We start from the raw sequence: 123057 nt of genomic DNA, 5'->3' as shown, positions 1-123057 counted from the left end.
CCATTCTTGATCATTTTCTCCCATCACTGGTGATTCATGAGAGACGTCATGCTGGTAGTTCGGGTACTGACTTTCATCGACAAATGTCTCTTTGCTGAATGGATATCCTGGGATGGCTAAATTACAATGTATCTTTTGATGTCTATCTTCACAGACTAGATGTCCATAATTTCCATTATAGGCTAAGAGAGAGTTTCTAGCAAATTTTCTCCATTTATTGAGCTGGTCTTTGAGTGAAAATCTTCTGCATGGCCAGGGTCTCCTATTAAGAAGTCCTGGGTATCCCGGAAACGTGGAAGTTCCTCTGAGGTACATTTTGTGTTTAGCTGGATTGCACCATATTTCCTTCCACTCTGGTAGTTTGCTATCTATTAAAGCTTCCACATACGGATGATGTTCTTCCATTACGCACAGTACTGCATAAGCAAGCTTGTGTCCGAAGTTATCTGTCTGATCTGGATCTGTGAAAATTAGTCTAGAGACAAAGCCGTAATCTAACAATTTTGGAGCTGTTAGATAACGAGTTTCGCCCCTAATTTCTATCTCCAGCGGCTCGAATGTAGATAAATTTATCTGGCAAAGGCAAATGCTGAAGTCTAGGTTGCACTGACATCTACCAAAATGTTCTGACCTCTTATTGCATCTTTCTTCATCTATGCAGGGTTGCTCTTCATCTTCATAGGTATAGGTCCATTGGTAAGCTAGGCCTGGGCAGTCAACTCTTGCTATGGAGAGATCTTGAAGAAACTGCTGAATAATGACTAACTCGTCGTTTCTGCTATCTCCAGCTAAGGTATAAATATAGGGTTTTAGGTCTTCTATTTCTTGGCTTTTCTCACAAAGGGATCGAATGATAGAATGCCTGAAGAAATACATTCTAGCACTCAATTGGTCAAATTCCTCACTGGTGAGTTGTTTGATTTCTGGGCTAGGTAAGGAGGTAGGTGTTCTTTCTGGAGCTAATTTTTTAAGCTGGATGGTTAAGGTTCTAATGGTTGCTCTCAATTGTTTTTCTTCGTCTCGGAGCTGGTCTAGCTCTTCACTGACCTTCTTGCCTTTATCCATAATTTTCTTGAAATTTCTGGAAAGGCCATCACAATGTCTGCACATTTGGAGAGGATTCTGGGAATCTGTCTGAGGATTAGAACTACTGCTGCTTGTACTACTGCTTCCACTTGTCTGGCTAACTGGAACGCCACTGTTAGCAAGGATGGTAGTTCTCATCTTGCTCAATGTGTCCAGGTAATCTTTAGCTATCTGGCTAATAAAGTAACTGGTTCTAATTTGTCTTCGGGCATAGGTACTGGCTGACTCAAAATCATAAAACCCTTTAAACTGAGGTGTGGAAAATTTTTGACTAAAGGTTCTACTTCTACCCAATCATGGTAAATACCAGGCTTGGTTCCTTTAGCTACTACATAGAAAGAAAAACTTTTAGACAAGGGCTTGTTTTGGATCTTTGAAAAATATATACTGAGAGAGTTTAGGGCTGAAAGGCGCTTAGCGGGGTGGTTTTGGCTGGTCCAAAGGTTATCTAAAAGACACTGTTGAACTGGGTCTAGCTCAATCCCTGTTAAGGGTCTGAACTTGGTTCTGCCTTCATGAATGGGAAGAGAAAATCCCCCAAATTTCATGGTCTTGCTGTTCTCCATTATCTGCACAAAAATTAAACTGGTTATCTTCTCTTTCTAAATAAATTTTTCTACTTAACCAATCCGTTAATTTATTATCGCTTCCTTTAATATGCTCAAATTCTACTTTATATCCTTGTCCTACTATACAATCTAAAAATTTTGCCCATCTTCTAGTACTTAATTTACGCTCGTTTAGTTTGTTATGAAATCTGACTATGGCTTCACAATCTGTCCTTATTGTAAAAGGTTTGTGCAAAAATAATCTGAATTTATTTATTGCATATACTACTCCTAGTATTTCAAAATCTAGGCTGGTCATAGTTGTATCTTTTTCTTTAAATTTTCCAGAACTGTATCTACAAATGCGTTCTTTAGTTTTACTGTCATATTTACTGGGTTTAGCTAATAATATTGTTCCCCATCCCAATTGACTTGCGTCTGTTTCTACAACTATGTATTCAGATTCTAGGGGAAGCTGTAGGTCTGGTAGGTTTTTACAAATGTCTTTTATTTTTCTAACTAGAGCTATATCTTGCTGATTGAAGTATTTCTGTCTAGTAGGTGTGGTCTTACTATAAAGGGGTCCTATTATTTTACTGAGGTTAGGAATATACATTCGTGCATAATTTAAAATTCCTAAAAAGGATTGCAGTTGCTTTGTATCTTCTAATTTATCTGGATAGTCTAAAATTTTCTTGACTATATGAGGTTGTAACCTAATTTTTCCATCTCCTAGCTCCATTCCTAAAAATTCTATGTAGGGTTTATTTAATACCATCTTTTTCTTGCTGATTATTATTCCATTATTTATGAATTCTTCTAATGTTATATACAAATGATCTATGTGACTACTTTTATCTAGACTGAACACTAATATGTCATCTATATATACCAGTATAAAACTATATTTATTAAATATACTATCCATTTTGCGCTGAAATATGGAAGGTGCATTTTTTAATCCAAAGGGCATAACTAGCCACTCATAATGTCCTTGAGGGCAACAGAAGGCTGTCCATGGTATGCTTTCCTTTTCCATTTTTATCTGCCAAAATCCTGACTTACAATCAAATTTGCTAAATATCTTTGCTGTCTGTATTCTATTTATGAGTTGGTCTTTATCTGGTATATTATATTTATCATCTTCTGTATTATCATTTAGTCTTTTATAATTTATCACCATTCTAGCTTTTCCTCTTTTTATTTCTGCATGATTTCTAACCATAAATGCTGCACTTCTGTGCGGGCTATTGCTGGGTCTAATTACTCTTAGATCTAGTAATTCCTTAATCTGTGTTCTAAATTCTTCTATGTCTGCTGGTGTATGATCTATTTGTGCTGAGGTAATCCTATAATCTTTGTTTTTTATATCTAGACTAGCTAAAATTTTATTTCTTTCCCAATATTTCATGGCCTGTTCTCCTAAAATTTCTGTTGTTTCAGCTAATCTTATTATCTCATCTAAATCATTTTCGGTTCTCCTATATATTGGTTTTTTCTTTATTTGTCCTATTTTTGCAAAAATTAATTCTAAATTAGCTGGTTGCTTAAAATCTTCTAAGTTCCAATAATCTTCCTTAAAATCAAATTCTTCTAAATCATAATTTTCTGTATCTAAGTTGTCTAAAGACGTCTTTGCTATCTCATTAGGTATATATTTTTGGGCTAGGTCGGGAAAAATATTTCTACTTGGGAATAAAAAACTAGCTGGAACGGAATCTACTCCTATGGTACCACCACGCTTCGCACGCAACTCTGATGAATGGGCTATGGTGCTAAGGGCATAAGACGTTGGGGTATGGATAGTTCGTTTGAAGAAACTAATGTTGTTTTGGCTGAGTAACATGCCACCTTGTAAGCTGAGGATGAAATTAAGTCCTAAAATGAAAGGGTGATTCTGTCGGGTATTTCCAATCCAAACCTGAGGTAAAGGGAACCACTCTATATGCTGATCTTGAGAACCTATATGATGAAAACTAATTTGGGCTCCATTAATGCAATGTGTGTATATCTGTTTAGTGCCGTCTGCTATACTAACTAAGGTTGGGGTTGTTAATGTCGTGCTCCATCCTGGGGGAACTACTTGTTGTTCAATATATGATTTACTAGCTCTTGTATCTATCATGGCATCTATACTAAGGGTTTTTGCTGCAAATTTGAGTACACAAGAAATCTCGACTAGATTTGGTTTAGGTATAACCGGATAATTAAATGGTAAGGATGTAGTATCTGGTTGGGCTTTAGAGTATTGACTAAAGGGTTGAGAATCAACTAGGTTAACTAATTCTAATGAATTCATACGCTCTTCAATTAGTTTGTCTTTTAAAGGGTATTTATTGTGAAATTGTTCTAGCTGCTGTTTAAGCTGTCTATTTTCTGATTCTAAATATTCTATATCAAAACTAGTCTTAGTTTCTATCTCGTGTATTTGTATCTTAAGTTCTCTTACTTGTAGTTCTAATTCTCTAATGGTTAAATGCAATTCTCTGCTTTCTAGACTATGATCTTCTTTAGTATTTCCTAATGTTATCTTATATGTCATATTTAATTTTTCTAGACAGACTACACAATAAGTTATGCTGCATAATAAACATTGAACTCGTTTATCTTTAGCTGGAAACCAATTACAATAGCTGCATCTAGTGGTATCAAATCCTAATCCTATTTGAAAGTTATGCTGACATTCAGTATCTGGATTACACTCCATCATAAAGAAAGTTTCTTGGGAAGGTGTTAATCCTATTTCTTGGTTGAGTTGTCCTAAAAGATTATCTATATTAGTATCACTTTCTGAATCACTATCTGAGCTTATGGCTTCTATTTGATATTCATAATCGCTGACTATACTATATACTTCTGAATCATCACTAGTTATGCTAACTATGTCTTCTTCTAAGTCTTCTATAATATGTAGTCTTTCTATCTGTTTATTATTATTTGGTCTTTGTCTTTTTGGGCAGTTTTTTGCAAAATGATTGGGTTCTCCACATATAAAACAATTGCATTTTTTGCTGCTGGGTTTTCTAACATATCTTTGTTTTCTTTTATCTTTTTCTTCTCTGGGTAATTTCTTATAATTTGTTCTATTAAAAGTTCTACTTTTTCTAATGAATTTTTGCTTTTTCCATGGTTTTCTATAATTTTTCTTCCAGTATTTTTCTTTTCTATATTTTCCATATTTTTTGTATTTTTTCCTATTATGTTCTTCTTCATATTGCTGAGGGGTATATATTACACTGCTACAAAAGCCGTAACTTTGTTTTTTCAAGTCTTTCTGTATTTTAACTTCTATACATTTTTCTTTGAGCTTATAAAATGTAAAAATTATTCTAGGTCCTATTCCTAAAGTTCCTCTTATTCTTAATTCTCCAGTGGCTATTCTTGCTGGTAAACTTGCATAATAAGCTGACCATTTGTTTTCTATCTCTCTTCCTAATTCTCCTGGTAATTTTCTAAAATATTTATTTCCTATCTCTTCATCAAAGCTTTTTCCTGTTCTTGCTGCTATGGCTAAATATTCTTTACTAAAAGGTACAATATATTTCCAACTCCCTAATGTCATTTGGTCTAACTCGGTTAATGGTATGCTTTGAGCGGAGTCATTTCCTCTAGAAGGATCATATCCTATAAGTATTTCTTTAATAAAATTTGTAAAATTCCACGGGTTATTTCCTAATTCTTTGAGCTGTTTAATTGTCTCTTCATATTTTCCCTTGAAAGTTAAATAAATATTATAAGCTGAATCTCCTAAAAGTGTTTCCATGTATTCCCACATATCTGTTGATTCATAGGGACTAGTCATCCATGCTTTTACTGCATCCTTTTCCCATCTTTCTATTACTTCCTGCCATATCTGAGGGTCGAATCTAGCTAAGTCTAAAAGGGTTCCTTGATTATGAACTGGCTGTAATTCTATACTCCTATTTGGTTGTCTACGCTTTCCATGAAATCTATAACTTTTATCTGGGTCTGCTTGACTTCGTCCTGAACTGGCTAATGGTCTTCTTCCTCCTACTGCATACTGCATTGGCTCTATTGGATCTTCTACAGTTGGTTGTGGATTATTGGTTCCTGAGCTTTCTGTAGTCATATAAAAAGTTTCTTCTAGGTGGTTAGGTTGTTCTGGTATTCTAAATATTTTGTTGGGGTGTATATTATCTTCTATGATATCATCTACATATTCCGTATGAAATTCTTGATCCAAAAATGACACTGCTTCGTCATGGGTATCTCCTCTGGCTAAGTATTCATAATATCTGGCATCTAGTATTTTATTCATGTCTTCTAGGGTAAATTTTTCTAAATCTATTTCATCAAGATTATATATCTTATTTTGTGATATAGTTTTTTCTTCTATCATTACGTAAAGCTGATTTATTTCACTACGATTATCTTGATTTTCTTCCCTATCTATACTACTAAATTCATCATCTTCAGATTTTTCTGGTGCTACATAAGTATACTGAGTAAATCTTACTGCATAATTTCCACCTGCTGTCTGGTATAATAAATTATCTTGAGGGGCTAATCTCTTTTGTCCTAAAAAATCTCCTAGTTTCCAATCTAGTGCTGCATTATCTTCAGAATTAAATTTTTTGGCTGGTAATGCTTTTATTCCTTTTGCGCCTAATAATTTAACTATCTGATCATTAGTAAGTCTATAGTGAGTATTGCTTTCTGAGACTGCTAGACCTAAAAATCCTGTGCAAACTAATAAATTCTTTTCTCCCTTTTTCATTTTATATCCTCTACTCTTTATTCCTATTTTTATCTTTTTATGAAAGGTTGAGGTTGGTAATAAAAAGTCTGGTGTAAAATAAACTATTCCTCCTTTTGAATTCATATCTAGTTCATAACTTCCTAAAATATTCTGTCCGACATCATTAAACCTATCATCATAGAGACATATAAGCACTTTAGTTCCTAAATTTTCTCTGGTTAAAGCCTTAACTCCTACCACTACTAATCCTAAATGAGTCATTTTAAGGTGTTCATTTACTGCATATTTATAGCTTTCTCTTTCTATTAAATTTAGCTCTATTTTCTCATCTTCTTGAGTCACACTAATCATTCGTTCACCATAGTGTTTAAATAAATATTGTTTTTTATGAATCTTACCTAGCTTATACACATATTTAGCTGGAATTAATTCTAACTTTTCTTTTTAAAATTTTTCTATCTGCTGTTCAACATCTATAAATTCTTCCACTTTAACATCTTCATCATCATTACGCTTTTTACTACTACTGCCTTTAATTAGCTGTTTAAACATATTTATTTTCTATAAATTTTTAAACATATTTATTTTCTATAAATTCTACACACTGGTTTCCTTGGTAATTTAAGCTTTTCAAAATATCTAGCTATATCTTCCTCGTTTACTTGAGATTGAGATTTATTGGATTGTCCTTCTATTCCTTTTTCTTTCTGAACTATTTTTTCTAAAGACACTAGACGATTTTCTAAACTATGTAGTTGTTCTGATAGGTATTCAATTTTTTCGCACAATCGAATTAAAAATAAAATTTCTATATTATTTTGTCTTACTGATATTTTATCTGATTGATTTATTCCTTGATAAGTACTAATTCCTTCCGGGTTATTATGAAAGTCTTCTGCTTGTTTTAAAATAGTCTGGTAATCTCTATTAGCTTTCTTATCAGTACTCATAAACTAGGACCTTACAAGTTGTTCTAAAATTTCTAATTTTTGTCTTAAATTATCTTGAATTTGATTAATTTGTTCTATTTGTTTAACTATTTGATTTGTTGCTGAAATTAATGTTTCTATTTCTAGCTTAGTAGGAAATTTTTCTAAATTTAAATCTATTCTTTTTTGTAGGATAGAACTACACTGATCTTGGATATAATCTAATTTTTTATCTTGATCTTTAATTATACTACGATTATTACGGAGATGATCTATAGACGAAATAAAAAGATTACTAATTTTATCTATGTCCTTTTTAATATTTTCTGCAAAATTAATCTGATAATCTATGATACTATTTAGCTGAGGATTATGTTCACTATGAAGCTGATGTGTAAAAGTTTCTTCAAAATTACAACGGAAATTATTTTTATTTACGCTAAGGCGATGGTTATGGCTGCTGAGTTCTAAATCTAGATACTCTACTTTTTTCATATACAAAATTAACTCCTACTATAAAATTATTACAAGCTACTATAATATGAAATTTATAACTAAAATCTCCAAAAATAAAAACTACTCTATTACCATAAGCAAAATGCATAAACTAATTTAAACTGTCCTAAAACCGAACACTGCTCTGATACCAATTTTTGGGGGGTTGAGTTGAGTTAGTGGTTTACCACTATATTGAAATTGGGCTGAGAATTATCTGACTAATTCTACAGTTATAGATCTTCAAGCTGTTGTATAGCTATTTTTAAGGCCTCTTGTTTTTCAGTTAGCTGTCTATTTATTTGAGAAATTTTTAAGCTGTAATTTTCTAGGGATCTGCCAGAAGCTAATGATAGAAGAAACTGATTTTTTAAACTGTAATTTTCTAGAGATCTGTTAGAAGCTAATGATAAAAGAAATTGATATCTAAATTTTTGATCTTCTAATTCTTGTATTAGATCAATACTAATTTTAATTTTATTCCTAAGGTCTTCGTCTAATGGCATATACTTTTCTTATTTTTTGAAATTTAATTTTTTAACGTCTTCTTTTAAAAGCATGCAAATTTTAATTTTTTGAAATTCTTATATGGACAATATTTCCTTAATATTTCTACTCGGGTTGCTTTCCTTTTATTCTAAAATTCTTTTCTATGGTAAAAACTATTTTTAGGAAATGTTTGTTTTCATTACATGTACTCCCACCTTGAGACTAAGTCTCGTTCAACATAGTATATTTTTATTTTCCATTTTTTACTTTTCTCTTTCTGCCTACAATTCGCCCTCCAACGCCTAACCACGGCTCACACGGGCTCTTCAGCTAAGGTCACTCAGTAACAAAATAGAAAATTAAAGATACTACGAAGGTTCAAAGCATGTAATATTAATGAGCAAACAAGCATTCTATAAACTTAGTTTTTCCACAAAGAAAATAAATTTTTAGAATAGAAAAGTTACCCTTTCGAAATATTTAAGGAAAAAGAGAAACTACTCACACTTCATATTAATAAGAAATATACTTACAGAGATTATATTACAGACTCTGAAACTCTGAAAATATTAATACACTTAGAGGTTTTTGAGAGAGGTTGGAAAATTTACAACGCAGAGTGAAGTGGTGTTTTTTCATTCTGCTTCTTTCGTTGGCATGCAAGCCAATTTATACAACTCAAAAGACTAATCTATGTCCTATGACTACCTAGACTAATCTATGACTACCTAGACTCTAGGCTTTTTAGGCCTTATGCCATATTTGAAAACTTTGCCATCTTTGACGGAAGATTGGAATGGCATGCATATAAAGACAAGACCCATATATATACAATTATATGCTTGACTCAAATCACGATATAGATAGATTTTATCAATAAAGGATTAAGATAATGACATCGGGTACTACTTTGGGCCCCATCGCATATCATTCAATCCTTTCTTTTTGACAAAATTTTGACACTATAATTTATTATAAGACACGTATAAAGATTTTCACAGCTTTTCTTTAATAAAGTAGGATAAGAGATATCTACTTTATTAAAGTAGTGATTGAAGGAAAATCTTTATTACTGACAAACTCACAAAATATCTACAAAAATCTTTTTTGTCTTTTCTTGGCGTGCATTTTTTCTGATATCTGAGGAGAATCTCTATCTTCTATGGATTTTGTCTTCTTTTGACGGTGAGCCAATTATTGATGCTGACCCATGGAGTGATGCTTGCAAGATTGAAAGAGTCACGTAGAAATATTACAAGATTAATAGAGTCTTGTAGTGGGACCCCCTGTTTTTTTTTTTTTTTTTTTTTTTACCCATACATTCTATCTGCTAGGTCGTCATGATCTGCTGCTGAGAGTTGGTCAAGTGTACTTTTTGTCTTTTTACGAAAAAATGTGCAGAAAAATAGAGAGGTGATGTGATGGAAAAAAGATAAAAAGATGAATTATATAAGTTATGTCAAACAAGACCATAATGTCATATCACTTTTTTTTATCATGTTTCCCAACATATCATTTTTTTTTATCATGTTTCCCAAAATATGTAGTTGTCCCTATTTTTTAGGGACATTATAAATACCTCTGGTTAATCCACCAAAATATGTAGTTGTCCCTATTTTTTTATTTTGTATTATTCCTTTTTTTTATTATAATTTAATTTTAGGGTAATGCACCAATAAATCATAAATTAGAAACTTTTGAACCATTTAGTCTTACATTGATAAGTCCCATTTTAGTGGTAATGATATTTTTATACATGGCATTAACGCGTGTTGTCCCAAATTTTATGGGTAAATTAGGGATTCAGTGATATAGAAATTATGTTTGTGCCAAAAAAGCTTACTATAATCTTTTTCTGTTTTCCCTTTATCCCAATCAAAACGGAAGAGATGGAAACATCATGGATTCTCGATGTTAACGAGTGTAGATTACTTTCTTTGTTATTTTTTGATTTTGAGAACGTTAAACCCTATTTTTGTGTTGCTAATTTTGACTTTTGGTTCCCCCCAAACCCTCAAAATACAAATCTCCAATTATGTCAATACAACAATTAGGATCGAGAGCTACATTATTTCGTCATTGAATTAACGTTACTGATGTATAACCGGCATGTGTACACTCCTCATGGCATCATTAGCGGTGATTGTGTTAGTGGGCAATGGCGTCAGGTATATGTTTTGATGTTGTTATTTTACTTCTTTGATAAATATTCTAATTGTGTTGTCGACATTGTTGTCTATTTTTACATGTAATATTGGGTTAGTAATGTTATAGGTTCTCATCGTATTGTTGTTGTATGTGAATGGTAATATGGGTTTGGAGTACATTGTGGGTGGTGTGGTTATTGTTTTGTTGTGGGTTTTGTAGGTATAGATGTCATTTAGCAAGTTGGTATAATTTTGTATTGCCAAATAATGATTGTGTTGTGTAATGGAGTGGTTTTTGTTGGCTGCATTTTGTCATTGTGATGTTTGTATTAATATGTGTTTTGTACACGTAAAATGGCCCATGTTTTTTGACATTGTTATGGTTATTGGGGATATAGTATTAGTTAGCGGTTTGAATCATTTGAATGTTAACTAATGTCAATGTTATAATAAGGGTGAATACCACAAAAATGAACGAACACCACACCAGTAACACCACCAACAAGGGAACATCATCCATCCACAAATTACTTCACTAAATCCCTACGGAAAAATAGAAACGTAAAAACCTACCTTACTCACGTACACCCAATATTAGAAAAAAATTCCAAACAAAATCACACATAAGAACAAATAAGGAAACTCCAAAATCCCAAAATCAATGAAATACAACATACCTAAAATAAAAGGGACTAATTGATTTGAAAGAAAACCTCTAAGACTAAATGAAACAACTTTCCTTCAAATGAGATTTATAAATAATTTTTCCTTAATTGTAGCCACATAATTTGTCATTTTATTTATTTTTCTCTTACAATCTTATTAACATTGTTGGCCATCACTAATCAAATACTAATGAATATCACTAAGTTGTCGTTTGGAATGTGGATTTTTTTGGCTTTTTATAAAAAAAAATAAAGTAGGCAAAGTCAATAAGACAAAATGTCATATCTAAATCATAATTATTTCACTTTTTCTCTCACAAAAGTAAAAATTAAAAAAAAAAACTAACTTAAACGAACTTTTTAGTTGGAATTAAAATAATTAAAAAGCTAACCTAACTTTCCAAACAAACCCAAAGTAAACAAAAAAAAAAAAAAACAATTAAGGGGTTTAACTGATTGCAGTAACTAGATTTTTAAAGAAGGAAAATGAATAAAGATAAAGAAGGAAACAAATAGGGTTGCATAGAGAAAGGTTGTGTTTGGCATAGACTATTTGGGTTAAAATAGTCACAAAAAGATAGAGTAAACTAAAAAATCAATAAAACAAAATGTTATATTCAAACAATAATCATTTCATTTTTTTTTCTTACAAAAGTCAAAAAAGTCAAAAAGTCTATCCCAAACAAGACTTTTCAGCTTCAGATATCAAAAAGCCAAAAAGTCAATCAACATTCCAAACGAAAGCAAATATAATTAAGATGAGGGATATAGGATAAATAGGGTCAATCCGTTTAAAAACAATAAATTTCAAGAAATTTTATTTTCACACACCTAGCTATCTCAGTTTACACACTTAATGAAATATTATTTTAATAACAATTATACCTGAGAGGGGAGATTTGCACCGGACAGTACGGCCGAGCTACGGTAACGTGGGTGTGGCAAACCTCACGATGCCGAGTTATCTTCTCAATTGGCGCGGTCCTCCCGCCCGTCGCACACGGCCAGGGTAGGTTGGCCGACCAGGCATGGTCTAAGGCCTGGCCGAGCTGTAACTGCTAGACGTTCGGCGATAGGCGCGCGTTAACACGGCACAACCGAGCAAATGACAGTCTGGAATGAGTCTAGGCCGAGAAGAGGACCAGTACGCTTCACCTTTAGTTAACTCGGAGAGTTTGGACCAGGATGGTGGTCGGCGTACGCCCGACTGGATAGCTCGGAAGCTCGGTCGTGTTCTCTGTAGTTGTGATTTTCTCCAGGGAATAGGCCGGTTTTGGTATGCCGGTCAAGCCAATGCACGTGAGGGAGAGGAAATCTGCTCCAGGCACGCGTCAATACCGTTTGGCAGTTTTGCATGTACTGGATGGAGGATTTGGCCTTTACACGCGTAAGGTGGTGGGAGGCGAGCACTGCCACCTGTCTAGGGAAGGACAGCAGAGGTAGTGCGCGCACAATCCTGAGGCTGCATGGCCAGCTTAGAAAAAAGAAAGGAATGTGAACGTTAGAGGCAAGCAATTGATGCAATCCGAACTACTCTCTCTCTTTCTAAAAACTATATTCTTCTTCCCCAAGTGATCTGACTTGATCGTCAGAGGGCCTATCCGGCAACCCACCACCGGGCAGCTCACCGTTTATTTGTTGCCAGGTTAGACGACGTCACGTGAAGCTTGAGCCCAAGGAGTACGGAAAGCACTAAATATTTCGCCCCCGTACAATTGGCGCCGTCTGTGGAAAGTCTTTGATGCTCAAACCTTGCTCTTCAAGCTTCTTCGACCACTTTCATGGCCAACAACGACGAAACTCCACTGTCCGTCGTCGATGGTATCACACCAGAGTCTGTCCGACGAAGAGAGGGCCCCCCGAATGTTCCAGCCATGGCGGGCCTAGAGACTTCTTCACGAAGTGCGCGAGACAAATGCGAGAGGAGTACTGAACACTCGAAGAGTCCAGAGGGCCGTCGGCAGCGGGGGGAGTCCCGTGCGTAGTGCCTGGAGCACAGACTCAAAGACCAGGACGCCTTCATTCGCAAGATGGCGGCTGAGATGGAGATGTTGAAACGCCAGATCAAGGGGAAGGGTGTTGCTAGAGAGGGTAACCTCAGTGAGCGCACCCCGTTTCCTCGTCCTAGCAGTCGCTGCCAGGAAAGGATGCACTCTCTCTCTATCATTAGAAACTATGGGGTTGGGGATTCCAACCCAAGGGAGGACAGGTCCCTCACTCGCGACAGCACCTACCATTCCTCGCGCCCATCGTCGACGTCGCGATACTCTTTCTCCACCCGTTTCAAAGACTTGAGGGATGTGTTGGAGGAAAGGGCACGCCGTCGAAAGGCTCAGAGAGTGCCGGCGTTACAGAGGTTGAGCACCCAAGTTCGTTGTAGCGAAGAAGTGGCAATGCCAGCACCTAGGCTGATGGCCCCTACACTAGTGGACAAAGAGCTGGCGAGACTTACAGCCACGCCGCTGTCTCCAGATATCGAGAGTACACCGCTCCCTGCCAAATTCCACCAGCCTAAGTTCACCTTGTACGACGGCAAGACGGATCCGTACATGCACGTGAGTCATTACCGGTAAGCAATGGCTGGCCATCGGTGCAATGACGCCTTGATATGCCTCATATTCCCAGCAAGCTTGGGAGAACTGGGCCTGAAATGGTTCGAAAGGCTTCCAGAGGGGAGTATCGAGGGGTGGCAGCAACTAGCGGAAGCATTCGTCACCAGATTCAAAACCAACACTCAGACACTGAAGGAGGTCGACCATCTCCTAGGCATCAAGATAGAATCTGAAGGTTCGTTGAAGGCATACAATGCAAGGTACTGGGAAACTTACAATGAAATCCTTAACTGCCCTACCAATCTAGCGATCACTAAATACAAGCGGGGTCTCCCAATCGGACATAGGCTATGAGATTCGCTCACAATGCACCAGCACGCAACCATGGAGTCCTTGATGCAGCGGATCAATGAGTACATTCGTGTGGAGGACGATACCGCCTCCACGACCGAGAAGGCTAATCCGATTGCGACGGACAGAAGGGTGGCGGGGAAGGTTCACTCGGTCGGGCGGGAGGATAACTGCCCAAACGACCGGTTAAAGGATTAACGGCGTGGCCCAGACCACGATGATAGAAACAAAGGTCGCAGAAACGACCGAGCTGACGCTCCGCGTGATGCAGAGGAGGATGCCACGAGAAAACTGAAGGCGTGGACTGGAATCACCACGGTCTTTAAAATCCCTATCTACCGCACCTTGAGTAAGATCCGAGGCGAGCCTTTTGTCCGCTGGCCGACCAAGTTGGGGAATGCACAGAGAGGCTTCAATTCGAGATATCGCTGCACCTTCTATGAGGAACGGGGACACCAAACGAAGGATTGATTGCCGCTCAAACAACATTTGGAGGAGCTAGTGGTCGCGGGGCACCTTGACTAATACATCGTTGGGGGTATGAAAGTCACCCGACCGGGACAAACCGAGCCATTGGCAACCATAAAGGAAAAAGATGTGAAGAAGTTTGTTTGGAAAAATGTTATCACTCGCTTCGGTATACCGAAGGCCCTCATCTCAGATAATGGTACTCAGTTCGATGGGAAACTCTTTCGCGGATTTTGCGAAGAGCTGAAGATTGAGTTCTACAATTCAACACCGGCCTATCCTTAGTCAAATGGGCAAGCAGAGGCCTCCAACAAGACCATCCTAGACGAGCTGAAGAAGCATCTTGAAAAAGCCAAAGGGAAGTGGGCTGAAGAACTCTCTAATGTGTTCTGGGCATACCGCACTACGCCGAGGCGATAGACCGGAGAGATACCATTCGCCTTGGCCTATGGCATGGAAGCCGTTATCCCGCTGGAAATTGGTATGCCAACTATCCGGTCTGAGAGCTTCCAGCCAGATTTGAACAATGAAGTAGTTGCATTAGAGCTTGACCTAGCCGAGGAAAGAAGAGAACGGGCTTTGATCCACATAGCGGCCTATCAGCAGGAACTCTTTAAGAAACACAACAAGGCTGTGCACCCCAGGTTGTTCAAAATCGGGGACTGGGTCTTGAGAAAGGTGATGGGCAACACGGTGGTCCCTGGCGAAGGAAAACTTGGTTCAAATTGGGAAGGACCATACAAGGTGTCTGGCTTGGCAGGCAAATGGGCATACCATATGGAAGATTTATATGGTAAAGCTATCCCCAGACCGTAGAATGCAGCCAACCTTAAGATCTTTTACTTTTGAAATGTAATCGCTTTTGTTCCTTAGCTTTCTAGACCTTTAGCCTTCTGGCATTCAATGTAAAGATAGCACTGCTCTTTGTAATGAAAAATGTCTTTACTTTTTTTTTATACTATGTGATTTGTAAGGATATTGGGCATCTAAGGATGCCAGGGGTAGGGAGACCAACCTGAAAGGGGCCGAACTGATCTCCTCTCACCAGTATAGAAACAGACCGCACAAGCAATTTGTGTATTGTCCAATTTGCATAAGGCCCGAGCTGATTTTTGCTCCCCCAATTGGGATGTTGGTGTCATGACCAACTTAAATGAAATATTGGTGTTCTGACCAATCCACAGGCCAAGCTAATTTTGCTCGGCCAAATCAAAATGTTGGTGTTTTGTCCAACTGAAAAGAGCCGAGCTGACTTTGCTCGGCCCAACGAAATGTTGGTGTCTTGTCCAACTTACAAGAGCCAAGTTGACTTTGCTCGAAAAAATAAAATATTGGGTGTTTTTCCAACCTATAAAGGCCGAGACGGTTTAGCTCGGTCATTTCGAAATGGTAGCCTGTTGTCACATTTTCGAGGACCAAACTGATTTTTGCTCGCCCAACTCTAAATGTTAATGATTTGCCCAACTTATGGCCGAGTTGATTTTACTCGGCCGTATGAAAATGTCTGGGTTTGTTTGCAACATCCAGGAGCCAGCCTGCCAGTTGCGATTTGTGAACATTTAAGTTGAGGGAAGTCTAATTTTAGCTTGGCATATTGCGCAGCATAGCCGAACTACCAGTTGTGATTCCAGAACATTCGAATGAAGAAATAGTGAACTTTGCAACCGAACAAAAATAGATGATCAATGAGCAAAAAAGTTCAAATTTTCATTGCTGAAGGAAATTACATTACAAAGGTGGGGCCAGGCCCGGTTACATCAAAAAAAAAAAATGAACAAAACCAAAAGAAGAAAGGTAACATCAGTCAAGATCGACGTCAACGGTTTGCTCGGTAGTCGTTGTTGTCTGCTCGATCAAGCCCTCCTCGGTCTCATCTTCCGTAGCAACGACTTCTTGCTCAGCCTGGCCATCTTCGGCCGTCTCAGAAGTTTCATGAGGGGTTTGGTCGCGAGCTGTGTAGCGACGGCTTCCTCCTCGACAGCTTTCTTTGCCTCTTCAATGAGCCTTTTTTGCGCAGTGCTGGCGTACGCCTGCATGTAGTGCGGTATGAAGGCAGCAGGCGAATTTTGGAACATTTCAGCGTCTTGACCAAGGCTAACTTTTTCCACGGCAGCTTTCCAACCGCACTAGAAAAAGATGTCCTTGGTCGCCTGAACCTGCCGTTCATAAGTCTTCTCGCCCTGCGCATACCTCCGGTCTTCGGCGTCGTCAACCGCCTTATCCTTCTCCTCCTTATGGGCATCGCGAAGTTTGCGCAGCTCGGCGAGATACCGAGCCTTCATCTGCTTCACGGCCCGCTGTTTGTCCTTTTCAGCCTGGGCCAACTTCTGGCTTACCGTATTGCGCTCGGCCTCAACTGCCTCCTGCGCGGCCTTCAGCTTTGCTATCTCGGCCGTTTTGGCCTTGTTCTCAGCAATGGCATCACGCAGGCTCTGCTGCACGGCGATCATGTGCTCGTGGGCCAGATAGTTCTTTTGCGCCACCTGAAAACGAATAAAGACGGTCAGAATTCAGAAAACCGAGCAAAAACCGAGCAATGACTTGAGCAAAATAGTTGAAAAATTACCAATACGATCGATTTTGCTGCCGAACGAAGCACCTTCAGGTCGGACAGCTCGTCGTGCTTTTTCATGTCGGCGGGAAGGATCAGCCCCTTGGTCATGTTGAAACCAAGGGAGTAATCCTTGTCCGCATACACTGAATCGGCCGCAGAGACTGCCCGGCCTTTGTATTTGATCTCGGGCGCCCAGACCGAGGGGGAGGTTGGGCTCTTGGATGGCCTGGTTAGTGGTTGCTCAGTCTGGTCCCCCAGCTCGGTGGAGGCGTGCTCAGTTGAGTCTTCATCAACAAGATGCAGCTCTATTTGGTCTTTCCTCGGTCTTTTCTTCGACCGGCCAGTTAGTTGTTCGCTGGCAAGAGCCAGCACAGCCCCTTCTTTTTGTCCAACCGGGGTGGAGGAAGTCCCCCCAGATGTCTCTAGTGGCTGGGAGTCGCTTGGCTCACCAGTGATCATTGATTTAATTGCCTGAATTTGGCCATTTCTTGCTCGACAGTAAGAGGAACAAGTCTGATCGATGGAATATTTGGATCTGGTTCTGGGGAGAGCGTACGAAGAAAGTCGGTCACCCTGCTTTTGCGCAGCGCTGTGTAATGGTAGGTCGGTTCAAAGCCGAGCAGCTTCGGTGATTCCCTTTCCTCGGCCGAATGACGAAGCAGAACTCTGATGGCCTCTTGATTAGCTCGGGAGTAGTCGTCAGCCAAGAGCTTATAATCTGCAAAAAAGAGGACAAGTGTTAGATCGAAAAGAAGAAAATCAATGCAAAAAGAAAGTAACGCGGTTTGCCGAGCTACTCACCAGCGCTGCCAAAATCTTTCCTAATGTACCAGCCCGGTATGGGCGCCTCGGTGTGCTCATATCGACCGGACACCCACATGAAATCATCGTCATTTGTTTCCTTATCAGGGTTACCCTCAATGAATTTTGCTCGACCCTTCTTTACCTTCAGGTACCAGCAAAACCCACCTTTATTCTTGTTGACGCTGTATTGATGAAATATCTCGGCAAGGCCGAGATTGAGACCGAGCCTCCTATTCAGCTCGGCCACGCCGTTTATTATTTTGTACGTGTTGTTTGAGACTTGGGTAGGATAAAGCCTTGTTTGCCTCAAAAATTCGTAGATTAAGGGCTGGACCGGGAAGCGAAGCCCTCCCTCCACTATGGATACGACCGTGAAGGGGCATCGGTCTAGGTCACCCCACGGGGTATCTCCCTTCTTGGCCAATTCTAAGTGGACGTCGTTCGGGATGCTGTACTCCCTAGGGAACTCGGCCATCGCACCGGGAGAACTCAACATGAACCGGTATTTCCCTATTTATCTCGGTTCTATTTACTGGGTGATTTATTTTGTATCTCGGTAGAAAATTTGCTCGAACAATGAGCGTCACCAGTGATAATGTTGGACTGGCCTGATCGGTCCTAGTTTGTTCTGCATTGTTAAGAAACAAGTCCAAGGGTTAGCACGGCATAAATTGCACGACTTCAATGTGGATCTTTTAGCTCGGTGAAAGGTTTTTGGGTGTTTGACCGGTTCGACCCCTATCTCGACTCGGCTACTTGGCCGATTTGGCCTTCCTAGTTCGGGCCTGATTCCCTATTTCCAACTTGGTTACGACCTCGACAAGAAGCCACAAACTAGTTTTTGCTCGGCCAAAGCTCTATCCACGGATCTAAATGAATGTTTAGCTCGGTTCTGTCCAGTGTTCATTCAGTTCATCCCAAAAATGGGGTTCGTTCGTTTGAGCCAAGGAGAAACAGGGGCATGAAGGCCCCATCCACTCCTCTAGTTCCAGTTTTCCCTAAGGTGTGCCAATACTACCCCATGGATGAGGTATTGATAGGGTCCTAACATTTCTAAGCAAGAACACCAAGAACGAGGATGAAGAACTCGAAGAACTCAAGCATGAAAACACAAAGGAAGGGTAATGCGGCTTACCAATGTCAGATGCCTAGCAAAGTCGACCCCTCAAGCTTGTTTGCAGCTTCAGAAGGAACAAAAATGGACGTTGGGGAGCGAAGGGGAGCAACGGCAGTAATGGTGGAAGTTTGGAGTGTTGAGGGCTAGGGTTTTGGCTTGAAGGAGGAGATGAATAGTGTAGGTGCAGATGACCCTTAGTTTGTGCATAAAAAGGGGAAAAAACCAAACGGCTGCGCTATTTGAATTTCGCTAATGAAAAGACAGCTTTGAGGCTGCACGGGGCCATTGAGATGAAGCCGCGTGGCATCAAAAGGACGGCTGTCAGTACGGTTGTACGACCCTTGATAGGACTACGGGCAGGATATGAAGACCGACCAAATGGGATAGCTCGGTAATTGCTTCGACTCTAATCACGCTCGGCTTGGTGCTGGCGTGACTAAGGGACTGTTAGCTCGGTCATGGTGGTAACCCCAATCACGATTAGCTCGGATGGGATTAAGGGGTAATTGAGAGGGGAGATTTGCACCGGACAGTACGGCCGAGCTACGGTAACGCGGGTGTGGCAAACCTCACGATGCCGAGTTATCTTCTCAATTAGCGCGGTCCTCCCGTCCGTCGCACACGGCCGGGGTAGGTTGGCCGACCAGGCATGGTCTAAGGCCTGGCCGAGCTGTAACTGCTAGACGTTCGGCGATAGGCGCGCGTTAGTACGGCACAACCAAGCAAATGACAGTCCAGAATGAGTCTAGGCCGAGAAGAGGACCAGTACGCTTCACCTTCAGTTAACTCGGAGAGTTTGGACCAGGATGGTGGTCGGCGTGTGCCTGACCGGATAGCTCGGAAGCTCGGTCATGTTCTCTGTAGTTGTGATTTTCTCCAGGGAATAGGCCAGTTTTGGTATGCCGGTCAGGTGTGCCACTTGGGCCAATGGCGTGAGGGAGAGGAAATCTGCTCCAGGCACGCGTCAATACCGTTTGGAGGTTTTGCATGTACTGGATGGAGGATTTGGCCTTTACACGCGTAAGGTGGTGGGAGACGAGCACTACTACCTGTCCAGGGAAGGACAACAGAGGTAGTGCGCGCATAATCCTGAGGCTGCATGGCCAACTTAGAAAAATGAAGGGAAGGTGAACATTAGAGGCAAGCAATTGATGCAATCTGAACTACTCTCTCTTTCTCTAAAAACTATATTCTTCATCCCCAAGTGATCTGACTTGATCGTCAGAGGGCCTATCCGGCAACCCACCGCCGGGCAGCTCACCGTTTCTTTGTTGCCAGGTTAGACGCCGTCACGTGAAGCTTGAGCCCAAGGAGTACGGAAAGCACTGAATATTTCGCCCCCGTACAATACCCTAAACTAAAATGATCATAATGGACATTCATCAACACCCAATAATATTATATCAAAATATTTTATGTACACATCTTTTAAAAATAAAAAAATCTCAATATACATTTTTTGAGTAAAAAAAAAATTGAATCTTAATTTCTTCATTATTTGTTACTTGTTCCATTGTTTCTCACTTTGTTTGCTACACACCTTATACTCATCTATTGTTTGCAAAACAATACTCTCATAACAACTCTCATATTGTTTTACTTTCTAGGTTTATACTTCATTATTTATATCGTTTTCTCATTAGTTCCACAGTTATTCTTGATTTTGTTATGGAAGAGTTACAAACCAATGGAAGTTCAAAATCAAGTAAAAATATGCTTAGTGACAGCAAAAGCAATAATGAAAAAGTTATTTTTTTTCGTGCAGAATTTTTTTTTTCCGCGATTAATTTGGACAACTAGTGTCAAAATATTCTATTTTATTTTGAACTACAGTGTCGACCAAATCAATCTATTTCGAAAAACCAATGCCGAATTCCCAAAATCAAAACTCTTCAAGGAAAAAATGAGGGTTTATTCTAATTTGTCAATGCACGGACAAATCAAACGAAATGGTACCAAATGTGTCACAACCCAACCCCCGTCCCAAGGGATTAGAGAGGTGTCCGCCCAGTAATCCTAGATTACCAAAGGCCTGCTTAGTAGTAATTCAGTAATAGGGGCTGGCGGAAGCTTATACATAATAAAATATAACGTCCAATGAGCTGTAAAGACTTAAATGAACAAAACAAAGCTATATATATACAGATGCATACCAGTCCATATTAAGTTTAAGTACAAAACATAACAAAATTTTGGGATGTTATCCTCATAACAAATTCAGTTTTAGCAACGTTCAATATCATAATTGACACTTGATCAGAACACAAAAGGGCGAGTTTTAATCACCCATGAAGCCTTGGAGTTTGATCGGTAGGAACCTTGCGGTGAGATACAAAAGTTGGTTTAACAAAACAGAGCCTAGGTTGATACCACTAGATCTGGTCCTGAGCTTGATCACCTACATACATATATAAAACAATGAGCTAGAGCCCAGTGAATAACAATAGTATAAAGGGGTTATGAATGATGTCTGTACAGTAATAAAACTAGTCATTTCAATAGTGGATCACTTTCTCAATCAGTATTTATAACTTGTCATTCATAATGAAAGCATAATAGCAAAACAGTACAGTAGGTCACTATAGCGATTCTGGTTTTAACTCGACTCTTTTGTATATTGGACTCGGGCTTCGTGGTTTCGTAGTGTTGTTCATGTCTTTTCCTCTCATACTTCTTTGTGTTTGGCTATTGGATTGTAATGGTTGCGTTTGGAATAGGTTGGTTGTTTGGTTTTCAAATTTTTGTTGCCCAGAGTTTTGCTTCTCCGCTAGAACGCAAGGCTGCTTGAGCGGGCTTTGTGAACTCTCAATACTTTTGCAGGTCTGCAAAACTACTAGAAGAGTGTATTCTATGCTTGAGCAGTACTTTCTGCACTCGAGTAGTCTCAGCTTGAGTGGACTTTCTTGTGCTTGAGCATTGGTCTGTTGTCTACAAAACTACTGGGAGTGTGCATTCTGCGTTCGAGCGGAACAACTTATTGTGTCTGACGCTTAAGCATCACTTCTTGTGCTCAAGCGGACTATGCGTATATTAGTTCGCAACAACACCTTTTTACATGACTTTTTCACATCTTTTTTCTCTCAAAATGCTAGATCTAGAGCCTCTCTCTCTAAAACTCACTATCTCTCTCTCTCTCTCTCTCTCTTTCTCTCTATTTTCACCTGGATTTGGTGGTTTCTCTAACCATGTGCCTTTGTTAAAAAGGTAAAGTACCTCAAGAGCTACGTTTTGATCTGAATAAAGCTGGGTTTCGGTGTCGTTGAAGTTCATCCATTGCTTCCTTAATCTCTAGCTTCAAAGTAAGGACTCTCTACACTTTTCTATGAGTTTTAACTTAGTTATTTATTGATGTGTAAAGAATATTGGGATTTGGAATGATTTTGAACAAACCTAGGGTTTTGGTTTAAAATCCAAAGAGGGGTTTTCAAATGTATGTGTTAAAAATGGTTATGAGAGTAGATGTGAGGTTGTGTTATGATCAATTTGTTGATTTTGATACCCGTGATGAGTTTTGGAAGAAAATGGAGTTTTGCCCTAAAATGTCTTAAATAGTTATTTTGTATAAATAAATGAAATTGGTATATATGAAATTGGATGAATGTTTATATAAATGGTGGAGTTGGATATGTGTTACCTCTCACCTATGGAAATTTGGATAATTTATCTGTTTTGGAGATTGTATACCTGTTTAGAAATATATGTTTGAGCTATCGGTGGAGGATAACCATAATTGTTGTAGAAATTGCATGAGGATTAGGTGAAATGAAACTAATCTCTTATCTGTTGTCATTGAACATGACTATGTCTTTGATACATTGTAAATGTATGATGTTTCGGAGGAGAAATTGGATGTACTCTATGTTTGGGAGAAGAAAGGAGATGGACTCCATTGAATTAAGTTGGTTTGTGTGTCCATGATGAAAGTCTCGAAAATTGCGCTTATATATGGGGCCAATTCCCACAGACGAAATATCCGTAAAATAGCAAAATAGAAGTATTTGTATAATGGTTGTGTTGGTTAGTGATCCATTGAGTTGTACCCTAAGTTTGGTTGTTTATATAAAATAGTGGATGACTCGTGAATTGAGATATAGAGCTTGGCATGGCATGGTTTTGTTAAAAAAGTTATAAATGATTTTATCATGGGCATTGAATATGCATATCATACTTATATTTTTGTTAAGATTCATACATTGTGTTAGATTGTTTTTACTAGGCTTTAGCACGCTATTTGGGAAAAACTATTTTCAGGTGTTAGTGATATGGCTCTGCCAAGACAATAGCTTGGGAGGAACCAAAGCTGAAGGCTTCTCTTTTATGTATTGTGTTATTGTTTTGATTCAAGCCAAGGGCTTTACATGTATTGGGTTTATATCCGCTTTTATTGTAACCAAGCATGGTCTTGGAAAGATGTAAGCCTATAAGGCATTTATTTAGTTAAACTCTTTTGTACTGTTAACTCTTATGAAACGAAAAAATATTATACTCCGATTCATATTATTATTTACATATGGCCTTTGATGGATTTATGGCATTTATTTCGATCACAAAGACCGAATAGTCAGAATTGATGGTGGCTACCAATACAGTAAACAAAAGTTCTAAGAATTTGAACTGACAAAGATCTCTGTAACAGTAATAGTACACAATAGCAGTAACAGATGCTAAGGATGCCACGAATACAGTTCAGAAAACAGGACAATCATTCAATCAGTCAGAAAATATCATTTCAGAAATAGAACATTATATAAGTTAGAAAATACTGATAAATTAGAACATATCTTTACAATGTTGTTACTCACAGTTGACTCCTTGAATCCCTTGGCTAGGGTGCGGCGTCTGACCTATAGAAACACATTCAAGCACATCCTCTTATTACATAGACAATTCAATCAGTCATTCTTTAACCCTATTCGGTTCTTTCACTACTTATCCATTCTATTACTTCGATTCATTCTCTAATTCCCTTTGTATTCATGAAATGCATATGCATGTGAAATGCACATGAAAACCATGCAAACGGAGGTCCGGAAGTTCGAAAAACGAAGAGAAAACAAAGTCGAAAAATTGCTCTAAAAACAACACGTACTGGTGGCACTAGCTGCACGTGTAGAACCTCCACCGCACGTGTGCCTCACACGTGCAATTAAAGCAGAAGCCAACCAAAATAGAGGAGGGTTTGGCCGCACGTGTAGGACCTCCCACCGCATGTGCTAGGTTGAGTTTCAGTCCGAAATTTTGCTTCATTTTTTAAGTTAAGTTTTACAACCTCCAATCTCATTTTTATGCCAAGCAAGGCCCAAAACTCTTCAAAAACATGTTGAATTAAACATTCCTAACTTCAAACTCAAATCATCACATAAATACTAAACTCAAATTTCCATTTACAATATCAAAGCCTTGAATTTAAAGTGTAAAGTCAAAATACAAGCGTATCTTGAGTTCCAACTCAAAATCCATAGGGTTTTTTCCTCCATTCTCATAAATCATACAAGAAAACATGAATCTCATGAAAGTATGCCATGCAAGCCATATTCTTGAGCTAATTCTCATAATTTCTCGCTTTAATGCTCATAAGGGTTCACAATTCTAAAACAACCATGAATTCATCCTAATTAAACTTACATCCTAGAAGATGATAAGTGTGGAAGTTTCAATTTCAAGAAATTTGAGTGAAGAGCTTACCTTAAGTTGTTGATTTGTGAAGATCAAGCCTATCTCCAATATTTTCCCTAAGCTCCTCCCCTATTCCCCTTTTGAAGCTCTAGAATTCTTTACACAATGCACCAAAACTCTCTCTCTCTCTCTCTCTCTCTCTCTCTCTCTCTAAGTTGATGAGTATCTTAGGGAGTGTAATTAATCTCTATTCCCCTTAAGCTCTAATTAAGCTTAATCATAAACTTAAGGTTAAATTAATAAATTATATTGAATTAAATTGCACTATTCATATGCTTAATTCTGCTACTAATGTGAATTAAGCTTTAATTACCTAGTCCAAACATTTAATTTCAACCTTATGGTTTGCTGATTTAGACAGGTTCATTTCACATTCTATCATATTTGTTAATCATAACACAATTCAAATAACACATGACACATAAGTAACATATAAACACATAATCAAGGCAAACCACAAAATTAGCAATTAATTAAGAAGGTGGTTGTTACAAAATGTGATAACGAAATTGAAACAAAGTAATAGTTGTCTTCAATAGATTTCGGAACTAGAGTGTCGAATGAAAAAGGAGCGTCTTCAATGGAGTTAGTGTCAATGGAGGTTCTCAAGTCTTTAGTCTTTTTGATGGAGTTTCCTTAACTATCTTCATTGTGAACCGAAAATAGGGCAGATCGCTAAGCTTCAATTTTGAATAGGTGTGTGGAAAAAGGGTTGAGGCAGTGTGTGTATAATATATAAGTTAAGGATATGATTAGAATAATTGATGTGTGGGATGAGAACAAAAATTAATAATCAAATTATTAAGTGTATGTATTGAGAAAATATGTGCACTGAAATAATTAGGTGTGTGAAAATAAAATTTCCTATAAATTTCACCATTTTGTACTTATTTTTCTTTTTGAACATATACTATAATTAAAATAAAATAAAATTTCACTTAAATAATTTATTTATTTACCATTATGCTGTAATTATCGTTATCCAAAACGTATCTTTAACTTCTTTGTAAAAAATCAGCATATCAAGTGTCCTTTCTTTCAATTCATAGTTGATAATATTTTGACTCCAAATTTTATTTGTATCTCATTTCCTTCCAATTTGCCTGAATTCAATTGAGATATAATTTTAGATACAACTGAATGGCAAACAGATTCACTCTGCTCATTTCAGGCTTGTTTTGGAATATTGGATTTGCAAACACAAAAGAAAAATAAAATAAAAAATGTATTTATATTCATAAATTCAATATGAAAACACTAATCATGGACATATCTTACATGAATATATGTTTTATTACATAAAATATATAATTAATTTACCGTGAATGTTGTTACTTTAATTTTTTTTAAGACAAATTAACGGTAATCCCTATATTTCATCCCTTATGTTATTTTAGCCCATTATACTTTTTATTTGCTTAATTTTGATCATAAATTTATAATTTGACTCAATTTGAAAATTGATTACTACTCTTAACATTTTTGTTTAATGAAAAATACACATATAAGTATCACATTCCATATTTTTAAGGATAAAATTATAAATTTACTCAACCTAGTTAGTTAATCTCAACCAATTTAGTAATAATTTTCCTTAAAAAACATTAACGATATTATTAATTGAATCAAATTGAAACAAATTTTAAAATTAAGGGTAAAAATTAAATCAATTGAAAGTGTAAGAACCAAACGATATAAGGAATAAAATATTGAGACAACTGGTATAATTTACCCCTTTTTTCCCCCCAAGAATGCCCTAATTGTCACATCCAACAATTATTAAACGGTTTCACTCAATTATAAAATATTTCAAAATTGCACATCAATATAAAAAAATTTAATGTAAAATTACTACCTATCGTTAGTTTATATAAAGCAAAGATCCCATTAACATGCCATCAGCTAGCTGACAAGACGTGAAAAGAAACAAAATTCCACACAAATACTTGTGTAATTTCACATTTCAATACTTACATCTTCTCAGCAACTAAACAAGAAGTCAAGGTATAAAAATGTCCAACATATCATGGCCACCAGATTTTTTTTTCTTGTGTGTTTAACCCATTACAGCAGACTTGAATCATATCACTTTATATGACCTCCTAGAGCTAATTTCTTAAATAGCAGAGAAAACAATTAGACATCAGAATTGCATTTCTGTTCACTTAGGGTAATGGGATACATGCAAAATCGTGATGCCGTGTCCTTAGACAGTAGCAGCTTTAAGAGAGAGAAAATCTGAAATCTTGTTGGTGTAGAAGTCTGGCTGAATGGAATTGTTAGGATTTTGAAGCATTGACAAAGAAGTCACACCTATCATAGAGAAAAGAGAAACCTCTGTTAGATAACACAAATCATGGGAAATTGAAAGGTGGAGGAGAAATATATTCAGCGGTGACCTGAGAGAACAAGAAGGGTTTTGCAACCACCATTTTGTCCAAAAAGAATATCTGTATCCAATCTATCACCAACCATGCATATCTGTGACTTTTGAATGCCAAATCTGTAGTAAAAAATATTACGTTAACTAACAGTAGAGTTCAAAAGTAGATAAGAATGAGAGGTACTTGGGCATCATACTTGTTTGCTAAGTAGTCCATCATAAAAGTTGAAGGCTTTCCTACAACCAGTGGTTCTCGTTGAGTAGATCCACAGAGTGCACCAACCATAGAACCACCACCTGAAGCCAAAAAAATTCATTAGATTCTATTGCCATAATTTTGACAAAGCGAACTCAATAATGCCTCAACCTCAACAATCATCTTCAAACATATTATTGAACACTGCAAATTCCTGAGTGCCGTTTATCACAATGGAATAAAATTCCTACCATAATCCTGACAAAGCAAGCTCAGCAATGACCCTCATAATCTTTACAATCATCTTCAAACACACACATAATGCAAATTCCTGAGAACCTTTTAGCATAATGGTCGAAAGGCATATCTTAACCAATGACTTTTGTTCCACAGATATAGCCGGTCATAATTCCAGTGACCATTCACCAAGACATTAGATAGAAAGAGAACATGTGAAGAGGAGAAGAATGACAAGCACCACATAACAAATGCCGTTATGTTCGAAAAGCATAAAATTCTGACCAACATACCAATTCCTTTTTTTCAGGACCAACATAATAATCAGTGAATTGGTTTAGTCCGACAACATATTTCACCAGTATTATGTGCTTGCCTTTCTGTGACTTAGCAATTAGGACATCCGTGGAACCTTCAATGCTCAGGAAGAATGTGAAAAGGGCGTGTTTGAACTATATGATGTGAATAAATAAAAAATGTACCAGTCATTTCAAAAAAGTGAAACTTGAATTTAAGAAATGATGCAAATTGTAAAGGAGACGAGAAGTGAACCTGCCCATTCTTGAGCATCTGTAAGATGAGTGACAGCATCACGATTCGTAGCTATGAATAGACACCCTGGATTTTCGCGTATGCATAGTGTACCATACCTTCCATTATGTGACACAAATAGATAGTTTAAGACATCAATAAAGACCAGAAATTATACACATGTTAAAGTACAGCAAATAGGTTTAATGGTGAAAATAAAACATAGGTCTGTGTTAAGGTGCCAGAATATTCCAATAATAGCATTAATTTGTTTCACTAAGCATTATTAGCGACAAAACTATTTAAATAGTATAAACAAAACTTATGTATCTTATGCAAAGAAAATTTAGAATGTCTGGTTAAGACCACCAAAACAAATATTGAATAAAATAAATGCTACACATATGGCGTATAATCAAAGAACTTGACATCTGACAACAAAAAAAAAAAAAGAAGAAGTTTTGCCCTCTTTACAACTAGGACGCCGCAAAAACAGTGAAGGATTGTCACACAGAGCCAAATCATTGTTCCCTGGTGTGCAGTTAATAAGTGATTTTCAGATCAATGCATGCCATCTTTGTCTATAGCTTTGGTAAAGATTTCTAACAAAATTATTTGTTTTCCCATGATAGTCTCATTATTGTAGTTGGTAATGATACATTTACCACCACAGATAGTATGTACAAGAATTTCTTATGAAAGATAACATCAGTGCAAGAGAAAAAGAGAACTTACTGAACTTTATAGTAGTTGAAGTAACGATCAAATCCAACCACAACAGCTCCAACCTAGAAGGTAATGAACAAAATCTTTGAGTATGGTCAGAAGTTGGAACTATAATGAATGGAGTACTGATAGATGTTTACCATAGCTCTGCATGGATGTTTGAGAGAGAGAGAGAGAGAAAAATGAATGATCAGTGGAGAAAGGAGAAAGATAAGAAGAGACGGAGTGGGCATGTAACTGTTTCCATCCACTTCCTTTCTCCAGAATTAAAACTACACCCTTTAACTGTAATCTATTTTGTAATTTACATTATAATTTTGAAGTAAGGACAAAATTTAGATACCAGTGACAGGAACAGTTTAGATATTCCCTAAGTCAGAGACTGAAGCTGAAATATAAAAAAATGATCAGTTATGAGAATTGAAGTGTACATTATGATCATGCTCCATCAAGAATCCAGGCTTTAGCTCAATCTTTTTCCCACCATCTTCCTGTAAAAAACAACACATAAGAACCCGGTATTCATGAAGTCTCTATAAATAGCAAGACATAATATGAAGTCACATGGCATTTCCCATTCTGGTTCCTAAACAACAGAATGTAAAATATTATAACTAAAAATAAAATAAAGAACAACTTTTGGCATATGTGACATAAATGTCCAAGTCTAACGGCATTACCATTACCTTACACTGTATACTAGATGTTAGGAGGGAGGGAGGAGGATTTTCCAATAAATATTGCACAGCAGGGAAAGGCATAGTCACCACCCATTTTTGTCCATTATTAAGAAAGAAAGTGGGGATAAGGCTGTCTAGTGACTACATACTCCTTAGTGCTCCTTTCAGTTTGACTAGTATGCTAGGGGGTCTTCGCATTCAATTTGACCATGTTGTTGTCCCACAAAAATGTATAGGGCCATTGATATTCAGACTATCAAATTAAAGAGAAACAAAATGATTTTGGAATCAGACTTGTCAATGTCTTCAGCAGAAGCTGCTTAGATCTTTATAGGAAGGAAAAATTTGGCGAGCCAGATTTAAGCCTGACCACAGTAAGAAACCAAAAAAAACAAGACACGTCGTTGGTGAGACTATGAGTAAAATTTTGTTTTTGCCAATGTTTTTCTCTCTCAGGCAGAAGAATACATCATATTTCAAGCAAATTTATGCAAATGCTGCAGATTTCAGAGTTCATCGAGCAGTGCAGGGAACTATGTTGAAATTTATACATACTGGCCCACCAAGGTACTGAAAACCAGCAAGCTCAAGCTCCTTCAAGATGCCATCCTCACCAATCACATAAACCTTGAAAAACACGAAGCAAAAAGATTAGACATTTTACATCTACATGATATGACTTAAATTATTACAGAAACAGAAAATCGCATAAAAAATGCTTGACCACTATTTATATAGAATCAATATATATTTCACAAAGAGGTTACGTGTTAATATATGAAGTATATTACTATGGAAAAAACCAGGATATCAAAGCTAAGGAAACCAAGAAACAATGCCGTTTTAGTGACATCAAAATGAGAAAATCATTTTTAACCCTAGCCAAAAGGTCATGGCTATCCAGCCTTCTATGGTGGGCATGCTGGATTTAATCACTATGAAACTAAAGACATTGGCAAATCTATTAGAGTAGTAGAAACTTAATTAATATCTAATAGATAGGTACACATGCAAAAACATATTTGCCTCCACCCTTTTACAAAATTTAGCGGGTAAGGTACATCTAGAAACATGACTACGCGTAAAAAGAAATCTGTCCATGTAATCAACACTATAATATCTGCTTTTGGAATATATATCGATAGCTGATGATAGAAAATCATTTCCATTGGACAGAAATTAGATTTCAACTTTCTACTCATCACTTGGTTGGGAAATATGAATTTCTATTTTGCATACCTTTTTATCTTTCGGGAAGTCAATGGACTTCAAATATGCTGCAGCAGCAAAAGATGATGCAAAAATTTCTTCCTGAAACATTTGATTGTTAATAGATTATATTGATGCGTACTGCCTGAGAATTTAGAAAGCAAGAACCTTGAACTAACCTCACAGACATTAAGACCAAGTGTTTCAAACTTTTTCCCATACTGTTTCCTGGACTTAGTGGAGTTGTTGGTAACAAAGACTAATCTCTTTCCCTGAAGAAGAAAGAAACTAAAAATTGGCTCAGCACCACAAAGCAATGCATTTATAGTAAAATTTTCAACGGTCATATAGAGAAAAATATAGCTTCATTAGATTTATTATCATCATCTCAAAACTAAATCAATAAAAAGAGGTAACAGAAATTAAAGCCATTAAAATACAATGTTCATTGGCTTGACATGTACAAGTTGATAAAAAGAATACAAACCTTTGTCCGAAGCATATCAAGAGTTTCAGGGACCCCATCTATCAGTTTATCCCCTTTCCATATAACTCCTGTAAAATATAAACAGAAACTAGATAATCTCTTCTCAAGAGACATATATAAAGATGTAGAACGATCTTACCAAACACCTCCCCAACCAAAAAAAAAAAACAAGGACAAAAAAAATCTAATTTCTTGTGTTTGTGAATTTTTAGTACAAATTTCACAATACTATTAATTGTCACCGTTCAAGTTCTTAACGTTACATTTTTTATGCCACTTTTGCATTTCAATGCTTCAAAATCGTCTCAGCCATTGCATATAACTATTGTATACGGTATATAATTCTTACCGTAAAACACTTGAACAATAAGACTAATTAGAATAGTGAACAATAACAATGTCTTGACCTTAGTACCCTACTATTTACTATCTTATGGTGAGTATTTCATCGAGTAGATAACAACTACACAGAGAAGTGTATAAAATTAAATAAGTATTATTAATCAATACTTGTCCATTCAAAAACTATGTTTGGAAGACCACAAATCACACACCTCCTTGTGGAAAGAGCATTCAGCAGAATAGAGATACAGTGACAGATACACAATGCAGAATAGAGAGTATATGGCAAAAGCAACAATAAAGGTATTAGGAAGCATGCATATATACCATCGCAATCGAAGATAAAAGTCTCGACGGAATCGATGAGTTGGTCAGCATTCTTGAGTGGTTGGGCGGAGGCACGGGCAACGAAATTCGAAGAGGACTCCATTCTGCGAGTATTAGAATTCTTCTTCTTCTTCTTCTTCTTCTTCAGGAAGCCATACATGGGGTTTGAAACCAAGGATTTGCTGATACTACTACTCTTCTTGCTGTTGAGCACGCACAGAAATTGAGAGGGATTATGAGGGGGATTAAAGAGAGATGCAGAGACCGTTACTGCTACTGTTCCTACTCTGCTAAGCATCTCTCTCTCTCTCTCTCTTCCCTACTTCCAAAAAAACCCTCGGGTGATGTGCAGTGGAATTGCGAGGGCTGGTTCGCGCGCTGAGGTGGTGGTTTGGGTGGACGCTCTTTGTTTATCCTTTGTTCGAAGTAACATCAATCACAAGTCTTTTTTTTAATTTTTTTTTCTTCTTACCAATTTTCCCCTATTTTATTTATAAATAAATTACAAGGGCCTCTCATGAATTTTCTGTCAAATAAAAATTATCCCCTCACTTTCAAAAATTACAATGATCTAGTGTGTTTGTTGGTTAACAGGATTAATAAGAAAATATAAAATTATCTTAATTTTTGGGGGTACCTACATTCTAGTTGAATTAAAAAAATAAAATAAAAAATTACATGTTCATGAAAGAATTTACAATTTTAATTATTCACACATACTTATAAAGTTATTTTTTTATTATAACTGATGTAATATTTTTCATATTTCATCACTACAATTTCTTATATTGTCACCACCTTAATCATTCTTATATCGGCCTCTTTTGACAATTAAGTTAAAAATTAATTTTTTAATTTTTTTAATCATATCAATTTTTACTTTTTTTATACGTGTAAAAAAAAAAAATTTAACTTTTGATTTACTTTTCAAAATAGGTCATCATTGTATCCAGTTTGATCAATGATTTAGTGTAGTCATTTATAAATTAACTTTTGATTTACTTTTCAAAAAAAAAATTAACTTTTGATCTACTGTAGTTGTTATTCGTATATAAAAATGATATTAAAATTTGTAACATGTATTCTATTATTAAAAGGAAACAACAATTTTGGTGACATGAAGGGGAGCTTCTATTTACACATCCACCTTCCACTCTTTGCATACACTTTATAAAAATTATTTTTATTATAAATATTTTTTCAAGTGAAATTACTATTATAGACATCAAATAAACACATTCGGAAGTTGAATGTCGAAAAAATAATAAAAATTCGGAAGTCTACTTCTGAACCAATTGTTTATTTTCGGAAAGCTACTTCCGAACCAATTGCTCATTTTCGGAAATCTACTTCCAAACCAATTATTTATTAAAAAAGATGTGTAAAGAGGGGAATGGGTATGTGTAAATAGAAGCTCCCGACATGAAGCCACTCTTAAAAAATTTTTCTCATTTTTTCCTAAAATGACCTTAACTTCTTACACTTGCCTCAGTTTTAATTAGGGATAAAATGATAAATTAAAACACCAATTCCACTTCCCACTTCCTATTCTCCACGTCTAAAGTAGTAACAAAAGTTCTGAAACTACACTGTCTCTTCACTGTATTTTGCATATTTTTTTAAACTTTTACAGGTATATTTCCTGACAATGCTTTCCAATTACTGCATCACACAAAAGGAAGGTAAGCAATGAAAGACATATGTACTTAAAATAGTGCTTCTATTCAATTTTGTAGAATGTTTCTAACCCCGGATGCACTGTTATTTGCCCCCTTTCTTTCTTTCTCTCTTTTTTTTTTGCTATTCTGGTTTGTCAACAGTGGTTGTATGCTCATATCATTTTCTACATTTATGGTGATTATCACTATTCCTTATACTTGCATAAGTATTTTGCAGTGTGTTTTCTTATAAACAGAGTCTTAAGAAAATGTTTGTTATAGTCTGGATCATAAACTCATTTTTTGAGATAGATTTCTCTTGGGCTATGTGGGCAGTTGTCTCCGAGTGGATCTTGCCATCCATAATTACTACCTTGAGTTTGTATTATATGATTTCTTCATAAATCAAATGCGATGTATTTATCTACTAGACTTTTTTTTGTTAATAGGACAGTTTTTCAAAATTCCTATAGATCAAGCGTATGATCATTCTGCTTTCAATTTTTTTGGGTCGTTTAGATTCAATTTGGTCTTCTGTAATTGATTAATAAGTGAATCTTAATGGATTTCAGCATGAAACTGAGCTTCTTTAGTTTGTAATATTTCAAATATATGATTTCTTTTTCTATGTTTGAAAAAATCAAATATGTAAAGCACTGTATGTATTAAATTTAGAATTGAATATCAAACTATAGACAAAATAATAATAATAATAATAATTTGAATCACCAACTAAGAAAATATCAGGTGTATTATATAAAAAGATTTTGTATATCACAAATGTCCGCAATTTTTTAGACTTAATTAATAAGCTTTTGTACACATTGGGTGTAATCATACTTTCTATACAAAATTTATAGAAAATGAAATGTTTCATTGTGTTATTAGGTCTAAAAAAAAAATATTGACTATTATTTTTCTTGGTTTATATCAACATTTGTGTTTGTGTGTTTACAATTTATGTTTGCAAAAAATTAAGTTGTTTGATTGCTTAATTTTGTGTGTGTGTGTGTGTGTTTTTCTTAAAAACAATTCAATGTTCATAAATTTTGTTTTATTTCAACAAAAATTAAAAAATAATAGTCTTTTTTTTTGGGGATTTATTATTTATTTGTTGTATATCAAATCTTTCTTATTGCAAGTGTTCCAATAATATGGGTACCTGTTTTGTTATTTTGTGTGTACCATTATTACTTACACTTTTTATTTTATTCATTAAAAAGTAAAAGAAAAAAAAGTATGTTAATCGATTTCTTGGAGAAAAAAACTGACTATTATTTTCCTTCGTTTATATTTTTTGCAGGTTGCTTTATAACTTTGTTTGTTAAGAATAAACTTTTCGGATTATTCTCCATCGACACCTAATTGCTTTGACTGTAAGTATTCTATATGAATGTTGAGTTTGTAATGCTTGAAACTTGAATAATTGTAAAAGAATTCTATTGCTTCAATTTGTAATGCTTGAGTTTGTAATGCTTCAAATATATAATTTCTTTTTCTATGCTTGAAAAAATTAAATATGTAATTTTTTTAATTTTTATATATATCCTTGAAAAAATCAAATATGTAATTTTTTAATTCTATTTTTATTTATATGTAATTTTTTATTTATTTATATGAATTTTTGTTGTATAATTTTTTAGTTAAAATTATACAAAGTTTGTCCAAATCTCATGAAATTTTAACACATCCATGGATGACCAAAATTCAAATAAAGTGATAGTTGATTATTGTATACTTCCAACCAAGGTGTCTACACTTATCTACTTTGACCGTAAGTATTTTACATGAGTGTTGGATTTATGCTTGAAACTTGAGAAACCAAAATATGAACACCTAAACCATACATTATTTTGTGTTATATTTTTTTCCCTGTAATATTGTTAATTATACTTTCTATAAAAAAATATATATATATAGAAAATGAAATGTTTCGTTGTCTTATCAGGTTTTTTTTGAAAGTTTTTGTTTTTGTTTTTTTTTGTTTTTGGATTTTTTAAAAGTTTTTTCTTATTTTCTTTCGTTTATATCTAATCTTTTTTTATTGTAACTATTGTAAAAAAATCCTTTGTTTATTCATATATTTGTTTTGAAGTGTATTTTTTTGGTAAGAAAGAATTCAGTGGTCCCAAAATTTCATATGATTTTTTTATATTTATTATGTAATGAGTTTGTGATAATCATAACAACTAACTTCTATGGGCGTGTTTTATTAGTACTTATTTTCTACTTCTCTTTTGACTATAAGTATTTTTAATTCTATTTTTTTATATATTTAATCGAATGTTTGAAAAATTTATATTCAGTTTATTTTCAAATTATATCTCAAGTTGCAAACGCTTTGGCTCATCATTACCAGGTAACCTCTTTCACTTGCAATTTTATTTAATTCTCCACAAAATGAGATTAGTACTTAAAACAATATACATTATAAAAATATAAAAACAAACATATGAAAACACTTACATAAAAATATAAAGCTTATTATATTGTGAGTACACGAGTCGCGTTGTAGTTAACAATCTCATAATATATTATTATTGCCTTTTACATAATTTTATATAATGTAGGCACATTTTAAAGATAGCCGTATTTCATCTACGTAAGTGTTAGTTTGCTAACAATCTTAGGAAAAATGAATCAAGATTACCCTGACGTATCAAATTTGAGACATGTACAACAACAAAATCATGAACGACGTCGTTTATACCTATAACAGAGAAGGCAACGCTTAGCTTTGGAACCAAATGCTTAAACTGAACAACCACAAAGAGAATTCGAACATTTATGCCTTCGAAACTTAAGCACTGAACAACGCTGAGCAAGATTGGAGCAATGTCGTCTTGCTCAGCGCAGGCGAAGATTGTTTATTCGCAAACAAAGTGCGAGCTCTAATGTGCAACAAAGAGAAATTCAAAGGGAAAGTTGGCGTAATTATGCCAGACAAAAGAGGGCTGTTTGACTACTGAACAGTGCGAACAACAACTAGTAAGGCGACGAACAAATTATCGACAAAGAAGGTAAATATCTGAAAATCTCGAACAAACTTCTCATATAGATCAAGTACATAATATGATAAATGCACAAACAAGTAGGTGTATTCAAATGTTATAAACATTATTATTTTTGTAAGCTTTTACACTTCTAAATTTGACATTAATATTCAATTAATTTATTATTTATAATTTTAACTGTTAGGATGGATGTTAAACTTTTTCGATGCAATCCCAAGAAGAAATAGAACAGGATGGCGTAGGCCGCGAGCAACAGTTTTGCCAACCATTCATGAGGAAGGCAATTTGGTTGTGACTAATGTTTTTAGACGGGAAAGTAGAATGACTCTTGTCACAACCCAAACTTGCCCTTAAAAGTTCGGGCATGACCAATGCAGATACGGACACATAACCTGATATACATAATATATGGGGCCTGAACGGAAGCATTTAATATTACAAAGTAACATAGAATAACATCCATTGAGCTAAAACTAACATGCTAGGATCACATACGTGAGAGCCATTTATCTATATACATACCCATACATATAAATGAGCGTATATACGAACATTGGTAAAGAAGGGGGTATATACATACATTTTAACCTTAAGTAAATAATTAAAGTGCAAGCCAAAATCTTAACAAAACTTCACATAAATGCATGGGCTTGGCCTGGGAGTCTGGGCATACTGAGGTTGACAATTGAAGGGTGAGCATCAAGGGTTAAGACGGACTTCCAAAGTAATTACCTACAGACAGACATAATCTAAAGTGAGCAAAACTCAGTGAATAATAGTACATAAATGATTCAATGCTCAACTTGAAGTATAATACATATCAATGCATACATAAATAAAGAGGGCATAAGGTTAATTGATTCTGCACTAATTTCATAACGGCCTTAGGCCCAGTCTTGAAAAATAATGACTTAAAACATAACATCTTGAAACATAATGGCTTTAAGCCCTTGAACAGAGTGGCACTAGGCCCTTGAACATATTGGCATTAAGCCCTTGAACGTGTTGGCATTGAGCCCTTGAACTTGTGTGTATAAACTCAAGAGATGGCTCGCACAGATTCTAGAGGTGACTCGCATTGCGGCACTTAGCTCCGTACAGTACTTTGTTTCATACTAACAGATCTTACAGATCATATAAAATGGTCGTAGGCCTCATAACTTTCATAGAATAGCTTTCAGCCTCATAACTTTCACATATGTATGGACTCAAGAGATGGCTCGTATAGATTCTAGAGGTAACTCGCACAGCAGCACTTAGTTCCGTACAGCACGTTGCTCCATACCAAAAATACAGAATGGCCTCTGGCCTAATAGATCATATAGAATGGCCATATGCCCAGATTGGCTTTAAGCCTAGTTCATATATGTATGGATTCGAAATGTGTCTCACATGGACTCTAGATGCGACTCACAATGTAGCACTTAGTTCCAAGTAGCACTTTGTTCCATACCAGTAATTAATAGGTCTTACAGACCAAACCATACATATCATGTCAAACCATAAACGGAAACAGATTCATACATATGCATTATACTTGAATCATAAACAGAAATCAGAATTCATACTTGATTATACTTGGCACTTCGCTAGCGCTAACAAATCAATATAAAGTATCCTTGTTAGTTCCATAAAGGAATCTCCCGATACTGAGAACTTGTAACATACCTAAACTTGTGCATACTTTAACTTGTAACATATGTAAACTTGTAACATCCTTGAACTACGGTATTATTACCCTCAGGTAAGGGCCGTGTGCTACGGATGTCATGAGTACTTTACTTATATGGACAACTGTTCATTAAGTCAAAACGTAACATATCAGAACATAGAGCATTTCTTGTTATATCATGTCATTACAGTACACTTAACAAAGATAGAACAGTTTACATCATAACGTGAGTCACATGACAAGGTCATTGATATTTAATTCTGTCTTCAGGTTGTTGTCATCCGTAAATCAATCCGTTGTTTATCATAATGCTTAGTAGGTATTAACGTATAAAACAATCCGTGGTCTTAACTAATTATTCATTAAGAAATGGCGTAGTTCACTTGATCTATTAATAGCATATAGAAGCATACACCTTTGTTTGATCGTTCATATATGTTACCATAGTTGACTTGTACTTAACAGAGTACTAATGGTAGCTGTTACATCATTCACATGAGTTAACATAGTTAACTTAAGTTTAACAGGACATTCCTGATAATTATTAATGAGAGATAAGCACATTTACAGATTGAATGAGTTCAGAGATACGTGAATACCATGGTACCATAGTGCTTATATGTTCCCTTTGTTCATCAGGAATCATTATAGCTGTCTTGCAAATAACAGAACGTTAGTCTTCTTTGTCAACAGTAATACCGCTCAATAATGCCTCTAGATTTTCCAATCAACACATTGTTAACTTAATTATTTGCAAAGAACAGCATATTAACGATAAAAATCATTAACGATAATTGAACGTACGACTACCATACTACTACTCACAGTGATCAGCTCCCGGTAGTAATAGGATGATGTCCTCGTCTCGACCTACAAGTATAGTGCACGACACATAATATGAGATTAGACTCGATCCTTTACTTATTCTCTTTGACCGTTCAATCAATTAGCCATGGTGGTACCAAGCTCATTATTCCTTACTAAGTTATAATCCATGTCTCAGAAAACAGGAGAAATCGGTGGAAAATGGTTTAGGTGAAGAAATGGTACAAAACTGGTTGACAGAAAGTAAACAGTCATCCCTAATTTGGGCATAACTATTTATGTATTTAGAATTTGGGAGTGAGACCACTTCCATTGGAAACTAGACTTTCGGGGCTTGATTTTAGGCTCAAGAATCACTCAAAACGGAGTCCGGATGCAAAATATATGCTTGTTCAAAGTTACAAGGTAAAAGCTAAAACAGAGCCGGCCGCTCGTGCGCCCACTTTGGCCGCTCGTGCGGCCCAATTCCGCACGAGCGGAAGAACCCGGCCACTCAAGCACCCAAAAGCAGAATCAAAACCTCTTTTTTTTTCCCTGCTCTGCTCGTGCGGTGCCCGTGGCCGCTCGTGCAGTCTGGGCAAAAACAAACAACCCGAAAATGGGTTTTTCTTGCTCCAACACTTGATTCTTTCATTTTCCAAAGCTTGTTTTCAACTTAAATCATTCAAAAACATGTAAAACTAATTGAGAGGGTAATTTTAGTGAAAATTGGGCCGAGCTATGAGAAGGACTTTATGGCCCACAATGCGAAGGACTGGGTAAAAAGGCCGAAAAGTTACTTCGGCCTAAGAGAGATTAAGTTACTTCGGCTCAAGAATTGTAAAGCTACTTCGGTCCGGGCAATTTGGAGCTAGGCCAGTCTCAGAGTTAGTCCGGTCATGATGTATTCTGAATAGAGCGGTCTAGCGGTACCTTTGAGTTCGACCGGTCTTGGAGTTATACCGGTCGCGATTTGTTAGTTCGGTCCAACCATGCCATGTGCTGTGCATGAGAAGCCGACGTAAGAGAAGTGAAAGGAAGAACTAGTTCGGCTTGTTCTGCGGCTATACATAACCGTGAGTACTTCGGTCAAATGGTAGTTCAGCCATGGTAAAAACCATCCCACTTGGTTTAAGCAGTGGGGGGGTGTAAAAGGATAAGCATTATCCTTTAGGAGTATGAATCCTAGGAGGACTTTGCATGGAGAAGTAGGAGTCCTACTAGGATTATGTCACTCGAAACCTATAAAAGTTCACAAACATCACTTTGGAGAAGGTAACACAACACACAATTTCGCTTTCTGAATACATTGAGCTTTGTCTATTTGTCAAGTTTGCTGACTTAGGCATCGGAGAGGTTTCCGGCACACACCCGCTGGTTAGCTCACGTTTGTGTTTTCAGGTGACAAAACGACGTCGTACGGAGGAGCGCGGATTTAGTCAACAGGATTATACGAGAAGGTGTATTTCTTTCCCGTACAATTGGTGCCGTCTGTGGGAAATAACAGACAGAACAAAACCTCTTGATTAAAGCTTCTCCCCTTTACGATCAATGGCACACATTGAAGAATTGCCGCAGTCCGCCGTCGACGGGCTAACTCCAGATGGGGGCGCAAGGCGTGAAGGATTACCCTCTGTCCCTCCCATGGCGGACTTGGAGCCCCAACGACATAACACCAGGAGGGATACTAGGGGGAGGCGAACTAACAGCCCCCGTCACTCTCGTTCGCAAAGTCCTGATAGGCAAAGACGGAGGATTGATCCTCAAGCTCTGGAAGATCGCGTGAAAGAGCAAGATGAATTGATAAGAAAGATGGCGGCGGACATGGAGGCCTTGAAACGCCAGATGAAGAAAAAAGAAGTGGCGACAGGAGAGGGGCGCAAAAACAAGATGCCCCCTCGCCACTCAGAAAATCGTAGTAGGAATACCACACCCTCGTAAGGAGAGAGCAGAAGCCTCAGGACAGGCGACACTCAATCTTGGTCTTCCAGAACTCGTCACTCCAGGTCTGAAAGGACGAGATCTGAAAGATCATACACTGAAGGAAGCACGTATTGGCCCTCACATTCGCACCAAACCAGATCTAGACAGACGAAATTACCCAGATCATCCGACTTACGAACCGTGCTCGAAGAGAAAGCACGATGCAAGGAGGATGCCAGGGCGCGGGATCCGCACAGAGTTTCTGCCTTACAGCGGTTGGCTCCTCGGACGCATGGAAGCATCGAGGTTGGAATGCCAATACCGCGCCCTGCCTACGAACCAACGGACAAAGCATTGGCAAGACTACAGACTTCGCCGTTTGTTCCAGCGATCGAAAACGCGCCCCTACCATCAGGCTTCCTTCAACCCAAATTCACTACATATGAAGGGAAGACGGATCCCTACTCACACTTGAGCCACTTTCGCCAAGTCATGGCTGTATACAGGCGAAACGAGGCCTTAATGTGCATACTCTTCCTATCAAGTCTTGGCGACCTAGGCTTGACTTGGTTCGAGAAACTTCCAGAAGGCAGCATAGCCTCTTGGGCACAATTGGCAGAAGCCTTCGTGACAAGGTTCCGAACAAACACTAAAACCCCGGTGGAGATCGATCAGCTACTCTCCATCGACATGGGTGATAAAGAGACCCTAAGATCCTACAACAGTCGCTACTGGGAGACATTCAATCAGATTGGGGATTGCCCCACCAATCTCGCCATCGCACAGTATAAAAGAGGCCTTCCAGTTGGGAACAGACTAAGGGACTCGATCACCATGATGCCACCCCTCACTATGGAAGCCCTGATGGAAAGAGTGCATCAGCACATCAGGGTAGAAGAGGATGGCGCACGTGCCAAAGCAAAATCTAGTGCGACCGCAGTACCAGAAAAGAAGACCTCAGCAAAGGTCAATGCAGTAGATCGTCAGAGCAAAAACGGACGTGGCAGACGAGATAACGGAGAAGACCCGGATAAAAGATGGTTGAGAATCCGCACTGCCATAACCACGGTGTTCAAGAAACCGATATATAGGATTCTGAGAGAAATAAGAGATGAGCCTTTCGTCAAGTGGCCAGCCAAGCTAGGAGAAGCCCAGAAGGACTATGACGAAAGATCGCGGTGCACCTTCCACAAAGAAAAGGGACATCGCACGGAGAATTGCACACCATTGAGACAACACCTGGAAGAGTTGGTGGCAGCAGGCCACTTGGATAAGTACATCGAAGGAGGGACGCAACCAGCCCCCAGGATCACAATAACCCCAACGGGATGCCAGTCGACGCCCCACCTCAAGGCATTATCAATGTAATACATGGAGTTTTTGAACCTGAGCGTGTATGCGAGCTCAAGGGATCAATCAAAAAGGCTGAGCACTTTAGAGAGGTGTTAAGTGCCCAACCTGCCATCAAGAAGGGAAAGAGAGAGGCAACAAACGTCATGTCTTTTTCAGATAAGGACTTGGATCGAATATACTGTCCTCACAATGAAGCTCTGGTCGTCACTCTCCGAGTCAAGGATTTTGACGTCAAGCGGATTCTGATTGACCAGGGTAGTTCATGTGAGATTATGTACTACGAAATATTTAAACAACTGAAGCTACAAGACAAAGACTTGGCGCCTGCAGTATCTCCCCTAATTGGATTCAAGTCCATGCTAGAATGGCCCGTCAGCAAAATAATTCTTCCAGTCAGAACAGGAAGCGTAACAAAACAAGTGGAGTTCTGGGTATTGAAGGTCCCCTCCACTTACAACATCATCTTGGGCAGAACATAGCTGCACGCCATGCGTTCAATGGCGTCATCCTACCACCAGGTAATGCGGTTCCCCAACGACACCGGTATAATTGAAGAAGTCTATGGAGATCAGATCATGTCAAAGCAATGTTTCGCCACGGTAAATGGCAGCCGCGCTGCCAAAGGATACGTTCATTTGGTGGAAGAACCTGAAAGCAATGAACTATTCGCGGACGTCGGCAAAGCGGCGGATCAAAAAGCAGTAGAGGACTTGGTAGAGGTAAAAATTGATGAAAAGAACCCAGATAAGTTCTTTTTGCTCGGCTCGTCATTGTCCAGCACTGAGAGATTAGAGGTCTTGAAATTCTTAACCTCTAACATCGAAGTGTTCGCCTGGACACCCTACGACATGCCAGGCATTGATCCAAACTTCATCTGTCACCAACTCAATGTCCACCCATCCGCCAGGCCAGTCATTCAGCGCACTTGTAGATCGGCACTTCACCATGCCGAAATAGTGGCAGAAGAAATAGGTAACCTGTTGGAGGCAGGAGCAATTAGAGAAGTGCACTACCCAAGATGGATCTCCAACACAGTCGTAGTGCCAAAGAAGAATGGCAAGTGGCGCGTCTGTGTCGACTACAAAACAGTCAACAAGGTGTGCCCAAAAGACAGCTTTCCTCTACCACGGATAGATCAACTGGTAGACCAAACAGCGGGGCACAACCGACTTAGCTTTCTTGATGCATACAGAGGCTATCACCAAATCGTCATGCATGAACCAGACCAGGAAGTCACATCTTTTACAACTCCAAGAGGACTATACTGTTACAAGGTCATGCCTTTTGGCCTGAAAAACGCAGGGGCAACATTCCAACGGATGATCACCAAGATGTTTGAACCATTGTTAGGCAGAACAATGGAAGCTTACATCGACGACATGGTGGTTAAGAGCAAGGATGAGAATGACCATCTTAAGGACCTAGACGAGATGTTTGAGATCCTGAAGAAGCACAAGTTGCGCCTCAATGCGTCCAAGTGTGCATTCGGAGTAGGATCTGGCAAATTCCTGGGCTTCCTCGTGACCAATCGGGGTATAGAGGCAGACCCCTCTCAAATCAAGGCAATCCAAGATCTGGAGAGACCAAACTCAGTAAAAGAAGTGCAGCATCTCACCAGTATGGCAGCTGCACTCAACCGATTCATAAGCAGGTCGTCAGATAGACTACGACCATTTTTTCATGCCTTAAAGGCCAAGTTTGAGTGGGATGAAGAATGCGACCAAGCTCTGGAAAGCTTGAAGGAGTATATGTCTTCCCCACCACTGCTTGTTACCCCAGTACCTGGTGAAAAACTCTTCTTGTACTTGGCAGTCTCTCAGCACGCAGTTAGCGCAGTGTTGGTTCGTGCAGAAGGAATTCAACACCTGCCCATCTATTATGTCAGCAAGACATTGCTGGGAGCCGAAACAAGGTATTTGCCAGTGGAAAAACTGGCATTAGCATTGATGATGGCCTCCAAGAAATTAGCACACTACTTTCACGCCCACACCATAATCGTCCTCACAGCTTTCCCACTAAAAGCTTTGTTTGAGAGGGCGAACTTTTCTGGGCGAATTTTGAAGTGGGCAGTAGAGTTGGGACAATTCGACATCAAGTTCCAACCCAGGACCGTAATAAAAGCCCAATCTTTGGCAGACTTCGTCGCAGAGTTTACTCCTGGAAGTCATCATATCTGCCTAGTTGACCTAACTGACACCACCGAATTAGGGATGGAAGTTGACGCCGGAATAGCACAACCCCTAGTAGAAGGTACTTAGTCAGACTCCAAGGCAGACCAGACTAAAGACAACAAGGAAGAAACAAACCAAGGCTCACCAACAGTACAATCAGATGGCGAGGGGCAGACAACAAGCATGGTCCTTGAAGAAAACACCATTCTTGACCCCACGACATCATCTGACCCCTCTACTTGTTGGAAGTTGTTCGTTGGTGAGATGTGGAAGCTCTTTGTGGATGGAGCATCCAACCGGCATGGTGCAGGACTCGGCATAGTCCTCATCTCACCAGACGGCCTGGTTATAGAGCAAGCAATCAACCTTGGCTTCCCAGCATCAAACAACGAAGCGGAGTATGAAGCGCTTCTCGCAGGACTCAAATCAGCATACTACATGCAGGCCATCGAATTAATGGTCTACAGCGACTCACAGCTGGTAGTAAACCAAATTTCTGGCGACTATGAAGCAAAGGATGATAGGATGGCCAAGTACCAAGAGTTGGTCAGAACAGAGATCAAGAAATTTGAAGTAGTAAGGATAGAACAAATCGGCAGGGAGGAAAACAGCAGAGCTGACGAACTAGCAGGCTTCGCCTCAATGGCAGACTCCTCCATACCTCATCCACTACTAATCGATTACCTACCTAGACCAAGCATAGAAGACCCCGAAGCAGAAGAGGTATGTTGCGCAGAACTAGGCCCCTCTTGAATGGATCCCATCATCATGTTCTTAAAAGACGGCATCCTCCCAGAAGAGAAAAAAGAAACCAACAGAATAAGAGCGAAATCGTAGCGATTTTGGCTCTCCCCATCCTTGGCATTATACAAGAAGTCATTCTCAGGACCCTACCTAAAGTGTGTTCATCCCAGCAAAGTAGAAGCATTCTTGTACGAGATACATGAAGGGGTGTGCGGAAGCCATCAAGGAGGAAGATCGCTAGCTTACAGAGTCATTTCACAAGGATACTGGTGGCCATACATGCAGGCAGACTCAGAAAAATATGTGAAGAAGTGTGAGAAATGCCAAAAATTCGCACACCAAATACATCAACCAGCAAGAGAACTCCTACCATTAACTAGCCCATGGCTTTTCGCAATGTGGGGCTTGGACATAGTAAGACCACTTCCAACAGCACCCGGTAACAGGAAGTTTTTTCTCGCAGCAACAGACTACTTCACAAAATGGGTGGAAGCAGAAGCATTGGCATCAATCAAAGAAAAAGATGTGAAGAAGTTCGTTTGGCAGAATATCATCACTCGGTTTGGCATACCAAAAGCCTTAATTTCAGACAATGGCACTCAGTTCGACGGCAGAATCTTTAGAGGCTTTTGTGAAGAATACAAGATAGAGTTCTACAATTCTACACCGGCATATCCTCAAGCAAATGGCCAAGCAGAAGCATCAAATAAAGTCGTCTTGGATGGACTGAAGAAAAGGTTAGAGAAGGCAAAAGGCAAGTGGGCGGACGAACTTCCTCATGTTTTATGGGCTTACCACACCACACCTCGACGATCAACAGGAGAGACACCATTCTCCTTAGCCTATGGAATGGAAGCAGTAATTCCACTGGAAGTTGGCCTCCCCACAATTCGAAGAGAAAATTTTGATCCAGACTTAAATGGAGAAGCCATAACATTGGAACTCGACCTTGCGGAAGAAATAAGAGAAAGAGCACTGGTTCACATTGCCTCATACCAACGAGAGTTAATTAGAAAATACAACAAAAAGGTGCATCCAAGACAATTCAAGATCGGCGATTGGGTACTGCGCAAAGTAATGGGAAACACCTTGGTACCAGGAGATGGCAAGTTAGGGCCAAACTAGGAAGGTCCTTACAAAGTGGTTGGGTTAGCAGGTAAAGGGGCATACCACCTAGAAGACAAGGACAACAAAGCAATCCCTAGGCCATGGAATACGGCCAATCTCAAGTTGTTTTATTTTTAGCTTTTTCTCTTTCAAACATATGTAATTTTTTCTTTCCTCAATAAGACAAGCGATTCTTTTCAGCATAAGCTGTTCTCTATAAAAGTTAGCTTTAGTGAAGTTTAGGAACATTGCAAACATATTATTCTAAGTTAGCTGGAAAAACTAACTTAGATATTATTCTAAGTTAGCTGGAAAAACTAACTTAGAGGTTGGCTGGAATAAACCAACACCCCTCCTAAGCCCAGGATAAGGATCCAGGCTGCAGGACGTTTGGTCGGAATAACCAAACACTTTATTCTAAGATTGGCTGGAAAAACTAACTTAGAGGTTGGCTGGAATAAACCAACTTTTTACTCTTCAGCCAAAGTAAGTGTAAGACTGAAGAGTGGTTGACTGGAATAAACCAACTCCTGTTACTCTTCAGCCAAAGTAAGTGTGAGGCTGAAGAGTGGTTGGCTGGAATAAACCAACACCCCTCCTAAGCCCAGGATAAGGATCCAGGCTGCATGACGTTTGGTCGGAATAACCAAACACTTTATTCTAAGTTGGCTGGAAAAACTAACTTAGAGGTTGGCTGGAATAAACCAACTTTTTACTCTTCAGCCAAAGTGTAAGGCTGAAGAGTGGTTGGCTGGATTAAACCAACTCTTTGTACTTTTCAGCCGAAGTAAGGGTATGGTTGAAAAGTGGTTGGCTGGATTAAACCAACTCTTTGTACTCTTCAGCCGAAGTAAGGGTATGGCTGAAAAGTGGTTGGCTGGATTAAACCAACTCTTTGCACTCTTCAGTCGAAGTAAGGATATGGCCGAAGAGTGGTTGGCTGGATTAAACCAAATCTGTGTACTCCTTAGCCGAAGTAATTATGTCAGCTAGGGAGTGGTTGGCTGGTAAGCATAAATTAGTTCGAACAAGCAAAAACCGAGATAAACGTTGGACATGAAAAGATCAAGAGCAAGCATACAAATCAAAACCGGAATAAGAGTTCATGCAAAATTTTCATTCAATGAAAAGCAATTACAGAGGGGCATAGCCCGGTTACAAAGACAAAAGGTAACAAAAAAGAGAAAAAGTATAAAATCAAGAGAAAATGTCTTCAATTTCGGCATCAAAAGCTGCATTGGCATCAACACGAAGACCGGTTTCAGATGGGAGCTCGCTCACGGTCGCAAGGGTGGTTTCGGTCGGAACCACGGTTTCCCCTGGAAGTTCAATAGTCAGGTCTTCCACCATGGGCTCCAACCGAACTGTTTGATCCACATTGACAACCGGAGTATCCTCAGAGGCAGAGTCTTCATCAGAGTCTGAGCCTTCAAGAAACTGCTGTTGCATGGCATTAGCATACTCCACAAGGGAGTTCGGTATGAAGTAGGCTGGAGGGTTGAAAACCTCGGTCTGTGGATCATGACCGAGCTTCTCAACAGCTGCCCTCCAGCCGCACTTGAAGAACAGTTCCTTGGCAGCTTCGCACTGCTTAATATAAGCATCCTCTGCCTTCTTGAAGCCTTGCTTTTCGGCACCTTTTGCGCTCTCCTTCAGTTGGGATATTTCGGTATCTTTCTTCTTTTCAAGCTTCACCAACTCGCGCAGGTACTTGTCCTTTAGAGCAATGGCAGCCTTCTGCTTTTCTGCTTCGGTCGAACTAACCAGTCCGGTCAGTCTGCCGTTCTCAGCTTGTAGCTCGGCCATTTGCTTTCTGGCCTCTTCTAGCTCGGCCGACTTCACTTCGGCTTCTGCCACGGCTTGCCTTGTTGTTTTTCTGAGCTCTAGCATTTTCCTATGAGTAATGTGGTTTTTCTGAATGGCCTGACAAAACAGAGATTTCCCTTTAGCCGAAGTAAAAGTTGAAAAAAAAAGTAGACAGAAAAACGGCCGAAGTTACTTACCAGAATCATCGACTTTGTTGAAGACCGGATGGCCTTCAGTTCGGTGTTTAGTTGCTTTTGGTGGTGCTCCATGTCTTCGGGGAGGCACACACTCTTGGCCAGGTTGAAGGCCAACTGGTGATCCTTCTCAGCAACAACCGAATCAGAATCCTGGATATCTCGGTTATTGAAGGTAAGTTTTGGTACCTAGCAAGTAGTAGTTCGGTCAGAAGGCTCCGGTTGGGGGCTCGGTGGCAGGCTTGGTGGAAGAGTAGTTTCTTCTTCATCAACCGAACTTGGTTCGGTTTCGGCGGTCCGGGCGCGCTTGGTTCGGCGGGATGAGGACGGTTGTTGAATAGGAAGGGCTACCACCGTTTCTTGGGTTTGAGTTGCTGGTGGTACTTCGGCCCTGTTGGTTTCGGTCAAAAGAGCCCTTACTCTGTTCTTTTTGGCCATCTCCTCTTCAGCAGTGAGTGGAATTAGTCTGATTTGGGGTAAGGTTGGTCCGATTCTAGGGCGTCTTCAAGAAGAAAATCAGTCACTCTGGCTTTTCGGCGACCACTGTATCGGTAGGTCGGCTCGAACTTCAGCAATTTGGCCCAACTATGTTCAGGATACCGTAGTGCGGCGCGCAAAGTGGCTAGGTTTGGGTAGCTGTATAAAGAGTGGAGATGGGCAGAATCTGCGAAAGAAGACAACTGTTAGTCCGGCTGAAAAATTAAAAAACCGAAATTAAAAAAAAAAAAAATGCAAGCAGGAAGACCGAAGTAAATTTACCGGGCTCTCCTTTTTTCCAATTTATAGGTCGGCCAGGAATCTGGGCGTGATGATCCTCAAAGTTCCCAAACACCCAAAAAAAATCGTCGTCGTTTAAGTCTTTGTCCGGAGTATATTTTATTATCTTCTCTCGGCGGCGACGTATTCTAAGATAATAGACCCACCCATCTTCTTTTGAACCAATGGAGTATTGGTGGAAGATTTCGGCCAGGCCAAGGTTTAGTCCGGCTTGGCGGTTCAGTTCGGCTATTCCCATAATGATGCGGTATGAATTGGTGGATAGTTGGGTAAGGCATAATCTAGTTTGCCTAAGAAACTCACAGATTAAAGGTTGGAATGGAAATCGCAGTCCGGTTTCAATAATTGACAAAAGGGTGAAGGGGACAAAGCCTTCATTACCCCATGGGATGACATCTTTTTCGGCTAAGATCAAGTGAACGTCATTGGGTATATTGTAGTTTTTTCTGAATTCGGCTAGGCCGCCCGGAGTATTCACTAGATACCTATACTTACCCATTTGTTGTATAATTTACGAATAAGTTATATCAGTGCAAAAATTGTGCTAAGTAGCTCGGTTGAGCGCACGGAGGAGTGCCTGGGCAACCTAAGTCTGTAAAGTAGAAAACAAAGGGGTTAAGCACAGATCATAGGACCGTGCTACAAGTTAAAAGCAAGGTAAAAGAGCCCTACTTCGGTTTTGTGAACATTTTCCATCTCGATTCAGCAAAATGCTTGGTAGCTCAGTTTGAGCAAGGTTCTTATTAGCCAGATCTTGGCAGGCATCTCGGCATACTGGCTTTGGAAACAATTTTGTTAGACCGGTTCATCGTCTAGGGGCAGCTTTCTGTGTTCGATCTAAAAAACTAAGAAAGCTGGTTTAGCCCCAAAGGCCTAAATCGGTTGAACTATGAGTTTTGTTACTTCGGTTGAGCCTCTAGGGGCAGCTTTCTGAGTTTGGTTTAGAAACTAAAAAAGCTGGCTTAGCCCCAAGGCCTAGCTTGGTTGAATACCAAGGTTCCTAGTTTACTGAGTACAGAACTTCGTTCGGTAAGCGTATCTCGGCCAGAGTGATTCGGGAGTTGGTAACCTACTGAAACTACTGTTATTTCTACAAGTTCTAGTTCGGTTATTGTCTAAAGTGATCTACCTACATAGGACAAACAGTTTCCTAGTTCGGTTGGGACATGATTCTGGATCAAAATCGAGTTTTCTATAGGATATATAACATATACTCATAGGTTCTACTGATTTTCCCATGAAAGTACAGACGCAAAAACAAAAATGTACAAGCATGTTTCGCAAAAACATAAAAAGCAGAAAGAAGAAAACAAAACAGATTTTTTGGAAGCTTACCAGAAGAAGATGAAGCTGGAGAGGGGAGCAACAGCACCAGCAAAGAACACGAGCTCAGGGAACTCAGAGGTTGGAGAAGCAGAGGCACGAAGAGAGAAGAAGATGAATAGAATAGGTAAATGATTCATAGGTAGAGTGATAGTTTTGTGGAAAGAGAGAGAAAGGGCGGGAACTGTTCAAAAATTGCAAAATACGAAGACGACGTTGACAGCTGCCTTCCGCAAATGGGAACGTGCCACGTGTATACGGAATAGAAAGCGATTCAGTTTTTGGTGATTGAAAAGACATTATGACCGGATGAGAGTGGCTCGGTTTAAGTTTAGCTCGGCAGGATAAGCTAAACGGTTGTAGCTCGGCTGGAAGGTTTGAGGACTATAGCTCGGCTAAATGAACAGATAATCCCTATTATGCTATGCAGATGGAATTAAGGGGCAATTGAGAGGGTAATTTTAGTGAAAATTGGGCCGAGCTATGAGAAGGACTTTATGGCCCACAGTGCGAAGGACTGGGTAAAAAGGCCGAAAAGTTACTTCGGCCTAAGAGAGATTAAGTTATTTCGGCTCAAGAATTGTAAAGCTACTTCGGTCCGGGCAATTTGGAGCTAGGCCAGTCTCAGAGTTAGTCCGGTCATGATGTATTCTGAATAGAGCGGTCTAGCGGTACCTTTGAGTTAGACCGGCCTTGGAGTTATACCGGTCGCGATTTGTTAGTTCGGTCCAACCATGCCATGTGCTGTGCATGAGAAGCCGACGTAAGAGAAGTGAAAGGAAGAACTAGTTCGGCTTGTTCTGCAGCTATACATAACCGTGAGTACTTCGGTCAAATGGTAGTTCGGCCATGGTAAAAACCATCCCACTTGGTTTAAGCAGTGAGGGGGGGTGTAAAAGGATAAGCATTATCCTTTAGAAGTATGAATCCTAGGAGGACTCTGCATGGAGAAGTAGAAGTCCTACTAGGATTGTGCCACTCAAAACCTATAAAAGCTCACAAACATCACTTTGGAGGAGGTAACACAACACACAATTTCGCTTTCTGAATACATTGAGCTTTGTCTATTTGTCAAGTTTACTGACTTAGGCATCGGAGAGGTTTCCGGCACACACCCGCCGGTTAGCTCACGTTTGTGCTTTTAGGTGACAAAGCGACGTCGTACGGAGGAGCGCGGACTTAGTCAACAGGATTATACGAGAAGGTGTATTTCTTTCCCGTACACTAATGAAATACATGGGATTATGATTGTTTTCTAAATTAAAACATCAAAGATACAATGAATCTTCAAGTAGGGAAATCAATCTCTTCATTGCTTTCTTTCCCAAGACTTCCTCCATATTCACATATATCTTCAATTATATATATAATTAACCACAAGATGAGCAAATATAATAACTTTACTCTTCAATCAAGCAACTCTAATTTATTTCCATATAAAATCTTCCATTTAATCCTTGATTCTTTGTGGTAGATGAGTTATCCACAAGGATGAAATCAAAGTCACATACCTTAACCCAAATCCACGTTTTTCCCCAAATTTCCATGGTCAATCTCCTTCCTCTTCTTTAAGCTTCCATGAGTGGTGAGCTCTCTGCCTCCTTTGCCCTCTCTTCTCCTGGTTCTCTCTCAAATATTTGTTGGCTCCAAAAATGATAAGTTCCAACTCACTTAACATACACGCACATATATATATATATATATATATTAAACACATAAGCTTTTCACAATAGGGAGGCCAAACACGCCCTTACGAATCGCGTAAAATTAAATTTCAATTAAATTTTCTAGATGACTCTAAAAATTATGCTGATCTGAAATATGTCCTCTGTTCCGGGTTCTGAAGCTTCTAAGGTCCTCAATTTATAGTATAAATTTAATCATCCAAACGCACATTAACGAATCAGACAAATTAGATTTCCAATTAATTTTCCCAAGTAGTTCTAAAAGGTCCCATTAACATACCCAAATACTCAATTTTGATTTCTGGATCCGTAAAGGTCGGTAATTCAATTTTAAAGCCGTGACTCAACAGATAATTTCCTCAATTGAACAGATATCATTAAATTAAAATGCATTAACCCACAAGGACATAAAAGTAATTTCGGATATGGATTTTGGAGTCATTACATTCTCCCCACCTTAAGAAGTTTGGTCCTCCAAACTTGATTTATCCTGCCACAAGTCAAGTGATGTCTTAGGTAGGCAACAATTCTCAATTATTTAGTCATTCGTAATCTTATACAGTCAATTTCAATGGAATTTGCTTCCAGAATCACAAGTAATTCCTCTTTACTGGCTAATTGGTAGCCCAAATGATAATAGTACTCAATAGCATCAAAGCATTATCTCATTGTTCACAACCCTCATACATTTCAATTTATTGATCCCCAAATCATTCCTTCCAAATAATATAACAACTTAAGGGTATTCAGAAATCTATTCACTTCAAGTATTCGCTTACATGTGACTCATAAGCTATCAAACACAGTTCAACCTCTTTAGGTTCACATACGACCCCAACTATCGTAAGTCCTTAAAGGTTGAGGAAACATTCACTACTTAATCATGTTTCAAAGGCACATACATCTTTCAACGATTAAACCCAGAATAACAAACAAGTCCTAAATCAACGACTTTGTGGCTCTTTGCTCAGTAATCAGAATTAGACTTATCAGTTCGAATCAGATTTCTAACAGGCTCCAAAACAAGTAGCATATACTTTTGTTAATTCATGCAGGTGTGCCATGATTGACACTTAGTCATATCATCATAAGTTCGGATCCGAGCAATAGAAACAAGTATAACAACTATCTTTTCAAGCAAAGGAAGCCTTCCAAAGATAAGGGCAGAAATTGAATTTAAAATCATGTTTAATTAATCAGTCATAACAATAAGATGCACATCCTCTCTCAACAAGTATTACAAATTAATTTAACCTCTTTTTAATCATCTCAGTATTCCACAATTCAGTTAATGCTTTCTCTTCCTACTGTAGGGTACAAGATCAACCACATGGTTTGCATTCACAATTTATAATTACAGTGGGTTAGCAAACACCCATACAGAAATTATAGACCAGTCATCCGGTCTCGTCAATTAACACGGGCAGAGTGTCCAGTCACTTCGTGTACATTATTCCTACCAAATTCATTCGTAGGGTCATAATTTCATTTAGTATACAGTAATCACATCCATTTGGGTTCCATAATATCTAGAAAGTCAGCAGTAGAACGATAACGTGATTTAACCAACTAGTATCAGAGTTAGAATTCTTGGCAAAATTAGTTCAACATGATAGCAAATCAATTCGGTACCATGTAGTGCGTATTATACAAATCTGTATGAACATGAAAGAGGAAGTGAATACCCAATATGTACCGCTAACCCCTCATCATTATGGATTATCCCCATAACCATTTGTTTCTGTCAAAATTCACAGTGTCATGCAAAACAGTTTACATTATAGCCTTCAAATAGGCAATAAAGGATTAATTTGCAATATCCAACATTTACATATCTACACAAACATATATCAGAAAGATGATTTCTCAATCTTGAGTCATTAGTACACGTAGGTGAGGTTTTTGTTCTTGCGGTAAATTATCAGATCTCAATCATTTAATTTGATCTCAAGGTAGTCAATAACTACCTATCTTTTTTTTTTTTTTTTTAATGGGTGCCATATTAGCAAACACGTATTCTAGGCGGGGTTCTTCATGTTATTCGATTATTCCTTATAAGAAGTCCCAATTACAGAATACAGATTATACGTAAACAAAACATATTACAGGTTACAAATTTCAGATTTCAGATTACATAGTACAGAGGTCAGAGTACAGAGTACAGATTCCTGCAATCAAATCCCGATTACACATAAACAATACTTATTAGACACCATCAATAATTCCTTATCAAAAGTCGTCGATAATTTTCTTAGTTCACGAAATCATATTACTTACATACTGTTTCAAGGTTAATAACCAATTACCCAGCATAGCTTATCTATTTAAACCATAATTAATTGGTTCCTTTCACAATTTTAAGAGGGGTCACTATATGCATGACGTCTTCTTACAACCGGTCCTACTTAACACAATTTCAATTATTACGCAAAACACATCTTATCAAAATATTCAAATACAGTAATTTCTCAAACTCACAGATCTAAACATCGTTATGGTAAGGAAGACATAACTATAACATAAAGTTAGAGTATCACATATAGCATTTCCTTTAATCTTAGAAATATTCCATACTTAGAGCTTAATCACTTCACTTAAATAGATGCTAAAAAGCCCAATTATATCGTCATCATTTCCCACAGATGACTAACAACCGATAATATACATTTCATCTAATCATTTACATTTAAACTGTCTTACCGGTCAGCTCAAATCCTTACCACGCTTCCGCAGTGCACTATTGTTGATTTAATCCCATCTGTATGTCTTACATTGTTCACCAATCTATGTAAGATAAACAGTGGTAATAAAAGACTATACAACAGACATAGATCATAATCATCAGAGTTAGCAGGTAGAACATATACATTTAACATTGCCATCAATCTTTTCATGTACTTTCAGAATATTATGCATGATGCCTAAGTCTTTCTAGACATCCTAAAGCACAATGGATTCGTGTGTGAGATAGCAACTCGTGCTCTGATACCACTTGTCACAACCCAAACTCGCCCCTAAAAGTTCGGGCATGACCTATGCAGATACGGACACATAACCTGATATACATAATATATGGGGCCTGAACGGAAGCATTTAATATTACAAAGTAACATAGAATAACATCCATTGAGCTAAAACTAACATGCCAGGATCACATACGTGAGAGCCATTTATCTATATACATACCCATACATATAAATGAGCATATATCCGAGCATTGGTAAAGAAGGGGGTATATACATACATTTTAACCTTAAGTAAATAATTAAAGTGCAAGCCAAAATCTTAACAAAACTTCACATAAATGCATGGGTTTGGTCTGGGAGTCTGGGCATACTGAGGTTGACAAATGAAAGGTGAGCATCAAGGGTTAATACGGACTTCCAAAGTAATTACCTACAAACAGACATAATACAAAGTGAGCGAAGCTCAGTGAATAATAGTACATAAATGATTCAATGCTCAACTTGAAGTATAATACATTTCAATGCATACATAAATAAAGAGGGCATAAGGTTAATTGATTCTGCACTAATTTCATAACGGCCTTAGGCCCAGTCTTGAAACATAATGACTTAAAACATAACATCTTGAAACATAATGACTTTAAGCCCTTGAACAGAGTGGCACTAGGCCCTTGAACATATTGGCATTAAGCCCTTGAACGTGTTGGCATTGAGCCCTTGAACTTGTGTGTATAAACTCAAGAGGTGGCTCGCACGGATTCTAGAGGTGACTCGCATTGCAGCACTTAGTTCCGTACAACACTTTGTTTCATACTAACAGATCTTACAGATCATACAAAATGGCCATAGGCCTCATAACTTTCACAGAACAGCTTTCAGACTCATAACTTTCACATATGTATGGACTCAAGAGATGGCTCGTACGGATTCTAGAGATAACTCACACAGCAGCACTTAGTTTCGTACAGCGCGTTGCTCCATACCAAAAATACAGAATGGCCTCTGGCCTAATAGATCATATAGAATGGCCATAGGCCCAGATTGGCTTTAAGCCTAGTTCATATATATATGGATTCGAGAGGTGTCTCACATGGACTCTAAAGGTGGCTCACAATGTAGCACTTAGTTCCAAGTAGCACTTTGTTCCATACCAGAAATTAATAGGTCTTACAGACCAAACCATACATATCATGTCAAACCATAAACGGAAACAAATTCATACATATGCATTATACTTGAATCATAAATAGAAATCAGAATTCATACTTGATTATACTTGGCACTTCGCTAGCGCTAACAAATCAATATAAAGCATCCTTGTTAGTTCCATAAAGGAATCTCCCGATACTGAGAACTTATAACATACATGAACTTGTAACATACACTTGAACTTGTAACATATGTAAACTTGTAACATCCTTGAACCACGGTATTATTACCACCGAGTAAGGGCCGTGTGCTACAGATGTGATGAGTACTTTACATATATGGACAACTGTTCATTATGTCAAAACGTAACATATCAGAACATAGAGCATTTCTTGTTATATCATGTCATTACAGTACACTTAACAAAGACAGAACAGTTTACATCATAACGTGAGTCACATGACAAGGTCATTGATATTTAATTCTGTCTTCAGGTTGAGTCATCCGTAAATCAATCCGTTGTTTATCATAATGCTTAGTAGGTATTAACGTATAAAACAATCCGTGGTCTTAACTAATTATTCATTAAGAAATGACGTAGTTCACTTGATCTATTAATAGCATATAGAAGCATACACCTTTGTTTGATCGTTCATATATGTTACCATAGTTGACTTGTACTTAACAGAGTACTAATGGTAGCCGTTACATCATTCACATGAGTTAACATAGTTAACTTAAGTTTAACAGGACATTCCTGATAATTATTAATGAGAGATAAACACATTTACAGATTGAATGAGTTCAGAGATACGTGAATACCATGGTTCCATAGTGCTTATACGTTCCCTTTGTTCATCAAGAATCACTATAGCTATCTTGCAAATAACAGAACGTTAGTCTTCTTTGTCAACAGTAATACCGCTCAATAATGCCTCTAGATTTTCCAATCAACACATTATTAACTTAATTACTTGCAAGGAACAGCATATTAACGATAAAAATCATTAACGATAATTGAACGTACGACTACCGTACTACGACTCATAGTGATCAGCTCCCAGTAGTAATAGGATGATGTCCTCGTCTCGACTTACAAGCACAGTGCACGACACATAATATGAGATTAGACTCGATCCTTTACTTATTCTCTTTGATCATTCAATCAATTAGCCATGGTGGTACCAAGCTCATTATTCCTTACTAAGTTATAATCCATGTCTCAGAAAACAGGAGAAATTGGTGGAAAATGGTTTAGGTGAAGAAATGGTACAAAACTGGTTGACAGAAAGTAAATAGTCATCACTAATTTGGGCATAACTATTTATGTATTTAGAATTTGGGAGTGATACCACTTCCATTGGAAAGTATACTTTCGGAGCTTGATTTTAGGCTCAAGAACCACTCAAAACGGAGTCCGAATGCAAAAGATATTCTTGTTCAAAGTTACAAGGTAAAAGCTGAAACAGAGCCAGCCGCTTGTGCGCCCACTTTGGCCGCTCGTGCGGCCCAATTCCGCTCGAGCGGAAGAACCCGGCCGCTCAAGCGCCCAAAAGCAAAATCAAAACCTCTTTTTTTTTCCATGCTCCACTCGTGCGGTCTGGGCAAAAACAAACAATCCAAAAATGGGTTTTTCTTGCTCCAACACTTGATTCTTTCATTTTCCAAAGCTTGTTTTCAACTTAAATCATTCAAAAACATGTAAAACTAATGAAATACATGGGATTATGATTGTTTTCTAAATTAAAACATCAAAGATACAATGAATCTTTAAGTAGGGAAATCAATCTCTTCATTGCTTTCTTTCCCAAGACGTCCCCCATATTCACATATATCTTCAATTATATATATAATTAACCACAAGATGAGCAAATATAACAACTTTACTCTTCAATCAAGCAACTCTAATTTATTTCCGTATAAAATCTTCCATTTAATCCTTGATTCTTTGTGGTAGATGAGTTATCCACAAGGATGAAATCAAAGTCACATACCTTAACCCAAATCCATGTTTTTCCCCAAATTTCCATGGTCAATCTCCTTCCTCTTCTTTAAGCTTCCATGAGTGGTGAGCTATCTGCCTCCTTTGCCCTCTCTTCTCCCAGTTCTCTCTCTCCCTCAGATATTTGTTGGCTCCAAAAATGATAAGTTCCAACTCACTTAACATACACACACACACACACACATATATATATATATATATATATATATCAAACACATAAGCTTTTTCACAATAGGGAGGCCAAACACACCCTTGCGAATCGCGTAAAATTAAATTTCAATTAAATTTTCTAGATGACTCTAAAAATTATGCTGATCTGAAATATGTCCTCTGTTCCGAGTTCCGAAGCTTCTAAGGCCCTCAATTTATAATATAAAGTTAATCATCCAAACGCATATTAACGAATCATACCAATTGGATTTCTAATTAATTTTCCCAAGTAGTTCTAAAAGTTCCCATTAACATACCTAAATACTCAATTTTGATTTCTGGATCCGTAAAGGTCGGTAATTCAATTTTAAAGCCGTGACTCAACAGATAATTTCCTCAATTGAACAGATATCATTAAATTAAAATGCATTAACCCACAAAGACATAAAAGTAATTTCGGATACGGATTTTGGGGTCGTTACAACTCTACCCTCACATATCGACTTACCCCGATATGCACCTACTCATTCGACTTATGAGCATGGAAACACAAGTGGCAACAGATACGACGATCCTTGCGAAGTTCAGATGGAAGGTAAAAATAAATTGTTTAGTTTAAGTACTTTTACAAAACAAACAACCTTTACAATAAATTTTAAAAAGATGAACATGCAAATATGATATGCAATACAATTACATTTAATATTGAACATGCAACTCAAACACTTTCAAATAAATACTATTGTGTTACTAATAAACTAATACATCATACATGTATTGTCATAGGAAATATCCCTCATGTCGACCACAATCAGGATGCTTTGAGTGATGAAGATATTCCAGATAATCGATCATTTATCCATAGGAGGTATCACAATTGTGCAAGAAATTTTCATGAAAGTGAAAGGTTCCAAAGAATGCAATTCCTTGCTCCAACTACATGTAGACATTGCAACACAAGATTGTTCCACAGTGAAACATCTACCATGTGCTATAATAATGGAACAATTGTTTTGCCACCAGTCACAACTCCAAATGAGATGATTGATTTTTTCTCTGACCAAACAGTGGAGGGTCATCATTTCAGACAACATATTCAAGCCTACAATCATGTTTTCTCATTCACTTCAATGGGTGTTCATGTTGATGAAAACTTAGCAACAAGAACTCGAGGTGTGTACACGTTTCGTGCACAAGGAGCCATATATCATAAGATTGGGAGTCTCTTACCAAATTCTAGCGACAGACCGAGATATTTGCAACTGTATGTTTATGACACTGACCACGAGAATGAGAATCGAATGCCTGAAAATGAAGAATTGCACTTGGATTTGCTTGACAATATAAAGAATATTTTAAATGCTCATAATCCATTTGTACACACGTTTCGCTAATTGGCTCAGCGTCCAGACATACATGAATGCAGACTCAAATCAAAGAGCAACCATGTAATAGGCCCCAATACAACCTTCATACTGCTCCTGAAGTTGTTGTCGTTTTAGTAGGTGGCGAAAAAGTTAGAAATTTAAAACCAAGAGATATCATTGTCCAATCAACCAGTGGTCATCTTCTAAATATTCCTGATATTGTCGGATACTATGATCCATTACAGTATCCTCTGTTGTTACTGTCACGACCCAAACCCGCCCCCTATGGGTTTAGCACCGTAATTCGGCCAGTAATCCGTGATTACCGAAGGCCTGCTTAACAGTAATAACAGTAATACAGAGTACAGGGACTGGCGGAAGCCAAAACAGTAAATGAAAGATGTCCAATGAGCTGTGACAGTCTGTATGCAAAAAGACTTTTCATAACACATTCACATTCAGAACAAAAGCAGTATGTACATACATCATATACAGGCATTCAGGTTAGGGACCAAATCCCTACCATAACAGTACAGTACAAGTCTATACAGTATTACAAAACAGAGACAGAAGGGTGAACTGAGACACCCCAAAGAGCCTAAGCTTGAACACACTTGGAACCTCGCAGTGAGGCACGTTGGTTGGCCTGACAAAAAGGGAGTTTAACCCAACGCTCCTAGCTCCGATCCGGTGCCTGGCCACCTACACATATATATATAAACAGTGAGCTAAAACCCAGTGAATAACATATGCGTAAAGAGGTTATGAATGAATGTCCTTTCAGTATTTAAAACAGTCATTTGAACAGTATATCAGTTATTCGATCATAATAGTCATAAGTGGTACATCCAATAGCAAACAGTATAGTAGGTCTTAACAGACCGAACAATCAGTTGATGGCCATCATATCAGTAAACAGTAGTGGTTCCAAACATGGGAACCGACAGAGATCTCTGTGACAGTAGCAGTATAGTACAGTACAGTAACAGTAAATTGCTATGGATGCCACGAATACAGTTCGCAAATAGGACAAACATTCATTCAGTAAGAAATATCATTTCAGAAAACAGTACAGTTGATCATTCAGAAAAATATTCATGATTGAATATATCTTTACAACATTATTACTCACAGAGCACTGGGCTACAGATAGGCTAGAGCGTCCTCAGATGCCAACCCTACACAGTTACAGAACGAACACACACTAAGTTACACACTTGGGAATCAATGACTTAGTCCTTATCTTGACTCGGTGTGGTTCTACATCAATATCCTCATTAAGATGCCTTAAACTAGGCCTAGGATGAAATGAGGATGCAAAGATGTACTTTAAAACACTTTTCAAAATTTTCAGAAAACAGGGGTCTCGCTCGAGCGTGGCTTTCTACGCTCGAGCGGACATGCAGGCAAAGGATCTCCGCTTGAGCGTGACTTCCTTCGCTCGAGCAGACTGCAAACTCATGAAAAGTACTGGATGCATGCAATTCACGCTCGATGGGCGCTCGGCCTCCGCTCGAGCGTGAGGCACAAGTCCTCGCTCGAACGGACTGTAAAACATATGAAAAGTACTGGATACACGCATTGTACACCCAAGCGTTACTTTCCCCGCTCGAGCGGGATGCATGTACTCAGAGTGTACGCTCGAGCGTGGGTCCAAAATCTGGAATTTCCAAATTGAACCTCCAAGCTCAAATCTCAACATTTAAAGCATCAAATTCGATTCATTTGGGCTAATTTTATGGAAAACACTTTAAAACTCATAATATGACATGTTTTGAAGATCAATTTGCAAAATCAAAGCCCAAAGGTGAGTCAATTAAACACAATTTCAAATAAACTTTAAGAACATAAAGTGTATGTAACATGCATGTGTTCAATTGAAATCCAAACTTCCAATACGTAATCAAATAAGCCAAAACTTCCAAAAACATGATAAATTCATGAACTATAATCAAGATATGGACATGCATGTAGCAATTTCCATGAAAACAACCTCAAAATGCTAGAACATGTACATGCATGCATGATTTAAGCTTCAATTCAACATTTAGAACCAATTCTAGACTCTAATCACCAAACTTCCAGGGAACATGCAAGATACAACTTAAATACAAGTTCAAGAAGATGATTCTCCTACCTTAGGTCTTCAATTTCAAGAATGGAAGCTCAATTTGTGCAATTATCCTCCAAATTTCTAATTCTCCAAGCCAATTTGATGAACTCAAGTCTTTCCTCCTACTCTCCCTCTCTCAATCGATTTTGGTCTCAAGAATAAACAAAATGATGCAACACATAAGCTCTAACAAGACTTAACAAAGTGGCCCACTTCTATGGCATTTTGGTAAATAAGCCAACTAATGTAATTTACCATTATTTAATCTAATTTAATCATTCTAGATCACATTTCAATCAAATCTACCATAAAATCACATAAATTCTAATTAACATGAAACACTAATCAATTTCAGATTCGGCCGTCGATAAGGCCTTCAATTCACAGTTTGACACTTAAAACATGAACAAATCAATTAACAGTCAAACAGATAGAAATGCGTTTAAACTAATATACTCAATCAATCAATTCAGAATGTCAGTCAAATCAGTTACTTAATCATGTTCAGTCACAGTTTATCAGTAATCAGTGGTATTATCAGTAAACAGTGGTGAGGGTTGTCACAGTTACCCTATGGTTCATATGAATGAGATGCAAATGCCAGAAGTAATGATGGCAAAAAAGTAACATGTTGTGATTTCTATTCTTATATGCTACAGGTAATGACGTACACATAATATTAAAAAATTACTTCGTCGAAATTATTTAATCTATAGTTATTTAGTATAAAATCTTCACTTTTAATTATTTATAAGTATTCAAATACTGTCAATTCAGATTCGTCTTGGTGATCAATCTCTTTTTCTTCGAGGAGGTCGCCTCTTACAGCAATATGTCATAGATAATTACGTGAAGATTGAGTCCAACAAATTAAGATGGATACGTATTCATCAGAATCACATTCGAGCAGATTTTTATCAAGATCTTCTACATGCAGTATATGCTGGTGAAAATTATGGAGGTACAAATTATCACGTACGGTATTACATTTGCACGTACACATGTTTGTTTATATTCATACATACATATATATATATATATATATTATTTTTTCTTTTGTGAAATATTTGTTTAGGTAATGTTGGTCGTAGAATAATATTACCATCGTCATTTGTTGGTAGCCCACGAGACATGTATCAGCGATATCAAGATGCAATGGCTTTGGTCCAAAAGTATGGAAAACCTGATCTTTTCCTTACAATGACCTGTAATCCAAATTGGCCTGAAATTAAAGTTGAGTTGCTACCTGGACAGTCACCACATGATCGTCCTGATTTGCTAACAAGAATATTTCATTCAAAATTTGATGAGATGAAGACCGATATTCTTACAAAACATGTACTTGGGAAGGTTCTAGCATATGCATATGTTATTGAGTACCAAAAAAGAGGCTTACCACATGCCCATATGGTCATTATTTTGGATGAAAATGGTAAGCTACGCACTCTTGACGATTACGATAACATTGTTAGAGCTGAAATTCAGACAAGAGATTAGAGCCTAGATTATACAGTGTAGTTCTAAAACACATGATACATGACCCATGTGGAATGTACAATGAACGGTCCCCGTGTATGACAAATGGCCGATGCAAAAGACGTTTCCCAAATCCATTTTCTTCAATTACTGCACTGGGAAACGATTCATATCCTGTTTATCGAAGAAGAGAAGGAGAGTCAGTTCCTTTAGAGAGCAATCCAAGTGTCTTGGTGGATAATAGTTAGGTCATTTCGTACAACCCATGGTTGCTCTTGAAATATGATTGTTATATCAATCTTGAAATTTGCAGTAGTGTTACAAGTGTGAAGTATTTATACAAATATGTTTATAAAGGGCCTGACTGTGTTGCACTAGAAGTTTGTCAAGGTCTTAATTATGATGAAATACAACGGTTCATAGACGGAAGATGGGTTTGTGCTCCAGAAGCATTGTGGAAAATATTCAAATTCCCAATGACCAAAATGACTCCTAGCGTAGAACGCATCCAAATACACTTACCAAATAAGCAGCAAGCGAGGTTTTATACATTCCAAGACATCACAAATGTTTTAGGCGATGAGTATTATTCCAGAATAATGCTTACCCAATTCTTTCAATTAAATGTTGATGATGAAACTACAAATCGGTACTTATATCGAGAGATCCCGCAACACTATAAATGGTGCAACAGTGCAAAGATTTGGCAGTTGAGATTGAACCATCAAAGAGTAATTGGTAGAATTTACACAATTTCACCATCAGAAGGGGAGAGATTTTACCTGAGAATTTTACTCAATCATATCCGAAGACCAAAATCATTTGATCATTTGTTAATGATTAATGGAATTGCGTACCCAACTTTTAAACAAGCAGCTGAACATCATGGTTTGTTAGAGCATGATGATAGCATAGGACAATGTTTGTTAGAAGCTGCAACTATGCACATGCCATCAACTTTAAGGAGATTGTTCGTTACAATTTTGGTTTACTGTGTGCCAACAGGGGTGCGAAGTTTGTGGGATGGAATTTATCCTTACTTGATTGAAGATTACATATCTACAAACAGTATGAATAATACGTATATCCTTAACAAAACCCTGCAAGATATAAACTGTCTCCTGCTACAGCATTATAAGAACATATCAGAATACGATTTGCCTGAGATGACAATGAATTTGGATGATAATTCAACAGTTCCAAAGGTCATACAAGATGAGCTTTCCATTGTAACTCCTCAAAAAGACTTAAATTCTATTGCCACATTAAATAGTGATCAACACTTAGCATTTAATTCAATCATGGAGCTATGGAATGCAATACTGGTGCAATCTTCTTTGTGGATGGCCCAGGAGGAATTGGAAAGACATATTTATAACGTGCACTATTGGCCTCAGTGAGAAGTCAAGGTCGAATTGCCATTGTAACAGCAACTTCTGGAATTGCAGCTATACTTTTACCTGGTGGAAGGACAACCCATTCAAGATTTAAGATCCCATTAAATCCAGAGGCTTCGTCCGTGTGTTCCATTACTAAACAATCAGATTTGGTAAAATTGATTAGACGTGCAACAGTCATCATTTGGGATGAAGCTATAATGACAAATCATTATGCTTTTGAAGCTTTGAATCGAACACTCATAGACATCACTAGTATTGATTATCCATTTGGTGGCAAAATTATGGTGTTTGGTAATGATTTTCAACAAGTACTTCCAGTTGTTCCTAAAGGTACAAAAGTTGAAACTATTGTTGCATCAATAGTCAAATCACCTCTCTGGAGTCACATTCAAATAATTTGTTTAAAGCAAAACATGCGCTCTATAAATGACCAATAATTTGGTGAATTTCTTTTATCTGTTGGAGATGGTGTACAACCTACCATTATAGATGAAATGATCAATGTACCAACATCGATGGCAATACTATGGAATGACGAAGAATCAATAGTTCGACTATTAGAAGAAATTTATCCTGATATCAGAAACCATTCTTTTGACGCTGAGTATATGATTAGTAGGGGCATAATAACTCCTCGGAATGAAAATGTCGACAAGCTCAATGAGAAAATCATTCAGAGATTTCTGGGAGAATTAAAAGTGTACCACTCATTTGATAAAGTTGAAAATGATATCTAAAATTTGTATTAACAAGAGTTTTTAAATTCCATTTCACCAGGAGGAATGCCTCCACATTTTGAAAGTTAGAGCCCCAATTATGCTTTTGAGGAATCTTGACCCTTCTTTTGATTTGTGCAATGGCCCCAGGCTACTGTGTCGAGCTTTGAACGATAATTTCATAGATTCAGAGATTTTAACAGGACATTTCAAAGGCACAAGAGTTTTCCTGCATCGCATTCCATTAAAGGCACTGGAAAACTTAAAATTTCCATTTGAAATGACTCACACACAATTTCCAGTTTGCCTTAGTTTTGCTTTGATGATAAATAAATCACAAGGTCAAACAATTCCACATGTGGGAATTTACCTTTCAAATCATGTATTTAGTCATGGGCAACTATATGTTGCTTTATCTTGAGGGGTGTCAGATCAGACAACGAAAGTCTTCGTTAAAAGGGGTTCAATTAATAGTGAAGAAGGAGTGTATACATGCAATGTAGTCTACAAAGACGTTTTGTTACCAAATTATTGATAAAGGAGGTACGTACCAAATATGTTCTTATTGAGCTTATATTATGTCATTTTTTTAATCTACAATTAATATACTTATAATATATCTTCATATAATTATTGATTGTGGGAATACTTGAAAAAATAAAGCTACTTTAGCTTTGGGAGAATTATCAAGAGGAGTCAATTATGGTTACAGATAAGAAAGTTAAAAATCAGGTATTGGCTTCACTTATGTTCAAAAAATAATGTTTGTAAAATTTTGGCTATTTAATCTGACAATATTCGCATATATTTTGAGTTTGACTATACCTTTTAAATTAATGTAGGTCAAACAGTTCTCCATATACAGTATTAGATGGAAGGTCTCTATTAAAGTTGATAAAAAACAATTGGGAAAATTAATTGTGTAAGAGCTTTTGAGGCAACGACAACATCGGTATGATAATGTGTTTGCGGCATTTTATATGAATAATTTCAATATGTTACATTTGCTAATAGTTGTTGTAATCTTTTTACAAAAATCTTATCATATATGATAGAGCAAGTATATGCAGCAAAGACAATATGAACATACATGTGGTAAAAAATCAAGTCTTATGAAGTTTACTACTATGCTCCATATATTCATATTTGTGAAATTACAAATTAATTTTAGATTTTATAAATTTGTCAAACAATCAACTTACAATGAAGTGAGATATTTTTCCTCAGTTTTATAGGCAACGAATGATACAAAAATTGAGAGCTTATAAAGATACGTGCAACATTGTTACAAGATAATCTACTTATAGGTTTGTATGTATAATTAAAGTTACGTACTTCATTTTTGGTCAATTCCATCTTATTTTTTGTAGTTTAATGTTGTCATAGATCTATGGCAAAAATTGCATCAAAACAATTTGAAGAGATTATTGAACGTAACATTTGATATGGACTATGTCAATCTATATCAATATGTAAGTTTTTAATTTTTAGATTTTGTTTATAAAAAATTAAGACAATAATTACCTTTTGTGTCTTTATACATAATAAAACCAATTATAAAACCAAACTTATTATTGTACTCTATTAATTAAAATATGCATATGTATAATTATGGCTCACTTTAAGAACGTAAAATTTTAATTTAATCAATGTATACTATTAGCAAACTAATTTTTACATATATCTTATATTTTGTTTTGCAGGATTTGCAAGATCTCCAGTCTCATGTTACCAAATTTAGATTTTATATAAATTTTTATTGTACAGTTTTTTTAGTTAAGATTAGTAAATATTGTAATTTTTAAAAGATGTGTACATATTTTAATGTGCATATATTTTATTTATCAAATACGTTAATATCAAATGTTATATTGTACATAATTATTTATATGTATATTATTAGAAAAAATAATATCAAAATCATATTATAATTTTAAACGAGTTTGCACATATATCGCGTGTGCTCAGTCGCTAATTATTTTAAAGATAGGGATAGCCCCGTTTTTCGGAACGAGAAACAGCAACGACTCCACTTCTTTTTTTTTTTTTTATAATAATTTTTAAATTTTTTAGTTAAAATAAGATGTAAAAAATTAATATATTTAAAATGATATTTTAATTTTTTATGAAAAAATATATATATAAAAAAAATCAGATGTGCTAGGGACCCCCAGCTGGGGGCACCCCCAGCACCCCCAGCTCAACCCCATTGGCCAGTTTCTTTTTTTTTTTTTTTTTTTTTTTCTTTCCTTCCAATCACCCAGTGCCACGTGGCACTGGGGGTCACTGGGGGTCGGTTTTGGTGGGGTCTGCCGCATTTTTCAAAAAAAATCATTAATTTTTTGATATAAATTATTGATTTTTTTAATAATTTTTAATGACTTTAAAAAAGCCACATCCTAAACATGCCAGCGTTTGTTTGTTCATGGTTGCCCGGTCTGTCTCTCTTCTCTTATATTCCAGTGTTGTGTTACTGTGTAGTGGTGTAGTGTAGTGTGGTGTTGCCAAATGCAATTCGAAGACGGAGATGGCATCTGCGAGCAATCATTTTAGTCATAATCACCGTCTCTCTCTTCATTCCCAAATCCCCCCTAATTCCATAAACCCCAACCCTAACCCCATTGAGGACAAAAACCCTAACCCTAACTCCTCTCTTCGACTTCGCGTTGTTGATTCTTCATCAGATATGGCCGAGCCCAGCAACAATAACAATAACAATAACATTGCGTCTTCCTCTTCTGCTGCTACGCCTATGGAAATAGCCATCGATGGATCCGACTCCGACGACTCCGACTCCGACTCAGCCTTGTCCAGGTCCCAGTTCCTCACTCGCCCTGAGGTCCTCAAGCGCCGCTCACGCCGCCTCAAGCAACTATCCAAGATCTACAGAGACCATTACTGGTCTCTCATGGAGGACCTCAAGCTCAAGTACAGAGACTACTACTGGGACTACGGCAAGAGCCCCTTCCTTGAGGACGAGGACATTCTTCACAGTCTCAATCGCAATCACAGTAACAACTACGGAACCACCATCATCCCAGATGACATTCAACATCCACTTAACAATGGTAAATTAGGGCTAGGGTTAGGGTTAGGGTTAGGGTTGGGCTCCAATGGGAATGCAAATCGGTGCGAGGTACATGGTTGCAAGATGAAGGCGATGGCCCTCACCAGGTTTTGTCATTCACATATACTGTCCGATGCCAAGCAGGAGCTCTACAAGGGCTGCACCTACGTAACCAAGAGGTTTGGCTTCTCTCTCTCTCTCTCTCTCTCTCTCTCTCTCTCTCTCTCATCTTTTGTCAAGATTATTGTTAATTTTCACTGTAAATTTCGTGATTTGATTTAAATTGCTAGATGAATTTCCTAGCCCTAAGAAGAAGGGCTATTACTTGTTGTTGGTCCGTCAGTCCCAGGGCGTTAGGTGGGGCTGGGCTTGGAATGGGTTAATTTGGTGATAAATAAATGAAGAGAAAGACTTTCTCATGTTTGGTTTATAAATTCGGCGATGAGACATGTTACTCACTTCTCATAAGCATATATAATTATCTACATAACCATTTGAATATTACTCAAGGTTCTTTGACCCACAAACCTTACCTTTAAAAGACTATAAGAATTCACATTAGAAACCAATCTCTTTTATTTAACAGATTTTTACTTTTTTGGTTTAATATGATTTCTATCCAATCTAGTAATCTAACGGTTTTTTCAAACACATGGTTACCAATGGTTTTTTAACATGAGATGCCCACCATACGATATATTAAACTATATTCCTTGTTTATCGCAAAGTTTTTTAAGCATGTGGTTACCAATGGCTTTTTAACAAGATACTATATTAAGGCCTCGTTTGGCAAGAGGCTATTTTAGTCAATTAGCCAAAAAGTTACTAAATTAGCCAAAAAGCCAACAGCCCATACCAAAAAGTCAAAGATTCTCTTTTCTCTCTACTTTTTGCACATCTTTTCGTAATTAGCCAAAAAGTCATCCCAAACATACAATTTTTTTTACCTACCTTTTTAGCCAAATAGCCAAAAAGTTACTAAATTAGCCTGTTCCCAAACGAGGCCTTGAGGGCCCATTACATGAGACATTAAAATTTGAAGGGCAACCCTGATACAGAGTGGGATTTCCAGTTTTTTTTGAGGTGCCAGATTGACATAGTTCAATTTTGGTGCTTATTTTGATGTGTGTTGGACATTGTTTTTGTGTCACATTTATATATGGAGGTTGCTATACTTGCCATCAGTTACCTGCATCAGACAACACCACCCACCCCCACAACATGACACTTGGCCTATTTGATGCCAAGAGGTGGCAACACAACTTATATTCTTTAGACATAATATGTGATTAATAAAATTGGATATATTTCCTAATTGAACAGTAATCTGCTGTACAGTTCTCCGACTGGACCGCCTACTCTTTGTATGAAACCAATATTAAGATCCACTGTTCCTTCTCTCTGCCCGCTTCATTTACAAAAGGCTGAAAAACATGTTACAAGGGCTTTGAGGAAGGCTGGTCTTAATGTCACTTCTACAAGCAAGCTTGCTCCCAAGTTCCATGTCGTAGTTGCAGAATATGTCCGACAAATCCAATCCAAAAGGAAAGCGGCACAGAAGACACTTGTTGGTACAGTTGAAAGCAAAGTGGGCAACACTGTTTAAGGCTTTGGGCACTTTGGTAGAGATTGCTTTGTATAGTATTCATGAAGCGGATGGAACAGACATCAGCAAGAATGAGATTGGGATGGAACATGGACTTTTGCCTGGAAAGGAAAATAAACTTTTTGCCTATTGAAGGTACCTCATTATATATTGATTTCTCCATTTTGTACTTTTTTTTTTTATCTTGCTCTGCTTTTTGCCTCAACCTTTTAGCATGTGGAATGAAATTCTCATTGCTTCAATAAGAATTGTATTATTGCTCATTAAAAAAGTTTCAAAATTATGATGGTAGATTGAATTCAAGAAGGTATTTGAGTTGGTGATGGTGGATAGTTTTAGGGATATTCGGGTATTGCTACCTACAATGGGCCTGTTTGGTGCAACTTATTGTAAGCTAGAAGTTGATAATTAGAAATCATAAGTCAAAAGCACCCCTCTCCCAACTTTTAGATAATCATTTCTTTACAACGTATTTAAGCTATTTATGCCTAATAAGTTATAAGCACAAGCTGCACAACAATTTGGCAGAAAACTCCCAGAATAAAAAAAAGAAGCTATAAGTAGCTCAAATAAGCTGAACCAAACAGCTACAGTAGGAATTGTGGTGGATTTTGGTTGTAGAAAGATTCGTTTATGAGGGAGAAGAAGGTTGATTTTAGATTTGATATTTGGGTTGATTTTAGAAGTCTTGCTGAATTTTTGGAATGCAGGCTATGTAAGGGCCTAAATTTGAATAATTTAGGGTTTTAATTGTTGAATTGGAATACAATTGGCAAGGAAAGAGGATATGATTGATTTGGATGTGAATATATAGGGTTTTGTTGTTGAAAAGTGCAATTTTGGAGGATTGTGAACAGTAACCCGAGAAGAAGATTGTGAACAGTGACTGGAAGAGGAGAGGTGCTATTCAAGGGACTAAAAGTGAATAATTTGGGGTTTTAATGGTTGAATTGAAATCTAATAGGCAAGGAAAGGGGATATGTTTTTTGGATGTGATTATGCAAGGTTTTGTGGTTGAAAACTGAATTTTTTTGAGTGTTATGAACATTGAACTTTGCGAGTGATAAGGATGTTTGGCTTAATCAGACACTTAAATGACTTGCACTGGCTTAAGATTCTTTCTCTAGCAATTGAAAATTGTCCATAAGACATGAATCCCAATGAACCATATTTAAATGATCAAATTATGAGTTCTAACACATGTCAACTTGGTGGCACTAGAGGCTTTCATGATGCCACATGCATGGAGTCAATTGTCAAACACTAGCAATTTGTATTGAGGTGGCTCCCAATTGGAACAGAGTTGGCTCAAGTAGAGGCTAAACGGAACATAGTTTGGCATAGGTAGACACTAAATGTTGGGTTAATGCTTTATTTTAGGGTATGGTACATTATCTAGTGAATGATTCATTTGAGTTGTGCACACAATCTTCTAAAGATTATTTTTATATTCTGCAACTTTTTGCTTAATTGCTTGTGGTGTAAAACTTCTTATTAGCACCAGTAAGGTGAATGGCTCCCTGATGTTGGAATTCCCTATAAAGAACATAACAGGATTAGGCATGTGAAATACAGGACCTACCATAAAAATAATGAATATTTTATGGGAATGCTGAGATCATTGTACTTCTAATGTCTAATTAGTGTCAACTAGGATAAAATTAAAGAAGTGGGTTGGAATTTTCTTTGCTGTCAAGATAATAGCCATGAATAGTGAACCTGCGTCAGGATTCCAATTGAACATTACACATGGTAAGGGAATACCTCATCTATTAGGCCAATCCTTGATCTTAAATGAGAGGATCTATTTGATGAGTAACGGATATATCCATCCACACCTCTCCCACAATCCCACTCATTTATGAGATTACAAGATTTGGCTTGTCTGAACCAAATTCTTTCTCATTAAAGTATCTCATCTATCTGACCTGTGCTTTCCCCTGATTGTGATGTCTTATGTTTGGCTGAGGAGAAAAGCTTGATTGAACGAGCATTACCTGTTTTCTCAGAACATCACTTCTCCAATACCAAGTTAGAAGTTGATAATGGTCCAAAATTTAGTGATTTTGGTTCAACACATTTCTGTTTAGTAAAGGTTGAGCAAAGGCTCTTCCAAGGGTAATTAGTTAATGCGTGGAAAAGAGGTCATTGTTTTACCAAGCAGGGAAATGTAACAAATGATTCTAAAGCCAAAAACCACATTAAAGGTTTTGTTTTTATTTAGGGTGTGTCCAGGTTTTGCTTCTGTCTGAAAGCCCTTATGGTAAGCTTGCCAATTAATCTATTTTCTCTAATTGTTAGACATGATTAGGAGCCACAATTTGGTTTGATTCATAAATTCTGTTTGATGATGATCTGTATAGAAATTTCAATGGAATAGAAGTTAGGACTAAATTAAGTAGGTTTGAATGATTTATATACAGCTTGCATCTTCTTGTTAAATCATCATTGCATAGTCTGATGTCAAATGGGATATATGAAATTTGAATGGCTAGTTTAACTATGGTAGATATTAATGTAGTCACTCTTAGTTGATATTCCTGTTTTTGCCCTCCACCAAATATCAGTGATGGCTGCTAGTGAGACTGATATATATGAACACATACATATTTATCTACCTACATATGGTGGATTTTGTGGCAATTTCTTTCTTAATCTATGAAATGTTACTTTATCTTTTACACGAGCTTTGCTAGATATCGTTCATAATAAATGGGTATATCCATTGTTATAATAGCACCATTATTTTCTTTAGAGATTAACACAACAATTTTGCCTTGAAAAAATCATTATTTTTATTGCAGGTGGTGGAAGCAAGTGCAAAGATTGTTCTGTCAACTCGTGGGTTATTTCTTGTTCAAAAAAAGCGTGTATTTAAGCGATCCGTAGCTTTGTGGTGGGAAATAAGCCTAAGGCGCATGAAAAAGTCATTTTACATGTACAAACCCTTGAGATGGAAGGAAGTTGAAATTTTTGTGCTACTGATGACTCTGATTAAAGCATCATATCCATATATGCCTTTAAAATTACATTTGAGGGTGATAGATGATCATATTATCCAGAAATAAATAATTCCAAATCCTAAAACCTATAATTGGAAAGATACCTTGTCGTGTTTGTATATTGCCTATATGGGTTTATGATGGTTCTTCTTGTCACAGCTGCCTGTAAGTATGAAGAAACATGCCCATATCCACTCAGATTTAGGTCACTTGCATGGGTTATGATGATATGGGCGAGACAATGCGAAGAATATATATATATATATATATATATGAACTCATTTAAATTAGATGACATAGGAAAATGGTAGACGCTAAATTTCACAATTGAATGGGTCATAGAATGTGTCATATTTAAATGGCATGCACATGATAAGAAGTAAATCGTAAACGTAGCGTCTTTTGGAGAGTGGGAGAGTATGTGTTTTTAATTGGGAAGGGTAATTAAGGAGGGGAGAGGGAGGAGCCACCTCAAAACATTTTTGAATTTCACGAGCTCAAATTTACTTACTCACATGCTTTACTGACATTCACCACCTGATACCTGCTGGTATTCCCCCCCATCCATCACCTTTCTCCCATGCACACACTCTCTCTCTCTCTCTCTCTCTCTCTCTCTACGTATGTGTTTGTGAAGATCATTTTCATTGTAGATGCAAGAGACCACACCACTAGTAGAGAATCCTAGGAAGAGAGTGTGAAGAGTTCATTTAACGCAATCAGTTCATTTTGTGAATCCAAAGTCTTAAGTCCACTAGCTCTTTTATATATGATATGATATGATATGTAGTAAAAAATCTCAACCACCACCCTCTCTCTCACAAATACAAATTTACTGCCAAAAGGGTAGGAACCGAGGTCGGTGTAACAACTTAATACAGCTCCTCTCTACCAGCAGCGTAAGCTTCTAAAGCCTAGCACATTATTATGATTAAAAAAAAGAAGAAGAAGAAGAAGAAGCAATTATATCATATAATTCTTATCCAATTATATAAAGTTCTTGTTTTGCCATTATATCTTATTCAATCCATGCCATTGCCATATACCGGTTTATGGATGGATTTAAAATGAAAGGATTTACACTTCATTTAATGAGAATAACTCAAATTTAAATAGGATGACTTAGATATGAATTTCAAAATTAAATTGGAATGTCATGATAATTTTAAAATAACAATATAAAGTATTTATTTAAAATACAATATATATTTTTTCGGTCTCTAACTTATCTTCCCTTTTAATTTCTCAATTCACCTATAATAACTTAATCTTATATATATATATGTATATAATTCAACATCAAATCCTCTCATTTGAAAACATTCATCCAATTAAAACCTTCTTTTTAGTCATGCAAATTGTGAAAACATTAACTAACTAAAGGCAAGTCTAATTGGTCAGAATTTTTGCACCTCATTAGAAATTAAGAGAATAGTATTTCAAATCTTGCTATAAGCAAGACTTCAATCTTCTCTAGGCTATGACCTCCAATATACCAAACAAAAAGTGCATTTTTGTGATGCTATTGCTTAGATTTATCTTTTTATCTCAAATGTGATGTCCACCACACTTACAAATAAATTTAAGTGACGCAGTACACTTTTTGTATTCTAATTTTAATCATCTAATATTTTTAATTATATAATGAAGACTAATACTACCACTACTACATACATACTAATCCCAACGGTCACATGCGCTTGAGAACTATCTCCAACCGTGACAACATTTAAAACCAAACTGCACTCTCTATGCGTATATATATATATATCCCGCGCCTTCCACCTATTCTAACCACTCCCCACTACTACTACTACTCTCCACTGTCCCCTCTACTTACACACCACACCACACCACACCACACCACACCTCACTCACTTATTTAGCATTTTGGCTAAAGGCAAAAAAGCTAACATGGAAAATTGCAAGAGAAGTCTAATAAAACCATGGAAAAAAGGCCCTCCAAGAGGGAAAGGTGGGCCTCAGAATGCTACCTGTGAGTACCGTGGAGTTCGTCAAAGAACCTGGGGCAAGTGGGTGGCTGAAATCAGAGAGCCCAAGAAGAGGACCAGACTTTGGTTGGGTTCTTTTGCCACTGCCGAAGAAGCTGCCATGGCCTATGACGAAGCCGCCAGGAGGTTATATGGGCCAGATGCTTACCTCAACCTACCCCATCTTCAATCAAACTTCAACCCTTTAATCAAATCCAAATCCCACAAGTTCAACTGGTTTCCCTCCAACAACTTTGTCTCCATGTTTCATCCCACTCCCACTCCCACTCCCACTCCCACTGCCACAGGGTGGCTCAATCTAAATGCCCAACCCAATGTACATGTCATTCATCAAAAGCTCCAAGAACTTGAGAAAAATCGGATCCTTAACCACTCATCTTCTACTGCCTCATCTTCTTCCTGTTATTCAAAAACTAAAAACCCGATCATCAATAATGACAAAAACTGCTTAGAAACTTCAGTACCTACTACTATGGTGAAAGATGTACAAATTTCATCTGAAAAAATATCAGGACATCATCGCGAGGAGAAGCCTCAGATTGACCTGCATGAGTTCCTCCAGCAGATGGGCATACTGAAAGAAGAGAGTTCCTCACATGGCAGCAATGTCACTGAAAGCATTGTGATGCCTGAATCATCACTGAAAGAAGACGACGACGACGACGACGATAGTGGTGTTGTGGCCTTTGCTGATAACAGTTTCAATTGGGACACGCTGATTGAGATGCGAGGTACAGAGGACCATCAAGAAGCAGAAGCTAGTAGTTACCAGGTTTGTGATATTCATGAAGAAGAACTCTGTTTCCCAGGTTCCATTTGGAACTTCTGAAAGGATCACCTGATTTTTGAAGGGCGGGATTTAGCTTTCCAGATGTAATATGAGGACTAATCATAATGTAGTTACGTCTTAGTTGGTTTCTAATCTAGTCACTAGCAGGTTCTGCCGTAGAATTTACACGAGATATCAGTTTTGACTAAATGAGAGAGAGAGAGGATGTTCTGCACTAGTAGTAGTAGCAGCAGGGGAGAAGAGTTTATTGTACTAGTATGGTGGCAGCAGATGGAAATTGAACATGTTTCTGGTTATGATCATTGGAAGCAACAGTTCATTTGTATTTTACACCTTTGCTGTATTTTTTCTATCTATATTTATGTTATGTGCTGGAGAACCATTTTACGAAACAAAACACCATTTACTCTTGCAGTGTGATGTCAATGTGAATCTTAATATGATTGAAAATTTTGTTGATCAAGAAGTTATTTGTCTAACTAGAATTCAAATTTGCTGAAGAATCGCAAGCACTGTAAAATTAAAAATACTAGAAACCAGAAAGTGTAGACAACTATGATTTACCTGGAAACGATGATATTCTCTGGCAGCAGCTGAACTAAATTCCTGGTCTAAAATCTGCATCACTAAAAAATAGTAGAGCACCGGCTAGTGAGAAAGACAATATTCCCCAGGAGAAAAAGTTTAAAGCAAAATTTAAACATTTCGATGAAAACGCTTATACAACCCCTAAAATTTAAGGTGCCACGTTCCACGCGTTTATGATGCGCCTAAATTTAGCTGGACCCGCATGCAAAATAAATCAAATTTGACACTCCCACAATTAGAAAAGAGTTAATTAATGCATGAATCTAATCAACATAGCGTTTTCTTTCTAAAGAGAATCAAACTGAGATCTTAAAGCAATAGTTGAAGTACTAAAATATGTTGTATATTTTTCTTGGTGTGGTGAGGGTTCTGTCAACAGATAATGGGGTTAAACTATACACTTGGACTCTTTTCTAGGAAAAGAAAAAATCTAACGGGATTCCAGCAGCACCCATGAAGTGTTTTTGTAAGAAGTACGGGTTACTCCTGGCCCTAAGCTATTTGTCTCACTGATAAATGATCCACCAGAAGAACCATCTGTGCTAATACGCGACTTCTGATAATTTTCAAAATATAACACCGCAACACTTTCACATGATGAATGGCACAAAATCAAGGAAACATGAATAATAGTACAAGAAATCTGCTTCTAAAGAAACGACAGCAAAATCAAAATGAATTGGGTAATTTGCCATTTCACAAGAATCAGCAGGCCATAATTCAATAGAAAGGGACCTATCAATAATAATGACATGTATCAGCTCAACTATATCAATTTTGGCTTCCACATCAAGATACGAAATTGACTGCAAAAAGTAGATGCAAGCTTTCCACTTCCCACAGATTTATCGAGCATAAGTCAATGGTGCCATCTAAAGAAACACAAATTACAATTAAAGCTACAATGGTTACAGATATTACCATATTCATTGTGAAAAGTGACATAGAAAGTCACCATACTAAAGCCCTCCAGTCACTGCTAGAGCCAAAAGCGTCCTCTACGAGCACAGAAATAAGCTAATCTATGGTTGGGATATATATATATATATATATATAAATAGTTCAATACAATTCTTACAAATCAGAGGACCTAAGGAGAGTAGCCATGCATGTCAACAAATTCAAACTCTCTCTTTATCTAAACATATATCCCAATCACAGGGCATTTCTCTGATATTAGAAGCATTATCTTCCCAATGAGAACATGAGAAACCCATTGAACAAATCCAAGCAGAGAAATCAAGAAATCATTTGTATATAATGGCATCATGTCGCCCAACACCTATATAATGGATGGGAATGCCAACAAGTTCTTCTATCCTTTCCATGTATTGACGTGCTGCCTTCGGAAGATCAAAATAGTTTCTGATAGAAGAAATATCACACTGCCACCCAGGCAAAACTTCATATTCCACCTACACAAGTGTGAGATACACATTAATTCAAAGCCACAGGGAGAATAAATTGTTAGATTATCTTTCCAATAGAATTAGAATTTATTTGTTAATTTTGTTTATTTATTTTCTATTAACTCTTTAAGTTTTGTTTCCCATTATCTATTTTTATTAAATCTCAGTTTTTATTTAGCTATTTATTTATTAATAATTAAATCCCAGTTGTGTTGGGGTAAGCCATCACAAAGAGTTGAATTTTATAAAATATTCAGTATGACCAAAAAGATTTATTGCAGGGGGGGTTGGGGGGGGGGGGGGGGGGGGGGGGAGAAGGGTTACTTTATAATGTTCCGTTGTATATGTATGAATTTATTCCTTGTTAGACTGTAGGGTTTCAAATGCATGGAAAACAAAAGGTAACAATGCCTGCATATGACAGGTGTTCCCTTCATTTGGACCTTCAGTTTAAAGTCATATTTGGAGGGCTAATAGTTCAAGGTTTTGACTTTCACCAAGTACAAAACAGCTACCAATGGAAGCTTATGAATAAGTCATTAAGAACAACATCAAAGTGAATATTTGGATGAAAAAGAAATACATGCCTTTAGTTGCTCCAGAACACTAAGATCTGCTGGGAATGATTTGATTGGTGAACCATCAATGTGTTTGTAAGATACACCCAACTGAATTTCAGAAAAATCAGACAAAACATCAGGTTTGGTGAGATTGAGAGAATAAAATCCATTAATTCGACAGCAGTACTGTAGAGCAACTATGTCAAGCCAGCTACAACGACAAGGACGATCAGTAACTGTGCCAAACTCCTGCCCAGCAAACCTAAGTAGGCCACCACCTTTGTGCAAGATTTCAGTTGGGAAAGGACCTAAACCAACTCTTGTAGTGTATGCTTTAACCTACACAGGAAACATCCATTAGGAACTACAACTGGCCATGCAACCCAACAATATCATAGTATTATGTCAAGCACAAAAATTCTATTTGCCATTGCAATATGTTAAAAGAATTCCAGAAGCATGTGTTCTTTGAAATAAAGCACAAGGGTTACTGTTCAAGCTGAGGCAACTGCTTACTATCAACTACCTTGTACTTGGTCAAAAACAAGTTACAACACTTCCTTATTAAATTGATAAATTGCCCAACCTCATAAAATTTGCAACTTTTACCAGCAAGGAAAATGAGAAGAAACTGTTCTCTTACCCTGGAGAGAAGAAAGAAATGCAAGAATAATCCACTTACCACTCCGATTAGGTCACCAACAACTCTAGGTAAAATGCCAAGACCAGTGCAGATTCCACCTGCTGATGGACTAGAGGAAGTTACGAAGGGGTAGGTTCCAAAGTCAATGTCCAGCATGGTTGCCTGATCTCCTTCCACCAAAATCTTCTTCTCTTGCGCAATGCATTCATTCACGACATACACAGTATCAGCAATGAAGGGTTCCAACCTCTCGGCAAATCTCTTGTAATTTTCAACTTCTTCTCTAAGCATGTCTGGGCTGTGCTTAAAACCTTGGAATCTTGAAGCTGCCTCTGACAATAACAGATCAAGCTTCTGAGGGAAAGTGTCCATATGTCTCAGGTCACATACTCTGATGCCATTCCAGATAACTTTGCTAGAGTAACATGGTCCAATGCCGTTCTTGGTAGTGCCAATAAAGGAGTTGGCTAGCTCAGATTCTCTAAGCCCATCAACTACTCGATGAAAATTAAATAACAAGTGAACACAGTCAGTCAGATACCAATATCCTTTCTTTGCAGGAGATCCCATTTGATTCAAGGCCATCAATTTCTTTGAACAATCCTGGTAAATGCACCACAATGCCATTACCAATAACACAGAGTGTTCTCATTCAGAATACCCGAAGGAACAAGGCGAAGGGCAAACTTCTTGCCATCTGCATTGTAAACAGTGTGCCCAGCATTTGCTCCATCAAGACATCAAATTATATTTTGAAGCTTCAGACTAAACATGCTGCAAGTACAGATACCTAGGTGTTCAGGAAACAACAAATCAGGCCAGCTGATAATAACAATCACTATTACCATTTTTTATTTGAAAAAAAAAAAAAAAAATGTTCAGTACAAGGGTTACAAATAAAGTAATGTTCACAAGCACATTTTCACAAGCTGCATAGCTGGTGGACCAAAGTGACACTAAACTTGTATCCAGCTTTTGCTGAACGAAACTAGATGGCCAGGTTTTTGGCATCTTCAAAACAACCCAGCTGTAGATAATGTGACACATCGTCTAGCAGACATTATTCTACAAGCATGAGCAAGATCACTATCAACAAGTTGCATTCCAACTTCACCTCTTTCAACAAATGTGGATGGACAAGTCAGTGTGCCTTTTCATCATAGAAGCTAATTTAAAATATTAGTTTTTCCAATATTTTATTTTATTTTCAAATCCACAACACTGAAGGAAAAGAAGAAAGAAGATAAAACTGAGAAACATAGATTAGTAAAGTTTCACAAACACATTCCAATTCAAATTTTGGAGAAATGACTGCTCCAAAACCCATGTCTACATGGGATTGCAACAATACTGCCAGTCCACTTAATAAAGAGGAAGTGGTGAGCCAAAGAAAGCAACCATTCACATTATAAGCTAAGGTTCTTCACATCAATAAAAAGTACAAGTAAGCATTAAGGTGCAATGCAACGCAACACAACATAACACAACGCAACACATCCTAATAAACTAGTACATAGACAAATCGGGGAGAAGGCAATATAACAATAATATATGTTTAGAACATATGTGGTAACTTAATTAATTGTGTATGCTTTGCAATTAACAAATTCAAAACTACATTTATTTGTATTCAGTGTTGCCAAATGCCAAATCCGTTTCGTATTCATATCCTGTATCAACATCAGTAAACAAATCATTTAAAAAAAAAAAAAACACAGTAAACTCATATGGTTCCCCTATGTAAACCTTGGCCGATCGAAACAAATGGCACTTAAGTATACATAGATATGCGTAATGCGTGTATAAAAATATACTCCTAGATAGATAGATAGATATGAATGAATGGATGGATAATGTAAAAGAGTAGAAGAGAAGAGAGGACAGCGAGCAACAATAAGCATGTGGAAGTGGTGGGCCAAGATATGCAGGAGCCGAGCTTGCCTTTGCCTTGGTCACCCCACTGAGTTTGTGATAATAGTAGCAATAGTAGGGTTTCCTGTTTAACAAATCAAAGTTGTTTGAGAATTTATTCTTGCGTACCTTCACTCATTTCTCCCTCTATTCTTCAAGGGGCAAATAACTTTTAGTCAATTACACATTGTTACATCTCAATTTGGGTGTTCTTAATCTCATATAGACAGACTTCAGAAAAAACATTTCGGATACTTTATATTTTGATTAATGAACATTGAAAGAAAACTAACAAGGTACACAGCAAAACTTGCTTTTGAAACTTCATTAAATTTTTGTGGGTTTTCTTTGAGAGATTTATAACAAACATTAAACGTCTTCCAAATGTGTACTATCATTTATGCTGTTTTTAGTTGAAAGATTTTGAAAAAGATTTAGGAAAGGACAGAGAAAAAATAAGTGAAATGTGAATAAAATATACCTATATTTTACCTAATTTCATACACTTTTTCCCTTTTCCTTTTCAAATTTCTTCTCAAATCCCCAAATCAAATATAGCTTCAAGAAATTTCAACATAAAGCCAATTCTTAGAAACTATTTACCACCTTCTGTTTCATACTTGCTAATTTTGACAACTATGAAAAACAATAAAACAAAGCAGCACTGGTGACCACGGATAACAAGTGAGCCAAGGCAAGATGAAGAAGTTAAGTTGTTCGTAACTCCCAACTTTGCCGGAAAGAAATATACAATTAAAAACAAAAATCATCTTTCAGCATCATCACCTCTTCTTCATGTATTTCTCAATGCATGCAAAACTACATACATGCCTACTACAAAAATGGTGAAATTCATCAAAAAGTAGTACTTTTCAATCTCATTCTGGCTATGTACAACAAATGCAATGATGCTACATATGATGATAAGGTCACCCAATTCAAACTTGGTCACTCAGACTACACTCGCAGCAACGACCATCCTATCCAGTTATGCTGCGACTCTTCACGCCAGAAGATTGTAGAAGGCTGAATGACAAGGACTGTTGCTCACTGCTCAGCATAGAGAACCACTTCCTTATTATACAATCACCAGGATCAGATTGGCTTACCACTGCTGGAAGCTCCGCTAAACTATACTTGATAATTTCTTTAAAATTAAGAGGAAGGAGACCAAGTAAAGCATTTGCGGTAGCAATTTGACTAGGCAGGCCCAATTTCCTTGAAGAGCTCTGGCACAGAAAAGCAGACAATCTGATTTTCAGGTTTTCAACACCGTTGTTTCCATACCCACTAGCATCAACTCCAAGCCTGTAAAAAAGATAATAATAGTTAAGTAAATAATTTCTTTTATAGATAAATTAACTATAATGTGTTGAATTCAGGCAAGTAAAAGCACCAAAAACTTGGACACAAAACAATGACGCAGTAATCATAAAATGGTAGGTTTGTGTTTTTGTTTTGTTTTTTCACTACACAAGATTCCAAGTAAAGGTGCCTTAATTGCACTGCAACCCTTTACCATTACAACATTATTACTAGAGCCAAGGCATTAGGACACGGAAAAGCATATATTAACTGATAACATGAAAGAAAACTCCAAACAATTTTTATTTTATTTTAAATGAGCTGTTGTGAGGAAAGTCTCTCAAAAATAGTTTCCAAAAACAGCTCCATCAAACTTGTTTTCGGTGTTTTCATTTTCTCAAATCTCAGTTGTAGAGAACTATTTTTTAAAAATGATTCCAAACAAGCGTGACGATCCCGACATGCATATCATTATTGCATATTGAGTTATTACGTGAATTTGCATGTTTCTGTGCTTAATTTTGCTTATATCTGTCTGATTATGAAATATCTGTTAGAATGCTTCCTTTGAATCAGAAATGAAAGCCTTAACGAATTCAGAAACAGAAATTGACAAATTCAATAGGCTTATTGGAATATTTAGAACCATTTGGGGAGTTAAATTAAAATTTGATTCAGATTAAATTAATTAGGATTAAACAACTAAAATTGCGTAGGATTGATTAACCTTAAGCTTGTTTAATTATCCTTAAGTGTACTTAATTAGCCTAAACTTATCCTAGGTATATATATATATGATTTTTGAAGGGAATTAAGTTAATAATCAACACAATTGGGCTGAGATTTTAGAGAAAGAGTGAAATCAACCTCTAAAGAGAGAGGAGAATTTGTGAAGAATTGCTTGGAGGATTGAAGAATTAAGAAGAAGAAGTCAAGTTTTTGCAAGAATAAGCTTAGTTGAAGACTCTAGGTATGAATTCCAACCTCAATTCTTGATGATAACTCATCTAGTAAATGAATTCATAAAGATTATTAACTTAATGACAAGAAAAGAGTTAAAAGATGTTGAATTTGAGGTTAGAGCATACATGCATGCATAATTCCATCATATTTTACCATTGAGAGCTAGAATTTTGGTATTCTTGTTGAAATTGAGAGTTGAATTTTACATGCATTAAGGAATTACAAGTTTTTAAAATGTTTAATTTCATGTTTAAAGGTTTTGGAAAGAGTTTGGAAACAATTCCATACATGCATGGAAGTTTGATTTCAATTTTGTAAATTTATGAAGTTTTTGGACTCAGACTTCAAATTGGTTTACATTCATTTTCCTAAGTGCTTTCAAGTAATTGAACCAGCCATGCAAGCATTTGACTTAAGGACTTATGTTTTGAAGCTTTAAATTCTGTTATGGAACACCCAGAATTCGACTTCATCACTCAAGCGACGAAGTTACGGCTCGAGAGCACTATGAGACCATCCAGTATTTTTGCAGAGGCATTGTACATCGCTCGAGCGACCAAGAGTCCGCTCGAGCGAACTCAACTTTCATCGTACTTGGCTCGACGACTATCGAGCCTAGATTTCAAGCATTCAGAACTTTTGCAGACCATGCTGACTGCTAGAGCGAACTGCCCTGTTCCAGCAACTTTTGAAAAATACTTTCAAGTGCATACTTTCATTAAGAAAATAATAAGTTAAAAACCCACCCAAAGAATCGAATCGAATCGAATCGGAATAAGATTAGATTAATTGTTGAATAGTATGTTTCATTGCACCTTTGTTATATGTTTTGTGTATGTTGGACACCCGAAGCTTAACACTAGTACAAGCCCATTGTGAATAATATCTCTATAAAGATATGTTCGAAAAGTATTTTGAATTAATCAAGAATGATATTATGAAATCTTATTTTGTATTTATGAATGAATGTCCTTTTTGAAATTGTATTTGTAGCATCCTTTAATGAGGCCTTTGCTTGGGAGACATAATACCATGATCCATTGGATTAATTGAAACACGGAGATTTCTGATATTAGACCCTAGTGGTCCACATTGAATTAAGCGTCGTGGTTTTATTGATTGACCCGTTGTGGTCCCATTGTTTGACCTATATGGTCCCCATTGGCTTCGGCCTATTGATTATTTGTTATTCTATTACATGTTAACGACGTATAATGTTTTTGAATAGATATTGTCAACATAAAGGATTGATGTGATTGTTTATATAAATTGTTTCAGATATTGAAAAGATATATTTATCTTTTGAGGAGAGTAATAGAAAAGTATAGCGAAAAGAAAAGAGATATTTATATGGTGTTTATCGATCTTGAGAAAGTATATGATAGAGTGTCCCGGGGTATAATATGGTGGGTGTTAGAGAAGAAAAGGGTGACAAAAGGTTATATTGATGTGATTAGGGGCATGTGTGAAGGGGTGGTGACCACTATTAGATCACCTGCTGGAGAGACAAATGAATTTCTTATCACTGTAGGGTTATATTAAGGATCTACATTAAGTCCTTATCTTGTTGCTTTAGTTATGAATGAGTTGACAAGAAATATTCAGGATGACGTGTCATGGTGTATGCTTTTTGCAGATGATATTGTGCTAGTGGATAAGACTAAAGAAGGAGTTAACATAAAGTTGGAGATTTGAAGAAAAGCTCTTGAATCTAAAGGATTATGAATAAGCAAAACTAAGACAGAATACATGAAATGTAAATTTAGTAACAGTAACAATGAAAGCAGAGGAGAAGTGAAAATTAAGAACCAAGAACTGCCTAAGAGTAAACATTTTCATTATTTAGGATCGATTATCACAACACCGGGGGAGATTGATGCGGATGTGGCCTATAGGATTAAGGTTGGATGGTGTAAGTGGAGAAGTGCGTCTGGGGCACTGTGCGATAAACGAATACTGACTAGGCTAAAAGGTAAGTACTATAAAACGACTATTAGACTAGCAATGTTGTATAGGATGGAGTGTTTGGCAACCAAGAAAAAACATGTAGATACGATGAGTGTGGCTGAGATAAGGATGCTCAGGTGGATGTGTGACAAGACAAGACAAGACAGGACAGAATTAGGAATAAGTGTATTCGGGAATGGGTAGGAGTAGCACCAATAGAAGATAAGTTGAGAGAGAATCGATTGAGGTGGTTTAGTCACATTCAACGGAGAGCAATAGAGGCAGTAATGAAGAGATGCGATGCTGTAACGGTAGATGGGAGTATTAGGAGACGGGATAGACCTAGATTAACATTGACTAGTGTTGTAAATAGAGATATGGATCTACTTAATTTGACTAACGAAATGGCTTTTGATAGGGCCACGTGGAGAAGAAAAATTCATGTAGCCGACCCTATTTGATGGGACTTAAAGACTTGATTTGGTTTGGTTTGATTTGATTTGGTTTATTGAAAAGATATGTTTATGAAATGTTGGACTTCATTCATTAAATCTTTTATATTGATGTTACTCACTAGGCTCCAGCTCACTTCTCTCCCTTATATATATGTAGGTAAGCATGTGGATTGACTAGCTTAGAGTTGCTTTGGGAGTCCACCCTTTCGAGAAGCCAATCGAACGAGAAGTGCCTCCGTGATGGGGGCGTTGCTTGGTCTTTAAAGGAGCTAAGCTTTTGTCATCCCTTGTTTTTGCTTTTGAAATAGTAAAACATGTTATATGTGTGAAAGTTGAAGTTTGAATTTGTAGTAGTATTATTATTATTATGGTATGAAGAATGACTTGTTCTACTTATGAGGTCAGATAGCCCCCCCGACTGGAATAGAAAGCCTAACCTAATTCTGCAAAACCCTTACTACACTTGGTACCTCATGGACCGTCCAACCCATCGAAAGCCACTTCCATATATATCCCTAGCAAATCACTCTCCAAGCTAGGTTGGGCAATAGTCATTAATTCAAGTAAGGTATGGGTTCATATTATGAAAGCCCACTTAATGGACTTCTTTACATTTTGTTATTGCTTCCACTAAACCCTATTTATAATTATATGATTTGATTTCATCATTGAGGCTGAAGGTAATGTAGGATTACTGGCCGGTCATGACCTAGACCTTTAGGGGCGGGTTCGGGTCATGACAGAGTGGTATCAGAGCACGAGTTATTATCTCACGCACTTGTCCATTTAACTTCTAAAATTTGCATTATGTTCTAAATTCTAGTCTCTTAATTCATCATTACAAACCATATCTCTAAATTCTATCCAATAAATAGTATAATTCATAAAATAGATAGCCTAAGGCCAACAATACCAAACCAAGCCTTGTAACTCTCAATCAAGTAGGTTTGGTGTTTTGCTGTTCAAAAAAAAGTAGGTTTGGTGTTTACGTGAATTCTTTTCTCCATTCCGCTCTGTCCATGACTATATGCTTAACGCCTACACAATATACAAAATTCACTTGTCTATTCAAATGTCCTATAATATGGCTCTACATCTACTTAGTATCATTTCCTTGCTATCTCTTCTTTATTCCCAATTCCTCTTAAATCTCCACATATATTTGAGGATTCATCTTGTTTACAAACACCATATGCAAATTATAAGAAGGTGGAGCTCTTTTTTGTGTAGGGATGTAGCCTAAAATTGTATGGAGAAACACAAAGGCAGCCAGATCCAGACTTTAGGTATTGAAAGCAACAAACATTCGGCTCCATCAACCACGATACGTGAAGAGGAGGTGGGTTTGATCAGTAACAATATGTTATTTTCAGTTATGGTGGAAACATCGCCCCAAGTTTATAATATCTCAAAAAAGTACGACTCAACTCCCAAATGGGACATCCTCTTGCATGTGACTAGTGTGTGTATGCTAATTATCAAGCAGATTGATATTTCATGGCACATCATTATCCTCCACCCGTTCCCAAGATAAAACATTTAACAAAACCATAATGATAAAACACGGTCAACAAGATACTAAACCACAGTTCCTCTCAATTTTAGCTCAAGGCTTCAACCAACACTAAGTGCCACAATCCCGGACTAGAATATAAAGTTGACAGTGTGCCTAAAAAGAAGATGCATTAGTCAATAATAACATTCATATTATTCCAAAACTGAAGCAACCATATTATTACCTTCCCAGTTTACCAAGAAGAACAATAGAAACAGTGGAAAAGTTCTCTAGGAAACATGATTCCAACAATTTCAACATCTGAGAGAGAATATTGTTGCACGTCCAGTCCCAGCTCTGCAAATCAAGAAAAGAAGTACAAAGAAGTCAGAGAACAGTTCTCTCAGAATCTTGATGTACAAGAAAAAGCAAGTAAATAAAAAGCATATTTGAAAGAGAAAAAAAGAAAAGGGTATGTTTAAATCAACCATCTTTGCAACTTGCAAGTGATAGTACAGTCATAAAGATTTCAAAACAAGAATAGTCAAAATTTATTTCCCATTTTACAGAAGCTCAATAAAATATTCAAAATACACATCGGACATCATCTGTGAAAAAATACACCATGAGACATCATCTTGAATGAGTTTAGTTAAATAATTCATAACTAAGGCAAATAAATAAGGACTCAAAGCTAGACGCTTGATGCAATAGTAATTGAAACAACTCCATCATACATGTCTTTTATCATATCAATATATTCTTTGGTCACACCCTTTTGTCTTTAACATCCACCATATTATATCTCTAGGCACTTTATTTTAATTTTTTTTTCAAATTTATAAAAACCATATGCATATCCTTCCTCTTCCCTTACCTACCCAAAAAAATCCTTCCTCTTTTCTAACGACACCTTTACAGAAATCCAAACTGATTCTCTGGCACAGTTGTTGTATCCCTATGCGATGTACAATCATTCTCTCTCACAATTTCATTGTATAATTCATCAACGTAATGCCTTTGTAGTTGTTACAATTTTGGACATCTCATTTTATTTTAATTTATAGGTACTAAAATATCTCTTCTCCACTCATCAACATTTTCCTAATCACTAGAATCTTATTTTAAAAAATTGTTAACCAACACCCCCCTTCCTTACCTAAGCATTTCCAAGTATCAATAGGAATACAATCTGGTCCTAATGCCTTACTTGATTTTATCTTCGTTAGTGCATATTCCATCTCAAACTCCCATAGTCGATAGAAAACTTATATTTTCTAATTCCATTAGGGCTATCATATTCCTCTCCTCTTAAGCTTTCTAAATGTTTTTCATTTAATAGTTTCTCAAAATAACTTCACGTGGGGGACTTGCGCAAACTATATTGTTTTATATATTAATAATATGTCATGTATATGAATATTTCATTTAAAGATAATAAAAACAATGTAACATAACACTAATTTCTAAAAGTCTAATAAGGGAGGAGGGTTTAATTGGTATAAATCTACATTGTTTTTCCTTTTATAATTGGAACCCAAGTTATTTTCTTCAAACTTATAGCGTGTTTCATGTGTGCTGAAGTAATGAACATGTGTATCCCCCAAGTATCCAATATGTGTCTGGGTCTAACAAAAATTAAACAAATAACATGTCTTGTTTGGACATGTGTCCGACATGTGTCCGACATAGACACACCACAGACATCCCATCTGCCACGTTTCCAACAAAACTCTAAAAGTCAAAATTGACTCACAAAAAAGCTTTAAATAGAATTGAAGATTTTCAATTTGTGAAACCTTATCAAGATCTGAACACACTGGTCAAGTCACACATGGGAAGCTATAGAAGTCGTCCCAAAAACACAAGCTAAAACAGACTATGAAATAGAATTTGAAGTAAAACCAGAAAAGGTGAACTCATACCATGTTGCATGCTACCAGCTCCACTAATGAGAGGACATCAGTGAAATGGCACAAATTCTCATCAACGGTGGAGTTTGAGTGAGTAGTAGGCATCCCAAACTTGTTTAGACAAGAAGAGCCGCTGCAGTTCATGGAAAAGATACCAAATGCTCCCTCATGACCTGAAGTTTTCTTAATTTTCTCATTGCGGGAGAGGGCATCAGGTTCAGAGTTCAATGAATTCACTGATTCCATCAGATCTTGGCGCACAACAATAGACAACACATGGTTCTGAAGCTTTTCGAAGAGCATGGAAATAACAATATCCATGGAAACTGCACCCTTTGAAAATGGGCATTTGGTACACAAAGGTAACTCTGACCGAACCTCATCAGCAGATGGAATACAGTAAATGTAATCACTGGATACTTTTTCTCTCTCAAGAAATGTTACTAAAGATTTCATGACCGTCATTAATAAACTATAATCTGTAAGGTTAAAATATTTAGATCCACACATATGAGCAAAAACATGAAGAACAGTCAGCATCAAAGAAGTATCCAAATTTTGCATCCTGAAAATGTTGTATGAAGCCTCACATAAAAACCCAATGTGGTCTGTTGTTGCACATATTGATGCTAAAACAATTGCCCCAGCCACTAATTGATGAGTTGGAGCCATTCCATGTGATAAGATTATTTCTTCTTCATTCAGAAGGATGTTGACACTTGAACCACTTTTGGGCAATGATTCCGAAGATACATTACTACAAACCAGAACTCTTCTGTCTAGAAGAAAATCCTCAACGAGAACAAGCAGTTCACCGAAGAAGCATAATTCTGTAAAAGCACTTCTTGTCTCCACATCAGACATCACTGTGCATAAAGAAAATTGCAAGTTCTTAAAGGGGGAAAAGTATGACAAATGGTGGCTACAAAAAAAAAAAAAATATATATATATATAAATGAAAAATCACACAAATTTTATAAACCTGTATGCAAGCATCCGGCAAAGGAATCTAATAAGAATGTAGAATCTGTGCTTGATAAGTTTCCAAAATTCTCCAAAGCCCTCCCAGAAAAGTTGTGTAGTAGAACTGAAAAAAATACACATGCCTTCTCCCTATAAAGAGTAGGAAAAAGAGAAAAAAAAGAAAAAAAAAAAGAAAGAAAGAAAGAAAGAAATTAAAAATAAGAAGAAATAAACAGATTATACTTATTTTCATAACCAACTGCTCACAGGACTTCCTTTTTCTAATAATTCACCAAGAGAGGCAACAAATGCAAGGAGTCAATACTAACTAACAGACATATCTAAATTAACATAGAATTCTTCAAAAACAGCAGACACTGGCATAATATGAAAGTTAAGAACTTGAATATGATTGAATCACTTACTTAGGTAAAAGATCTTCAATCTTCAAAAGAGCAGGCACAATATTTTGCATCAAGTGATCTGTCAGAGAAATCATAGAGCACTGGCCCATAATAGTACCAGTCGCACGAAATATCCTAGAAATGCTGCTACTGTCCTTGGTATCTGAAAACACAACACAGTATCTGGGAAGCTCATCACATGCCAGTCCAAGCGCACTTTGATATGAAATATTTGTCCCCTTATAGCCAGAACTACATAAATCTGACATCCCCAACTCTGCACGTGAGTCCCATGTTTGCCATGCACAAGCATTATCCTCGTATACTGTGTTACCTGCACCAGTTTCTTTGTCTGTTACATTTTTGAAAGAATGAATGACACCTTCATTCATACTTACTGAGGGAACATGAGAAGTTTCAGGACTGTTAAGTTTCAATTTACTGGGGTCAATCTCCACATTGATGACATCGAAGCTGCAAGATGACACAGGATTGACCTTTTCACTCAAAAATCCCTCATAAGAGCACTCATCTACTAAACATTTAGTGCTATTTATTTCAACACTGTTTTGAAACTCAATCACAGGAAGGGTAGGTGACAGCGGCATTTCAATTGCTCTACGGTAGCATCCCTCGTCAACAGCATTGTCCAAGTCAAGCAACTTCATGAAGTTCCCTTCCAACTCTTCCTTAAAACTTCCCAAATTTTCTTGATTACTCCTACCAGAATCACCTATTCCATCTTTGCACACCTGAGCTGTTCCACCTGGATCAGAGGTGGGTGGGAAAGTTTGGTTGCAGATATTACCTTCTTTGATGCCTCTAGTTCCAAACCTATCCTTTCGGTCATTAGATTCACACAAATGCTGCAGAGCTACTTCCTCTATAGGAGATGCCTTTCTTTTCTTGTGAGCCTTCACTTGCTCAGCATAGAGATCACATTCCAGGTAAGGTACCCCACATCTTTCCTCCTGCAAGGATTTGTCCATTTGACTGTTTAATATACCATGCAGCATGGATAACTTCTCCTCTATCTGCAGATGCCACTCCTTACCCTCAGAATATAAATGTTCAACGGATTTAACCGCATCGAGGATCCTCTTCCTCTTCTTACTATGCCCAGCCCTCCCAACAGTACCAGTGCTAATAGGACTTCTGACACTATTTTCAGCCACCACTGCCAGATTTTCATTATACCTCGTTTTGGTAACTTCACCAGACAAGCTGGAAATGTTTGGTTGTGAATTCGATTTCTCTTCTGCCAATTTAGCTGATGTGGTGACAGAAAAAGCACCTCTTTCCTGTGAGCGCGTCAATTGTCTATCAGAAAAAGATGCTGTACTGGAATTTATGGCAGAACGCTGTAACATTTTTCTGTTAGAACCTCTAATCAGAGGCTCCAATTTAGAATCAATACCTGAAATGCATCGAGTACAATTTCCTCCACTAATAGGAAGTGATGGTGCAGTACGTTCTATGGTTTGCTTGATAAAATCAGAGGCATCCATAGCTGTGCAAATAGGCTTTACAAGCTCATTATTGCGCCGCTTTTTACTGAAGCGTTCCCTCCTCAAGTTTAAGCTTGGAGTATTAAAGATGTTGCCAGTCTGCAAAAATTAGACAAGTAGTTAAGTAAATACCATGTGAAGAAACTTGTGTATGCTCTGGTTCAAGGAAGGAGAAAAAATAAAAAAGCATAAGATATCGAAATCTAATCACTTGCAAAGAATACAGAAAATAGGATGAATAAGTACGCAACACATAACTCAAGTATTTAAAGTTGAAACTATATATTCTCAGGCTGCAAAACTTGACTGACAACAGCTACATATGAATAGCATTATTTATAATCTTCAACCAAATAACTATCTCCTAATATTTATTAAAATACATATACAAGCAAGTCCATGATGAATTATAAGAGCATAAGCCCTGATTGGATTACTCACCCATCAGATTAAAAGCTAAACAGCCATCAGTCAAATACCTATGTACTTCAATTAACTTGCTTCTGAGTAAACTCAACCAAAATATAGTCCAATAACAAACACTAGAAACCTGTATGCTATAGACTATTATTGATAAATGACATCTCCGTACCTATCAAATAATCAACAAAAATTTAATTCAAGTATGTTCAGATAGTTTAAATGAATAATAACCAAAAGAGAAACCGACCTTTACCAGGTCATCACTACCTTCACCCCGATGTGAGAAGTAGTTATTTAGTACATCCAGGCGATGCGAAAATTGAACAAAACCCTGCCTTAAGCAACATAGTTCTTGTTGTAGTATATTATTACGACATATTTCAAACTCAGCAACTTTTTTTGCATGTTTTACTTGCTTCTTTTTAAACTTCAGTTTTTTTCTCTGCAGCTTCATTATAGCAGTTTCAGAATTCATATTTTTATCAGGCAGAACAGCAGGAGCCTCAACCAATGTTCTAGAGGACACAAGTTCCAATATCTCTTCCTGTAGTTCCTCTATTCTTCGCTTATTATCCTCTAATTGCTGAGCTAACTGATTCGCACGATGTCTTTCTTCCATGGCCGCCTTCTTATTTGTTTCTGCAACCTTTCTCTGCTCTTCTGCTTTCCTTCTCTCTGAATCTGCACGCTTTTTTTCTCTGATCACCTTTTGTTTTTCTTCCTTGAGCCTTTTGTTTACCTGTTCAGACTTTAAGTACTCCAAAACCAACTTCGACTCATCAGCTTCTCTCTCTAATATCTCCGTTCGAAGCCCACCTTTCACTTCTGCAGCTTCAGCATTCATGCATTTATCAGGAGCCTCAACGAACTTTCTCAAGGGTACGAGTTCATCTATATCCCTTTGTAATCTCTCAATCCTTTGTCTATGCTCTTCCACCTGCTGAGACAAATAATCAGCACGACACTTTTCATCCATGACCTTCTTCTGATTAATTTCTGCAAACTTCCTTAGCTCTTCTGCTTTGGCCATCTCTGAATCTGCACGTTTTTTCTCTGTAATCACCTTTTTCTTTTCTGCCTCAATCTTTTTGTTTGCCTCTTCAGACTTGAATGTCTCCAAAACCAATTTTGATCTTGCGTCATCGGCTTCTCTCTTTAACTTCTCCAACTGAATAAGATTTTCCTCAACCTTTTTTCGTTCAATATCAGCAAGTCTCCTTTCTTCAGCAGCACTACTTTTTCCTGCCGGAAACCCACCTTTCACTTTTGCAGTTTCATCATTCATACATTTATCAGACAGGTCATCAGGAGCCTCAACCAACTTTCTCAAGGATACAAGTTCATCTATCTCCTTTCGTAATCTCTCAATCCCTTGTCTATGCTCTTCAACCTGCTGAGACAGATTATCAGCACGACACTTTTCATCCATGGCCTTCTTCTGATTAATTTCTACAAGCTTCCTTAGCTCTTCCACTTTGGCCCTCTTCGAATCTGCACGTTTTTTCTCTTTAATCACCTTTTGCTTTTCTGCCTGAATCTTTTTGTTTGCCTCTTCAGACTTGAATGCCTCCAAAACCAATTTTGATCTTGCTTCATCGGCTTCACTCTTTAACTTCTCCAACTGAATTCGATTTTCCTCAACCTTTTTTCGTTCAATATCAGCAAGTCTCCTTACTTCAGCAGCCCTACTTTTTTCTGCCTTCATAATTTTCCGTGCTTCATTAGCTTCCTTCCTCTCAGCATCAGCTTTTCTCCTCTCAGAATCTGTTTCCATTCTCTCTTTCTTGACAAGCTCCTCAAACCGTTTTATTTCCGTTTCCATTTCAGAAAGGCGTGTTCGAAGAAGAATTACTTCCCCATCCACATCTTGAGCTAGTGAGCCCCCTCTCTGATGCAATGAAAGTATCTCAGACTTCAGAGAGGATATCTCATTCTCCAATGAAACTCGAATAGCTGACTCGTTTGCTTTCTCCTGCCTTTCAGCATCAGCCTGCACCCTTTCCTCCTCATATGCTGGAAAAGAAATGTCACAATAAAGAAAAGGAAAATGTTATTAATCTACTAGTATAAATTTCCTTCAATTTCTGTATCTGCAAAAATATGGTAAATTTACACATCACATGTAAACCCAAGCATAAAAATCAACATACATATGCTCACAGATTTCATTGCATCAAAATTGGCATTTCTCTTCCATATATATTGTACTTCTGAACTTTCCATGCAAAAACACAATGGGGATCAGTATTATGTCAACATGTCACAGCAAGACGTTATCTCAATTGTCTAAGTTCATGTGACTTAAGAGGATAGATAACATTACAAACAGACAGGTGAGACGATGAATTTTATTTTATTATTAACGATGAAACTGAAGACAGCAACTCATCAGAAAATAAGTTCAAAGTTTTTTAGACAATATCAAGTGGAAGTCAACGTCACTCACCAATTACTATGGATGAAGCTTTTTCTAGGGATATGCATCCCTATATGCATTTGACCATCATAAACTCATTGACCTTACATCAAGCAAGATCACGCACAAATGCGTGCACACAGATATATATATATATATATAGGCAGAACATAGGTTTTCCTATGGAACCATCACAAAGCTAGAAAAACAGAGGTTCTACAGATTTGCTGCAAGTAGCAGATTGACCAATAATGGTTGGAGCACGCAAAGGTTTACTTAAAGGATGAACATTGTATCTTATTGTAATGAACTAGTGAAATTCAAGGTCACCTCAACAGTAGGTGGAGGGTGCAAGAAAAATTAATATTTTGGCACCTCCAAATTTAGATTCTTGATTTCGTATGGTATTTACAGGTCATAAGCTGGTGTGATAACAAGTGCTATCCACCCTAGAGCTATGGCGAATTAGCCTCTCCCTAAAAAGTGGGGTAAGGCTACATACCTACTCTTGCCCAAATCTGACTGTAAGCAGAAGCCTCAGGTATCATATGACCTTAATTTCACAAGGCATTACCATAAAAAATTTAAGGGGACTGACAGAATTTAAGATGGATTGTTCCACTAAAGCTTTGTTCAGAGCTTGGAATTGCTAAGAGAAAAAGAAAACCCATTTACCTTCATGTTTACACCCCGACTTTGTAAAACAACAGATTAAAACAAATTCTATGAAATCACGAAAAAGGGAAGGAGAAATGATATCTAAAAAGAAATAAAAAATTTCCACATACTTCAATCATATTTTCCTATTCACCATCAGTTTTATGGTAACCAAACAAAAAATAAAGATTTCCTTTGTATTTTCTTTTCTATTTCCCTCAACAAATGCATAAACCAAATAAAGCATAAATGTGGGGCTACCTATCAAGAGAAATAGGTTGAAGTTTGTAAGCTTATTGATCTATATATACACCTCACTCCTTTTTCCATTTCTCTATGCATTTCTCTCAATTTTCCATCCCTTGCTTTCTCAAACATCTCATACATACCACAACCAAGTGACAAAAGCAAGGGTTGCTAAAACACATTTGGATTTGGTTTTACCTTTCTTAAAATTGAGGCTTTCCTTTTGAAGTTTATCAATGAGTTCATTTTGGATCTTTACACCTTGTCGAAGAGCATTCCGTGAGGCTTCTAGCTTTGAGTATTTCTCTTTCAACTGCACATACAAAACACATATTAAAAAAAATAACTACAAAAATGGTATGACCAGAATTAAAAATAAATCAATACCACAACACAGCATGGATTCACAGCCTGCGGTTTCGCCACTATCTCTGCCTCCATCACTGCAAAAAAGCACAGGAAAACAATTAGGTTAAGACACCAGTATATACATGAATACAGAGTGATTGAGAAGCAGAAAGAGGTAAAGGTACTGTTTAGTTCCTTGCACAAGTAAGGGAGAAAGAGAAGAAAAAACTCACACTTCTAGGCATTTTGCCTAAGTACACAAAAAATTGCACTCTCTATTTTGCCAAACAACTCTAGCTAATGTGTACTCCAACAATACTTTAGTTAGCCATTCAAACTATCTAAACTGATTTTCAAAACGAAAATGCTATGTACATTTTTTTTTTTTTAAAAAAAAAGAAAAAAAAGAGAGGCTATTTTTCATGGCATGCCACATAGGCACCTAGTGTTGACATGGTTGCAAAGAAGCAACATCTACAAATTGATTTAGAACCAAATCAAACAAATATGTAGATAGCATTGTAGCAATGCATTCTAAAAAAGTGGTCAAGAGTCAAGTCACTCTCCAAAGTTGTAAAAACTAAATAAAACTGCAATATTTCAAAGAACCATAGAGAATTTCATTGAATTTTATTAAAATGGCAAACATCAAACAGTTGTTAATTTACTCCAGGGAGAAATCTTAGACCTTATATTATTTTGAAAGTCTCAAACCATTTTTTACTCTCATATCACTTACATAGTACCAGTATAAAATTCAATTACCCAACATATGGGTTGAAGGGGAGGTCATGGAATGTGTAATATGGATGAAGAGAACACTATATACATGTACACTGTACAAAGAAATAACCTCTTTGTCGTTAACTCATTGCGCAAATTCCTAAATTCCATCAAATGGGAAATGGGAGTGAAGCCCATGTTCCAAGTTTGTTTTCCTACTTCTTCTACCGCATTACATTCAAAGTAGTAACATACAATTCTATTCCAGATATAAATATTGGATTTATAAAAGCAGAGAGTTAACATGAAAATGGAACCAAAACAACCACCAAATCAAACAAACAAACATACATGTAAAAGCAACACAAATCATTCACATCCAATTTCCCTTATTTTAGAAACCCAGGCACCACAAGGATAGTTCAAATATAAAATTCAAGATCCAGAAGGGGGTTTGAGTTTAAGCCTAGGGTTTCGAAGATAGGGGAGGCGGGGATTGCACATGGGGGGAGGAGAGAGAGAGAGAGAGAGTTCCCTACCTTGAGGCAGAGTTGGGATGGAGGGACTTGCAGAGAACACTGAAGAAGGAAGGTGCTACGATTTCGCGGCAAGGTCTTCAACGCACTGTTTTGGAGATCTGAAACACACACACGCTCTCTCTCTCTCCCTCCCTCCCTCCCTCACTCACTCACAAAGCCCTAGTTTTACAGTAAACCCTATTGGATTTGGAGCTAGCTATCTGGGTGGGATGCAAAAACAATATGGGTCGGTATAACTGGGCAGGACTGACAAATCTAACCGACCCGAATTCGGAAGGAGTCAGATCTGGATGATGCAAGTTGAGCCGGACCATCGCGTGAACTGGACCGAACGCAAACAGGGCGGTCTGACTGGGTGAACTGCTTATGTCTTGTTTGGTTGCCAGAAATAGGCCCAATAATAGGTTCTCAACATGAATCATCAATGAAAAATAGATTTTCAAATTTTGGATTTTGGATTTTGTGTATTATTTAGGGCCTTAACAGGCCTGGAGGCCCACCTAAGGAACTGTGTTTCAAATATTAATAAATAAATAAATAAATAATGCTTCATACTACTAATTTAACACTATAAATAATGCTCCAAATGAGTAAATTTTTTTAAGCTAAAATTCATTAGTAGCTTTCATTGTTTGCAAGGCTTTGGGGGAGCACAATTCCTTGTCATATTATTAATTCATTAACAAATTGCACATGGACTTACTTATCACTCAACCCCCACCACACTCATTATCACTCCCCCGGCCGTCCCCCACCACATTCTTTGTATCATATTACTAAAAAAATTGCACATAGACTTACTTATCACTCAACTCCCACCACACTCATTATCACTCCCCCCCTCCCCCCCCGCCGTCCCCCACCACATTCTTTGTATCATATTACTAAACAAATTGCACATGGACTTACCTATCACTTAACCCCCACCACACTCATTATCTCTCCCCTCGCTGCCCCCCCACCACATTCTTTGTATTATATTACTAAAATCAATGGCTACAAAAATATATAGATCGCATGATACAAAAAGTGTGACAAATGATCATATACTTTATTTTATTTTTATCTTCGGTGAATCTTTTTATAAAAAAGAATAAAACAAAATATACTTTTTAGATTATCCTGCACTAGAAAAACTTGAAAAGTTAAAAAAAAAAAAAAAATCAAAAAAAATGTAACTTTTTATTGGAATCTCAAACTCATTCTGAGGGGTTCTTTGAGATTTACTTATTCAATGTATTTTTTAATTTTTTTATAAAAAAATATTTTAAAAAATAGAAAGGTAATACGACTCAAATAAATATACTTATTTAGATTATCCCCAAACAATCCACAAGTGTGTCATCCTATCCTTTATCTATCAACTACTTAAGAAAGGTAATTAATCATGTTCTACGTGTTTTTGCTACCAACCTATGATAGTAGCTTAGAATATCATGTGAATAATGCATAATGATACTGAGTGTAATTTGTTTAAACCAAGGGAGATGAGTATAATTTATCCCTCTTTTTATTTATTTATTTATTATTATTATTATTATTATCAAATAAGATTTTTTTTGTTTAACTATCAAATAGGAAAAAATTCTATCTATAATTCTAGGTAAGGTTTTGTAACATAAATTTTTTATAAAATATGGCTCCAATCTCATAACTATTAGTAAACAATGTAAAGGTCCTGTGTGTGTCAATTTCCGACTACACTGCCAATCAAGCACTCAGCTGGAGAATACTGGCAGAATAGATTAAGCCCGAACGACCTGTCACAAAAAGAAGATTTCGGCGGTGGTTCGTCCACCCGGTGGCACTCCGACGATCAAGTCAGTTATCTCTCAAAGATAGCAAAAGTGCTTAACTTACTATTCAGAGCATAAAAGCATACCTTAGACCCATGAGGGTGCCTCTCTTTTATAGCCAACATTTACCTAATCCCAATAGAAGTCTAGCTTCAATGAATTTAGGATTACTGCTAATCTTAGACTCTCAGTAGGATTGGGATAAACTCTCTAAGAGTCTTATATTTATCCAAACTGAAGTCCTCTCTCATTCTAGAACTCTTGTCCCTTATCTGCTTATCCCGAATTCCGGTTTCTTCATAGATAACCTCGGCCTAGCCGAGATCATCTCGGTGTCATGACGGGGACACGTGGCACCTCGGTTGGCACTTCGGCGACACCTCGGCCACGTGTTGTCATTCAAAAATTATGTCCCCACAACTGCCCCCTAGGTTCTATTACCTCGGCATCTTGAGGTGATGGAACCTATATCATTCCTTCCTTTAATCATGACCCCGGTTTAACTTCAGCTCGTAAATTTTTCTTAAAATTTCAACAAGTGTTAAACATGACTTCGGTTTAACTTCAACTTGTAAATTTTTCTTAAATTTCAACAAGTGTTAAACATGACCTCAGTTTAACTTCAACTTATAAATTTTTCTTTAAAATTTCAACAAGTGTTAAACATGTCATCGGTTTAACTTCAACTTGTAAATTTAAATTTCAACAAGTGTTAAACACGTCTTCGGTTTAAGTTCAACTTGTAAATTTAAAATTTCAACAAGTGTTAAACATGATCTCGGTTTAACTTCAACTTGTAAATTTAAAATTTCATCAAGTGTTAAACATGACCTTGGTCTCTTGTTTGTTGGAATCTGGGATCTGCTCACTTTAGGCTGAGCTCTTTTCTTCTCGGACCTAATCATCTAGGCCGAGATCGTGTCTTCTGGGATTCTCCATACCTAACCTCCCGCAAAGGCCGATGAGAATGTCCCTTGGTCCCGCCATGTTGAGGGACTGCAGGAACCATTTTTTGCCCCCATTTTTGGGCACTTTTCTTAGCCGCTGGAATCGGTGTATCTTTGTCACGACCCAAACCTGTCCCTATAGGTTTAGCATCGCAACTAGCCAGTAATTCGTGATTACTGAATGCCTGCTTAATAGTAATGATAGTAATACAGAGTAAAGGGGCTGGCGGAAGCCAAACAGTAAATAAAAGATGTCCATTGAGCTGTGAAAACCTGAATGCAAAAAGACTTTATGCACAAGCCACATTGATAAACAAAACATATATACATACGTCATATATATACATAACATCCAGGTTAGGGACCAAATCCCTAACTATAACTGTACAGTCAAGCCTTATTTAGTCAGTACAAAACAGAGACAAAAGGGTGATCCTGAACACCCCAAAACAGCCTTAGCTTGAACGGACTCGGAACCTCGAAGTAAGGCACGGTAGTTGGTTTGACAAAACAAGAGCTTAACTTGACGCTCCTAATTTCGGTCCGGTGCCTGGACACCTACATATAAATATAAACTGTGAGCTAAAACCCAGTGAATAACAAATGCGTAAAGGGGTTAAGAATGAATGTCCTTTCAGTAATTAAAACAGTCAATTGCATCTGTAGATCAGTTATTCAATCAGTGGCTCATATTTCATACCATAACAGTTATTTAAAAACCATAGTAGTCATATGTGGTACATCCAATAGCAAAACAGTATAGTAAGTCTTAACAGACCGATCAGTCAGTTGATGGTCATCAAAACAGTAAACAGTGGTAGTTCCAAACATTGGAACTGATAGAGATCTCTGTAACAGTAGCAGTAACAGTACGCTGCTATGGATGCTACGAATACAGTTCACAAATAGGACAAACATTCATTCAGTAAATAATGCCATTTCAGAAAGCAGTACAATCAATCGTTTAGAAATAATTATAATTGAACGTATCTTTACAACATTGTTACTCACAAAGCACTGAGCTAAAGACAGGCTAGTCAGCGTCCTCGGGTGCCAACCCTACACAGTTACAGAACGAACACACACTAAGTTACACACTTGGGATTAATAACTTAGCCCCTTAACTTGACTCGGCGTAGTTCTATAACATTATACTCATTAAGATGCCTTAAACATGGCCTAAGAATGCCTAGGATGGTATGAGGATGCAAAAATTGCACTTTAAAACACTTTTCAAAATTTGTTGAAAACAGGGGTCTCGCTCGAGCGTGGCTTTTTACGCTCGAGCGAGCTTACCAAAATAGAGGGGTCGCTCGAGCGTAGACTCCCTTGCTCGAGCGGTCTGTAAAAATTCAAAAGTACTAGATGTTGAAAATCCCCGCTCAATGCTCGCTCGAGCGTGAGACACAGTTCTTCGCTCGAGCGTAGGTCTCGTCACTCGAGCGTGCGTCTACGTGCACAAAAACCTGAGAGCTTGCAATCTACGCTCGACCCAGCATTCCGTCGCTCGAGCGAAGCTCTGAACAAAAAGATGGTCGCTCAAGCGTGGAACCCTTTGCTCTAGCGTAGAAGCCAAAATCTGGAATTTCCAAAGTTGCTCCCAAAGCTCAAACCAAGAATTAGCCATACCAAAACTCATCATTTTGGGCCAATTCTCTGGAAAACACTTGAAAACTCATACCACAACATGTTTTGAAGATCAATTTTGTAAAATCAACCTCAAAGGTAAGCCAATTGAACATCAATTTCAAAGAAACTTGAAGAACAATGCAAGAACATAACATGCATGAGTTCTTATGAATTCCAATGCTCCAAAACATGATCAAATGCAAGATTGAGCTCAAAATCATGGTGAATTCATGGACTACAACCAAAACATGGACATGCATGTAAGGATTTCATGAAAAACAACTTCAAAATACTATGATATGAACATGCATGCACACATTGCTACTTAATTCAACTCTTTAGGCTATAACTTGACTTTAATCTCCATTATTTCCATGAACCATGCAAGATCAACTTAAATTCACAATTAAGAGGAAGAACTCCCTACCTTAAGTCTTGAATTCTAGATATAAGAGCCTAATTTCTCAAGTCTCCTTCAAATTCTCCTAAGTTCCAAGCCAAACTTTGTTGAAAACAATCTTCTCATATCTCCCTCTCTCTCACGATTTTGGGTCACGAAGATGAACAAAAAGTGGTGCATCAACATATGTAAAGTGTAAGAAGTGTTGTTCTAGAATTAGGCCACTTAGTGGCAAAAGTGTAATTACCTAAGTTCAATTAGTTTAACATTATTTAATCTAATTTAATCATTCCAAATCAAATTTTAATTAAATCTACCATAAAATCCTATAAGTCCTAATTAGCACATAACACTAATTAATTTCTGATTCGGTCGCCGATAAGGCCTTCAATTTGCAGTTCGAAATTAAAACATGAACAGATCATTCAGTAGCAAACAAATAGAAATGCAATTCAAACAATACACTCATGCAAACAGATTAAGATTTCATTCTAATTAATTACTTATCATGCTCAATCATAGTTTAACACTAATCAGAGGTGAGGGTTGTCACAATCTTGTAGCGAGAACGGTGGCTGCATGACGTTGTTCTGCATCAGAAAATTGATGATCGTTTGCAGGTCCGTCAATTTGTCCGTCATTTCCTTCATCTCGTCGTCCTTCCGCAGGCATCTATCTTTCCATACTTGGAGGTCGTCCTCGTTATAATACTCACCCCGGTCCGATTTCTTCAGTACGTCGCCCTCTTGGCCAGCGTCCTTTCCTCCGTGATTCTTATCACGAGTCTCTTCGTTGCAGTTGTCTTCTTCGACGTCAAGGTCAATGTGTTTCTCACTCTCAATAGGGGTGTCGTCCTCAACCTTCTCTTTCTGTTCGTCGTTAGCCATCTATTCTTATTTTTTTCCCACAAACGGCGTCAAATTGTGTGTGTCAATTTCCGATCACACTGGCAAAATAGATTAAGCCCGAACGACCTGTCACAAAAAGAAGATTCCGGCGGTGGTTTGTCCACCTGGGGCACTCCGATGATCAAGTCAGTTATCACTCAAAGATAGCAAAAGTGCTTAACTCACTATTCAGAGCATAAAAGTATACCTTAGACTCATGGGGGTGCCTCTCTTTTATAGCCAACGCTTACCTAATATCAATAGAAGCCTAGCTTCAATGGATTTAGGATTACTGCTAAGCTTGAACTCCCAATAGGATTGGAATAAACTCTCTAAGAGTCTTATCTTTATCCAAACTGAAGTCCTCTCTCATTCTAGGACTTTTGTCCCTTATCCACTTATCTTGGATTCCGGTTTCTTCGTAGATAACCTCGGCCTAACCGAGATCATCTCGGCGTCATGACCAGGACACGTGGCACATCGGCTGGCACTTCGGTGACACCTCGGCCGATACTTCGATGACACCTCGACCACGTATTGTCATTTAAAAATTATGTCCCCACAAGTCCAAATGAGTAAATTTTTTTAAGCTAAAATTCGTTAATAGCTTTCATTGTTTGCAAGGCTTTGGAGGAGCACAATTCATTGTCATATTATTAATTCATTAACAAATTGCACACGGAGTTACTTATCACTCAACCCCCACCACACTCATTATCTGTCTCAATTTTTTTTCCCCCCCATATTCTTTGTACTATATTATCATACTAGAGAGAGTTTGGGCGGGAAAAAAATGGATCTCAACCATAGATATTGAATAGGATTGATCTAGACCATTTAAATAAAATGTATCTCACATACATTTTATATATTTTCAAAATCCCTCTTGCCTTATTATATAGATTACTAAAATCAATGGTAACAAAAATATATAGATCGCATGATACAAAAAGTGTGACAAATGATCATATACTTTATTTTCTTTTTATCTTTGGTGAATTTTTTTATTAAAAAAAAAAATTATACTTTTTAGATTATCCTGCACTAGAAAAACTTGAAAAGGTAAAAAAAAAAATTCAAAAAAAAAATGTAACTTTTTATTGAAATCTCAAACTCATTGTGAGGGGTTGTTTGAGATTTACTTATTCAATATATTTTTTGATTTTTTTATAAAATGATGTTTAAAAAAATAAAAAAATAATGCGACTCAAATAGGTGGTAAGTGTGTCATCCTATCCTATCCTTTGTCTATCTACTTAAGAAAGGTAAATGATCATCCTCTACGTGTTTTTCGCTGCGAACCTATGATAGTAGCTTAGAATATCATGTGGATAATGCATAATGATACTCCGAATGTATCCAATAATTAGTTAAATAATTAATAATGTAGATAGAATAGTCCCCAAAGTTGAGGGTTTGGGACTCACAACGGCAACTGCATGCTTCGTTACAGTACCGTTTTGTAGACTCCATTCTAACTCTCACTTTTTCTCTCTCAAAATTATACTATATATTTTTTCTTCAAAAATGATTTGGACCCCCAATTTTTCAAACCCCCATGACCCCCAGTGTTTTCTTATTGGCTGGAAATTTTTTTTTTTTTTTTTTTTTCCTATCTGCCAATCACAATGCCCCATGTGGACTGGGGGTGCTGGGGGTCACCCCCCACTGGGGGTCCCCAGCACGGTTGATTTTTTCTTTGTCCTTTAACTCTCTCCATATAATATAATATATAAACAAAAATTGATAAAAAAAACTTATACTGACTGAAATAATTTAATATGAATTTTTTATTTTAAAACAAAACAATTTATTTAAAAAATAATATTGTCACATCATTCTTATAATATTTTTTAAATGCTATTCTGGTAGTATTTACAAAAATTCATTTGAGGAATAATATTATGTGTACTCTTAAAATGGTTCATATACTAATCACCAAACATCACAAAAATTCACAACTTACATAATAAATATAATTTTTCTGACTACAAAAAGTAAAACTTTTTTGACCATAAAAAAAATCTTAATTTTATCGCAAAGTGAGATAATTTTGTTATTTGTAATTTTAAGGTACACATTATAAATTTATCATTTATAATTTTTATCATACAGTGGTATAACACATTACAAAAAATTATAACTTTTACCATAAATAAATCATAATTTTCTTGCGGTGTGCTTTTTTAGGGGTGCATGTAATAGCCTTTCTCATTGATTTGAAGTTGAAGATTCTCGTACTTATGTTCTTTTTCCCTTCTATGCTAAACTGGATACAATTGAGCCAAAAAATAAAAATTTGCAAATCAAGATTTATAGCAAATCACACAATTGATTTGATTTTTTCAATACATGGTTTGGTCTTGATTTAAAAATAAAAAAAAAAAATTGTACATCAAGATTCGGTTTGTAATTTTATAGTTATGGTTTCACTTTGAAACTAAATTGGACCATTAAAATATACAAATAAAATGATCTTCATATATATTTTGTTTTAAAATAAAAGGTCTACATTAAATTATATGAATTTATATAAAAAATTATTTACATATTATTACATGGAGCAAGTGAGTTACAAGATCAAATAGAAATATATGGTTTTGAGGAAATAATAATAATAATAATAATAATAATAATAATAATAATAATTAAGGCCAAGTTTGGGAAGTCTCAAAAAAGTCAAAAAATCAAAAAATTACTTAAAAAGTTAAAAAGTTATCACTATTCAACAAAAGTCAACAATTACGGCGGCACAACTCTCAATACTAATTTTTCCCTACACATTAATTTATACAATTTTTTAATACACATTTTTTCATAAAAGTCAAAAAGTTAACCTAAACATTCATATTTTCAACCTTAACTTTTTAGTCTAAAAAGACAAAAAGTGCACTTATTTAAAACACCCCAAACAAACCCCTAAAATTAGAACAGAAAAGTGAGAGTTGAAATGGAGGCTATAAAACGACACCGTAATACAGCACAACAGTTGCTGCATCATCCTCGAACTCCAAAGTTGGCATTGGGTGTGTTTGGCAAAGACTATTTTTGGCTTTTTGAGTTAAAATTTATAAAATGACAAATTAGATTATAATAGTCAATAAGATAAAATATCACATCAAATTCATAATTATTATACTTTTTTTCTTATAAATATTACATTCAACTTCAAAAAATCTAATTATCTTTTTAAATATAAAAATTTTAACTTGCTAAAATAATCAAAAACTAAAATAATCTACTAAAATAACAACTTTTCAAACGATCACAATATGTATGCCGACACTCTTAGGAAGTCTATTTGTCCATTATTACTAAGAAAAAATCGAAACCATGTCGGTTTTCAACCACTGGTTATTATGGTCACCTATACACACCTAATTAGGTTTCTTCTTTTTTTCAAGGTTTAACTGTATAATGGAATTGGCTTAATAGAGATGTGATGATGTTCATCTTGATCGTTGATGTTAACAATTTTTTTAATTGGATTGGATGCATATTATTATCTTCTAGCTACTTACAATAACCACACAAAAAAAAATGTATAGTTCGATCTTGTTTGTCATAACTTAAAAAAGTTAAAAAATCAAAAAGTTACTATCCTATTTAAGTCACATCATCTTATTTAAATCACATCAACTCTCTATCACATCATTTCAAACCCAACCTATACCCAACTTATATTTCATAAAAAGTCAAAAAATACACTTATTTAGATCATTCCAAATCACCCCTTAAAATGAAAAATAATGCAATATATATATATATTTTCTAGCCATACATTACATAACCCCTGCTTTGTTGTTGTTGAAGCCATTTACTGGCTTTTATTATTTGTGGTTGAACAAGTGAAAATAATGCATACAAGAGAAACACACAAAGCAATCAACAAATTAATCACCTATTATTTGAGTTTTTGCAACTGCTTTGTCCTTTTGTTTTATTTTTGGCACAACAGATCCAAAAAAACATATGCCCAGTGTGGATGATGGGTGAAATTTTACGTGATGTTATCTGTCATGTCAAACTTAGCATAATATTTTGCATATTTATCATTTTTTTAAAAAAATAAAATGTATAATAATTTGTTAGTGGTCTGAAAATTTTGTAATTTATTTTTATATTATTTTCAATATATATATTTTTTTTGGGAGAGGGGGCAAAATCCAATGGGAGTTAATGCAGATCACCTACAATTCATGTGCAAAGTGTGGCAGAAGGAGGAACACCCATCTAAAAAAATAAAGGGTAAATTATAAATATATTATCTGAGATTTATTTAAATTATAAATTACTTCTTGTAATTGTAAAAATTATATTATGTTCTTAAAGAATTTTAATTTTATAACAAATAGGTCATTTTATTAATAAATTATCAAAATAATTAATAGTTTTTAATAATATTAAAATTTTATTTTAATTAATAATTCAAATAATTTTATTATTGTATAGGTGAACAATTTGAAATTTTACTTTTTCAATTAATTCTGTTAAATAAAAATTCTGATATTGAGGTATTTGTAATTTTCCAAACCACAGGGACAATTTGTATTTTAAACAAATCTCAGGAAGTGTATTTGTAATTTATCCAAAAATAAATAAATTACACATAGATCCTTGAGATTTGAGTTTAATATTATTCTTTGACGTTTGAAAAATTACACTAATTTTCTTACCATTACAATTATTTAAACGGAATAAAGACTTTGAACTCATGCCCTCTCTCTCTTTTTACTTTATTTTATTTATTTATTTTTTCTTTCATTTGCTTTATTTGTTTAATGTAATTTTTTTTTTATTTTTCTACTAAAAATTATTGTTTTTTTTAATATAAAAAAGAATTATAAAATGAACTATTAATTATAAAAATAAAAATATAATTTTTAAAGTGTTAAAAAATAGGATATAATTAGATCAAATATCAATCGTGTCAATATAATTACCCAAAAAAGAAAAAGAGTAAAAGTGGAGGACCATGAATATCATCAACTTGATGGGATAAGGGGAAGAAAAATGCTTGGAGCACTAATTAGTATTCCCACTAATTACGTGACAGTAGGTCTCGCCATTAATGATGTGATGTTTTGATTTTTAAGTTATATATTTTTTTTTTTATTATTATTTTTTAATGTAAGGGTGAAAGGGCGGACATTAATCTGACAGCCAATTGCAAATCAATTCAATTCCATTGATGAATTTCAGGGAAAAGAGAGGACAGTAATCTGACAGCCAATTGCAAATCAATTCAATTCAATTGATGAATTTCAACAGTTGGAGCTACCTGCATCCTAACACATTTATTGGGCAACAATGATACATCTCATTAATTTAGGAGTATTAATGGACCACTAATAAGATAAAAATTCAAAAAAAAAAAAAAAAAAACTTAAAGCCAAAATATCACATCAGTCAATGAGACTCACTCTCTAAAACTCTTTTAGTGCTCTCAATTTAGAGCTCCCTAACATTTTTCTTTATTGGGGATGCGTGATGTCAGGTGTGTCCCCACTAATCTCTCTCTCTCTCTATGAATTTCATTTCCCCAAATTTACAATAATGTTTCACGAAATAATATGAAACCACGAAATTAAAAAAAAAAAAAAAAAAAGTCTCTTCCTATTCCCATATCATATTTTGTTTGAGCGCAGTGATTGAGGGCCCGACGTTTTCGGGGCTCGAATGCCCCGAAATTCCGTTTAAGGTAAAAAAAAAAAAAAAAAAAAAAGGAAAAAAGAAAGAAAAAAAAAAACAGTTTCCAAAATTAGAAATTAGGGGCATTAGGGGCAAATTTTTTAGGGCCACCAATCATTTTTGTTTGTTTGATAACAGAAGAATGCAAATATAAATTTTCAGGGCTTTATTAGGCAACGTCAAAAGTTGAACTGTCGTCAAAAGTTGAACTATGATAGTATTTGAGAGGGCAATTTTTGGGAAAAACTGGGCCAAGCTGCGAGTTGGGTTTTAAGGCCCAGAAAAGCGAAGGACTAAGTAAAAAAGGCCGTAATGGTTACTCCGGCCTAGGAGAGACAGAGTTACTCCGGCCCAAAGGAGGTGGAATTACTTCGGCTTACGAAGTAATAGAGTTACTTCGGCTAGAGGATTGTAAAGTACTTCGGTTTGGGGAGCAACTTGGAGTTAGACCGGCCTTAGAGGCATACCGGTTTGAGAGTTATGCCGGTCGAGTCAGTGGTTCGGTCCGAACGTACCACGGTTCAGGTATTAGAGAACCGAGATATGATAGCATGAAGAAGAACCGAACAACTTTTAGTACGGCCTACTTGGTGGCTCGGCATAGCCATTTTTACTTCGGTCAAATAGAAGTTCGGCCATAAAGAGAACCATCCCACTTGGTTTAAGCAGTGGGGGAGGGTGTGAAAGGATAAGCATTATCCTTAGGAGAATGAATCCTAGGAGGACTCTGCATGGAGAAGTACAAGTCCTACTAGGATTGTGCCACGGGAAACTTATAAAAGCTCACAAGCATCACCTTGGAGGAGGTAATTGAACACAATCTTTCTGAGAACTTAGAGCTTTGTCTATTCGTCAAGTTTTCTGACTTAGGCATCGGAGAGGTTTCCGGCACACACCCGCCGGCTAGCTCACGTTTGTGTTTTCAGGTGACAAAGCGACGTCGTACGGAGAAGCGTGGACTTGGTCAACAGGATTATACGAGGAGAATTATTTCCTCCCCGTACAATTGGCGCCGTCTGTGGGAAGAACAGACAAGAACAAAAACCTCTTGACCAAGCTTCTCCTTTTTTCATTCAATGGCACACATTGAAGACTTGCCGCAGTCCGCCGTCGACGGACTAACTCCAGAAGGGGGCGCAAGGCGTGAGGGATTACCTGCTGTCCCTCCCATGGCGGACTTGGAGCCCCAACAACATAATTCCAGGAGGAGCAGCAGGGGAAGGCGGAATGGCAGCCCTCGTCACTCTCAAAGTCCCGACAGGCAAAGGAGGAGGATTGATCCTCAAGCCCTGGAAGATCGCGTAAAGGAACAGGATGAACTGATTCGGAGGATGGCGGCGGACATGGAGGCCTTGAAACGCCAGATGAAGACCAAAGATGTGGCGATAGGAGAGGGGCGCAAGCACAAGACGCCCCCTCGCCACTCAGAAAGTCGTAGTAGGAATACTACACCCTCTCAAGGAGAGAGCAGAAGCCTCAGGACAGGCGACACTCACTCCTTATCTTCAAGGACTCGTCACTCCAGGTCTGAGAGGACGAGATCCGAAAGATCATACACTGAAGGAAGCACGTATTGGCCTTCACATTCACACCAAACCAGATCCAGACAAACCGAGCTACCCAGGTCATCCGACTTACGAACCGTGCTAGAAGAAAAAGCACGATGCAAGGAAGATGCCAGGGCAAGGGATCCACACCGAGTTTCGGCCTTACAACGGTTGGCTCCTCGGACGCACGGAAGCGTCGAGGTTGGAATGCCAATACCGCGACCGGCCTACGAACCAACGGACAAGGCATTGGCAAGACTACAGACCTCGCCGTTTGTCCCAGCGATCGAAAACGCACCCCTACCATCAGGCTTCCTTCAGCCGAAGTTCAATACATATGAAGGGAAGACGGACCCGTATTCACACTTGAGCCACTTTCGCCAAGTCATGGCCGTGTACAGGCGAAACGAGGCCTTAATGTGCATACTTTTCCCATCAAGTCTGGGCGACCTGGGCTTGACTTGGTTCGAAAAGCTCCCAGAGGGTAGCATAGCCTCCTGGGCCCAATTGGCAGAAGCGTTCGTAACAAGGTTTCGGACAAATACTAAGACACCGGTGGAGATAGACCAGTTACTCTCCATCGACATGGGTGAAAAAGAGACCCTCAGATCTTACAACAGTCGCTACTGGGAGACATTCAACCAGATTGGAGACTGCCCCACCAATCTAGCCATTGCGCAATATAAAAGAGGCCTACCAGTAGGGAACCGACTAAGGGATTCAATTACCATGACGCCACCCCTCACCATGGAGGCCCTAATGGAAAGAGTGCATCAGCACATCAGGGTAGAAGAGGATGGCGCGCGTGCTAAAGCAAAATCAAGCACGACCGCAGCACTGGAAAAGAAAACCCCTGCCAAGGTCAACACGGTTGACCGAAGTAACAAGAACGGACGTGGCAGACGAGATAACGGAGAAGACCCAGACAAAAGATGGTTGAGAATCCGCACTGCCATAACAACGGTGTTCAAAAAACCAATATATCGGATTCTGAGCGAAATCAAAGACAAGGCTTTTGTCAAGTGGCCAGCCAAGCTTGGGGAAGCTCAGAAGAATTACGACGACAGATCACGGTGCACCTTCCACAAAGAAAAGGGGCACCGAACTGAGAATTGCACGCCACTAAGACAGCATTTAGAAGAATTGGTGGCAGCAGGCCACTTGGACGAATACATTGAAGGAGGAGTGCAACCGGCCCCCCAAGATCATAATGACCAACCCAACAGAATGCCAAACGATGCACCACCACAAGGCATTATCAATGTAATTCATGGAGTTTTTGAACCTGAGCGCGTATGCGAGCTTAGAGGTTCAATCAAGAAGGCTGAACACTTTAGGGAAGTATTAAGTGCCCAACCCGCCATCAAGAAGGGGAGGACAGAGGCAGCAAACGTCATGTCCTTTTCGGATAAGGACTTGGAACGAATTTACTGCCCCCATAATGATGCCCTGGTTGTCACTCTCCGAGTCAAGGATTTTGACGTCAAGCGGATTCTGATTGACCAGGGTAGTTCATGTGAGATCATGTATTACGACACATTCAAACAACTAAAGCTGCAAGACAAAGACTTGGCACCTGCAGTTTCTCCCCTGATTGGATTCAACTCCATGCCAGAGTGGCCTGTCGGCAAAATAATCCTTCCAGTCAGAGCAGGAAGTGTATCAAAACAGGTGGAGTTCTGGGTATTGAAGGTCCCCTCCACCTACAACATCATCCTGGGCAGAACATGGCTGCATGCCATGCGTTCGGTAGCGTCATCATACCATCAGGTAATGCGGTTCCCCAATGACGCCGGTATAATTGAAGAAGTCTATGGCGATCAGATCATGTCAAAACAGTGCTTCGCCACAGCAAATGGAAGCCGAGCTGCCAAAGGATACGTTCATTCGGTGGAAGAACCAGAGAGTAATGAACTATTCGCGGACGTCGGCAAAGAGGCTGATCAGAAAGCGGTGGAAGACTTGGTGGAGGTAAAAATAGATGAGAAGAACCCGGATAAGTTCTTCTTGCTTGGCTCATCATTGTCCAGCGCTGAGAGATTAGAGGTCTTGGAATTCTTGACCTCTAATATCGAAGTGTTTGCCTGGACACCTTACGACATGCCAGGCATTGATCCAAACTTCATCAGTCACCAACTCAATGTCCACCCATCCGCCAGACCAGTCATTCAACGCACACGCAGATCGGCACTCCACCACGCCGAAATAGTGGCAGAAGAGGTAGGCAACCTGCTGGAGGCAGGAGCGATAAGGGAAGTGCACTACCAAAAATAGATCTCCAACACCGTCGTAGTGCCAAAAAAGAATGGTAAATGGCGTGTCTGCGTTGACTACAAAACAGTCAACAAAGCGTGCCCAAAAGATAGCTTCCCTCTACCAAGGATAGATCAACTGGTGGACTTAACGGCAGGACATAACCGACTTAGCTTTTTGGATGCATACAGAGGCTACCACCAGATCGCCATGCATGAACTAGACCAGGAGGTCACATCCTTCACAACACCAAGGGGGTTATATTGCTACAAGGTCATGCCCTTTGGCCTAAAGAACGCAGGGGCGACATTCCAAAGGATGGTCACCAAGATGTTTGAACCATTGTTAGGCAGAACAATGGAGGCTTACATCGACGACATGGTGGTCAAAAGCAAGGATAAGAATGACCATCTGAAAGATTTGGGCGAGATGTTCCAGATCCTGAAGAAACACAAGTTGCGCCTCAACGCATCCAAATGCGCATTCGGAGTTGGATCTGGCAAATTCTTGGGCTTCCTGGTGACCAACCGAGGTATAGAAGCAGACCCCTCTCAGATCAAAGCAATCCAGGAGTTGGAGAGACCAAACTCAGTCAAAGAAGTACAGCATCTCACTGGTATGGCGGCTGCGCTAAACCGGTTCATAAGCAGGTCGTCAGACAGACTACGACCATTCTTCCAAGCTTTAAAAGCCAAGTTTGAGTGGGATGAAGAATGCGACCGAGCTCTGGAAAGCTTGAAGGAGTACATGTCTTCCCCACCACTACTTGTAACTCCAGTTCCTGGTGAAGAACTCTTTTTATACCTGGCAGTTTCTCAGTACGCAGTTAGCGCAGTGTTGGTTCGTGCAGAAGGAATACAACACCTGCCCATCTTTTATGTAAGCAAGACATTGTTGGGAGCCGAAACAAGGTACTTGCCCTTAGAGAAGCTAGCATTAGCGTTAATGATGGCATCCAGAAAGTTGGCGCATTACTTTCACGCCCACACCATAGTCGTCCTCACAGCCTTTCCATTAAAAGCTCTGTTTGAAAGGGCGGACTTCAGTGGGCGAATTTTAAAATGGGCAGTAGAGTTGGGACAATTCGACATCAAGTTCCAACCCAAGACCGCAATAAAAGCTCAATCTTTGGCAGACTTCGTCGCAGAGTTTACTCCTGGAAGTCATCATATCTGCCCAGTCGACCTGACTGACTCAACCGAGCTAGGGACGGAAGTTGACGCCGGAATAGCGCAACCCCTAGTGGAAGGTAGTCCATCAAGCACAAAGGCAAACCATACTAAGGACAACAAGGAAAAGACGAACAAAGGCTCACCAGCAGTTCAAACAGAGGACGAAGGGCAGACAGCCAATATGGACTTTGAAGAAAACACCATCCTTGACCCCACGGCATCGTCTGACCCTTCCACCTGCTGGAAACTATTCGTTGGAGAGATGTGGAAGCTCTTTGTGGATGGAGCATCCAACTGACATGGTGTAGGGCTTGGCATAGTCCTCATCTCTCCAGACGGCCTGGTTATAGAGCAAGCAATCAACCTTGGCTTCCCAGCATCCAACAACGAAGCAGAGTATGAGGCGCTTCTCGCAGGACTCAAGTCGGCACACTTCATGAAAGCAACCGAACTAATGGTATACAGTGACTCACTGCTGGTGGTAAACCAAATTTCTGGCGAATACGAAGCAAAGGATGACAGAATGGCCAAGTACCAAGAGCTAGTCAGAACGGAGATCAAGAAGTTTGATGTGGTAAGGATAGAACAAATTGGCAGGGAGGAAAACAGCCGAGCGGACGAGCTAGCAGGCCTTGCCTCAATGGCAGATACATCAATCCCTCATCCATTACTCGTCGACTTCTTACCAAAACCAAGCATAGAAGACCCCGAAGCAGAAGAAGTGTATTGCACAGAATTAGGGCCCTCTTGGATGGATCCCATCATCCTGTTCCTCAAAGACGGCATCCTACCAGAAGAGAAAAAAGAAGCCAACAGAATAAGGGCGAAATCGCAGCGGTTTTGGCTATCTCCATCTTTGGCATTATATAAGAAGTCGTTCTCTGGGCCTTACCTCAAGTGCGTTCATCCCAGCAAAGTAGAAGCATTCCTGTTCGAAATACATGAAGGGGTATGTGGAAGTCATCAAGGGGGAAGGTCGCTCGCTTACAGGGCTATTTCACAAGGATATTGGTGGCCATATATGCAAGCAGACTCAGACAAATATGTGAAGAAGTGTGAAAAATGCCAGAAATTCGCGCACCAAATACATCAACCAGCAAGAGAACTCCTGCCTTTAACTAGCCCATGGCCTTTCGCAATGTGGGGCTTAGACATAGTAGGACCACTTCCAACGGCACCCGGGGGCAGAAAATTCTTTCTCGCAGCAACAGACTACTTCACAAAATGGGTGGAAGCAGAAGCATTGGCATCAATCAAAGAAAAAGACGTGAAGAAGTTTGTTTGGCAAAATATTATCACTCGGTTTGGCATACCAAAAGCACTGATCTCAGACAATGGAACTCAGTTCGACGGCAGAATCTTCAGAAGCTTTTGTGAAGAATACAAGATAGAGTTCTACAATTCCACACCGGCGTATCCTCAAGCAAATGGGCAGGCTGAAGCATCAAATAAAGTCGTCTTGGATGGACTAAAGAAAAGGCTAGAGAAAGCAAAAGGCAAGTGGGCGGATGAACTTCACCATGTTCTATGGGCTTACCGCACCACACCTCGGCGATCAACTGGAGAAACACCATTTTCCTTAGCCTATGGCATGGAAGCAGTGATCCCACTAGAAGTTGGCCTCCCTACAATTCGAAGCGAAAATTTTGATCCAGACTTAAATGGAGAAGCCATAGCCTTAGAACTCAACCTTGCAGAAGAAAGAAGAGAAAGAGCGTTGGTCCACATCGCCTCATACCAACGAGAGTTAATAAAAAAATACAGCAAAAAGGTTCATCCAAGACAATTCAAAATTGGCGATTGGGTATTGCGCAAAGTAATGGGAAACACCTTGGTCCCAGGAGACGGCAAGTTAGGCCCAAATTGGGAAGGTCCTTATAAGGTGGTTGGGTTAGCCGGCAAAGGGGCATACCACCTAGAAGACAAGGATGGCAAGGCAATCCCTAGGCCATGGAATACGGCCAATCTCAAGTTATTTTACTTTTAGCTTTTCTTTTTCAAACATATGTAATTTTTTTCTTCCTTCAATAAAATGAGCAATTCTTTTTAGCACAAGTTATTCTTTGTAAAAGTCAGCTTTAGAGACTAAGTTTATTGCAAGCATTCTATTCCAAGTTAGCTGGAAAAACTAACTCAGAGGTTGGCTGGATTAAACCAACATCCTTCCTAAGCCCAAGACAAGGATCTAGGCTGCAGGACATTTGGTCGGAATAACCAAATACTATAAGTTAGCTGGAAAAACTAACTTCAATAGTTGGCTGGAATAAACCAACACTTGTTACTCTTCAGCCGAAGTAAGTGTATGGCTGAAGAGTGGTTGGCTGGATTAAACCAACACTTGTTACTCTTCAGCCGAAGAAAGTGCAAGGCTGAAGAGTGGTTGGCTGGAATAAACCAACTCTTGTTACTCTTCAGCCGAAGTAAGTGTGAGGCTGAAGAGTGGTTGGCTGGAATAAACCAACTCTTGTTACTCTTCAGCCGAAGTAAGTGTGAGGCTGAAGAGTGGTTGGCTGGAATAAACCAACACTTTGTACTCCTTAGCCGAAGTAAGTGCATGACTAAGGAGTGGTTGGCTGGAAAAAACCAACTCTTGTTACTCTTCAGCCGAAGTAAGTGTGAGGCTGAAGAGTGGTTGGCTGGATTCAACCAACACTTAGTAATCCTCAGCCGAAGTAATTATATCGGCTAAAGAGTGGTTGGCTGGTAAGTATAGTTTAACCAACCAAAAACCGAAATAAACACTTGGAGTAATAGAAGACATTACAAATGCAAGCATACACACAATAACCGGAATAAGAGAAGTAAAATTTTCATTGCAAGAGAAGTCATTACAAGGGGGCTTAGTTCGGTTACAAAGAAAAAAAAAAAAAAAAAAAAAAAAGGAATACAAAGTCAAGCAAAAAGATCTTCAATCTCGGCATCAAAGGCAGCATCAGTAACAACTGGAAGACCGGTCTCTGGTGGCAGCACTCCTTCAGTCACAATAGTGGCATCGACCGGAGCCACAGTTTCATTTGGCTGTTCAATAGTCAGATCTTCCACTCTGGACTCCGGCCGATCTATCTGATCCACGTTTTCAACCGGAGTACCCTCAGAAGCAGAATCTTCATCAGTATCTGAACCTTCAAGGAATTGCTGCTGCATGGCATCCGCATACCCCGCGAGGGACTTCGGTATAAAGTACTCTGGAGGGTTGAAGACCTCGGTCTGTTGATCATGACCGAGCTTCTCCACAGCCGCCCTCCAGCCGCACTTGAAGAAAAGCTCCTTGGCGGCATCGCATTGCTTGACGTAGGCCTCCTCTGCCTCCTTGAAACCTCGCTTGTACCCCCCCTTGTCGACCGCCTCCATGTTCTTTTTCAGTTCGCTTATTTCGGCGTCCTTTCTCCTCTCAAGCTTCAACAACTCCCGCAAATACTTATCCTTCATTACGATGGCAGCTTTCTGCTTCTCCGCTTCCGCCGAATTAACTAGATCGGCAAGACGACCGTTCTCCGCTTCTAGCTCGGCCATTCTCTTTTCGGCTTGTAGTAGTTCGGCCGACTTTGCTTCGGCTTCCGCCATTGCCTGCCTTGTGGTTTTGCGGAGTTCTTGGACTTTCCTATAAGTGACATTGTTCTTTTGCAAGGCCTGGCAAAACAAAAATCTCATCTCAGCCGAAGTAAAAGTTTGAAAAATTTAGACAGGAAAAAACAGACAGAGCTACTTACCAAGATCATGGACTTGGAAGCAGACCGAATTGATTTCATCTCGGTGTTCAGCTGCTTCAAGTGGTGCTCCATGTCCTTGGGGAGGCACACACTTTTGGCCAGGTTAAAGGCCAGTTGGTGGTCTTTTTCAGCCACGACCGAATTAGTGGCTTTGATGTTTCGGTCATTGAAGATCAAAGGCGGAGCCCACTTCGGAGATCGAGCTCGGTCAATTTGCTCTGGTTGAGAGGCAGGATGAGGACTTTGGGGGACGGATTCGACTTCATCAACAAGTTGCTGTTCGGCTGACGTAGATCGGGCGCGTTTTGAAGGGCGAGATGAAGAAGGCCGTTGTGAAGGAAGGGCCACGACGGCGGGCTGAACCTCAGTAGTTGGTGTTACTTCGGCCCTGGTTGTTGTGGTCAGGAGGGCCCTAACTCTGCTTTTCTTTGCCATTTCTTCTTCAGCTGTTAGCGGGACTAGTCTTATCTCGGGCAAAGTTGGATCCGGTTCTGGGTCTTCCTCGAGAAGAAAATCGGTTACCTTTGCTTTCCGTCGACCGCTATAACGGTAGGTCGGTTCGAAATTTAGAAGCTTGGCCCAATCTCTTTCTTTAACCCGAAATGCGGCTCGCAAGACTCCGAGTTTAGGATAGCTATACAAGGAATGGAGATGGGCGAAATCTGCAAAAAAGAGAAGTGTTAGTTCGGCTAACAAACTAAACAACCGAGATAACTTACAAAGCAGAAGACCGAAGTAAAATTACCAGGCTCTCCCATTTTCTAATTTATAGGTCGGCCAGGAATTTGAGCCTGAAAATCCTCAAAGTTCCCAGAGACCCAGAGGAAATCATCATCATTTAGATCTTTATCCGGAGTGTGTTTAATTATCTTCTCTCGACGGCGACGAATTCTGAGGTAGTAGACCCACCCAGCATTCTTTGAGCCAATAGAGTATTGATGAAAGATCTCGGCCAGACCAAGATTCAGTCCGGTTTGGTGGTTTAAAGCGGCTATCCCCATTATAATACGATATGTATTGGTGGATAGTTGGGTGGGACATAACCTAGTCTGTCTGAGAAATTCGCAGATTAGCGGTTGGACAGGAAACCGTAGTCCGGTTTCTATTATGGATTGAAGGGTAAAAGGCACGAAGCCTTCATTGTTCCAGGGGGTAGCATCTTTTTCGGCCAACGCCAGATGGACGTCGTCAGGAATCCGGTAATCATGCCTAAATTCGGCCATGCCGCCAGGGGTTTCGACTAAATATCTATACTTACCCATTTGTTGTATAATTTATGAATAAATTATTTCGGTACAAAAACTAGGCTCAGTAGCTCGGTTGAGCACACGCAGGAGTGCCTGGGCAACCTAAGTCTGCAAAGTAGAAAACAAAGGGGTTAAGCACAGATCGTTGGACCGCGCTACAAATTATAAGCAAGATATACAAATCCTACTTCGGTTTAGTGGGCTGGTTCTACCTCGGCTCATCAGAAGGTTTCTTAGCTCGGTTTTGAGCAGTTTAGACCGGTTTAACGTCTGGGGGCAGCTTTCTGAGTTCGGTCTAAAAAACTAAGAAAGCTGGTTTAGTCCCAAGGCCTAAATCGGTTGCGGTGTGAGGAGAGTTACTCCGGCTGAGCCCCTAGGGGCGGCTTTCTGAGTTCGGTTTCAGAACTAAGAAAGCCGGCTTGGCCCCAAGGTCTTACCTCGGTTGGAGACCGAAGTACCTAGTTCGGTATGTGCAAGCTTATTCGGTAATCTTATCTTGGCTAGAGTGGTTCAGGATAAACTACTGACATTCCTACAAGTTCTAGCTCGGTTATTGACTACAGAAATCTACATATTAGGGGCAAACAGAATCCTAGTTCGGTTGCTAGGTGATTTTGGATCTAAGACTATTTTCCTACAAAATAGTTCATACATACATGGAGTTCTACTGGTTTCTTCATAAAAGGTACAAAAGCAAAGCAGACAAATGGAGAAAAATGTTTGCAAAAAGCATACAAAACAGAAACGAATGGTAAAACAAACAAAAAAATCGCAAGATGGTTAGATTTTCTTACCTGAGAAGAGAGAAAGAAGGCTGGAGTCGGAAACGGTGGCAGCAAGAAAAGAACACAAGCTCAACACAAGCTCGAGTGTGGAATAAGTAGAGATACAGAAAGAAGATGAAAACAATAGAGTAAATGATTCCAGAATCGAAAGGGCTGTTTTGTGTAAAAGGGAGAGAGAAAAAGGCGGCAAAAAGAAGCGGGAACAGTACAAAAATTCTGAAGGACGGCGTGACAGTTGGCCACAGCTTATCAGAGCTTGCCACGTGTCACTGGAATTGGAAGCGTTACAGTCGCTGTGATTGAAGAGACGTTTTGACCGGACATGGTGATACCCGAGGTAAACTTAGCTCGGCTGGAAAGGCTAAAGGGTTTTTAGCTCGGCTGGAAAGGCTAAAGGGTTTTTTAGCTCGGCTGAAAAAGCGTAACAAACTTTAGCTCGGCCAGAAGGCTGGTAATCCCAATCATGTTGCACAGATGGAATTAAGGGGCAATTGAGAGGGCAATTTTTGGGAAAAACTGGGCCAAGCTGCGAGTTGGGCTTTAAGGCCCAGAAAAGCGAAGGACTAAGTAAAAAAGGCCGTAATGGTTACTCCGGCCTAGGAGAGACAGAGTTACTCCGGCCCAAAGGAGGTGGAATTACTTCGGCTTACGAAGTAATAGAGTTACTTCGGCTAGAGGATTGTAAAGTACTTCGGTTTGGGGAGCAACTTGGAGTTAGACCGGCCTTAGAGGCATACCGGTTTGAGAGTTATGCCGGTCGAGTCAGTGGTTCGGTCCGAACGTACCACGGTTCAGGTATTAGAGAACCGAGATATGATAGCATGAAGAAGAACCGAACAACTTTTAGTACGGCCTACTTGGTGGCTCGGCATAGCCATTTTTACTTCGGTCAAATAGAAGTTCGGCCATAAAGAGAACCATCCCACTTGGTTTAAGCAGTGGGGGAGGGTGTGAAAGGATAAGCATTATCCTTAGGAGAATGAATCCTAGGAGGACTCTGCATGGAGAAGTACAAGTCCTACTAGGATTGTGCCACGGGAAACTTATAAAAGCTCACAAGCATCACCTTGGAGGAGGTAATTGAACACAATCTTTCTGAGAACTTAGAGCTTTGTCTATTCGTCAAGTTTTCTGACTTAGGCATCGGAGAGGTTTCCGGCACACACCCGCCGGCTAGCTCACGTTTGTGTTTTCAGGTGACAAAGCGACGTCGTACGGAGAAGCGTGGACTTGGTCAACAGGATTATACGAGGAGAATTATTTCCTCCCCGTACAGTATTTGATAAAATTTTAAAATTATAATTTGAGTGTAAAAAATTATAATTAGAATTAGAATTACGATTTGAGTGTAAAAAATTTATTTGGTTATGAATTTTTTAAATTTTTTTAAAGTGAGTTTGAAATTTTTGACGTGACATATGATATTTGATTCAAAAACTTACAATTCAAATCAAACACATAATCTAAAATTCTATTCAAAATTCATAAAAAAAAATTTAAAAATTTCAAAAATATATTTTATTTAAAATATAAAAAATATCATGTGCCAATTGTCAAAAAAAAAAATAGCACTGTTTTGGTCAATTGGCCGGATGACCAGGAACACGATCAGGTAGGCCAAATTTCAAAATTCAAAACTCCGCCTGAAATGAGTTTTTAAAAGTAAGTGTATAATTAATTTTTAAAAATTGTATCCAAACACCACACACCAATATAGGTGCAAAGTCATAATTAAGGGGTGATTTGGGATGTTCTAAATGAATTTGGATCCTCGGCCGCCCTTTTGGGCGGCAGTTCCCAGCAGCCCCCCCCAAAACGACGTCGTTTTGGGGGGTTTTTTTGTTTTTTTTTTTCGCAGAACCAGAGCAGAGTAGAGGGGAGGGGAGGGGAGGGGAGCTCGCCGGAGGGGAGGGGAGGGGAGGGGAGCTCACCGGAGGGGAGGGGTCCGGATTCGCCGTCGCAGGTCGTCGAGCTCGCCGTCGCAGGTCGTCGAGCTCGCCAGCCGTCCAATCGTCGCCCGATCTGCCGTCGCCTCCGCGTCCGGCCCGCCTCCGCCTCCTCCTCCTCCTCCCCCGGTGATTTAGGCCCTCTCCAGTCCGGTGCTCCCTCTTCTTCTCCCTTCCTCTCTCTCCTTCCCCTCCCCTCCCTCCCTCTCTCTCCCTCCCCTCCCCTCCCTCTGGTTCTGTCAAAAAAACGAAGAAGAAGAAAGAAAAAAAAAAATTCAAAAAAACCCCCAAAACGACGTCGTTTTGGGGGGCTGATGGAACGGCCGTCGGAAAGGGCGGCCGAGAATCCGGACTCGTTCTAAATAAGTGCATTTTTTGACTTTTTATAAAAAGATGTGTAGAAAAGTAAAGAGGAGATATTGATTGATGTAACCCAAAAAAGATAAAAAGATAAAAACATGGACTAAAATAGTGTATGCCACCCGCGAAACACAGCCTATAATTTTATAGCCTAATCGTTGTCTGGCTTGCAAAAAAGACAAAAACTATCCGTTTGGGAAGATGGTTTGTGGCTAAAATAGTCACAAAAAACAAAATAGGCTATTTTAGCCACAACAAACAGAACATCACATCCAATCCATAATCATTATACTCTTCTCTCACAAAAAAAAATCAAAAAAGCTAAAAAAGCCAAAAAACTCTTCCCAAACAAAACTTTTTAACCCAGGCTAAAATAGCCAAAAAAGTCAAAAAGTCAAAAAGCCAACCCACTTCCTAAACCAACCCTGAATTTCTATTAGCAAAAATATAATTTATAAATAAGTGATTTATCATAAATTTCAAAAGATGAAATTTTAAATTAGTCAATCTTAATTTTATTTTAATGACACACGGAAGTTTCATTGAATGGAAATTAACATATTTGGCCATGTGGTTTAATGTGTGAGGCACGTTATTGTACTTTTAAAATTTTGGAGTAGTTACGTCTAAGTCTTAATAAATGAACTTATTGTTTAATAAGTTTTATGAAAAAAAATTTGTCATAAAAAAAGTTATTAATTGTAAGTTTTAGTTACAATTTATAAAAATCATGACAAAAAAGTCATTAATTGTCAATTTTTAGCGACATATATAAAAAATTGTCACAAAAAAATTATTTTTAGCAACAATTTTACTAAGACTTATTTTCAATAGGACTTGATAGAAATTAAGTCCAACTATTAGGACCTACTGGTAGTTTACCCTAAAATTTTTAGTTGTTTTGAATTAATTACGTTAAAAAAAATATAGTAATAGCTTTTTTATTTGTTCTGTATTAGTTACATTTGAAAAATACACTATGAGTTATTTTATTTGTTTTATATTAGCCATGTTTGAAAAATATAACATGCCTGTTTTGAAAATCAAATCACATTTTATATATCACATTTTAAAAAAGTATATTTTTTATAGTCACATTATTAGTTTGGACAAACCACGTTCAGCCTACCCAAATGTAACATGCCCATTATGATTTTAGTTGTTTTGTATTAACAACGTTTGAAAAAATTATATTAAGAACTTTCTTATTTGATATGTATTAGCCATGTTTAAAAAATATTCTAAAATTTTTTTTATTTGTTTTGTATTAGCCATGTTTGAAAAATGAAATATGCCTAGTTTGGAAATCAAATCACATTCCATATGTATCATTTTAAAAAAGTATACAGATAGCAGGCACTATTGTGCGGCCCTATAGGCTTATTTCAAGGTCCGTTTTGATAATCTGAACCGTTCACATTTTAGAGTACATCGAGTAGAACATACCTGTAAAAAATTAAGTTAATCAGATTATAAAAAATGTGAACGGTTCAGATTATCAAAAC

At 37.7% G+C, this 123057-nt stretch overlaps 7 protein-coding genes and 1 pseudogene across 10 annotated transcripts; 5 read left to right on the top strand and 3 right to left on the bottom strand.

Moving 5' to 3' along the window:
* The first annotated feature begins 14903 nt into the window (after positions 1-14903).
* LOC145790882 (uncharacterized) lies at positions 14904-15266 on the top strand. Its single transcript, XM_082869868.1, has one exon. It carries the CDS (start codon positions 14904-14906, stop codon positions 15264-15266), a length of 363 nt encoding a protein of 120 aa, XP_082725994.1.
* An 11258-nt stretch (positions 15267-26524) lies between these two features.
* LOC114287101 (phosphoglycolate phosphatase 1A, chloroplastic) lies at positions 26525-32223 on the bottom strand. The gene is made up of 11 exons (XM_082870139.1): positions 31720-32223; positions 31051-31118; positions 30743-30835; positions 30594-30665; positions 29910-29981; positions 29106-29165; positions 28684-28736; positions 27970-28067; positions 27182-27281; positions 27001-27104; positions 26525-26914 (listed from the first exon to the last, which is right to left on the bottom strand). Exons 1-11 carry the CDS (start codon positions 32015-32017, stop codon positions 26808-26810), a joined length of 1125 nt encoding a protein of 374 aa, XP_082726265.1. The 5' UTR covers positions 32018-32223; the 3' UTR covers positions 26525-26807.
* Positions 32224-50286: 18063 nt separating this feature from the next.
* Positions 50287-63194, top strand: LOC114287102 (uncharacterized). Its single transcript, XM_082869866.1, has 4 exons — positions 50287-50392; positions 59004-59593; positions 62475-62658; positions 62773-63194. Exons 1-4 carry the CDS (start codon positions 50287-50289, stop codon positions 63192-63194), a joined length of 1302 nt encoding a protein of 433 aa, XP_082725992.1.
* A 53-nt stretch (positions 63195-63247) lies between these two features.
* LOC114287103 (uncharacterized) lies at positions 63248-65310 on the top strand. Its single transcript, XM_028230385.2, has 4 exons — positions 63248-63372; positions 63487-64445; positions 64571-64903; positions 65039-65310. Exons 1-4 carry the CDS (start codon positions 63248-63250, stop codon positions 65308-65310), a joined length of 1689 nt encoding a protein of 562 aa, XP_028086186.2.
* A 2358-nt stretch (positions 65311-67668) lies between these two features.
* On the top strand, positions 67669-73063 carry LOC114287086 (uncharacterized). 2 transcript variants are annotated; one of them, XM_028230365.2, is made up of 3 exons: positions 67669-68535; positions 69695-70097; positions 72767-73063. In XM_028230365.2, exons 1-2 carry the CDS (start codon positions 67817-67819, stop codon positions 69960-69962), a joined length of 987 nt encoding a protein of 328 aa, XP_028086166.1. In that variant the 5' UTR covers positions 67669-67816; the 3' UTR covers positions 69963-70097; positions 72767-73063. The 2 variants fall into 2 exon arrangements, with proteins under 2 accessions (XP_028086166.1, XP_028086165.1); XM_028230364.2 differs by having other exon boundaries at positions 67692-68535; positions 69680-70097.
* A 1556-nt stretch (positions 73064-74619) lies between these two features.
* Positions 74620-76229, top strand: LOC114287087 (Integrase-type DNA-binding superfamily protein). Its single transcript, XM_028230366.2, has one exon. It carries the CDS (start codon positions 74879-74881, stop codon positions 75803-75805), a length of 927 nt encoding a protein of 308 aa, XP_028086167.2. The 5' UTR covers positions 74620-74878; the 3' UTR covers positions 75806-76229.
* Positions 76230-77368: 1139 nt separating this feature from the next.
* Positions 77369-79814, bottom strand: LOC114287104 (adenylosuccinate synthetase 2, chloroplastic-like; annotated as a pseudogene). The gene is made up of 4 exons (XR_014330192.1): positions 79757-79814; positions 79006-79693; positions 78351-78662; positions 77369-77769 (listed from the first exon to the last, which is right to left on the bottom strand). The product of XR_014330192.1 is annotated as an adenylosuccinate synthetase 2, chloroplastic-like (transcript).
* Positions 79815-81562: 1748 nt separating this feature from the next.
* On the bottom strand, positions 81563-97511 carry LOC114287088 (uncharacterized). 2 transcript variants are annotated; one of them, XM_028230369.2, is made up of 9 exons: positions 97183-97511; positions 95960-96015; positions 95771-95885; positions 92501-94266; positions 90344-91929; positions 89938-90068; positions 88968-89821; positions 87287-87399; positions 81563-82185 (listed from the first exon to the last, which is right to left on the bottom strand). In XM_028230369.2, the coding sequence occupies exons 2-9, from the start codon at positions 96011-96013 to the stop codon at positions 81858-81860; spliced, it is 4947 nt and encodes a 1648-aa protein (XP_028086170.2). In that variant the 5' UTR covers positions 96014-96015; positions 97183-97511; the 3' UTR covers positions 81563-81857. The 2 variants fall into 2 exon arrangements, with proteins under 2 accessions (XP_028086170.2, XP_082726280.1); XM_082870154.1 differs by having other exon boundaries at positions 92507-94266.
* Between the last annotated feature and the right edge of the window lie 25546 nt (positions 97512-123057).

This window comes from Camellia sinensis, chromosome 1 (assembly GCF_055761805.1).
Source record: "Camellia sinensis isolate YWXY chromosome 1, ASM5576180v1, whole genome shotgun sequence".
NCBI classification, from domain to species: domain Eukaryota; kingdom Viridiplantae; phylum Streptophyta; class Magnoliopsida; order Ericales; family Theaceae; genus Camellia; species Camellia sinensis.
Note: the sequence above shows the minus strand (reverse complement) of the source record. Positions and strands in the feature narration are given on the sequence as shown.

Bases quoted from the DNA above. Each gene is read 5' to 3' on its own strand.
- LOC114287088 (XM_028230369.2), bottom strand. From the start codon at position 96,013: ATGGAGGCAGAGATAGTGGCGAAACCGCAGGCTGTGAATCCATGCTGT. The intron at 91,930-92,500 runs GTCGGTTTCTCT...TAATTTTTGCAG, and splicing joins GTAGTGATGACCTGGTAAAG to ACTGGCAACATCTTTAATAC. The intron at 87,400-88,967 runs GTATGAGTTCAC...CTTGATTTGCAG, and splicing joins AGCTGGTAGCATGCAACATG to AGCTGGGACTGGACGTGCAA.
- LOC114287102 (XM_082869866.1), top strand. From the start codon at position 50,287: ATGAAGCTGGAGAGGGGAGCAACAGCACCAGCAAAGAACACGAGCTCA. The intron at 50,393-59,003 runs GTAAATGATTCA...GTATTGTCATAG, and splicing joins GAAGAAGATGAATAGAATAG to GAAATATCCCTCATGTCGAC. The intron at 62,659-62,772 runs GTACAAATTATC...ATATTTGTTTAG, and splicing joins TGCTGGTGAAAATTATGGAG to GTAATGTTGGTCGTAGAATA.
- LOC114287103 (XM_028230385.2), top strand. From the start codon at position 63,248: ATGTACAATGAACGGTCCCCGTGTATGACAAATGGCCGATGCAAAAGA. The intron at 63,373-63,486 runs GTCAGTTCCTTT...TGAAATTTGCAG, and splicing joins TATCGAAGAAGAGAAGGAGA to TAGTGTTACAAGTGTGAAGT. The intron at 64,446-64,570 runs GTGATCAACACT...TATTGGCCTCAG, and splicing joins TTCTATTGCCACATTAAATA to TGAGAAGTCAAGGTCGAATT.
- LOC114287087 (XM_028230366.2), top strand. From the start codon at position 74,879: ATGGAAAATTGCAAGAGAAGTCTAATAAAACCATGGAAAAAAGGCCCT.
- LOC145790882 (XM_082869868.1), top strand. From the start codon at position 14,904: ATGGAAGCCGTTATCCCGCTGGAAATTGGTATGCCAACTATCCGGTCT.
- LOC114287086 (XM_028230364.2), top strand. From the start codon at position 67,817: ATGGCATCTGCGAGCAATCATTTTAGTCATAATCACCGTCTCTCTCTT. The intron at 68,536-69,679 runs GTTTGGCTTCTC...CTAATTGAACAG, and splicing joins TGCACCTACGTAACCAAGAG to TAATCTGCTGTACAGTTCTC.
- LOC114287101 (XM_082870139.1), bottom strand. From the start codon at position 32,017: ATGCTTAGCAGAGTAGGAACAGTAGCAGTAACGGTCTCTGCATCTCTC. The intron at 29,982-30,593 runs GTATGCAAAATA...GTGTTTTTCAAG, and splicing joins ACTTCCCGAAAGATAAAAAG to GTTTATGTGATTGGTGAGGA. The intron at 27,105-27,181 runs GTATGATGCCCA...TTTTTACTACAG, and splicing joins ATGGACTACTTAGCAAACAA to ATTTGGCATTCAAAAGTCAC.